At 36.3% G+C, this 144179-nt stretch overlaps 11 protein-coding genes and 4 pseudogenes across 14 annotated transcripts; 6 read left to right on the top strand and 9 right to left on the bottom strand.

Annotated features, from left to right (window-relative positions):
• Positions 1-12961: 12961 nt before the first annotated feature.
• On the bottom strand, positions 12962-15393 carry LOC143575121 (peroxisome biogenesis protein 19-2-like). 2 transcript variants are annotated; one of them, XM_077059567.1, is made up of 5 exons: positions 15308-15393; positions 15179-15227; positions 14295-14547; positions 13325-13641; positions 12962-13030 (listed from the first exon to the last, which is right to left on the bottom strand). In XM_077059567.1, the coding sequence occupies exons 1-5, from the start codon at positions 15351-15353 to the stop codon at positions 12985-12987; spliced, it is 711 nt and encodes a 236-aa protein (XP_076915682.1). In that variant the 5' UTR covers positions 15354-15393; the 3' UTR covers positions 12962-12984. The 2 variants fall into 2 exon arrangements, with proteins under 2 accessions (XP_076915682.1, XP_076915681.1); XM_077059566.1 differs by having other exon boundaries at positions 14295-14550; positions 15308-15360.
• A 3782-nt stretch (positions 15394-19175) lies between these two features.
• LOC143575111 (F-box protein At5g18160-like) lies at positions 19176-20171 on the bottom strand. The gene has a single exon (XM_077059558.1). It carries the CDS (start codon positions 20169-20171, stop codon positions 19176-19178), a length of 996 nt encoding a protein of 331 aa, XP_076915673.1.
• Positions 20172-23699: 3528 nt separating this feature from the next.
• On the bottom strand, positions 23700-24173 carry LOC143575110 (putative F-box protein At1g47790). Its single transcript, XM_077059557.1, has one exon. It carries the CDS (start codon positions 24171-24173, stop codon positions 23700-23702), a length of 474 nt encoding a protein of 157 aa, XP_076915672.1.
• A 1820-nt stretch (positions 24174-25993) lies between these two features.
• On the top strand, positions 25994-30691 carry LOC143575109 (uncharacterized; annotated as a pseudogene).
• Positions 30692-31055: 364 nt separating this feature from the next.
• LOC143575107 (DNA mismatch repair protein MSH4-like) lies at positions 31056-37238 on the top strand. Its single transcript, XM_077059556.1, has 24 exons — positions 31056-31121; positions 31899-32102; positions 32175-32210; positions 32305-32417; positions 32515-32560; positions 33282-33328; positions 33425-33532; positions 33869-33944; positions 34148-34220; positions 34307-34452; positions 34536-34621; positions 34703-34842; positions 34916-35055; positions 35142-35192; positions 35293-35356; positions 35544-35687; positions 35772-35839; positions 35922-35980; positions 36058-36214; positions 36367-36419; positions 36501-36599; positions 36679-36793; positions 36869-36991; positions 37074-37238. Exons 1-24 carry the CDS (start codon positions 31056-31058, stop codon positions 37236-37238), a joined length of 2379 nt encoding a protein of 792 aa, XP_076915671.1.
• Positions 37239-52196: 14958 nt separating this feature from the next.
• On the top strand, positions 52197-54298 carry LOC143575106 (splicing factor-like protein 1 pseudogene; annotated as a pseudogene).
• Positions 54299-61139: 6841 nt separating this feature from the next.
• Positions 61140-61885, bottom strand: LOC143575120 (ethylene-responsive transcription factor ERF039 pseudogene; annotated as a pseudogene).
• A 17905-nt stretch (positions 61886-79790) lies between these two features.
• LOC143575119 (uncharacterized) lies at positions 79791-81185 on the top strand (annotated as a pseudogene).
• Positions 81186-82463: 1278 nt separating this feature from the next.
• LOC143575117 (azadirone synthase LFS-like) lies at positions 82464-83824 on the bottom strand. Of its 2 annotated transcripts, XR_013142714.1 has the most exons (8): positions 83714-83824; positions 83553-83627; positions 83418-83469; positions 83232-83353; positions 83066-83158; positions 82909-82967; positions 82606-82662; positions 82464-82509 (listed from the first exon to the last, which is right to left on the bottom strand). XR_013142714.1 is itself a non-coding variant. In XM_077059565.1 (7 exons), exons 1-7 carry the CDS (start codon positions 83790-83792, stop codon positions 82602-82604), a joined length of 549 nt encoding a protein of 182 aa, XP_076915680.1. In that variant the 5' UTR covers positions 83793-83824. The 2 variants fall into 2 exon arrangements, 1 of the variants encoding a protein (XP_076915680.1); XM_077059565.1 differs by lacking the exon at positions 82464-82509 and having other exon boundaries at positions 82602-82662; positions 83058-83158.
• A 4042-nt stretch (positions 83825-87866) lies between these two features.
• Positions 87867-89772, top strand: LOC143575103 (phosphatidylglycerophosphate phosphatase PTPMT2-like). The gene is made up of 5 exons (XM_077059553.1): positions 87867-88184; positions 88280-88402; positions 88726-88819; positions 89009-89091; positions 89168-89772. Exons 1-5 carry the CDS (start codon positions 87966-87968, stop codon positions 89651-89653), a joined length of 1005 nt encoding a protein of 334 aa, XP_076915668.1. The 5' UTR covers positions 87867-87965; the 3' UTR covers positions 89654-89772.
• Positions 89773-89785: 13 nt separating this feature from the next.
• Positions 89786-93418, bottom strand: LOC143575105 (uncharacterized). Its single transcript, XM_077059555.1, has 12 exons — positions 93232-93418; positions 92498-92582; positions 92091-92142; positions 91983-92003; positions 91829-91882; positions 91692-91742; positions 91437-91499; positions 91137-91202; positions 90882-90920; positions 90634-90756; positions 90337-90429; positions 89786-90209 (listed from the first exon to the last, which is right to left on the bottom strand). The coding sequence occupies exons 1-12, from the start codon at positions 93416-93418 to the stop codon at positions 89943-89945; spliced, it is 1101 nt and encodes a 366-aa protein (XP_076915670.1). The 3' UTR covers positions 89786-89942.
• A 725-nt stretch (positions 93419-94143) lies between these two features.
• LOC143575104 (deSI-like protein At4g17486) lies at positions 94144-96364 on the bottom strand. The gene is made up of 4 exons (XM_077059554.1): positions 96208-96364; positions 94541-94828; positions 94383-94463; positions 94144-94292 (listed from the first exon to the last, which is right to left on the bottom strand). The coding sequence occupies exons 1-4, from the start codon at positions 96362-96364 to the stop codon at positions 94144-94146; spliced, it is 675 nt and encodes a 224-aa protein (XP_076915669.1).
• Positions 96365-99158: 2794 nt separating this feature from the next.
• On the bottom strand, positions 99159-101967 carry LOC143575116 (nudix hydrolase 8-like). The gene is made up of 8 exons (XM_077059564.1): positions 101753-101967; positions 100875-101143; positions 100717-100782; positions 100486-100623; positions 100335-100412; positions 99799-99849; positions 99569-99712; positions 99159-99485 (listed from the first exon to the last, which is right to left on the bottom strand). Exons 1-8 carry the CDS (start codon positions 101886-101888, stop codon positions 99261-99263), a joined length of 1107 nt encoding a protein of 368 aa, XP_076915679.1. The 5' UTR covers positions 101889-101967; the 3' UTR covers positions 99159-99260.
• A 2984-nt stretch (positions 101968-104951) lies between these two features.
• On the top strand, positions 104952-108264 carry LOC143575115 (uncharacterized). Of its 2 annotated transcripts, none has more exons than XM_077059562.1 (7): positions 104952-105102; positions 106436-106524; positions 106588-106663; positions 106761-106810; positions 106895-107170; positions 107803-107841; positions 107942-108264. In XM_077059562.1, exons 1-7 carry the CDS (start codon positions 104958-104960, stop codon positions 108113-108115), a joined length of 849 nt encoding a protein of 282 aa, XP_076915677.1. In that variant the 5' UTR covers positions 104952-104957; the 3' UTR covers positions 108116-108264. The 2 variants fall into 2 exon arrangements, with proteins under 2 accessions (XP_076915677.1, XP_076915678.1); XM_077059563.1 differs by lacking the exon at positions 104952-105102 and adding an exon at positions 105145-105197.
• Positions 108265-111418: 3154 nt separating this feature from the next.
• LOC143575114 (large ribosomal subunit protein eL18y-like) lies at positions 111419-117404 on the bottom strand. The gene is made up of 4 exons (XM_077059561.1): positions 117292-117404; positions 117081-117209; positions 111768-111950; positions 111419-111681 (listed from the first exon to the last, which is right to left on the bottom strand). Exons 2-4 carry the CDS (start codon positions 117141-117143, stop codon positions 111523-111525), a joined length of 405 nt encoding a protein of 134 aa, XP_076915676.1. The 5' UTR covers positions 117144-117209; positions 117292-117404; the 3' UTR covers positions 111419-111522.
• Between the last annotated feature and the right edge of the window lie 26775 nt (positions 117405-144179).

Genomic DNA, 144179 nt, shown 5'->3' with positions numbered 1-144179 from the left:
GAACTAATAAAAGTATAAAATTGACGGAATAGGAAAAATTTTAAAGGGTTTATCATATACTTATATTTTATATGTTTTGTCTATATATTTATATATTTGTTCATATATAATTATATATAAAATAAATTAAAAATATTCGAGCGGAACCGAACTGAGCAGACCTTTGCTTGTTGCTTGGCTCGTTTACAAACCGAACCGAGCAGAGCGGCTCGTTTACAATCGAGCAAAAAAAAGAGCGAGCATTTTCCGAGCAAATTACGAGCGAGCGGCGAACGAGTTCAAGCGTCAAGCTGTTTGAACGGCCCTATATCTACAAACTATAAATATAAGTATCCAGGTGTGAAAATGATACCCTTTTTTTTTCGTTTTTGTGGCCAATTAGTTCGTTCCCGTGATCATGAATTCATGTCCAGGAATACGGCTAGGTTACGTGTTTAAACTTAATGTTCAATATTTATATTCGACACATGAAGTTTTATGAATAATGACTATTGGGATCATATTTATTTTGTGATGTTATTTAACTAGGTTAGAGTTCGTGTTCTACACGGGTGAAAAAGATAATAAAAATAAAAAATTATTTTATGTAATATTTAAATTTAGCTATTTCGTATATTAATTTTCATTTATGACTTTTTAATAAGTTTTTGATATATTATACACTATAATTTTAAGTTGAAAACAAAAGGTTGATGTTTGATTTATTTTAAAAATAAAACATTAATGTTGATATTTTTATATTAAATACCAGATTTTATCCCCCGTATTACGGGGGTTGTTTTACATCATTCGCTTTTAATATTTATATATATATATATAGATTTTAATTTTATTTATTGTAAGAAAGTTAATAATTAATATACTTGAAGTTTGATGATAAAATGGTTCACAAATAAATGATATGTTATAATCCGGTTTAAAAGCTATCTAGGTTTGGTGATACTCATTACCTGTTAATTTTATTTATTATAAAATTGTTTCTTAATTATAAATAATATCTTTTTTTTATATAAAATAGGATATTAATTTTTAGTATATCCCTATTTTATAGGATTTTCATATCAAATATTTTGTGAGATTAATTTTTAATATAATGAGATGTTATAACCCGTTTAAGAGCTATCTGGGTTTGGTGAGACCTTTACCCGTGAATTCAGGTCAAATGCGTGAGAAACCTTCATTTACAAATAAAGCAATCTGATGGCTTGAGAGAATTGTTGTTTTACATTTTTAGTTTTTTAATATTTATTTTTTTTATTTTAATTTTCTTTATTGTAAGAAAGTTAATAATATACTTAGAGTTTGATGATGAAAGAGTTTCATAAATAAATGATATGTTATAACCCGTTTAAAAGCTATCTGGATTTGGTGACCCATGACCCGCTTATGTTTTTACTATAAAATTGTTTATTAGTTATAAATAATATCTTTTTCTTTTTAAATTGGATATTAAATTTTAGTATATCCCTATTTTATAGGATTTTCATATCAAATAATTCGTAAGATTAATTTTTAATTTAACGAGATGTTATAACCCGAGAGCTATCTGGTTTTTGTAAGACCCATACCCATGAATTTGGGTTAAATCAATGAGAGGCATCCATTTAAAAATTAAGCAATCTGGTGGCTTCCATAAAAGGAGAGAGCGACCACATCCCGACACATAGGATTTTTGGGGGTTCGTTTATATATATTATAGATAGATTGTGTGTATAAAAATGATATTTATGGCAAAAATGTTATCACAGATTTATAAACTAAATTTACAAATACTAAGATTTGGTTGTAAAAAAATAATGAACAATTTTAAATGGTTGTGTTAAAGAGATATGGAAGACAATGTGATACTGTGACTTATGGAAATGTTACAAGTTATGGAAATGTTACAATTAAGTATAATTTTGGTTTTATACTTGAAGAGAAATTACATTTATATATGTTAAGTCAAAAATTCAAACACAATTACCATTTTAGTGAGGTTGGTAAGCACCTTTGGATTGAAACATGAGGTCTTGGGTTTGATACTCATATCACACAATAATTTGTTTTTCAATATTTTATAAAATCTTACGGGTCATGAGTTATAATAGGTAAACGGGTTATGTGTTATGATATAATAGAAATAGTGACATTGCATTTACTTTGTTTTGCTTTAATAGTATTGTTGAAAGGTTAAGTAAAAAGGTTATTCATGTTTTCTTTAATTTGAACACATCTTACTTGCTGTTTATACATATTGCTTTAACCGACAATCTATTTAAATCCTGCTGTAAGTATTTACAAATTGCCTATGATAAAACTCGGAACCTCCCAACAATTGATGCTCTAGAGACCTGCCTTTGCCACTAGGCAACTAGCACCAGTGTTATCAAACATATTTTCGCTGACATTTTTACCTTAACTTTTAAGGGCATTCACATCCTATCTCGTATTTTTGTGAGGATGATTTTTATAATGTAGGGAATAGTTTAGGGTGCTGCAAGTGTAAAAAAAGAGAGAAAAGTTAACGATAAATATATAAAAAATATTATTTAATCGTAAATATTAGAGAAAATGTGAGATTAGGGTAATTTTAAATTTGTATATAGGATATACGAATGAACCTAAAAATGGATCATAAATTTCTTATTTTTCGACCTCCATTATTGGTTCTATCCATATACATTTAGAATGCCACCCTAAATGAATTTTACTTTATTCTATTTGTTCTAAAGCCATCATATTTCACTTTGTTTAATGTTTTACACCATGTGTAAATGTATTAACCGCACGTCATTGTGTTTTTTCCCTTGGAATTATGTATTTTTTGTCTTTTCTGTTATATATTTTTGAACGAGAAAGATAAAAGAAACATTTTAGTTTTATTTATTTATATTTTAAATTATTGATTTTTTATTATTTTTCTTAAATTTACTTTTCTTTTTTTTTAAGCACAAAGCTTTCTCACTCTTCTCATTTTTTTTCTTATTTTAACCTTTTCCTTTAGTAATAAATTTATACACGATAATAAGATCATTGTAGAAATAATTTTAAGTAGGAAATCAATACACGGGGAACACTTTTAGGGACAGTAATAGACATTTAAAAAAAACTTATACCTAATTTAATAGTTGAATTGAGTTATTGAAACAAGAGGTGATTGAAGGCGTTCCCAATTTGCATAATCTTAAAACTTGATGACTTCAGTTTCATTATAAACCGTAAGATTTGACTTATCAAGAATAAGTTGTGTTTCCATGCAGAGATGCATGGAGGATGCACAACGAGTTTCATAAATCCTAAGCGTATGGATACGTTTTGAGTGGGGCTCGTAAACGACAGGTCTGTAAATCTGAAGATCATATAACTCAATGATGTGTTCCTAACTTTTTCTAAACCCCCTTAACGATGCATATGGTGCGCTAACATTAACAGTGTATAGCTTTGTAAGCGACTTCGGGATACCATCGTTCATCATCCATATACCGGAAGTTAAATAAGTGGCATCCGTATTGCGTTCAATCGTGACAAGAGACTCCCTTGACTTAGAGATAGACAAATCATGAATAGAACGGTGTGCTAAATTATGTGAGAGGTTTATTTCTCCAAATTCTTCATCTGCCATATCAAATGAACAATAATCGGAGAAGTCCTGCGTGTCACAACTAGCCAATTAAGACACCCATTTACAAGTACCCGTGAATAGTGAAACTTAAAATTGAATTGAGCTACGATGAGGATTGTTGTTGCTATGGGGGACGTCTCCAAGTACAGATGGTTAATTTGAGAACCTAGAGTTGCCAAGGGATGGTTTCATTGTGATGGCAGCTAAATAGATGAGATGGGGATTGGGGGCGGTCAATTCTAGGTGAACGCCCACTAGCGACTTGTACCGGTTAATCAAAGGCAAATCACGCATTTTGCAACACTGCCTGAAACGCAAATGGCAAAACAGATGCTTATTAAAACGCATGCTTATAACATATCTATTAATTTCAAGAAAAATCTAAATTTTAGTGATTTAAGTTTTTAACATATCATATAAAACAACTAATAAGTTTTTTGAACTTATCATATAAAACAATTCTAATAAGTTATTCTAATAAGTTTTCTTTTTCAACTTATGAGTGTTTGGAAATGCAAACTTCACAATGATTTATTGTAGTAATAATTCATTAATATCTAACATGTTATTATATATTTTATATTCTATTTTTTATAGGTTATTTCATTACCGATAACTAGTAATCTTATTATTTATTCTATTAGAGAAACACACAAGTTATATATGTAACACTTATTTGAATTTTAAAGTCTTTTCATATACATACACTCTACGAAGATCCAGCAAGATCGTTTCCAAAGAAATTTGTCATTGAGTATGAAATATTCACCAAAAATCATCCCACTCTTTTGTATTAATCAAGCCTTTGAGGGTTTGTTCAATGTTGATAAGCCTCGTTAATGTATAGAAATCAGTTGAATAGCTTGTAGGATCCACTACAAGAAAACTATCTTGTTGGGCACGTTGGGTTGTTAGAGTTTGGTTAATTCTACACTAGGGATGAGATCGGTATCATACCCGTACACGTATCCATACCTGTAGCCGAAAGTATCTGTACCGAAAATTAGTAAATCTGGGTACTCATACTTGTACCCAATTTTTATGGTACGGGTATGGGTATCGTTACGGATACTTTAGGTACCGAACTCACTTTGGTACCACTTTTTTTTTCTTTTTTAAAAGATCTCCACTAAACTTGTTATCGATATCGGTACGGTACGGACAATCAATTATCTATAATAACAAAACTAAAACCGTAATACCACAACCAAACTAAAAGTGAAACATATCTACAATAATATAAAATCCATTCATGGTAGCTGCTACTAGTTATTGATTGGAAAAAGAAGAGAATAGAACTAGGGTTTGAGTGGTTTGATTAAAATTGTTAGCACTTAATATTTTGATTATTAATGGTTTTGAAAATGTCGCTCCAATAAAAACATGGTTAGAGTTATGAGTTTTCGAAATTCCAATAAAACCCCTACATATTCCTAATAGGTACCGAGCACCCACAATACCCGTAACCCGTACGACAGTACCTAAACTCGAAAGTACCCGTACCTAAAATCAGTAAATATGAGTACCCATACCCGTATCGAATAGACGAGTATGGGTACAAGTTCGGATACAGGTACGGGTATTCGGGAAAAAATCCCATCCTTGTTCCACACACATGTTATATATTATTTAAAGAAACCGAGTATTGAAATATTGAATTAGTTTTAGTCGTGCGTTTATACCTTCCAAATGGCTTTGCTCGCAACTAGACTAAACAGACGATGAATTGAGTGATTCAACAGCCCACGGTCTCCTCTTGGTTTGCCGATCACGACAAAAATTGTCTCCACCGGCGACCGCCAACCGTAATCGTTGTCTGCATCTTCGGAAGTACGGGAACCCAAAATGTGAACGCAAAATATTTTCGTTTCGCGGCCAAACCCTATCATGCAGGCAGTTCGAGTTGTTATGAGTCGTAATATATAACTTTCGTCAAAAAGCCCCAAATGTTAACATCACTAGAAAAATACCATATTTTCCGGAAAACACAATAAATCACCGAAAAATTAATCTTCAGTCGCTAATCTAACCAAAACTGAACATGCAATACACGATCATACGTAGGTATGAAACACGACCACAAATGAGCTTTTCGAAAGTGGCAAAGCTTGGACGATAACGGGGTCAAAATGTATAAAATGGGTAAATTTACGCTACTGCGTAAAAAACGGGGGGGGGGGGGGGGCTGGCCCTCACTGAGCTTCGTCCATGGTTGTCGGAGTTGACCTGAAGTCACTAGAGTTTCGATTAACATGAAACTTGGTGAGGATGGCTCTGATCGTCCCGATCTATCGATTTATTGGTGAATAATAAAACTTAAGGATGAACGGAATTTGGCTTGACCGTCGTGTGCTGCCATGCACCATCACTGAACTCGTTCTCTCTCTCTCTCTCTCAAGAATTTTATGTGTGTGTGTGAATATGATGGGAATAGATAATTATATATGAACATATCTTGTTTACTGGTTTGCCCTTTTGTGTGGAGTAGTCCTTTTCTTTATAAAGTCGGTACATTAGTTATTACGAAGAAAATGACTACTCACAAGTAGCAAGGAGCCGAAAGAGTACAATGAATAATCAAACACAAAGATACAAAACATCCTACCTTACAACGAGAAATTAACAAAATTAAATATAACCGTTACTCCCAATCTAAAACCTTCTTTCTACTCCTATGCTTTACTCAAAGAAACGAAGTTAACTTGGTTTCATTGACCAGTTGGTTAACAAGAACTCTTTTCCATCAAACGTTCTTCTACTTCTTGATTTTCAAATGATCACCTAGCACGTAACCGTAAAAATTGCTTGAACCAGATAAACTCTTTCTTGTTTTTATGTAGAGTAGTTGCTTGTTATTTATCACACAGCGATTAGCTTTATAATGGGTTAAATTTTGTCTTACGGACCAATTTATTGTTTCTATAATGTTAACATAAGAATTTTATTTTAAATAACAAACCGAACAGTTGATTCATTATTACAGTTATTAATATTATTATATTTCATAACTAGCTTTAGAGTCCATGTAATACACATGATGATCTAAATAATAAAGTTACAAATAAAACAAATAAGCTCATAATGTATATAAAAAAATGTATTATATCTATGCGTGTATCTATACTATGTGTACATAAATTGATTTATACTTATATCACATAATGATTTTTTTAATTAACTTAATAAGAAAAATAATGATAATGCACGTGCAAAAACATATCCGAGAAAGCGAGAAAGCGAGAACGCACAATCTATTGGAAATTTCATACTCAGCGTCATATAATTATAAAATTTTGTTTATGAATCAATTTCGAAGAAGACTTCTCTACACCATGAAAACGATTTGATAAGTTTGAGGGGCTTCTTGACTTTGCCATAATGACAACAAAAAAAGTATTACGTTAGCCCATTCAATTTTGTTAATGTTTTGCTTCACTTAAACATAAATTTGTGTGGCATGTTTCAAATACAACATTCTGATCACTACTGAAGTAAAAGTCAATGCAGACACAAATGTTTCAAACTGAAAGCATTGATAGGTCTGAATGTGGTATGTCAAAAGTGTTCGATATCTTTCTTAAATTTAATAGTCGTGAGAAAAATAGTCAATTTGTCAAATTCTTAGTAGTATAATACGTAAATATTTATTTCTATAAAAATATATATATATATATATATAATATAAATAGAGTTTAAAGGAAAGTAAATAATTTAATCATGTCATAAATAAATAGAGTGTAAAAAGAAAGTGAATATTTATTGATAAATGACAGGGTTATTAGTTTAAGAGGAAAAAGAGTCATAAAGTTTAACCATAAAGTTTTTATGACACATATTCATAATTATTTTCTTTTATTATAATAGGTAGATGTGGTAAATTATTGATGTTTTATTATTCTATAAACAAAACTAATTTATATTGATACTTATATACGATTTATTTTTTTATTGTTGTTTAATTAAAGATGAGGCTCAAACGAACATCATAGCCCAAATATGCATGCCTAAAAACATATAAAAAACTAAAATTTAAGATTAATGAATATCATGTTAATTGTTATGCTAATGATGGATAAGTAAATGGTAACGGTCCGTATCGAACCGGTACTTTATCTAAACCAAGTTTTTAAAAATATCGTGATTGGAAAATTCGGGAACGATACCGATATTTATTGAATTTCTGCCACAATACCGATAACAACCCGGTACCAAACCAAGCATTTTCGGTACTGGTATCAATACCAAGTTTTTAAGAAAATCAAGATCAAAAAATTCAAGATTCGTACAAGTTGATACCAGTTTGATACCGCTTCTATTGTTTGTTATTAGCACTAAATAAAGTTATTTTGTAAATTTGTTGCTAGTTTTCTTTCACGTGTGCATATTGAAACAACCCCTCCCCCCCCCCCCTCCCCCCCTAAAAAAAAAGAGCACCTAACCTTAAACTTGACATATTTTTCTTATGAACGAATTAATCCCTGTGAATTTGCTTTAGGTGAACGAATTACATGGCTCACGCATCTTGATCATATGAAATTGTTGTTCAAAAACTTACTAAATTTTAGATTGCATGAAAAATATTGGGTTTATATACCACCGGGACAATTAGGCATTCAACCTAAAATTGCAACGACCCAATTGCAAGAGCGGAGCTCTACCCACTAAGTTATACCCCCCCCCCCCCCTCCAGCTAAGTGCAGCATGCATGAAGGAGTCAAAACACTTCTTTTATTCTTTTCTCTAGAACAGCTGGCCATCTTGGACTTAAATCAGAGACCTCGTCCGTGAAGTAAATTATCGCACCTATAGATTCAAGACTTTTCATATTGATGAGTTACTTAAATATCTTCTTCCAAAGACAATTAGAGCATTCACATTTCATCCATCATTTTTTATCCTATAATTTAACTAAAATTTATAGTTTTCAAAATTTAATACTCATTTTTAAAATTCGTTCACAACCCATCTACCTTTTTTTATCTTTATCATACTCACAAACAATTATTTTATTATATTTTTCGTTTTTATACACTCACAATAATTTAATAAAATGGTGAATAGTAGTTTTTTTTTATATATAAAAAGTTGGTGTAGCAACTTTTTATAATTTAAGATTGAGGTAAACAAATAATGAATAGGGATGGAGTTAGTTTTTAATAGATTTTTTTTAAAACTTAAAAATGAAAGAAAAGATAATAGATGGGATGAAAATGCTCCTACATATATCACCCTTTAAACAGAAACAATTATATAATCTCACGAAACCGATTTCCGATCAAATGACTTGTATCGGAAGGAAAAGTAATAACTTTGAATTGATTAAACTAATAATTTAATTTAATTTAACTTCTCTTGCCGACAAATATGGTGTTTCTATAATATAATAATTTTATTATTCTCCTTGAAGTGACATCTAAAGTCCATAGACCACTAATGCTTTAGAATACTTTAAATCAAGTGAAATTTCCAAAATAGTGTTTTTTAGAGAGATGGTTTTTAAAATAGTCATTTTTTCTTCAAAATTATTTAAGATTTTGACTGTCAAGACGTATTGGGAAAAGATAAAAATAATGAGAGAGCAGTCCAAATTTGAAAGGAAAGTCAGGTATGAGACGAGATTTGGAGAAATAAAGAAGGGAAAGTCCAAATTATTTTGAAATCTTAGAGTGAAAGTTCATATTTTTCCTAAACTTTTTTTTTTCAAAAACAGAGAATGTTTTTTTATGTTTTCTACATTTTCCGTCCATATTATCAAATTCTAGGAAAAAGAGATTTTCAAATCTCGTCTTGAGAGACGAGATTCTACCACCACCATCACCGCCCACCGTTCGCCTTCTACCACCACCATTACCGCCACCATCCACCACCACCACTCACCGTTCGCCACCACCACCATCCACCCACCACCACCGTCTACCACCCACCCGACGTTAGATCACGAAATCCCCATCTTCATCTTCTTCTTTTTCTTCTTCCCCTTTTCTCACTTTGTAAATCCATCCCCTCAAATTCACACACATTACCTCAATTCCAACATCATACACACAAACCCACACACAAACCCACTTCTTCAATTCAACCAATTGCTTCAATTTTCAAAAATGGAGCATGCCCACAAGGTGTTCGACGAAATGCCTGTGAAAAATGAAGCTTCTTTTCTTGACCAGAACAAGCCTGATTTCAAAGAACTCGATCTGGGTCTCGGCAAACATCCAACAGATCTCATTTCGGCAAGCTTAACACTACTACTCTTGACAGCCTGGTTGATCTGAACTCCGACGGCGGCGGTGGCGGTGGGGTTGAGATCGGCTCCGGCCATGGCGGTGGGTGAAGATGGTCAAAGATTCGGATGGTGGCGGTGGATGGTGGTAGAAGGCGAACGGTGGGCGGTGATAGTGGTTGAAGAAACGTGGATCTACTCACTGGTAGCAGATCTACTTTCCTCGGGTGTGATTATACTATTTCACCGACGGTTCTTCTGGATCAGTGTTCTTCCACCTACAAAATGAACAGTGCCGTTACTTACCCCTCAGAAAGGGACAGAGGGGTCCTCTTTGGGGTAACCCTCCGGCGTGAGAATCAGTATATTTGTGGAGAAGATAACAATGTGTCAGAGAATCTCAAGAGTATTTGCTTAATTGCTCAATACCCTTTGGTTGTGAGACTGTGTGATTGTATGTAACTGACTGTGAATGAATGTGATTCAATATGATTGAATGTGTGATCACTGCTTGTAACTGTCAATGATTGAGTATGAATGTCCCATCAAAGTGGAGTTGATGCTGTATTTATAGTGCTAGGGTTACCACCGGTTGGGCTCAACCTCGTTGGCTTCCTCCAATCGCACTGCGCCACGTGTCCTCTGGGACACCTGGCGCTTTCTCGTTGGTTGTAATCACGTGGTAACACATGTGTCATGCTGAGTTGTCGACCTTTCATTTGGCAGCTATCAACATCAGCATATTCTTTCTCCTTAAAAAGATGCCTTCTGGAAGGTTGTCTGACGTGCACAATCAAGGTTGCCCTAATCCTGATTGGGATAAGGACGAGGTTGATTATGCGCACGTGTGATATGCGCCCATCCTGAGGATGCGCGAGGTCTTCTCTTTATTCTCACGCGCAGATATTTCATGCGCAGATGTGATATGCATGAGCATGTGATATGCGCCGCGCGCTGATGCGCTGCGCGCATATGTGATGCGCGAGCATGTGTGTCTGGGCAGATGTGATATGCACGAGCATGTGATATGCGCCGCGCGCTGATGCGCCGCGCGCATATGTGATGCGCGAGCATATGTGTGCCTGGGCATATGATGCCTGAGGATGTTTTGTATGCGCCATGCGCATAGGTTTTGGCTTTGTGTCTTCATAATGTCTTTATCTTGTGGGTTGACCCGCCTTGCTCGGTGTTGAGGCGGGTACATACCTCTTCAGTGGTGGTAGAATCTCGTCTCTCAAGACGAGATTTGAAAATCTGTTTTTCCTAGAATTTGAAATATGGACGGAAAATGTAGGAAACATAAAAAACAGTCTCTCAAGACGGTTTTTGAGAAAAAAAGTTTAGGAAAAATATGAACTTTTACTCCAAGATTTCAAAATAATTTGGACTTTCCCTTCACTATTTCCCCAAATCCCATCTCCTACTTTACTTTCCTTCAAAATTTGGACTGCTCTCTCATTATTTTTATCTTTTCCCAATACGTCTTGACAGTCCAAATCTTAAATAATTTTGAGGAAAAAAGGGTTATTTTGAGAATCATTTCTCTAAAAAAGAGCTATTGTAGGAATTTTCCCTTAAATCAAAGATTTGAAGGTCTTACTGTCATAGATCGAACATTCAAAGTTGTAATTAGCATTATCTTTTCAGAATTTATATATTGTCACGTAAGTTTTAAAAATAATTCACAAAGAGAAATATATACTTTATAATTATTCAAACATGTTTTAATCAATTCTTTTATTAATATCTAATAATATAAAATATATACTTTTTTTAGTATAATAAAAATAAACACATAATTTTAATACTCTTTTTATTTAGTACCTTTACTTTATTAAAGAGGAGGCTAGGATTCATCTCATTCATCAACCAATTATGAATATATAAAACACATTAAAAAAAAGGAAAATCCTGAAAATAGTTCAATGTTAGAGAAATTAAAAATAGTCAATGAAATTTCTATATTCCAGAAATAGTCCTTAGAAATCAATCGGCACCGATAGGTTTGAAAAAAGTTGAAAAAATCTGATGGTTTTCAAAGATCCAATATCAAGCTGCCAAGTGTCTCACTACCCACCTACCCCCGATGGTTTTCCAATGAAATCCGTCTGGACCGATAATTTTGGAATGAAAATCATCTCGCATGAAAACCATCTCAAAAAATCATGAAAATCCGTGTTTTTTTGGAATGAAAATCATCTCGCATGAAAGCCATCTCAAAAAATCATGAAAATCCGTGTTTTTTTGAAATTCATCTGAGCCGATGAATTTCGAATGAATTTCGTCTTCAAAGATCATTTTCAAAAAAACATGCACCACCACCACCACCACCACCATGATCTCCACTTTCTGGAATATGGAAATTTCTTAGACTATTTTCAGTTTCTCTCCCTAACTTTGGACTATTTTCAGAATTTTTCCTAAAAAAACCAATTACCGGTACAGTGTACGGTGTACTATATGATGTACATTAATCTCAGATTGTCAGTGGTCTATTGGTCTTATTTGTTGGCATGGTATCAAGTGATCTTGTACAAATATTACCAGTTTTGTTTTCTAGTGTGTGTGTATAATGGGGGTGTTCTAGAACAAATATTGTTACTATGTGTGGTCTTATCGGTTCACTAGTTGGTTCATTCAAACCGGTTTAAAAAACTAGATGCATGATACGTTATTTGAAACTTACAAATATAAATATGTAACTAATAAAAAAGAAAGTACAAAACTACTTTATTTTTTGTGTGGTTTTCTTTCTTTACGATATAAACAAACAAAATATAAGTTTAATGCAGTAAATAAATCAGCAAATGAGATTTTTTAAAACAAAAAAAAAAAAGAATTGGAATTCGGCTCGACCACCTAGTCTAGTTCCCAGTTCAACCCGTAGCCAACCTGTTCAAATTAAGGCGTGTTCAAATAAACTACCGAAATGGTTACATGTCCAGTTCCAATCAGTCAGACTTGATTACGAAAACAACGTTTAAAAGCTGTGCATTACTCTTATTGTTTCAGACTTACTAGCTAAAACTTCTAGATGTTCACTTGAAAAGCTCAAACGCTTGACGCCAATTCGATTCTTTTAATAAATTTTAGGCAGATATGTCTAAGTAAACAACATTATTCTCATACTACTATTACTATTTTTCAAATGCATTCTTCCTCACATTATGCAGCAGTTTCCTTGAGAGTCAAGCATTTCTGGTGATCTGCAACCAAAGACTTAATAAAGTCAGCAAACAATGAACCAAGAATCAAGCCCACTTTGACCTTTTTGGTCAAATTTCTTACATTTTTAGTTTAAAGACAATCTAGATATCTTTATGAAATTATAATTAGAGTTTTGGATTTTGTAACATTTATTATATAGTTCAATACATGTGCCAAACTTTTAGTAAATTTCAAAGAAATTGTCTCAATTTTATGTTATAGCATTAATCTGTTTGACCTCAAAAAGTCAACCTATAAATAACATTTTAAAAGATGCATAATTGAGCACTTACAGCTGGCCAAGACTTGATATATCAAAACCAGGAGCAAGCTCTTTCACAATATCATTTGGCGGTTGACCGCATTCTTGAACTTTTTGCATAAGCTCATTGATCTTGACAAAATTACCAGGCTCGGTCTCATAAACCGTGTTTAGATCCTTTATGAGCCGATACTGACAAACGTAATGGTCGTATTCTTTTTTGTTTAATTTAGATTTATTGTCTTGTAACCATTTCGGGTATTTTTGTTCTATTTCCTTCATGGGTTCATGAAGAACTTGTTTTGACAGAAGTTGCTGCATCATTGTCTCCATCATAGACTCCAATTCCTGGAGAAAGAAAAGATAAGGGTATTTTAGTAATTCTCAATTCCGAAACGGTTATAACTGAATATGACACTCCTTCCTCATGTCCCATTTAAGCTGCACACTTTCCATGTGATGACGCGGTGTAAACGAGCCGAGCTCAAGCTCAAACTTGGCTCGTTTTGAGCTTGTTTTTTAAAGCTCTAGCTCGGCTCACATGTAGTTGTTTTAGCTCGAACTCGACTTGTTTATTGTTTATTAATTTATTTATATATTTATAATTAATCTTTATATATTTATAATTGTAACTTTTATAAACAATATAATATATGTTATTTAGTTGCTTTTTATCATAATTTTGTATATATGATATTTATCAAGTAAATGCGTACTTAATATATTTAATTCTATACGTATGGGCACGCCATCCTACTCAAGCTCGATAAATGAAACTTAAGCTCAGGCACATTAATCTAACGACCTAATTTATAAGGCTTGGGCTCGAGCTCGTTTAACCTCAGCTCATTTCGAGCTTTTAGTGAGAGCCGATCTCGAGTAGCTCACGAGGCCACAAAATCTCAAATCATGGCTGGCTAAAGAACATACTTAGTGCCTTAAATAAGTTATAATTAAGCAAACAAATCATGATTAAAACAAAACCATAGAGCCATGCTAACCTGAGAGCTTGTAAGTTCTTCAAACTGTTTGACCCAATCCTCCAACATTGCATCATCATCATGATCAAAACCGCCACTTGCTATAGACTCCAAACCCTTAACAGCCTCCCTTGTTTGCTCCCTCAACTTATTTAATGTGTCGGAAACACGCGACTCGTTAGGCTTTTCTTGCTTCTTACTTCTTAAATCAGGTAAGGCCAATCCTAACCCTTTAGGCAAATAATATTCCTCTGCTTTCTTAACTCCATCACCTCTGCTTTATCACCAAAACAAAAGGCTTAAAAAACTAGCAGTGTGAATTTCTAACATGACGCGAACCTAACAGGTTTGCGGGTTGACCCGTTCAACTCTTTTATTTTTTAGAAGTGCAATTTTTTGTAATAAATTAAATCGGATGGGTATCTTATGCAAAAATTTAAAACTAAAAAAATTGTATTTAAAGTGTATTTTTTGCTTTAAAAATGTAATTAAAGTGTTACTATTTAAAAAAAAAAAAAAAAATACATTAACCTGCATAAAAAAATATTCTGGATAATTCACCAATATGCGTGTCTTGTTCGGGTTCACACGCCTGACACGATTTCAGGATTGGGTCGAGTTCAGGTTAATTCGTGTTAAAAAATAAAAATTTCGGGTCAAACTTATCATGTTCAGGTTAACTCGCGAATATGCATGTGGTATTCAGGTTCACGTGCCTGACATGATTTTGGGGTTCGGGCTCGTGTTAAAAAAGTTAAAGATTTTCGGGTCAGGCAGGTCATGTTCGGGTTAGCCACGAATATGTGTGTCGTTTCAGGTTAAACACGACCTGTTCAGCATCCTTATATACAAAAACAACATCATTTCGGGTTTTCGGTATAAAAAAGATTGGGAAAATACAAAACCTTTGAGCAGAGGAAGCAAGATTAAGAGTCTGGAAATCATCCAAAGCACCTAATTATGATCCAAAACATTATTAATACATAAAAATAAAAAACATTTATGATTGAAAAATAATAAGTAAACGGACTTACTGTCGAGAAGTTGGTCTAAATCGTCTGAGTGGCTGGTTAAACCCATGATAATACGATATGATACTCTGTTGTGTTTGTGTTGTAAAACAAATGACAGATTCTATGTTGTTGTCAGAGGCGTTTTGTATTATTCAAGGAATCGGTTACATGAATATGATGACGTTAGTGAGACGGAGAAACCCACGAGGATTCGAGTATCTGGACTCTAGTTATGGTCGTCCTGTTTTAAGGTTTTTAACTTTTAAACATATGTTTTTTTTGAACGACATGAAATCGCACGTGTAGACCTATTATGTCTAAGGCCGACTTATCGACTGTGTTAGACCATATTCCCTGATGCGCGGGAATTAGATAGAATCTATAAACCCTCGCCTCTTGTCAGGTTCGAACCCGGGATTAAAGTCCTGATTCGTCCTTCACCCAGATATCCGTTGAATTGGCCAGGACGGAAATCAAACTACCGAGATTAGGCCTTTTATCAATGAACCAAATTCTGTGAACAAATAAGTTTGTTATGTGTATTAAAAGCTTATTTTTCTTTTTGGTTAAGGGTGTTTTTTGGTTTAAACTGATTAAACTGAAAACCGAACTGAAAGGATTAAGACCAAACCAAATTACCAATTTGGTTTCGGTTGGTTTTGAATTGAAATCAGACTGGCGATTTCACAAAAAAATAAATTAAATTAAATTCAATCCAAATAGCAAAAGTTATGTGTGTGGCCATTTAGGCTATTACAACTTTAACCTAATATTGTTTAAGCTAACATAATCCAATAACAAATGATGATAAAGGTTAATAAAATAAAATAAAATAAAATTTTATCGGGTGAAGACCGAATCGAATTCAACTTCGGTTTTGGGTTAGGTTTTGAACCACCTAAATTCAATCAGGCTTTTGTTTGGACAGAAGAAATTATCAAACCAAATAAAATTGAAATCCGAACCAATTAATATATAGCTAGAGAATTGATTGGAGGTAGCACAAAGTATTCCTAAAGTGTGTGCTGATGAAATTAGGCTTGCAAAGCTTGACTCTTGAGGCCTCTTTGTTACTTTTCAGTATTTTAAGTAGTGTTTAAATTGCAACTATCTAGCATTCATGGTCCATTATGGATAGCTACATTCATTATTCGTATTGAGTTGATGGGTTGAAAAAGTTACGATTTTAAGGGTTGAAACTTTCAACCAAACACGACCTATGTAATTATTTGTGTAGTGTCATATTTGCTTAAAATCATGTTGTACATGGATGGCTTGTTTAATGCTCGTTTTGCGTAATAACAATTTAAACAATAGCTACTATGTTTCAAATGAAACGTTTTTGCAGTTGGTATCTGTTTCTTTATCTTTCATTCTCAATCAATAAACTTGTATATATTTAGCTTGAGATTAAAAAAATAAATGAAAAATATTAGAGAACGGGTAATTAGAACTAATGAATGAAGTTTTCGAAAAATAAGAGCTGATAAATATTTCATGGTGCAAAATTCATAGTTAGATAATAATTAAATAACCCATCTAAAATTTAACTAGAATAATTTAAAAAACCCGTTAAATGAGTGTACATGCTAACCAGTTTATTAATCTGGTTATATTCATGTTGACCCATTTAACAAAAAGGCAATATTAGCAAGATATGAATGGTCATGTACTTACAAGCCCAATAATGAATTAATGAGTAAATCTTAATTCGGCTAGTATTATATCCAATATAAAAGCAAAGCTATATGTATCCGGTTAAGACAAAATAGTCTGGTTTGAGTGATATAAAGGGGCTCACCAAATTTAAGGAGTATCGGACCTAACATACAAGAAAGTCATCGTTCAAAAAAAAAAACACCCAAATATGATGGTCATTAATGCTCCTCAACCTCCCCTAAAGCGTACGGATTAGGGGTAGGATGATTATTAGGTTTCAAACATATTAAACTAAAACAAAACTAAATTAGAATCGTTTAATCGAACCAAAAACCGATTAAATGAAAATCCAACCGTACCAAATTCAGTTTTCATTAGGCCTGTAAACAAACCGAACAAACACAACATGAACATGTTCGAGCTTCTTCATTTAACTTTAATCAAACACGAACAAAAACATATAATAAAACAAATTTTTATGTTCAAGTTCATTCATTAAGAAAACGGGCGAGTTCATGTTCGTTTGTTTAAATCTGAACAAACAATTCACCAACGTAAACCAACACAAAAGAACAAAAACAAACTTAAACGAACATAATATAACAAGCATACTATAATTTAAACTAGCTCCTTTTATGCTATATTTATTTAAATAAATATAACTGCTTACATATATAATAAAATTCTAACAAACATAAATAACAAGCATAAATGGACACAAGTGAATGTACATAAACGAACGTCCATGAACATAAACGAGTCAACAAAACTTGTGTTCATTTTTTAATTCAAATGAACAAAAACCTTTTTTTTTGTGTTCGTTATTATATTAAATTAACGAACTTCCCAGTGAACAATTCACGATTATGTTTTCAACTCACGACCATAAAAATTTAAAACCCGAGGTAAAAACTTTATATCAAGCTATATTATCAATGTATCTATATCTGCATTCAGTTTACTAGAAAGAGGTTTGTGACATGTATATTCAGTCATAAATGTATAGATGCCTAACACATTACAGATTTATATCAAGCTATATCCCCAGATCTCTTGCAGACAGAGTTTCTCAAATTCTTGTAATCATTTTGAAGAAATTATTAAGAGCTTTAACATGTAAAGGTATGTATAATATATGCCAATCCACTTATTTGATGATTCTGAATTTAAAACATCTTTCTCATTTGTATCCAAACACAGCCATCTATTTACGGGTTGACGCGAACATGACCTGTTTGGTTTTACATTTTGGCATAAAATACCCAGCCAACTTAATTTATTACATAAAACACATTTTTAAAATATAAAATAAAAAATAAAAATAGATGGGTTAAACATGTCATCTCGCAAACCTGTTGGGTTGATCCGAACCTAGCGGGTTCAACCTGAAACTGACCCGAAACTGTTTATATCAAACCCCAACCCACGAAATTTGTGTTATGCTCGTTGTCGTGTCAGAAATTCACACCCCTGCTTAGAACACGTTACAAATAATTAGATTGTTAAGTGCGCTTTCAAAAGATTTTCTACCTATGAATACAAGTTCAAATGGCATTTTAACACGCTCAGCCCACTTGGGTCAACCAACCTGGCATGTTAGAAATTGGGCAAATTAACCCGTTTGCTTATAAATGAGTCAAAATCGCCACCTGCTCTAACTGGTTTTACCACTAGTGGTCAAGTACATGATATAAAGTGTGGCGTTAATTTTTTATAAATTAATAGTAATCACAGTAATACAGAACAATTATTCACGTCATGCAAAGGGTTTGAACGTCTTTAATGAATAGAAGACGGTCACACCTTTATAGATGGCCGCAAAAATTTATAAACAATACTAAAGCTTATCTTGAGCACAAGATGGATCAAAAATGCATCAAGAATAGATAATAAGATCATAGTACAAATAATTTAAGTAGGAAATCAGTACATGGGGAACACTTTTAGGGAATAATAGGCATTAAAAAAAAGACTCGGACCTGACTTAATAGCTAAATTGAGTTCTTGAAACAAGAGGTGATTAAAGGCATACCCATTTGCATGATCTTAAAACTTGATGACTTCAGTTTCATTATAAATCATAAGATTCGGGTGATCAAGAAGGAGTAGTGTTTCCATGTAGGGATGCATGGCGGACACCCAGAGAGTTTCATCACTTCTAAGCGTATGGATGCATTTTGATTGGGGCTCGTAAACAACAAGTTTGTAAATTTTAGAATCACGATATAACTCAATTATAGGTTCTCCCCTCTCCTCTGAAGCCCATTACCACTGCTTTTGGTGAGCTAACATTAACAGTGTATAGCTTTGTAAACGACTTTGGAATTCCATCCTTCAGCATCCATATATTGAAAACTCGATTACCGGCCTCCTCATTGTTTTCAATTACAACAAGAGACTCCCTTGACTTATATATGCACAGATTACGAATACTGCGGTTTGCTAAACTACGTGGGAGGGTTATTTCTCCAAATTCTTCGCTTGCCATATCAAGTGAAACAATAACCGGTTTTGGTTTGGAATACTTAGGCATTCCATTCGTAACAGTAGTTATAATATCATCAGCTAGCCAATAAAGAAACCCGTTTACATATACATGTATAGAGTAAAACCGAATTGTGCTACGAGGGGGAGGGTTGCTGCTGAGGGGACGTCTCCAAGTACGGGTGTTTAAACTAAAAACCTGGACTTGCCAAGAGATGGTTTCATAGCTAGGACGGCTAATCTTTACAAAGTTGACTATCTTAGGGTCAATAGTTTGAGGGCAGACCCCAAAACCCACATGGTTTCTATACTGCATCCCATCTGCACGCTTGAAAGGCACAACAACACCAACAGCCTTTCTTATAGAAAGATTACAGACAACGGCCACTGTGTTGCAGCTACCGGTGTTAATGCCGTAGAAACAAAAGAGGCCGTGAGAGCTGCTGAGCAACCTAGGACCTTGAAGGCGGTTGACCAGAACCGGGACAGTGAGGGGAATTATGTGGTGAGGGAAAGTAGCATCGGGGATTAAAACATATGTTTCTTTCCAGGTATCAACTAAATGTTCGCATGATAAAAGTAGAGGTTTGTCGCCGCTGCTGATGCTATGACTAGTGATGAATTCAGAGCCGTCGATTAGAGACTTCCATTTTTTGGAGACGGATTGAAACCGAATCAACGATTTCACAGGAAGCAATTTCATTATTTCCGCTTGGATTTCGGTTGTTATGTAACCAGACATTATTTTCAATTTTCGATTGGTTAGGGTCGGAGTCAGAGGGTTTGGTTTACAAGAGGGGATTGGGAAGGAAAAGGAAAAAACGGTATTATTATTGTACCGTACATATCTATAATTATCTATAATATATATAAACCAAAACCCTAAAATCCTACGTCTCGCAATGTGGTCGCTCCCCCTTTTATGAAATTCACCAGATTGCTTAAATTTTAAATGGATGTCTCTCATTCATTTAACCCAAATTTATGGGTATGGGTCTTACCAAAACCAGATAACTCTTATAACATCTCATTAAATTAAAAATTAATCTTACCAATTATTTTATGTAAAAATCCTATAAAATAGGATTATACTAAAACTTAATATCCAAATTAAAAAGAAAAAGACATTATTTATAATTAATAAACAATTTTATAGTAAAAAACATAAGCGGGTCATGGGTCACCAAATCCAGATAGCTTTTAAACATGTTATAACATATCATTTATTTATGAAACTCTCTCATTATCAAACCCTAAGTATATTATTAACTTTCTTACAATAAAGAAAATTAAAATCCAAAAAACAAATATTAAAAAACAAAAAATATAAAACAACCATTCTCTCAAGTCATCAGATTGCTTTATTTGTAAATGAAGGTTTCTCACGCATTTAACCCGAATTCACGGGTAACAGATAGCTCTTCAACAGGTTATAACATCTCATTATATTAAAAAATAATCTCATATAATATTTGATATGAAAATTTTATAAAATAGGGATATATTAAAAATTAATATCTTATTTTATTTAGAAAAAATATATTATCTATAACTAAAAAACAATTTTAGAATAAAGAAAATAAACGGGTAATGAGTATCACCAAACCCAGATATCTTTTAAACCAGATTATAACACATCATTTATTTGTGAAACCATTTTATCACCAAACCTCAAATATGTTAATTATTAGCTTTATTACAATAAATAAAATTAAAATTCATATATATATATATATTAAAAACAAATAATGTAAAACAACCCCCGTAATACGGGGGATAAAATCTAGTCTATAATATATATAAACGAAACCCATAAAATCTTACGTGTCGTGATGTGATCGCTCCCCTTTTTATAGAAGCCACCAGATTGTTTGATTTTTAAATGGACGTCTCTCATTGATTTAACCCGAATTCATGGGTATAGGTCTTGCGAAAACCAGATAGCTCTTAAACGGATTACAACATCTCATTAAATTAAAAATTAATCTTACCAATTATTTGATATGAAAATCCTATAAAATAGGAATATACTAAAATTTAATATCCAATTTAAAAAGAAAAAGATATTATTTATAATTAATAAACAATTTTATAGTAAAAAACATAAGCAGGTCATGAGTCACCAAATCCAGATAGCTTTTAAACGGGTTATAACATATCATTTATTTATGAAATCCTTTCATCATCAAATCTTAAGTATATTATTAACTTTCTTACAATAAAAAAAATTAAAATCCAAAAAATAAATATTAAAAAACGAAAAATGTAAAACAACCATTATCTCAAGCCATCAGATTGCTTTATCTGTAAATGAAGTATTCTTACACATTTGACTCGAATTCACGGGTAAAGGTCTCACCAAACCCAGATAGCTCTTAAACGGTTATAACATATCATTATATTAAAAATTAATCTCATAAAATATTTGATATGAAAATCCTATAAAATAGGAATATATTAAAAATTAATATCCTATTTTATTTAAAAAATAATATTACTAGATTTTATCCCCTGTATTACGGGGGTTGTTTTACATTATTTGTTTTTAATATTTATATATGTATATTTGGATTTTAATTTTTTTTATTGTAAGAAAGTTAATAATTAATATACTTGAGGTTTGATGATAAAATAGTTTCACAAATAAATGATATGTTATAATCCGGTTTAAAAGCTATTTGGGTTTGGTAATACTCATTGTCCGTTTATTTTCTTTATTAGAATTGTTTCTTAATTACAAATAATATTTTTTATAAATAAAATAGGATATTAATTTTTAGTATATCCCAATTTTATAGAATTTTCATATCAAATATTTTATGAGATTAATTTTTAATATAATGAGATGTTATAACTATCTGGTTTTGATAAGACCCATACCCATGAATTTGGGTTAAATTAGGGGTGGCAATCTTAACCCAAACCATTTCAAATGAGTCAATTTGGATTGTTTTAAAAATCATATGGGTTAGTTTGGGTCATAGATTTTAATAAGACGGGTAAAAATGGGTCACTTAATTATTTTCGGGTAAAAATGAGTCGACAAATTTAAATAAATGGGTCCATTTGGGTTAGTATCTTAAGGAAATGTGGCAAGCTCGGGTTGAAACGGGTTTTGGATTGGAACGAGTTCGGTTTAGGTTTCGAGCCGACATGAGCTTTCTCACTGAACGGGTTGGGTTTCGGTATCCTTTGTTTCTTTTTGGTCGGTTTTGGAGCACTGGACGGGTTGGTTTCGGTTTCTTTTGTTTGTTCTTGGTCGGTTTCGGATTCGTTTTCGGCCTTTGTTTCGTTGTTGTCTATTTTTTCAGTTTCATTTCTGTTCTGTTTCAGTTTTTAGTTTCGTTTAGATCGATTTTTTCGGTTTTGATTAATTCGGTTCGTTTTTTGTTTATGTTTCGTTTCCGTCGGCTTTCGGTCTCAGTTCATTTCTCTGGTTTTTTTCTTTTGTTTTTTTAAGAACGAGGACAACGGCGCAAACGTTTTAGTTTTTTTATATTTTTCGTTTTTGATTTATATTTTGAGTTATGATTTTTTTATTAATTTTTTTGAATTTTTTTAGGAGGGGTTTTTATTAACAATAAAAACCCTCCCAAAAAAATTAAAAAAAAAACCTCCCAAATAAATTAATAAAAAAATAATAACTCAAAATATAAATAAAAAACGAAAAATGTAAAAAAACTAAAACATTTGCGCCTGTCGTTCTTAAAGAAAATGATCCGACCCGTTCCGACATTGACCCATTCCGACCCGGACCCGTTCTGACCCAAACCTTTTGACCCTAACCCGTTCCGACCCGAACCAAAACAACCCTTTTTTTAGTTGAACCATTCCGACCCTAACCCGTTCCGACCCATGACCCGTTACGACCCAACCCAACCCATTTGCATGATCTTAAAACTTGATGACTTCAGTTTCATTATAAACCATGACAAGAGACTCCTTTAACTTATATATTCATGAATACTACGGTGTGCTAAACTATGTGGGAGGTTTATTTCTCCAAATTCTTCGCTTGCCATATCAAGTGAAACAATAACCGGTTTTGATTTGGAATATTTATGCCTTCCATTCACAAGAGTAAATATATTATCAACAGGAAACCCATTTACATACACATGTATAGAGTAAAATTGAATTGTGCTACGAGGAGGATGGCTGCTGCTGAGGGGACGTCTCCAAGTACGGGTGTTTAAACTAAAAACCTGGACTTGCCAAGGGATAGTTGGGATGGTTTCATGACTAGGACTACTAATCTTTGCAAAGTTGACTATCTTAGGGTCAATAGTTTGAGGGCAGACCCCAAAACCCACGTGGTTTCTATACTGCATCCCATAGGAACAACACCAACAGCCTTTCTTATTGAAAGATTACAAACAACGACCATTGTGTTGCAGCCACCGGTAATAATACCATAGAAACAAAAGAGGCCGTGAGAGCTGCTGAGCAACCTCGGACCTTGAAGGCGGTTGACCAGAACCGGGACAGTGAGGGGAACTCCGTGGTGAGGGAAACTAGCATCATCGGCGATTAAAACATATGTTTCTTCCACGGTATCAACTGAACGTTCACATGATAAAATTACAGGTTTGCCGCCGCTGCTGATGCTATGACTAGTGATGAATTCAGGGCCGTCGATTAGAGACTTCAATCTTTTGGAGGCGGATTGAAACCGGATCAACGATTTCACAGGAAGCAGTTTCATGATTTCCGCTTGGATTTCGATTGGTATGTAATCACACATTGTTTTCAATTTTCACAGTGAGATCGAGAGAGAAAAAAACTGTATTATTATTGTATCGTACATATGGGGTGTTTTATAACTTATTAACTTTTTATTAACTTTTTTATAAGGATCAAGGTATCCGGGATTGTTTTTTATTAGAGATGGCAAAAAAGTCCGAGCCCAACGGGTATAGTCGAAACAAATGTGACGGGTATACCCGAAACCCGATAGGTATGGGCCGGGTATAAGATTAGATGATACCCGGCCCGATTACCAGAAAACACATGGCTGTTTACCCGAACCATGTACCCGAATCGTATATTAAAAAAATTCTCCGTATCTTGTAGGTTGTGAAGTATATATAAAAAGCCTATGTAAAAATTATAATGATATTATTATTTATTGTAACGCTTATATATATAGAGTGTATTATTGTTTTATGAATAAAATGTATAAAATAATTATAATAATAAAAAATATATAAAATAATTATAATGATTAAAAATGTACTTGAAATCCCAACGGGTATACCCGATATCCGTGGGTATGCCTGATACCCGACGGGTAATGGGCCGGGTATGGGATTACCAATACCCGGCCCGTTGCCATTCCTACTTTTGATTTGAGAGAGAAAAGTTAATAAGTTACACTATTATAACTTATTAACTTATTAAAAAGTTATAAGGAGGTAAAATAAGGAATCCTAGACGCCCCTATAATCTTAATCATCTTAACCTACTAATAAAAAAAACAACTATAATGATGTGTAATAATCACATTAAATCTTAATTTCTAATCTCTATTCACCTTAATTCATGTTATCCATGGGTTATGGGTTGAAATTAGGGATGATATCGGTACCGTATCGGTACCGGTACCAAAAATCCCGATCCCGAAAATCGCAAATTTTTGGTACCGGTGCCGTAATATTTGGTTCGATACCGGTACCAGGACGGTACCGGTATTGAAGGTAAAAAATTTGGGAAATATTGGTACCGGTACCGTTACCGAAACTCAAAACTTTGGTACCAATTCGATACCGACGGTACCAAATCGGTACCGGTACCGAATTTGCTCATCACTAGTTGAAAATTGGTTTAGATTTTAAATTTTTGTGTTCATGTTCTTTCATTAAGAAAATTGGCATGCTCATGTTGGTTCGTTTAAAACCTAAACGAATAGTTCAATGTAAACAAACAAAAAAGAACAAAAACAAACTTAAACGAACATAATAGACCATACATAAACGAACACAGATGAATATAATTAACCAAACATAACACACACACACATACACATATACTTTTTTAGTGACCAACAAACAAAGAATTGTCTATGCACTCCGTACAGGGTGACCGAATGACAAAAGGCCACTGCCAACTAGTTCAACTTAGACGTATGGAGCCCTTAAACTCTTCCAAGTTTTCACCAGTTCCAGGGAAAATCCATCCGTCCGAAGGCCCATTAGTGATAAAACCCAAACGTCCTCAGGATCGAACCATAGATCACAAAGACCTCTATTTTCCTTCATCGAGCCACCCATGCCTCCCCAAAGTGTTTTATGTGAGAATCAAAAGTGTGTCTAATTTATGTTTCCTACCACTACACTACGTTAAAAATAATGACCGCGCGCACACGTATAATTTAAACAAGCTTCTTTTATGCTATATTAATATAAAATATAACTAACTACTTAAATAAACACTAGTGAATATACATAAACGAACATCCATGAATATAAATGAACGATAAAAACGTATGTCTGCCGTTTCGGTTGGCGGTAAAATTGAGTTTGATAGTTGTCCAAAACCCTAGCATTTAATCTGGTTCGATCAAAGATGGTCCATCACAAGACCAAATTGAAGAAGCAGCAAAACCGTTGTGTAGATTTTAAAGTAAGTATCATTCATTCATTCATTCATCAATATCTTTGCGGATGATTTTGAGAATTCAAAATGCATTTTGAAATCCTGCAGAAAATTAAGCGAAAGATTGGAAAGAAACTGCGGCCACCGAAGAATACTACTACGAACACTGAAGTCAGATCCAAAGGTAATAATAACAATAATAATGTGGATAAATTGATCATTTCATGCATTTTAGTTTTAGCACCTGAAATATATATATGTGGTGTTTGATGTAAATGATGAAATTATTATGTGTAGCGATTATATTACCGGAACAAAGTTTGGCATCGGAGAAGGCCGGTTTAGCTGTGAGCAAGAAAGGTCTGACTTTAAAAGAGTTGCTTCAGCAGACGTCTCATCACAATGCTAAATTCCGCAGAGGTAACGCTTATTTCATCCACAACATCGAAAATACATGTAATTTTCTGTTTGAGTTTGCATGGTAAAAGTTTTGTATACACATTTCAAATGATGATGCATGATAATGTGTGGCAGCTGGCTAGGTGATGATTAGAACCTGTAACCCGAACAATACTATCATGATCCATAGGCTTTGAAGCTAACCAAAGTATTATTGTATTAACACTAGTTGTTTTTCATTCCAGATGCATTGATCGGAATTATGGATATCTTCCTCAACCATCCATCAGAACTGAAAATGCACAAACTCCATGTTATTGAAAAACTGCGTGAGCGCATGACTGATGAAGACAAAACTGTGCGCGAGAACCTTTATCAACTTTTAAAGACAGTTATTTTTCCTGCCTGTGAAGAGGTGATCGGAAGCAATTACCATCTGTTTGTTGTTTGTTTAATTTTAATTTTTTTATTTTACTTTTTCAGGATAATCAGGGAACTTTTATATCTTTGATGATGGCGTATGTATTCAATGCAATGACACATTTGACAATTGATGTTCGTTTGATGGCTTTTAAGTATTTTGACCTCGTTGTCCAGCACTACCCGGTGTCATTCTCCATGTTTCCCGAAAAGGTATTTGTTTTCTATATTTAACTTTACATGGAAAAAATATATGTTAGTAAGTTTGTTATTTCCTCTACAGATCATCCAACATTACAAAGAGGTATTGCAGAAGAACCGGTTTAATTTGCAGGACAAGGGAAAGCTTAAGAGTGTTCTTGCTGGTTTGGCATACTGTCTATCTCTGTTGCTGTGTAATAAAACAGATAATAACTCATCAACCGATAATGCACTTCCTTGTGCTGTTGCTGCTCGAAGAATTTTGCATGCTTTTGAGTCTGAAGTACATGAAGTTCATTCTGGTAAGTGAAATGTAAATTATCTGCAATTTTATTTTGTAATAATCACTTAGTTTCTCTAGTCATATGTTTTGTCTTTTATTTTTTATATGTATGCTTACATGTTGGTTTTCTCTCTACTTTGGACATAGGGTTTTCTTTAATTGAAAAGGAATTGAAGGGCCTTTTGCCTATATTAGTTGGCAGTCTCCAGGATTTTATGCCTTCATGTTTGACTATGGAAACACAATCATTTGATTTTGTGGTTTCTATACTGAAAAGTATTGATCTTGTTGTCAAGTTTTTTGTTTATGGGAAGGGCATAAGTGATCAAGATGTGTTGCAAAAGTTATTGAAGAAGTTATTTTTTGTGTTTCCCCTTAGTCCCACACAGCAGTCATCAGAGAAGGTATACAAGTTTCCTTGTTTTGTTGGTATTTTTTTGTTTATCTTTTAAATTAATTGCTTGAATCTTGGATGCATTGCAGGCTGAAAATAGGTTTTTTATGATGAATGTAATAGTTTCAGAGATCTTTTTTTGCTTATATGATTGGTCAGCTTGCCCATCCGCGTTTTTGGATAAATTCTTGTTGTTCATTGTAGATGCATTGTCTGAGAAGGTATCCTTAAGTCAAGTATTTACCAAATGACTATTGGTCAAACGAGCCATGGAAACTGATATGATACATGTTTTACAGGTAGTGCATTCTGGCAGAGCATTTTTCCAGAAACATTCCCTTTCACTTATTTCTTTTATCCCTAAACTGGTCATGAAAGTGGACCGTGCATGGAAATCACATATTCTTCAGGTTTTTTAAACATTATATGTATATAATATCCTTCTCACTGTTGTATTAGTTCATGTAGCTGTTGAAGGTTCTGAATGATGCATATTTCAGGCTTTTACAGAGGTTTTCAAAAAATATGATCCAGAGTCTCCAATGAAATTAGTTTGTCTTTCAGCAGTCGAAGAGATGCTATTTCTTTTAAGCTACTTCACATATATCCCTGTATTTACAATGAACCGTTACTTTTTGTCAAGTAGTTTTCTTAATCTGGTTTACAGAAAATCAGTTTGGTATCCCCAAACACAAGTGATTCGGAAATTGCGGACTTTCAGATAACCTGGATAAGAGAGATTCCCTTGTTGCTAACCCGTTTGGGTGATAGAAACCCATCAGTCACCAAGGTTTACGCTCACTCACGAGTCACAACCATCAGTTAAATATTGTTTTAAATCATTTTCCACTTAAATTTTGCAGGTTGTATTGTGTCTTCAACTTCACTTGGGACAATGTGGAGCCCACTCACAGGAGCTTGACAACATGCAGTACTCGTTGAGAGAATTTTACAGTACATGTCCTCGTGATGGCGTTATTTCCTATGGTGTTTTTATGAAGCTTCAAAGAGATATTCAAGAACTTTCTATTTGCTGCCTTTATTACTTCTCTGTTATGGACCAATCTTTGCTTCAGTCGGTAACCGCCTGTTGTTTGTGTGAGTATTAATATATTATAGTATTCTTTCAAAACAATCTGTTTATTTATTCACCAACTGACAACTGCCATATTAAAAACAGCCCATGATCTGGATCCGTTTCTCTTGTTTCGCTTCTTGGAAGTTATTAACTGTGCCTATGCAGCTGGACATGTCCAGATCGCTGACTATATTAGTTTCCTCATCACATAACTGTCATGATATCAGGTGTCTTCTGGTAAGCAATTTCTCTCACTTTTCTCTTACTTTCTTTTCTTCAGTAAAATATGATCTTTGTTAAGACTTCTTGCATTTTTTTATAATCAGAAAGTGGCTCACTCGGTACTGAGATTTGTGAGAAATCAAACTCTGGATTTTTTCGGTCTGTCACTAGTGTCATTTGTTCTTGTCTGCATCAAATTGGTGATGATCATCTTGTGTTTAAGATGCTAGAGAAAGCAGTTATTGACCAGATTGTAAGTTGACCATGCTGGTTTTTGTTAAAGTTTTGTATTAATGATCTTTGGTTTATATGAAAATTACCTGCATCATGCATGATTTTTTTAGCTTAATTATATTTTTTCTACTTTCAGTCAAATAAACTATCATTGGAGAACATGTGCGCATAGCTTAGAATGATTATTACAGTTGACTCAAAGCCCACAAAACTTTGTGAACAGAGCATCTTTAAACTAGGGAATGCACTTCCAGGATACTTGATTGATGTTGTTTCCGTAAGTATGTTGTTTAATCGTTGTGATGCATAGTAGGTTTTAACATTTGTCATGCTAAATGCAGAGTTTTGGGGACGAAGATATCGGGTTAAGCAACACCATTAGCACGAGCAGAAGCCGTTACTATCGTTTGCCTTGTTTTATTTTGTTCTATGGGAGCGACAAGATTTTAAATAATGTGTTGAATGTGATGTCATCTTTCATCTTGGGACATGATTCGCCAACTTTTGATGGTCAAAACGGTCAAGTTGTTACGATTGACCATTCAGTCAGGATACTTGCAGTTGTCGGTATCTTCCTGCTGATGAATGAGAATGCTAGAGTTTGGAAAATATTGCAGTGTTACAAGAAAGAAACCGACAGCATACTGCAAAATATACTCACATTAATGGTAAGCCGTTTATCTGAAAGTTGTCATTTGAAGTTATCGTGTCATGTCGTTGTCTTTTGGAGCTTGAAATAATATTATTATTTGATTTGATTGTGATGTTTGATGGTTTTGTGTAGTCTGATGAAGGATGCAACTTCAAGATCGAAGAGAAGCACCGAATACAATGTGCATATGATCGATTAAAGAGGCTCTGGTAGATAATATCAAATTTACCAACATCATGCTGATGTTACTTACTGCACAGAATCAAGTGGAGGAAAATGTATGTAAATTGAGAATGGTTTGATCATTGTGGCTACTCGCCGGGTCAACTTCAGTCAAATGTCTACCTACTAAGCGATTTAGCTTATAAGATGCCCGTTTTTTTGGTTTTCTTTCGGGTTTCGGTTATATACGGGACATGAATGCTCGGGAAAGATTCCATGAATGAGATTTATGATATCACCCAAAAACATTGCCAAATGTTAAGAAAATTACACCATTCCACAAATAAAGTATCACGTATTAATAAATATTCAATACATCAGAATGATGCATATTTTAATTTTAAGTAGACAACCGTAAGAATTGTATAGACACTTATACATAGTGCTTGAAAGATAGCAGGAGAGGGAAAGGGGATCTTATGCGGTTACTCTAAATTGTTTTCAAAATACGTCTAATGAGCTTATGTAACACTAATTAGTTGCTTTTCAGTTTTACCCTCATAATATTTTGTCGAAAGATGTTTTAAGCTGTTTTTTTATTGTTTTATATCATATTCAGCTAAAATATCTCATATGATATTCTTATATAAAAATTACGCCAAATATTTAATTACCTACTTATAAAATTTTTTATATCATTCGCATATTACTTAGCAAACTAAAAGGTATTTGATCTAATGATAACAAGAAGTTGGATAATGCTTTGCCTTTAGAGAACATGCAAACTGTTAATTAAAAAAAACATATTAGTTACCGGTTATTAAAACGAGTCAACAGATTAGACTATCCGCGGCAAATAGTTAAACACAACCGAACAACTTATCAATGCATCACAAGTCCACCGGTTACAAGTCATTAATGCACGTAGAGTCCAGTCTCGAGTATAAAATTGGCGCGCATTCATAAATCATAACGTTCGAGTACAAAATGGAAGACGAAACTGGAGAACGATCAAGCTTCGTGATCGGACTCATCGAGAATCGAGCAAAAGAGGTGTTAATTATAACTTAAACTGTATTAATTTGTGTATATGAATCTGTAGATGTAGATATATGTATTTAAATATATAATACGTATATGCACTTGAATCTGCGTTTAAATTAGGGCTACGATGTAGAAGATACGTATAATTGTGTATTAATCGATTCCGAAGACTTTATTGTTGTGTGTTAACGGTGATTTGTATAGATTCTGTTATTCCAAACCCTAACCTGTATTGAGTAGCCAGGGCGAGCTCGAACTTAGTGAGCTTGCTCGTTAACTATATCGAGCTGAAAGTCAAGCTCGAGTTTGGCTCGTTTACAACATATCGAGCTGAAAGATCAAGCTCGAGTGCGGCTTGTTAACTATATCGAGCTGAAAACGGCTAGGCTCGGAAACTATATCGAGCTGAAAAATCAAGTTCAAGTTCGGCTCGATTGAAGCTCGAGCTTGTTAATTTTTTTTAATATTATATTTTTAACAACAATTTATCTAAAATTTGTAAGTAGAGAATTTATAGCATTACATGTTTTATTTTTGTTATTTTGGTAGACTATTATTATTATATATTAAAATTTATGGTTTAATCTAAACGAGCTAACGAGCCGAGCCAAGACCGAGCCGCAAGCCGAGCCAACCCTAGCTCGAGCTCGGCTTGTTTAGAAATCGAGCCGAGCCGAGCCAGCTCGTTTAGATTCGAGCCTTTTTTGAGTGAGCTTTAAGTGAGTCGCGAGCCATGAACTTGATAGGGTTGGGATATTTTAACTGGAGATATTATCTTATTGTTAGGTTGGAGTGGCTGCTTTTGACTTGAGATCAGCTTCACTTCATCTTTCAGAATACATTGAAACTAGTAGTTCATATCAAAACACAAAGACATTGCTGCATTTTTACGATCCGATAGTGATTATTGTTCCTCCTAATAAGCTAGCACCTGATGGCATGGTTGGAGTGTCCGAATTGGTTGATAAGTTTTATTCCTCGATTCGAAAGGTAATATCTGCTCTGTGTAAATTGTTGTTTTGCTTGTTTAGTTTGTGATTTGGCGTATGTTAATATTTGCAGGTAACTATGGTTCGTGGTTGCTTTGATGATACAAGGGTAATGCTAGTAATATTCAATTGTATTTCATTCTTCAATAGGTTATAGATGCTATTATTGGTATTTCTAGTACTTATGCATGTTTATTTTGAAGGGTGCTGTGCTAGTAAAAAATTTAGCTGCTAAAGAACCTTCTGCACTTGGTTTGGATACTTATTACAAGCAATATTATCTCTGCTTGGCTGCTGCTGCAGCAACTATCAAGTGGTACCATTAGCTTTATGAAATTTAATCAGATCAATATATCTACTTGTATTTATCATAGCTGGTTTATGTATACATGTTGTGAATCTGCTTTACACAGGATTGAAGCAGAGAAAGGAATAATTATTATGAGTCATTCACTATTAGTAAGTCATTTAGTTTCTTCTCACGGTGACCTTTTCTCTTCTACTATTGCTTATTTCCAAGGCCGGCTTGAGGGTGGCGCCGGTTGGACCGTTGGCCCGGGCACGTAATTTTTAGGGGCCAAAATTTTTTATATCTATATTTTTTATATATACATTAAATATATAAAACTTATAAAATATGAATTGCTCTTTACCATCTTATAATTATTGGGCCCGAAATTATTTTTTATCCATAATCCATTTAATTAAGTTTAAATTATTGGGCCTGAACTAAAACTAAAAACTAAAAAAAATTAAATAAAAACTCGATGCAAAATAAAAGAAATAGCGGTCAATTGAAATTTCTCTTTGGTTCTTTCCTTCTTTGCGAATGCTGAATAACGGCCAACCCAGCCGACCACCACTGTTGGTTTGTTTTTAACCACCAGGCTCCTCCACGGTAGACCAAGCTAGCCACCAAGGACCAAGCTATTTTTTTCCAATGTTAGGACTTAGGGGAGTTTCACGAATCATTGGTTAATCGTTAATTATTACAGTATTTGATTTTAATAATATATTTTTCTATGTTTATTGTTATAACATTAGGCCTCGTTTAAAAAAATTAGCTTATATATTTCGTTACTCGTTAAGGCTATGGGCCTTTTTATTCTGGCTCGGCCAAGGTATTTAAATCCTTGGAGACGGCCCTGCTTATTTCCTTCCATCTTTATTCATCCCTCAGGTGACTTTTAATGGATCATTTGACCATATGAGTATTGATGCAACTAGGTAACGTTTCCATATTTTGTAGTCTTTCGAATCCTATCAAACTCACAGCTAAATCATTATTATAACTATGGTAATGGCATTTTATCTGCTTGATAGTGTTCATAACTTGGAGATTATAGAGCCACTGCATTCTACACTACTGGGCACAAGCAACAAAAAGAGAAGTTTATTTCAGACTCTAAAGTCAACAAGAACTACTGGAGGGTACACTATCGATACACTGATCTCACATCATATTGACATCATTCACCTTTTCATGGATTATCTTGGTTGTCATATAAATATTATGTGATATGTCCATTTCCTATGCCTTTCCTATTGTGAAGAATCAGAAAACTAGTTATGAGTTTTTGCACTTAAAAAAACACCTGCAAACATAGTATAGAAATTACCAGAATGCCTCCTTGCGCTATTTTCTTGATAAGTAAGCTTGCTTGTCAAAGGCTGTATGCCTGAAATTCATTTTGAGGGTGGTATATTATACCGATGGGGCATAAACTGTTTGTAACTTCTTTGGTTTTATCCATTAATTTGGCGCAGGACTAGACTTCTTCGTGCCAATCTCTTGCAACCTTTGAAAGATATAGAAACTATCAAAGCTCGGCTTGATTGCCTGGTCAGTGGTTCTTATTGTTTATCATATATGCCAAGTTTTCTAATGACTTTCCGACAATCAGTTTGTAAAGGAACTCCAAAGTCTAGAAGATGCTCTTAAAGGGAACATTTTCATGATATATCTTCATTAATAGTTTTCATGCAACTATCTTCACACTGTCCAGAAGATAATGTATTAATTTGATAATCCCTGCTCAACTTTAGGATGAATTGATGACCAATGAGCAACTGTTTTTTGGGCTGTCACAGGCTCTTCGAAAGTTTCCAAAAGAAACTGGTTAGTGCATGCTGTAGAAAGCTTCAAGTATAATGCTGAAAGACTTATTAGGTTCAAGTGATGTACTTATTTTTGTTTACATTCAGACAGGGTCCTCTGCAACTTCTGTTTTAAGCCAAAGAAAGTTACTAATGAAGTCGTGGGCATTGATAATGCTAGAAAGAGCCAGGTTCTTATATCAAGCATTATTGTTCTTAAAACAGCTCTGGATGCCTTGCCCCTTCTTTCAAAGGTTCATACATAAACTCTTTTATTTGTATGCTCAACCTATAGATCAATTCATAGTTATATATATTATCTAGATTGGTCTTTTAGGTATTGAAAGATGCAAATAGCTTTCTTCTTGGAAATATATACAAATCTGTATGTGAGAATGAAAAATATGCTTCTATAAGGAAAAGGTAAAGTCATTTGTTTGTTTCATCATTACCTTCTAAAGCCCTGAATTTCACTTTATTTCTTAAAATATGTTATAATTTCAGAATTGGGGATGTGATTGATGAGGATGTACTTCATGCACGGGTTCCTTTTGTTGCCCGAACACAGCAGTGTTTTGCTGTCAAGGCCGGAATAGATGGATTTCTGGACATTGCACGAAGATCATTCTGTGACACCAGTGAAGGTGCTCTATGTTACCGAGTGGTCTCAGCTCTAATTGGTGTAATATGCAAACTCTAATTGGTTGATGTGTGCAGCTATACACAACCTTGCAAATAAATACCGTGAAGATTTCAAGCTACCAAATTTGAAAATCCCATTTAATAACAGACACGGGTTTTACTTCAGTATCCCTCAGAAGGACATACAGGGAAAGCTTCCCAGCAAGTTCATTCAGGTAGCAAAAAGATACTTCTTCATGTCTTTTTAGTATCCTCCAGTTATTTTGCTTATGTTTGTATGTGCTTTTGAGATAAATTTTAGGTTATGAAGTATGGGAATAGTGTGCATTGCTCAACTCTGGATCTTGCATCTGTGAGCATCATCATCAAGTGATAATTTTTTTTTGATATAAAATTGATTATAAATAAAACTATGCTTTTGCTTATTATTTACTGTTGCCTCAAATCTGCAGTTAAATGCAAGAAACAAGTCTGCAGCCAAAGAATGTTATATACATACAGAACTTTGTCTGGAAGGTCAGTGTATACAGTAATCTTTGTTTTATATAGATTGGATTGTACTGTAATTTTCATGTTGAATCATCTTTCGTTTCCTACATGAAACACATGATTGTTGATAACTGTTATATATGCACATTAGTCATTTGTTGGTTATATTGTGGAAACACTTTCCAGATGTTATTTTCCTTTCATCAATTTGCAGCCTTAATGGATGCAATACGGGAGGATGTCTCTGTGCTCACCTTGCTAGCTGAGATTCTATGCTTGTTAGATATGATTGTTAATTCATTTGCTCACATGATTTCAACCAAGCCTGTAGATCGATACACCCGGCCTAATTTCACAGGCAAGTGTTTTTAATGATGCCTTTTCTATTTGTTGACCCCAGAATGTTTGACATAAATGCTTGACTTATAATATTTACTGATAGAGAATGGACCACTGGCAATTGATGCTGGAAGACACCCTATACTCGAAAGAGTGCACAATGATTTTGTTGTGAGTCATACTCCTTTCTTTCATGAATTAATTTATGTGCTTTAGAGCATATATTTGATGTTTTCTTTTTCATTTTTTGCAGCCCAACAATATCTTTCTTTCAGAGGCTTCAAACATGGTGATTGTCATGGGCCCCAACATGTAAGAAATTAAATAAATATATTTTGGATGCTTTCTATAGCTCAAGTATAACAATAACTATATATTGTTTTCTTCAGGAGTGGAAAAAGTACATACCTTCAACAAATATGTCTAATTGTCATTCTTGCTCAAACTGGTTGCTACATTCCTGCTCGCTTTGCAACCCTAAGAGTGGTTGATCGTGTTTTTACAAGGATGGGCACAGTTGATAATCTTGAATCAAATTCCAGCACGGTAACTACTAAATACTAAATTACTTCCTCACCTTTTACTGACCAGATCACTTAATTTGACACAAGTTTCACAACTCCTGCATCCTTGATATTTAGTAACTTGCAAATTATCAGGAGTTATATTATTTATGATAAACAACTCTGATTTTGCAGTTCATGACAGAGATGAAAGAGACGGCTTTTATCTTGCAGAATATCACTGAAAGGTATGTTTATACCGATATCATCAAGATAAGTTGGTGAGTTACTAATGCAAATATGTAACATGTTTGATAAATTTGTAACAGGAGTCTTGTTGTGATGGATGAGTTGGGCAGGGCTACATCTTCCTCCGATGGTCTTGCAATTGCGTGGAGTTGCTGTGAAAAACTATTAGCACTCAAAGCGTAAGCCACATATCTAATGCTAGAGCTATAATCTTATGATTACCAAATTACTTGAAAGAGTGCTTGTTATTTGGTTCAGTTACACAATATTTGCCACACATATGGAAAAGCTATCAGCACTAGCCACCATGTATCCAAATGTGAAGATTCTTCACTTTGATGTTGAAGTGAGAAACAACCGATTGGATTTCAAGGTACCTTAACCGTGTGTGTACATTTCCATATCTCTGTTTATATATATGTGTTTCTAACTTGATCCACATAAACAGTTTGAGCTGAAAGATGGATCAAAGCATGTGCCACATTATGGGCTTTTATTAGCAGGAGTTGCAGGGTTACCAAGTTCAGTTATCGAGACTGCCAGAAATATCACCTCAAGGATTACAGAGAAGGTGAGCGTGTCTCATTGTTGTGATTCTCTCGAGTCATGCATGCATGCGGGTATTTTCTGATAATTTTTTATTTAATAAATAGGAAGTGAAGATGAAGGAAGCGAACAATGAGCAATATGAAGGCATTCAGATGACATATCAAGTGGTTCAGCGCCTCATTTGCTTGAAATATTCCAGCCAAGATCAAGATTCTATCCGACAAGCACTTCAACATCTTAAAGACTGCTATGTCAATGGTACCATTTAGACTAGTAACCTTTTTGTCACTTGCCTGCATGTGTCTTGTAGTGTTTCGAGTATATGGTTTTCATTTCTGGTAGAGCACACTGGTTTTTTAATCTGAAAATGCAACTTTTACTTCTAGTAGTGGTGTTTTGACACTAAAAAATAGTCTTCTGTTGGATATTGGTAAAAATGTCAGCAAACAGCAACGGGTGTCAATTGTTCAACCCGAACACGGACCATATTATTAATCGTGCAATCCTAACCTGCACACGCTTAAAATCATGTAACCTAAACATGGCTTGTTTAACCCATTTATCTAAACATGTCAAATAGGTTGATGGGTAGTAATAACATTGGTGGGTTGTAAAAATTGGGTTCATCAAGTCAACCAGGTTAGCGGGTTGATGTGTTCAATTAAATGGATTAAACATGTCAACCCAACATACGTCCTGTTTAATTAAACATGTCAATCTGAACACAACCTGTTTATTAAATGGGTTAGATATGATAACCAAAAGCTTTATTGTTTTAATTGGATTGAGACAGTAATTGTTAAACATGCCATTAGAACACTTCAAATCGTACAAATTTTATACCTTTATCACACATACAAAATAATCATTCTCTTCATGCAAGTGATTCTTATGGACTAGTTTATGTGTTTAATGATGATCAAAGAATTATTCGCGAAACCTTATAGATAACCTCTTGAAATTTATTACTTATCACGAAAATTAAAATCTATATGTGCAAATGTTAAGGCCATTTGCATTATAATTACAATTCAGTTTTTAAATATTACAACTATCTTATATAGATAACTAGCTTTTGAGCCCGTGTATTACACGGGTTTTGTCAAATGATAAAGATAAATAAGGTTTGTTATTTCAATTGTGATTCTCAAAATACTTGTGAATTAATTTAATGTAGGCTTAGTAGAAAAAACAAACAGGATTAACAAAAAATACTAAAATAGCATGATTTTAGAAACAACAGGTGTTGATTTGCAAAAAATTTAAAAAAAAGTACTAAAGTTGTGTAGTTAGTCAAACCTTAGGTATGATTATGACACTTGATTCAATAATGAATATAAACTACACTATGTTAGAACCCATTTGATAAAATGATTTTGACCCATGACCCATGAATAGCTAGAATGAATGAGATGAAAGATTAGGAATTAGGTGAAATGTGAGCTTGACACCTAAGCTTCAACATTTTCTTTTATTAGTATTATAAGATAAGATTGTTACTCGCATCATGGGAAGAAGTGAATCAGTTTAGCAATTAGCATGATCTACTAAACTTAAAACAATAGAGAGAACTACCGTTTTTGTCTCTGTGATTTTGTGATTTGCTCTTTTTGTCATTTCCGTCCAAAAACATTTTTTTTTGTTATTTCTGTCCTCGTGGTTTCATTTTCTTACCATTTCAGTCCAAATCACTAACTCCGTTAGTTTTAGTCTGTTAAGTTAGTATGAAATGACAAAATACCTTTTTTTAAAATAAAGAGTATAAAGTGTCATTTTTGTCCTTGTAGTTTGCTTACTTTTGCCAAATCCGTTCAAAATAAACTTATTTTTAGCCATTTTCGTACTCATTGTTTCTAAAAATTGTATTTTTTATTCACTTTACCAACACCCTTTTTTCTTCTATCCACCATTACTAAGATTTCATTAATTACTTATCCTAATACATCAAGTAGTTGCATTGTTAGAATAATCAATAATCGTAAATGGTCATTTGTCAAAAACTTGAAACATAAATAGATATTGTGCTTAATTTCACTAAGTCAAACAACAATTTAGTTGAAATAAAATTGATAAGACTTAAGTACTTAACCATAAACATATTAATAAATCTGAAGAAACGTGGATCTACTCACTGGTAGCAGATCTACTTTCCTCGGGTGTGATTATACTATTTCACCGATGGTTCTTCTGGATCAGTGTTCTTCCACCTACAAAATGAACAGCGCCGTTACTTACCCCTCAAAAAGGGACAGAGGGGTCCTCTTTGGGGTAACCCTCCGGCGTGAGAATAAGTATGTGTAGGAGAAGATAATAATGTGAGAGTAAGGGAATTGGGAGAGTATTGCTTAATAGCTGAATACTGTATGTTACTCTGTATGATTGTGTGATTGAATATGCTTCAATGTGAATCAATGTGTCTGTAACTGTTAATGATTGAGTATGAATGTGTCCATCAAAGTGGAGTTGATGCTGTATTTATAGTGCTAGGGTTTCCACTGATTAGGCTCAACCTCGTTGGCCTCCTCCAATCGCACTGCGCCACGTGTCCTCTGGGACACCTGGCGCTTTCTCGTTGGTTGTAATCACGTGGTAGCACATGTGTCATGCTGAGTTGTCGACCTTTCATTTGGCAGCTGTCAACATCAGCATATTCTTATTCCTTAAAAAGATGCCTTCAGGAAGGTTGTCTGATGTGCACAATCAAGGTTGCCCTAATCCTGATTTGGATAAGGGCGAGGTCGATTATGTGCATGTGTGATATGCGCCCATCCTGAGGATGCGCGAGGTCTTCTCTTTATTCTCACGCGCAGATATTTCATGCGCAGATGTGATATGCACGAGCATGTGATATGCGCCGCGCGCTGGTGCGCCGCGCGCATATGTGATGCGCGAGCATATGTGTGCCTGGGCAGATGTGATATGCACGAGCATGTGATATGCGCCGCGCGCATATGTGATGCGCGAGCATATGTGTGCCTGGGCATATGATGCCTGAGCATGTTTTGTATGCGCCATGCGCATAGGTTTTGGCTTTGTGCCTTCATAATGTGTTTATCTTGTGGGTTGACCCGCCTTGCTCGGTGTTGAGGCGGGTACATACCTCTTCAAGCCCCCCCAGTCTAATGTGTGTCTTATCTCGCGCGAGCGCGGTAAGATAGATAATAGACTTACTGATTTGGTCTTTTAAAGGGGTTTTGTCGTTTTCTTGGTTGTTTTCATCGTTGCGCGAAGTTCTATCCATTTGGTTGAAACGAAGGATCCAAACACTTGGTTGGTTGGTGGTGACGTGCGCCGTAAACGTGTCAGACGTTTCGTGTGCTCGAGGTGCTACAGTTGCCTTTCATGTCCCCTCGCACAGCTGTCTGGAACACGTGTTGCGCTCGCATTGGTTTGCACCTGCGAGTGGGGGCGCGTCTCTGTTCCGTGGCAGGTCGGTTACATTTTTATGTCCCCTCAACAGTGTTAGGGACACGTGCCGCGCACTCGTTGGCTTGCACCTGCGAGTGGGGGCGCGTGAAATCCGATCAGTTACCACTTTTCTCTCTCCTGGGCCTATAAAAGCAGGCCCTTAGGAAAAATTTTTTATCTTCATCTTCATTGTTGCTAATTTTCGAATTTCTGCCTTTCATATTCTGATTTGAGTGTTTTGATTGTTTTGAATCCTCGATTATCTGCTGCTGCAGTTGTATGTCTGATAGTTCAGACTCCTCTAACCCCTCCATCACCTCTATTGCCTCCCGAAGACGCCGTGTGAAATCTGTGGTGATGTCGACATTGAAGCAGAAATGCAAGGGGAAGAGGGTTGTTGAGACCACATCGGAGGAAGTAGGGAAGACCAAGGCCCCGAAAAGGTGGAATGAAATCCCCTGCAAATTGAGGCAGGCCGATCTGGACAGCCTCATCTCGTCACAGGGCTTTCCCGCCCTGTTTGGCTGCATGTTGCCTGGGGCCAGGCAAACGGCGGCGGACCCGCCTCCCGGCTATATTTCGCTGTACACCCATTTTTTCACCCACTGCAACCTTCGTCTTCCGATGACAAGGTTTGTAGGCGCGGTGTTACGGTTTTTCGGGATTCATATATCCCAAGTCCATCCGTTTGGACTTGTGCGCATGACTCATTTCGAGTTCGTGTGCAAATCACAGCGCGAGGAGCCCACCCCTCGGCGCTTTCAATTTTTTTACAAGCCCAAGATCCAAGATTCTTGGATCTCCTTTATTCCTCGCAGTCAGAAGGTTAAGTGCTCCACTGTTTCATTCAAGAGCCTTCATGACTGGTCTGAGAGGTTCTTCTACATTAGGGCTGGTGTGATACCCATCCGTATGACCATGCGCTCCATCTCTTCTGCGCCTGCGGATGTGGGTGTCCTCAAGAACCCAACTGGCGCCTGGGTTAAGAAGCTGTCCACTGAACCATCCCCCGCCAAGAGCATTCGTGAGGAGGCGCTGGTGGGGGTTGGTATGAGCAAGAGGTGGGCGGACAGCTCGCTTGAGCCCGTTATCCAAGTCGACGGGTTGTGTAAGTTTATTTCATTGCTCTTTTTTTTTTCTTTTTCTGCGCGAACATAATTCTTTTTGCTGATATCACTTGACTTGTTTTTGCGCAGTCACCAAGGATTATATCCACGCCGCTTATGATGATCAAGTGGAGGGTGGCTCCGTCGCGCTTGGCGCTGGGGAGGTTGGTTTCCCAGATCGCTTCGATGACATGTTCATCCCTGTGGATCTGGAATTTGATTTTGATAGCGACGCGCCTGGTAAGCCTTCGCACTTATGCTTATTCCTTTAGAATACCAAAGTTTATTAACAGTTCTGTTGCATGTATTGTAGATGCGCTGGAGAACTACGAGCTGGAGCTCGCGGAGGAGGAGGAGGAGGAAGAGGAGGCGCCCCTACTAAAGCGCAAAGCTAAGGGGAAATCTGGCGCAGGGGGCAGTAAGAGACAAAAGAAAGATGACACCCCTGTCGCTCATCCCCATGCTCAAACGAAGGGACCTGCGGAAACCGAGGTGTTTACCACCAAGGTTTCTTTAGCTTCCCTGCCTGTGAAAGTGGGCAGACCTCCTGTCCACTTGAGGTATGGTGGCGTCACCTCCTCCGTTCGCGCGGCTGAAGAGAGAAGCAGTGCCGCACCTGCGACAGGTATACTTTGCTTATCTTCATCTGATTGAATTATTATTAAACCTTTGCTCCTTTGAATGTTCGCAGGACCGGCGACGGTCGCAGATCAGCCGCAGGCGCCACAAGGTGCTGAGGCTGCGCCGGGGGCTGCTTCGAAGTCCCCTGTTCTACCCTCTGAAAAGGGTAGAATGAACTTTATGGCGATGTTCGCCGCGCGAACAGAATTGCGCCAAGGTATGTTTTGCACATTTGTCTCCTGAATTTTTTCTTTTGGATCCAGTCATAAACCAATTTTCCTTGTTGATTTGTTCATAGGAGTTGTAGCTGGCGTACAAGTTGCTGGCGACACTCCTGGCGCCGTTGCCGGCGCCGCTGGTTCTGGTCCTGCTCCTGCTAGTGCTGAGTCTCCCCTTATTGGGATTACAAAGGAGCAGGAAGCCGTATTGCGCGCCGAACTGGCTGCGTCGAGACCTCCCTCGCCTCCTCCTACGCGCAGCCCTCTCCGCGAGGCTGGTTTGGAGCCCTCCAGGTCGCAGGAGAAGAGGCCTATTGAAGAAGATGAGGAGGATGAGGGGGCTCAAGCTGAAGACTCCTTGGGAGACCGCGCCAGCCCTGCGATGCCACAAGACTTCGCAGCGCAGACTTCTGGTGGGGCTGGCGCTGACTTTTCTGCTTCATCCCCGCAGGTATGTTTTAATTTGTTGCTCCGCTGCGCGTACCTCCATATAAGTATGTTTTATGACTTAGAACATTTCTTGTGTTTTGTAGGAAGGTGACCACGTTTATCGCCCGAGATGGAATATTAATGAAGACAGTTCCTTCCAATCCATGGGCGTATGCGAGGACTTCTGGGCTCATGCCGTGCCTCCTACTGAAAGGAGGTATCAGGAGGAGCGCACCCGCGCTGACTTGCTCAACGATCACATTTTCGCTGGGTCAGCTTTCTTTGCTGCCTCCCAAGAGCTTCATCGCGATTATATTAAAGTACGCGATGCTCTTGTGGCAGCCCAGCAAGAGGCTAAGGTGGCTGCCTGGAACCTTTCTGATGCTCGCGCACGAGCTGAGAAACTCCAGGCGGAGCTCAGCGAAAATAGAGCAAGTGCCAACACCGCCTTTATTAAGCGCGGGCATGAGCTCCAGGCTGCGCGGGAGAAGCAGCAGGTGGCGGAGGCCGAAGTTGCCAAGTACGCGCGGAAAGTGCGTGTCTTGGAACAGCAGGCTGAGGCGCGTGACCAAGCTATCGTCCAGAGTATCACTGAGAAATCATCACTGGAGAGTGAGGTCGCGCGCCTGAAGAAGGAGTTGGCGGCCGCGCAGGCCGATAGAGATGAGGCCTTGGCGACGGCAGCGTCCAGCCAGGAAGCACTTGATGCTGCGCAGGCGGAGAAAGAAAAAATATTGGCGGCAGCAGCGTCTGATAAAGAGGAGCTAAAAAAGACCAAGGAAACTGTTGAGTTATTAAACTCACAGGTTCCTGCCCTCGAGACGTCTGTTGCTGGCCTCGCGCAGGATCGCCAATGGCTGGTGTCACAGGGCATGACTCGTTGCGCTTTGGCGATGAAATATTCCGCCGAGTTTCAGGCCCTTGTGATGGACTGCAATGCTGCCGCGCGCTTGGTGGGTCGAGCTGAAGGGTTTACGGATGGGTATGAATATGGCATGTTGAAGAAGAACCCATCCGAGTACCCTTACAAGAGCGACGCGGCCTGCGCGGACATGGCCGCGGTGGGGGAGAAGTATATGAATACTCCCATCCCCATCCTTATGCAGGTACCTTGACCTTAATGAGTTTTACTTGATTAATTTTTCAAGTGTTTTGTACTCAATACTTTTCTATTGATTTGCAGATTGCTGCGCTTGCTGACCAGCCCGACCTCGGCGCGCTAAAGAAGTTGCTCGATGAATGCGAGAGGGCTGGTGGCGATGATGGTGGCGCGGGGGATGTTGCCCCTGCCAGCGGCTCTGGCGCGGCGAAAGAATCTGCTCCTGACACCGTCGTGATAGAAGACTCCATTGAGGAGGAAGAACTTGACTATGGTCAGTTCGGAGATGAGGAGCGGGCCGCGCCGGATGCTAAGGGAGATGATGAGGGTGATGAAGTGGCTGACGTCGACGTGGAGACCTGAGAAGCCCTTCATCTTTCTAATTTTTTTTTTTTATTTTTTATACTTGTAATTTGTAACTCATCATACTTGTAAATTTCAATGCTATGGAATGAAACTTGTTTTCCCTTTTTCACATCTTGCGCATTTCCATTCATCTCTTCATGTTTGCCTGTATAGATATAAGATATGCTTGCACGTTAAAATAAGAACAAGGTTGTAAGGAAATTATTCACTTAACCATAGTCCTATTTTGTAAGTGGTTTCGCAGTATCTTGTTTATGCTGACATGCGCGATATCTTTTCTCAATTTCCTGTTTTGCGCGTCGAGGTCGCGCGGTTTTAATATGGAAGTATGAGTTTTAGCCATTACATGTCAGCATGTGTTACTCAGATATCCACTATGATTCCGCGCGCGACCTCGACCTGAGACCTTAACAACTATGATATGGCATGTACTTTGCCTTAGTTGTGTTTAAGGATTTTTATGATCAGGCTGCGCGGGATGTAAGATGGATGTTTGTGAGTGTTTTGAGCTAAGGATCTTTGTTTTGGGCTAAGGCCCTGACGTTTTTAGAGTTAAGACTCATTAACGTGTTTGAGCTAAGGCTCGTAGGTTTGGGCTAAGGCCCTGACGTTTTAGAGTTAAGACTCGTTAACGCGTTTGAGCTAAGGCTCGCGCATGTATGTTTTACTTCGTTTTATTTCGTTTTGAAGTCAATATAGTGTTGTCATATTGCTCCAAATTAATAAAGGAAGTGTGAAACATGTATGCAAAGGTAATAGAACAAATATTGAAAGATAGCGCGAATCATCATTCATGATGGCTTAAAAGCCTTGATTACATATTTGAACTTTTACATGAAGCATTTTCTAAGTTGTGCCGCGTTCCACGCGCGCGGTATCTTTTTTCCATTCAAATCTTTTAAAGTGTACGCACCTTTCCCCAAATCTTCTGAAATTTGATAAGGTCCCTCCCAATTGGGGGACATTTTTCCTGGGGGTATTGCGCGGCTAGCTTCATTGTTTCGAAGGACAAAATCATTTTTATTGAAGTGGCACTCTTTAACGCGCTGATTATAATATTTTTCCAGCTTTTTCTTGTATCTGGCTTCATTGATGATAGCCGCTTCTCTGCGCCCTTCAAGCAAGTTAAGGTCCAATCTTCTTTCGCGCTCGTTATCAGTCTTGCTCATCATGAGTACCCTATGGGATGGACATCCAATTTCTGCTGGGATCATAGCCTCTGTCCCATAGGTTAGGCTGAACGGGGATTCGCCATTGCTAGTTTTGCTTAATGTCCTGTGCGCCCACAGGACATTAGGTAACTCTTCGACCCAAGAATGGGATTCTCCCTCCAACCTTTTCTTCAGCCCATTTAACAAACTTTGATTCGCGCGCTCCACTTGGCCATTCCCCTGAGGGTGGTAGACCGAAGTGAAGATTTGGTTGATGTGCAATTCTTTGAGCCAGCTGGATATCTTCCTGTCAGTGAATTGTTTGCCATTGTCGCTCACAATTTCCATAGGAAGGCCAAAACGGCAAATGATGTGGCTCCAGATAAATTGCTTCATCGCCTCAGCTGTGATTTTTGTTAGTGGCTTGGCCTCAACCCATTTTGTGAAATAGTCTATCGCCACTACCAAAAATTTCACTCGCCCTTGCGCTTGCGGCAGGGGCCCCACAATATCAATGGCCCATTTGTGGAAAGGCCATGCAGAGGTCACCGGAATCAAGTTGTTCTTTGGCCGCATGGTGTTTGGCGCGTAGCTCTGACATGCCTTGCATTTTTGTATTTCTTTTAGCGCATCCAAGTACATGCCTGGCCAATAGTAGCCCGAGCTCATTGCCTTGGCAACCACCATGCGCGGGCCAGCGTGTATGCCGCAGATTCCTTCGTGAATCTCCCTAATCACATAGCTTGCTTCTTCAGCATCCAGGCATTTCATGAGCGGTCCAAGATAAGAGCGTCGATATAATGTACCATCAAGTAGTTCATAGTTCTGCGCCTTGTGTCTTATCTTTCTCGCCTGTGCGCGATCGTCCGGTAACGTCCCCTCCTTCAGGAATTCCATTATTGGAGTTATCCAGGATGAAGGGGTTGTATGAATTACAAGGACCGATTGCGTTTGCACTGACGGGTTGCTCATCACTTCCACCCTGACATCTTTGCCAAAGTGATCAAAATTAGTTGATGCCATCTTACTCAACGCGTCAGCGGACTTGTTTTCGCTGCGCGAGATGTGTATGATTTTGAAGAAGTCAAACTGCTCAACGAGCTTTTTTGCCTGCTCTAGATATAGAGGCATGGTGTTCTCCTTGGCATCATAAAGGCCATTGACCTGTGCAGCTACCAAGTAAGAATCAACATGTGCCTCTAGCCTTTTAACTCCAAACTTGCGCGCAATGCGCAGACCAGCCAGCAGGGCTTCATACTCAGCCTCATTGTTGGTACTCTTGAAGTCCAACCTAATAGCATAAGTATATTCATGATTATCAGGGTCCACCAGTTTGAGGCCTGCGCCGGACCCTTCGCTGTTGGAGGCTCCATCAGTGAATAGCCTCCAAACATCTTCTTTATCATTTGCTCGCGGAGGGTCTACCTCGCGCTGAGCTTCTTCAATCTTTCCCTCTGGGATTTCCGTGATGAAATCCGCCAAAACTTGACCCTTTATTGCTGGATGGGGCTTATAAGTGATCGTGTGTTCACCCAATTCCAGCGCCCACTTTGTCAGCCTTCCGGAGAGCGCGGGGCGTCGCAAGACTTGCTGGATGTTGTAACCTGTCAGAACTTCAATCGGATGACCATTGAAGTATCTGTGAAGCTTGCGCGACGCGTGTGTTAGTGACAAAACTAACTTTTCCATGATGGAATAGCGCGTCTCAGGGTCTGTCAGCACCCGACTCACATAGTATATTGGCGTTTGGATCCCCTTGCGATCCACCAATAATACTGCGCCGATGGCGCGGTCTCCAGCTGACAAGTACAATGTAAGGGTTTCGCCAGGAAGTGGAGCTGTGAGCGCGGGCAGCTTTATGAGACATTCTTTTATCTCACTGAAAGCTTGCTCAGCCTCAGGCGTCCACTTGAATTGGCTCTTCTTCAAGCAATTCCTCAAAGTGTTAACGAATGGAGTAGATTTGCTGGCGTGGTTCGCTAGGAACCTGTTGATTGACACCAATCTACCATTCAGCTTCTGAACCTCTTTCATGGTGGATGGTGAAGGCATGTCAAGGATGGCTTCCACCTTTTCAGGGTTCACCTTGAAACCATCCTTAGTGACCATTACACCAAGAAATTTCCCCTCTTCCGCGCCGAAAGTACATTTGCTCGGGTTGAGCTTCATGTTAACTTCCGTTAGGCGCTGAAGAGTTTCCTCGATGTCTTTGAGCATTTGTCTCTCCTCCCTGCTCTTGATCACCAAATCATCAACGTAGACTTCTAGATTTCTTCCGATTTGTTCACTGAAAACCGAATCCATAAGTCTCTGATAGGTTGCGCCCGCATTCTTTAAACCAAAGGGCATTTTTGTGTAACAAAAAACACACTTGTCGGTTCTGAAGGCAGTCTTGTCTTCGTCCTGTGGTGCCATTTGAATCTGGTGATAGCCTTTGTAGGCATCCAGGAAACATTTGAGCTTGAATGGCGCCACGGAGTCCACCTTTGCGTCGATGTTTGGGAGGGGGTAACAGTCTTTCGGACATGCTTTGTTGAGGTCCTTGAAGTCAATACACATCCTCCATGACCCGTTGCTTTTCTTTACCATCACAGGATTGGCTACCCACGTCTGGTATCGGATCGGGCGGATGATGTTTGCGCGCAACAGGTCCTCCACTTGCTCATTCATGGCCTTCGCCATTTCATCCCCCATGATTCTCTTTTTCTGAGCAATTGGCTCCACCGACTTGAACGTGTTAAGAGAATGTTGCGCCAAGTCTCGCGGGACCCCCGTCATATCGGAGTGTTGCCACGCGAAAACCGACGTGTATTTTGTGAGCAACTTTTTCATTCTCAATCTCGTTTCGTCTGAAATGGTAGCGCCAATTGTGACCGTTTGCTCTGGGAATTTTGGGTTTAAAATCCACTTCTCTGGCGCATTGTCCGCCATTGGAAGTTTCATTCTCCCTTCCCGCGGCGTGCTTGTCACTGCGCACAAATGATCGCGGTAAACAAATGTTACGCCTGTTGGTGTAGGGAACCCCAATGCGCCGTGCGCTGGCGACGGTACAGCATTAAATTGGGCAATCGTTCCCCTACCCAGGATCATATTATGGCATGACGTGGTGGGCAAGACCAAGAAGTTGACGACTTCTGCTCGCTTATGCTCATCATCCCCCATAGTTAGTTCAAACTGAATCTGGCCTAGGGGATGGATGATTTCATTTGAAACACCACAGATTGGTGCGTTCACAATTTCGAGCCGCGCTTGGTCTGCCGGGTCTAACTTTCTGAAACATTGCTCATACATAATGTCAGATTCGCTTCCAGTGTCCACCAGGACCTTTGACACTTCGTAATGAGCAATGTGTGTGGTGATGACGAGAGGACTGCTTATTGAAGGGCTTCCCCTGATTCTTGGGAAGATGACTTGCTGCTCGCGCCAATCTCCGTGGATTTGCGCGCTTCTCTTTTTTGACGTCTGCCCTTGTCGTCCCCCCTCAGCCACACAGATTCTTTTGTATTTCTTGCTGGCAGAGGCTCCTTCCGGTTGCTCATCTTCTATTCTTTGGTTTTTCACCAAGTGAGCCAGCCTGCCTGATTTTACATCCTTCTCGATCGCATCCTTTAAATGATGGCATGCGTCGGTGTTGTGGCCCGGGGACCTGTGAAATTCACAATATTTGCCACTGTTTTGCGGTCCCTTGTAGTGTAGTTGCTTGGGGGGCTTGAATTGAACATTCTCAGTACTTAACACCTGTGAAGGTGTTTTAGTGAGGGGAGTCCATATTCTTGGCAGAGGTCTGCTAGGATCTCTGCCGCCCTCCCTCTTGTCACCATCCCCGCGATTACGAACATCTTTTTGGGGCTGGGGTGAGCTTGGTTGCGCTTGCTTTTCTGCGGAAGAAAAACTTGTTGGCTGCAACCTGGACCATACAGAGTTCTGTTTGGCCCTCTTCTCTTTGCTGCGCGGTGATTCAGCCTGATGCGCTCTTTCTCTTGCCCTATCTTGGGCAATCTGTTTTTCATTTCTCTCGAAAACTCGCGATGCCTCCATTAACTTGGCCCACGTGGTGGGCATGCCATCTTTGCTTACGAGAGCTCGTCGTAATTGATCACTGCGCGCGCCTTGTATAAAGGCCACGCGCAGGAGCTGCTCAGTTATACCCCCGATTGCCAGGGACTCCTGATTGAAACGAGTGATGTAATCTTCAATCGTTTCATCATTCCTGCGTACGCAGTGCATGATGTCATCAGGATCGCGCGTGTGCCTGCGCTGCTGTACGAAGTGGGCTTGGAACTTTTCTAATAGTTCCTCGAACCCATCAATTTGCCCAGTCGGCAAGCTCTCGAACCATACCCGCGCTGCGCCTGTGAGGCAGCGAGCAAACATATGACACCATGTTGGCATCGTCCAGCTCTCTAGGTTTCCCGTGTTATAGAAACCTTGCAAAAAGTCATCTGGATCTGTTGTGCCATCATATTTGCCCAGACCACTTGGCATCTTGGTCTTGTGCTGGATGGGAGCCTGCGCGATGCGCGCAGTAAACTTTGAGTGTTTTACCAAGATGGCTGGTCTGTAGGGTGTGGTTACGTCCACTTGCCCTCTGACCGGTGGGCTGTATGGCATGTGCAGATCCAGATCTGCTCTGGCTCCAGGCGCCATGTTCACAGGCGCGCGGAGCTGTGAGCCTCCTGCATGAGTATCCCGCGTCTTCCTCATGCTATGCACTTCTTCATCACTGAACTCAGTGTGTGCAGTGTGAACAGAATGTCCTTCTTCCGGCGCGCGCGGCCTCTTTGTAGTCTGCTTATCAAACGCTTGCCTTTGTGTTTGGTCGGCTAGCTTCTTCTGTTTGACCATTTCGTTGTACTTTTCCATCAGACGCCGCCGCTCGTTTATGAGCCATTCATTCGGATCATTTGTTTCTTCTTCTGGACCCATTGGTCCTTTCAGTTTCGCGCCGGCCATATTTTGTAACGCGAGATCGTCTGGAGGAGTTTCAGTCTGGCCGTGAGGGGTTGTGACGAAGGGACGGTTGCTGGTGGTACGCGTAGAATCACGCGGAACCCTCAGAACCTGCTGTCCGTCGTTAACACCCTCACGTTCAATATCCTCCAGAGCTTGATCAACGTTACGAATGCCAGAAACCATGGTGATTGATTTTTTTGTAGATCTGATTAGATCTGATTGCCGATGTAACAGTGGATGGCGCCAATGAAGAAACGTGGATCTACTCACTGGTAGCAGATCTACTTTCCTCGGGTGTGATTATACTATTTCACCGATGGTTCTTCTGGATCAGTGTTCTTCCACCTACAAAATGAACAGCGCCGTTACTTACCCCTCAGAAAGGGACAGAGGGGTCCTCTTTGGGGTAACCCTCCGGCGTGAGAATAAGTATGTGTAGGAGAAGATAATAATGTGAGAGTAAGGGAATTGGGAGAGTATTGCTTAATAGCTGAATACTGTATGTTACTCTGTATGATTGTGTGATTGAATATGCTTCAATGTGAATCAATGTGTCTGTAACTGTTAATGATTGAGTATGAATGTGTCCATCAAAGTGGAGTTGATGCTGTATTTATAGTGCTAGGGTTTCCACTGATTAGGCTCAACCTCGTTGGCCTCCTCCAATCGCACTGCGCCACGTGTCCTCTGGGACACCTGGCGCTTTCTCGTTGGTTGTAATCACGTGGTAGCACATGTGTCATGCTGAGTTGTCGACCTTTCATTTGGCAGCTGTCAACATCAGCATATTCTTATTCCTTAAAAAGATGCCTTCTGGAAGGTTGTCTGACGTGCACAATCAAGGTTGCCCTAATCCTGATTTGGATAAGGGCGAGGTCGATTATGTGCATGTGTGATATGCGCCCATCCTGAGGATGCGCGAGGTCTTCTCTTTATTCTCACGCGCAGATATTTCATGCGCAGATGTGATATGCACGAGCATGTGATATGCGCCGCGCGCATATGTGATGCGCGAGCATATGTGTGCCTGGGCAGATGTGATATGCACGAGCATGTGATATGCGCCGCGCGCATATGTGATGCGCGAGCATATGTGTGCCTGGGCATATGATGCCTGAGCATGTTTTGTATGCGCCATGCGCATAGGTTTTGGCTTTGTGCCTTCATAATGTGTTTATCTTGTGGGTTGACCCGCCTTGCTCGGTGTTGAGGCGGGTACATACCTCTTCAAAATCAATCTTTAGTCTAATCTTGTATAAGAACGGGGAGCTCAGTTGGTTAAGGGTGTGAAGACTTGGAACAATAACCTAGAGGTCGTGGGTTCGAAACCGATCCTAAGCGCCAATCACCTTGCCGCTGAGTGAGGCTGATTTACCTCTCACGTGATGGACCTGGGCCGGTTTGACGTGGGCCGGTTTGCGTGTCCGGAACAACACATTGGAACAATAAACATATCAATACATCAATTTTTAGTTTAATCTTGTATAAGAACATGGAGCTAGTTGTCGTATTTACAAACCCAAAAAAATTTTGAAGTTAATTTTTCTCCAAGTTCGAGTCCAATGAGTTTTCTTGAGAATTAAGAGCATGCTTGAGATTGAGTTTGAAAAATGCTTATTGGTTTATTGGCTTTTTCAAAAAGCAATTTTGAAAAGTCAGGATTTGAGGCTTTTAGAAAACTGTTTTTTAACTCTTTTAAAAAACAAAAATGAAAAGGATTTTCGTAATTGCCAAACATATTTTAGCTTATTGGCTTTTTGAAAACATCTATTAGTTTTCAAAGTCAATCCCAAACATGCCTTAATATTCAATCATATATAAATAGCCATATTTTTAAATCTTTTTTCATTCAAAATAATCTTTTAACAAATACACCATGAATCCTCTTTCCCTCCAAACCCTAACCTCAAGGCGGAGCCGGTGGGCCCCGCCGCCGTCCAACGGCAGCAAGAAGCGGAAGCCACGGTGGACAGACAACGATCCAAAACCCGTATTCCAATTACCGGATTTCATGGCCGGAGGTATAGATATAGATCCCCAAATTCAAACCCTAAATATTAGGTTAATTCAAATCAATACAATATTAAACTCCGGCCGATAATTAGATCAATTAGATGACCGTCCGGAAGGTTCTAGGCCACAGTCACCGTCACCGGACCCTGTTTATGATAATTTAGGAATTAGAATAAACACTAGGCAGTTTAGGGCTAGGGAAAGGTTAAATAAAGAGAGACAGGATATTATTAAACAGCTGATTGAACGAAACCCGAGTTTTAAACCGCCTGCCGATTACCGGCCTTTGAAGCTTCAAAGGAAGTTATACATTCTGATGAAGGAGTATCCGGGATATAATTTTCTTGGACTTATTATTGGGCCGAGAGGGAACACGCAGAAGCGGATGGAGAAGGAGACGGGCGCGAGGATTGTTATACGCGGTAAAGGGCCGGTGAAGGACGGGAGGATCTGGAAAAAGCGTGATTTGAAGGTTGGGGAGGATGAGGGTTTGCATGTTTTGGTGGAAGCGGAGACGCGAGAAGGGCTTGATGCGGCGGTTGGGATGGTGGAGAAGTTGTTGCGTCCGGTTGATGAGGGGCTGAATGAACATAAGAGGCAGCAGCTTCGGGAGCTTGCGGCTTTGAATGGAACGGTTAGAGATGATGAATGTTGTAGGTTGTGTGGTGAAACCGGGCATAGACAGTTTGTGTGTCGGTTTCGGTTGTCGAGTTTTAAAAGTGATGTTTTGTGTAAGATATGTGGTGATGGTGGGCACCTGAGTGTTGACTTTCCTATTAAGGGGACTCCCGAGAAGAAAATGGATGATGTGTATCAGAGTTTCTTGGTGGAGGTTGGCGAGACTCCTCCGGAAGGTGTCGCTAAGCAAAGCGCGCCTTCGCCTGTAATGGGTTCTTCAAGTAGTTTAAACGGAAGAACGGGTGTTGGGATTGGTAAAGAGATTGATGATACAAATTTGTATATTGGGTACTTACCTTCTACTTTTGAAGATGATGCTTTGATTAGATTGTTTTCGCCTTTTGGGGATATAGTAATGGCGAAGGTGATTAAAGATAAGATTACCGGGGTGAGTAAAGGTTATGGATTTGTGAAGTATTCTGATGTATCACAGGCTGATAAAGCCATTGCTAGCATGAACGGTTATCGGTTAGACGGGAGAGTAATTGCAGTAAGAGTTGCAGTTGCAGGAAAGCAACCTCAACCTGCAGTACCCCCTGGTCCACCTGTGCCTACTTATGCAGGTGGATATCCACCTCAGCAGATGACATCAGGTGGGCCCATTGGTGCTTATGTTCCTTGGGGACCACCGCGGCCATAGCCTCAATCTTATGCTTCTTATCCTCCTCCTCCTCCGCCCCCATTCACGGGCCAACAGATGCAGTCTTATGGCGTTCAATATCCTCTTCCCGTACCTCAAAACATGTCAGCTACTGAAACTGCTTCTAGTAATGTTTATGGTAATTCTATGGCTGGGATAACACCAAATGCCCAAAGCGCGTATCCGTCGGTTTCAATGAGTTACTCTTCTTATTATTGTCTGCCATCTCATACACAGCCTGCGCCTCAGTCAGTAGTTGAGCAGCCTAGTTTTGCAAGTGCACCATGGTTTTCAAGTTCACATGTTTCGTCTGCCGAGCAAGTTAAACAAACTGCTTATGGTGCAGACTCGGAGCATGAGAATTTATGGCTGAGATGAAATGTAGCAGTTTATGGTTTCGCTGTAAGTATGCACCATATTTTCCACCTTTCTTGCTTTGGTCACATGATTTCGTTAGGATTTAAGTTTTTAGTAAAGTTCTTGAGAAGGGTATACCATAAGTTTTTAGTCAACAGTTTTCAAGTTATACTATATTTCACAGTATGTTGTGGTAGGTTTGTGAGGCAAGATGGTAATCACTGTCCATGAAATACCAAAATGGAGAAGCTGTGTTTTTTGTTTTGTTTCGCTTGCTAATATTTGTAGTAGAATTACATTCGACCGCCTATTAGATTTGGCAGTCACTTATAAGTTATAACATTGTGTTCTCACTCCACAAGCGGCGTCTTCATTAAGTACCTCCTGTTTCCTAGTTTAGGTCATCAATATTTGTTTCTCGCATAGTTAAAGCGGTTTTTGTTCCATTTAATGTTTCTTGATGTTGTAAACAAAGATATGGTATAAGATATGACTTACACTTGTGACTTGTGTAAAACAGGTATTATAAGCATATAATCTAATAATTGAGAAGCTTCTACATGCGCATATTGAAGTGAAACTTGATTTGGAGCTGAGGTAGTCATCAGAACTATCAAAACTACAATAATTAGATACCCATGAAATATTTTTAGGATGAAAAGTATTTGTGTGCACACACAATCATGCATTTATAGAAGTAACTTTGAGCATACTGCATACAATATTAAGGTTATCTGCCTATGTGTTTAGACTAGCAAATAAAAAACAGCGTTTAGGTTTGCGAAATTTGTACCACGACTAGAGAATCACTATTGGCTATATTTTCTGTTTTTCTTTTTAATGGTTTTTTTCTTAAAAGTGTGTATCCCAAATGGAGAAACAACAAAAACAAAATGTTTATGGACTTTTCCAATTTTCAAATGCAAATAGATGAGTGATGCATGACAGATACTACATCTGTAGGTACCATAGTTGCTCCTAATCAAGACTTGTGTAACCCATATCTAACCAAAGTGACGTTAGCTTTTTCTTTCCCAGTATTGTAGAACAAACTTTTGAAGGTTAAATCGAACATTATAAAGCCAAATAAGCTATATGGTCATGAATCCAACTGAAGGTTAGAATTTAAGATTGTGTGCGGTTCCATATTCAACGTCCAACATAGAATCCTTGAGACGAAACAACAGTTAACTTCTAAGTGCTAAGTTCTAATATTGTCTTTTATTCTCCTATTTAACAAGCCTTTTGCCAAAAAAAAAAATAAGGAAACAACTACAAATGGCAAAATAACATTTTGTGGTGGTGTTGTGGTACTGCAAGTCCATGCGGTACTTGCGTTTTCTAGTTTTCAAGAAGATTGCAGCTGAAAAAGTTGCTTGAATTACAACCATCAACAACATGGATGAGAGAATGGTACCAAATTAAACTACTAAAAACAAATTTTAATTCGTACTATCTTCTCTTCCATGTTATTGATGGTTGTGTTTTTGACAAATTTTTTTATCTGCAATCTTATTGAAAACTTGGAGGCACGGATATGGAAGGCTTGCATTACCATCATAAAATTTGTTTAGCATTTTTATGCTTACTGATTTCTCTTTTTCTTATTGCTTAAAGCTTGTTAAATAGGAAAATGGAAGACAATATTATAAATTGTCTATAGAATTCTCGGTTGAGACGTTTTGAACACGGAGCTGTACGTAATCTTATCTTTAACCTTCAGATGGCAAGCTGTCACTAAGTTTTTTGATTTGGCATGGTATGACGTACCATAGTTGATAACCTTTCGTGCTTATGCTTTATATTATTTGGCCAGACTCTAGGTTTATTGGAGCTTTAATTAAGTTAATTTGTTTCGTCTTGCTTACCTCAACTTGTTGGAAATTTCAGACTATTCAGAATGTGGTCATACTTACAGCTGGCATTGGTGTCATGAATTGCTGTTGTTCTTCTGCTTGCTGGATTAATCGGCTAATAATACTTGACATTTGCTTTCTCTTGAACTTGTAATCGGCTAATAATACTTGACATCTGCTTGCTGGATTAATCGGCTAATAATTTCATGGTGGTACTGTTTAAACTTTTTTGTAGTGATTTCACATGTTCTTCGTGGCTTAGTATACTCTGCTTAGTTTCAGCCTGCCGTCTGCATCTACAGACACGAAGGTTTGATTTATAAATCAGTAAGTTTGTTTTGAGGTTTATATATATCATATATGTATCCAGTCTGCAAAACTATCATTTTCATGTTCTTTGATGCAGGATCACCATGGTCTGCAAAAGCTTCCCTTTAGTTTAACCTTCGCTTTTGCAAATTAAGGTTATCTGTTGTTTTTTGATGCAGGATCACAATCACTTGCGACGTAGCGTTCAGTGAATTCTGGTCATTCTACTATCAACCAACTAGTGAATTTCAATGCACCCGAAATCCAAATATAGGTGTTGTTTTGAATTCAGAATTTCAGATCTCTGGATTCTATCTGATCAAAGTCCTTTTGTTAGGTCGTTTATAATGTCGGTCGGTACATTTGTGGCTGACTGTGTGTGCATGTCATTCCTAATTTTGTATATACTATTTGTGTAAGATCTTAATGCCTGTGGGATGGCAACCGGCAACATCTATCTGTTTAGTAGTAAATTATTGATATGTCTAGTTATGCTTCACCTACCTATCTCCTTGTAGTAGCTACTAGTTACTATTGTGAACGATAATAGCGAAAGGCGGTCATTTCCTACATTACACTTGAAAACATAATGATCCTGTTACTAATATGATGAGAGGGATTCTTTAAAAACTATAAAAACGTCTCTAGAAAAGGAAGACGCAGTTTAGAAGTCTTGCCAACTAATAAACTGCGGGTTTGTTTGACATTTAATAGGTTTTCTATTTCTCCCTCTTGGTAGACCTTTTCAGTTTGATGTTTCTCTGGTTCTTTTCGTATTAGAAAATGGAAACATGGATGTTTCAACAAGGTTAGAACGAAACTCATTCGGGTGATAAACTAGATCCTTTATCGTTAGCTATTATAATGTATAAATGTTATAAATTATAAAAATGTGCTACAGGTAATTAGTATTACAGTCACCGTAGGTAAAAGCTGATTAAGACGTAAAAGATATTGCCATGTGTCAAATATAACCAACACATCCATACCGTCTAAATTCATGCTTGGTATAATAAATTTATTAATTACTATTTTAGGTAGTGTAAATGCTCAAATATGACTTTAATTACAAGAGAAAGACAATTCATTCAATACTGATCACTTGTTTCACTTGTTCTCGTTTACCCATTCACTATTTTGTGGTGTTGAAATACATATTCATGATGTTGCTAATGATAGTTTATGTTGTAGGAACACTTCAAACGCCAAAATTACAATCGAACCGCACCGCCGTTATAATGACCCCATTGTTACAATGGAGAAGAAAAAGGTTCATCATTGCAATGGTGATGGTGCGCATATAATTATGGTGCAATGGTCCCAAGAAAAATATTGGTCATTTACATAAGTTGCTTGTTAGCTTGGGCACTTGCCTATGTGTGAGGAGATTGGTCCTCTTTTGTAGGCTTTTAATCCCAAGTGGGCCTTTTCTTGCATAGAGGTTCAAGTTAATTCTTGTCCTTTTCTTTTATTATACATTAAAATTTTGATGGTCTTCTCTTTTAGTCTTATTTATATATATTTATTATTTTTAGATTCAATGTTACATTGTTACTATATGTTTAAATTTCATTATCAGGCTGCTGTATATATATGCACACCTTTTTGTTTGTGTAAACTATATTATAGTGTTCTTTTCATATAATCATCTATTTTGGAAAACAATAATAAGTCAAATGATGGATTAATTGTTTTAAGAAATAAGTAACTATCTTTGATAATGAATTGCTCTAAATGAATAGTGAATCATCAAGACATATATAAAAGTTTTTTTTTAGTATTTTATACATTTTTTTAAACATATAAAAAGGAATATCTGAATTAGTTAGCATTTGTTTGAGCAAGGCATGCAAAGAAAACTCAAAATTTGGTAGAATGGTAGAGTGGTTAAGGTATGAAATAGAAAGCTTAAAAGATCAAACTCTTTATAGTATAATATTTAGTCATTAAAAAAGATTAAAAAAAAAAACTTCAAAATATGTGGAGTTGATGGGATGGAGGATATGTTGTCCCAAACATGTCCGAAATGATGATGAAATGAAGACAGTAGAAACAAAAATGGTAATGCATGAAAAGCATGAAAAGCATGTTCCGATCATTTACATCTCTTCATTCATTTCCAATGGTCCCTTGGCTTTTACCACACCCACTACCATCCTTAAATAGTTACATCTACTCCCCAAACCTTCAAAATGTTTGAAAATGACATTTGTTTTTATACTTTAATAAAAATACTGAAAATCATAAACAGTGTTGTTACTAGAAAAATACCACTTAATTAACAGTCTTAATTGTTTATCATTCAATTGTTATTGGTTAAAATATGTAAGAATATAATAATATATTAAATAAAAATATAATTATTTTATTAATCTTTATTAATATATCGGTCTATCAGGTTTTTCCTATCCATTTTGTTCACAGTAGATCACTTGTTGATCACATGCACGATGGTGGACGCGGTTTGACAAAGCATTATAAGTTGATGTAAGCTTCCATCTTTTTATGCTTTTCAGTTTCAATGTCATGAAATTATGAATGATCAAACTCATTTGGGTTGAAATAAAACACAAAAAGGGATAGAATTCAAGCAACAGTTCGGGTCACAATTTGGAGTGTATGGTAGCAATGAACAATAAAATCTTCAATGGAATCATGTGCTCAAACAAAATAGCGGAAAAAATAAAGATTCTAAACTTTATATGAGGGGTTAAAAAAATCGAAGTCTATTGGTTTAAGTGATGTAGGTTGGATATAGTAAACTTGTAAGACCATATGTAGTGGGACATTTTGGAAGGGGGGGGGGGGGGGATCCCCAAAACGCCCGGGTAGACCGCCCCCAGGGGGCTTGAGCGTTTTGTAAGAAACGTCAGGTAAGGGTTGACTTTCTTCCAGGTTAATGGAGAGGAAGCTGAAGATGTTCTTAAAGTAAAACCACTATGTATAGTCTAAATTACTATTGTTTGTCATTTTGGGTTGTAACTGTTAGAAACGTGCCAATTGCTAATCTTGGCTTAGAGGAAAAATAATAATAAAAGAATGAAAACTATCATGGTTCATGATGTGCCACATAATATACTATTGCTTTGGCTCCATTATAAGTAACACGTGGCATATGGAATTGAATGAGTAAATTTGTCCACCATCACTAGTTATATACATTTTACCAACATTAATAATTTTATGTTTTGTGTCTGGATTTGTTGGTGAAACATCAATACAATACTATATTATCATATAATTATATGTTATGATAATAAAGCATATACAGTGATATTATCAAACTTGCATCTTAGTGACGAACAATAAATTGTTTGGTTAATCAGCAAGATAATAACTAATCCCCCAATGGATAAATTAATTATTAAAAAATTATACTGGAACGAAATGTTTATAAGTCTAGTACATTCTTCTTAAGTATGTAATTTACACACCTACAAATCAAAATCATTCATATTACCCTAGCCATATATTCCTTAAACATATCTAATCATTAAGATTTTTTCACATGTCCAGTATGTGACATAAGTTTTAATATGCATAGATGCATCGATATCTCTTAGCTGAATCGTGTTGAGATCATTTTTAGGTTGACAATATTTCATTAGTACTTATGAAAATCAATGATATAATTCAAAAATAAATACAACAACAAATACTCAATTTCTTTTATGAAAATCTTTCACAATGATTATGTTGACCCGCTATACACATATATGTTAAAACTCCATTTATTATTCGAATTTTGTCGCTATTTTTGTTTAGTCTTCTTTCACAAATTGACGCAATGAAGGAGATGGAGCCTGTGGGTAAAACATGGGCTGCCGCTCTCACCTTAAGTTAACCTTACAAGTGCGCCACTAGCTAAGGCCATGTGTTATATATGAGCGTGAAATAAAAAATGTTGCCATGTACGCGGCAAATAGATAGCTTCCACCATATATTCATACTCAATAAGGTGTTTTGTAAGATCCGGTTTTAAATAAAATTTATATAGAAACGTAAAAATAAGCATGTCAAAGCATACATTTTAATTAAGCTGAATAAACTTTACAATAAAGCTTAGAAAAAAAAGACGCGCAATGCGATATATTCGGAATTTTATAAGACATCATATTTATAAGTTTTTGAGAATAAAGAATCTTAAAATTATGAGTGGACCATGTGTTAAAAGCTGATTAGGAACAAAAACAAAAATAAAAATCTAGGGTATCATGAAGATTAAATTAATGCAATTAAACTCTAGAAGATCATATTAATTTTAAATTTATATTTGCTTCACTATCCTTGCATGACTTGTAAAAGAAATGTTACATTAAACACTTATAATGCGAGTAGGAAGCAACATTTTCTTTTGCTATACTATATGTATATAATATATGACATAATTATCGAGTCCAATAGAGATCCCAAGATGTGAAAATACTTCCTAGATCTAGCACAAATAAAACCAAGGAATATTTAGAGACAAAATTGATACATTTCCATGACTCATTGACCTGGAAGATTCTTACTTCAGACTCACTCATACCTACATGTGATTTCTTCCTGCCTTATCTTTAATTATATTATATTCCCTTTTATTTTGTTAATTCCCCTTTTGCTCATGATAAATTATTAAGTTAAATAGAAATAAAATGAATTTGCTATAAGCACCTTTGGTGTGTACTACATAGCAACGTGTTGCATGTGATTGTTTTACATTATCATGTATGTAATAAGTGTGTATATTTGTATAAATAAATAAAAGTTAATAAAAAATTAATAAGCTAATTTATGTAGCTTAAAACGATAATAAATTAAGAAAACTTGCTATCTACTCCACTAGGAGTCATGCAAAGCAAAACTAACCAATAATTAACTTGAATAATTTACAAAAATGAGGAAAAAGACAATATTGCTTTCGCTTCAACAAATAATTAAAATTTGGGTTTCTAGTTATTATTACTTTTTTTTATTATTTGCATAAACACTAGTCTAACTATAGTTCCACAAGAAATGATCTTCTGGCCAGAATTCATTACTACTAGTGATTTTCTCCGGCAATGTGTAAAAAACCCGGTCTCCAAGATCCATATAAAGATCCGGAAGATCAAGAAACGGGTCATCCGTTATATCACTTTGAGGAGAAGATGAAGAACATGGATCAAGCTCAACTTGAGTCGGGTCAGGTTCATTTTTATTCAAATTCAGGTCTCTCCATGCAAAAGTGCTTGCGGCTTTAAGTGCGGCCCCTTGGATGTCTCTAGGCGAATTAGAAGCCGGCTTGGGGAACTGGTGAGCCAGTTCAGGGAAGTTCAGGATAGCTGAGGGGCCTTTGATCGAGATGGCGGCTACATCATGGGCTCTAGCCGCCATCTCTGGGGTATCAAATGTCCCAAGCCAAATTCTAGACTTTTTCTTTGGCTCGCGGATTTCAGATACCCATTTTCCCCAACTCCGCCTTCGTACCCCGTGGTATATGGGGTGATCATGAACAATGCCAGTTTTCTTGGTCTTTTTGGTGACTTCATTGCTTAACACAACATCTTTGGGCCGTTTGGCGGTCGGGGTGGCGGTGGTGATGGAGGAAGAGGAGGAGGTGGTGGTGGTGTGATTCATGTTATTCTATAGTGATGGCAGTAGGTAAAGGATATTAGAGCATGTGGGGAAGTAAGCTTAGAGGTCTTGTACAAGAATATAAGAATATGGGCAAGTGTTGTTCTTATATATAACCCTTTCTTTTTAGTATTCTTCTTCTTTTTTTTTTCTTTACCTTTTCCTTTCCTGTTCTCATCAAATATTTTTTTCTTTTTCTATAGTTATAAATGAAAATATTGATATTACTTCTAAATCTATATCTTTATCAACTATAGGACTCAAACATCACCCCACCTGGAAAGGAACACCACTATGTATATTGTTTGATATCATTAGGCTAGAAGCTCTTATGTTTTCTTATCAAATAATCGACGAATTAATGTAGTAGTTATAAAAATAATAATAATTTAATTTTGTTATTATCTAAAACGTTATTTGTAAACTTCTAAGGGTGATACACTAACAAAGTAACAAGGGTTTCGGATTCGAATCCTAGTCTCACTGACTATATATCTTTAACTCTTACGAAGTCACCTACTTGGTGCAATTTTTATTTTATCTAATTCTAGTGGTTAACAAAATATTATTGGAATTTTGTGAGTTTTTCGGTCATAGATTATTATAATTTAAAACAAAAATGAACATTTGTGTACATGGTGAGCACCTACAAAACACACAGAGGCTGAGAGGCACCCCTAACTTCTTAGATTTGGGTAATTTGACGAATTTAAATAGACTTGTATAGATAAATCCAAAATAATTTGCAATTTATAAATATTATAATCCTGAATTTGACATTTAAACAATGGGGCAACACTAACTTATTCACAAAGAAATAGGTGGAATAAAGTGATAGAAAAAGAAAAAGCTTAAATCTTACATAAATGACTATTTAGGGCAACTCCTTACATAAAGAAACCAATGCTTTAGCAATGTGTACTTAATACAATAAAATCATTAAATTTGGCAATAATTTTTAACTGGAAAAAGGGTTTCCAAAGTTCAAACAGTTGTATTTGGCTTATCTATCAAGACTCTTTAGTCAAAAATCATAAACTTCGATCTTTCTATATCATTCTATTAGTGAGAAACTTAGAAAATAACCATGTTTTGTGTGCGTGTAATTTATAGGTGCATCAAAGACTCGTTACGCATATAACTAAGTATTACATCATGTATCTCACTTTCTGTTATGTAAAAAAAAAATCTCTTAAATTTCACCTTTTGGTTGCGTATAACAAACAAAACGTACATTTAATTACCACTCAACTGAAACTAACAGACTCGCATAGTGCTTGTTTTATTAGCACACATGACTGCAATTATTATTATTATGCATGAAATTACTCATATTAATCCATCCAAATGGAGAGATTAGGGCCGGCTCAACGAATATGAAAGATTTAATTGAAACAAGAATTTGAGACCTTTAAGAAAAAAAATGTGCTTATTAAAAGTTTTGACTCATAACTTATACTTTAGTAACAATCAAGCCTATCACAACACTAATGCATTACCTTGAGTGTACTTTACTCATTATAATATATCTATATAGAGATGAGTTCGGAACTGTACCGGTACTGAAAATACCGATCCCGAAAATCGCCAAATCTTGGTACCGGTACCGGGACGGTACTGGTATTGAAGGTAAAAATTCGGGAAATACCGTAACGGTACCGGTACCGTACCGATCCCAAAAAACTCAAAACTCTGGTACCGATTCGGTACCGACCAGTACCAAGTACCAAATGCTCATCGCTATAACTATATATAACGTTTTTTTTGTATTTTGAGGCCTTAATTAAGTATGAACCTAAAGCCCTAATTTGTTTTCGCTGTCCCACGAGCCACCCCTAAGATGAATATGCAACAATGGCATATTTATGTAAAATTATCGATGATAACATTGATCCATATTTAGGATCACAAAAAAAATTTTGGTCCATTTTGGTTCATGAGATCATCATTGGGAGTTTTGATGTATGCCTATACCTTTACGTTGCATTATATGGTGGTCAAAGTTGTCATAAATAGCCTAAATAACTATTCCAACTTGCATTCATTTTTATCTTTTTGTATTTTTTAAGCATTTTTCGTTAAAAGATGTTTTTGTTGTTCGTATATTCTTGCCTTATGTTAGATGGATGTACAAGTAATATAGAAAATGTGAGGTAGCAGTCTAGCTAGACTATTCATTTGTTACTTTATCTTGTTTTTTTCCCTTTCATGACTAGTTTCGTATAGGCATAGACCCCATAGTTTTTTTTATATGTAATGTATAATATTATGGTTTTTCGACCGACCTCTGAGATTTTTAAAGGTCGAACAGAGGATTTTTTGAGCTTACCAATATGATATCTATCAATAAATGTTCCATTTCAAAAACAATGTGAATAGCAAATATATAGTGTCGAATTCGGTCGAGTGTTTTAAGTTATGATTTCTAAGTAGTTATTGATCAATGCATAGTTTTTCGCAGTCATGATTGCTTCAAAACCTTATTGTTTCAAGCTTCCGAGATCTCAATGTTTGTGAAACCCGTTTGATAAAACAACAATGAAGAATAAGAGATGAGAGTGTAATTACAAACAATAAACAAATTCAAGATTCGAAAGAAGAAAATCAATGTCATTTATAGACTTACTATCAAGTATCAACCCATGTGGATGATCAATCCATGGGGTATTGCAATAAAGGAAATATACAAGCACACACTCCATGAAGGAGGCATCAGTCATCTACCTATTACTACAAGATCCAAAACCCCAAATTGTAAATACAAACAACTGAAACAAAATAACTGATAGACATAATAAACGGGAGGTCCGTCCATCATCATTTGTAGCAAGCATTCAGGTCTTTCGTGGTTATAATATAAGTGGCATGTTGCAATGACCAATTGATACATTTTCATTGTATTTCTATGACAATTACAAATAAGTTTTATCTTACCGAATCTCTGTCGGTTTTGGTGATTACTCCAAACCCAACATAGCTCTTAGCTTTACCGCATGCAGTGCCAAATTCTCATTATTTATGTGACCCGATCCAAATGAAAATTCATAAGACAAGTCAAGTGGCATCCGAATATAAAAAAAGAGCGATTATGATGAAAAGGGGGAAAAAAGAAGAAGAAGAAGAAGAAGAAGAAAAGCATGGGTTTGCCACTTAATGTGAATTTACATTGATGTAGACATTCCTAATAGAAGTTACACCTACATTTACACACATTCATGAATCAATATAGTATATATTCACATAGTCATGATATATTTTAATACATAAGCATCCACCAATCAAGTATATTCCCACAGTCATGATATATTTTAATATGCTGTGATTCAGGATCTTATATAAACACAAAAATAAATAAATGTTATAGATTGGTTTTCTTAGTTCCTACAAGAAAAAAAATGGATGTTTTATAACTAACAGATGACAACAAAGCATTCGATGTGATTTTCTTTTACGGATTTCCTAACATTAGATGATTAGATATTTCGCTATGTATTAAATAAGTATCAATAGATTAACTGATTCTCGTAGTAATTAATCACATAATTTTTGCTTTTGTGAGATGGGAGACCATACCGCTAGACCTGTTCGTCATAGTGACATTTTTAATAACATTTAGTGATTGAATTATATTTTATAGTACCAATGAATAAGATCTAGTGACATTAAGCATATCACCAACCATACATTTTTTAAATAAATAAAAGAAAAAATAAATAAAAGAAAGGTAAGTGATTGTATTAACAACAATAATAAAAAGTATTAACACTAATCACTGGGCCATTTTATCATATATTTAAATTAAAATTAAAAACTAAATCAATCTATCCAGGTGAAAAAAATAATTAAACTAATAGAATTGAATTGACCAATAACATGCTTTTCACCTTTTATGGATTTTTTTAATAAAGTATTGTAACGTGTTTTACCTTTTTGTTCGTTCGGTCAATAGAAAATTGAAGCTTTATCAATGAAAATAGTCAAAAATATCCGTTGGTAAAATACCGTCAAATATTGTCAAAAACATATTTACATAAAAAAATATTAAAATATGTATAAAAGTAGCAGACACGTAACTCGGTGATGCTTCAGTGATTGAATAGCATGGATTGTCGTCAACAACTTTATACAAGTTTGATTTCCGATCAATTGTCTAATAGTGGCTACGAACATAACTCCGTTGAAAAACAAGCACTCTTTAAGAACTACAATGTTACATAAACAGTTAGTTTGCCCAAAAAAAAACTATTCATGGTTTTGTCGTTTAGTATTCCAACGGAGTTCAAACGAAAAATCTATTGGTAAAGTTATCTATATCCACGATACTCCACTTGCTACTTAATATTGCAATACGAGTTCGAAACTAAAAATGACAATGCTATACCTTTAAAAAATTGCAAATCTATAATTGACAAACTCTCGGTATTTTCAAACATGGAAGAGTGTTGTTTGGGCATAGTATGTGCATAATATGCCAAGGCACGTCATCGAGTTAGTATATATTAAAGAGCATTGCTAGCGAGTTGGTTAAAATTAGGGGTGGCAAATGGGTTGGGTTGGGTCAAAACGGGTCATTGGTTGGAACGGGTTAGGGTCGAAACGGGTTAGGGTCGAAATGGGTCAACTAAAAAAAGGGTTGTTTTGGTTCGGGTCGGAACGGGTTAGGGTCAAAAGGTTTGGGTCAGAACGGGTCCGGTCAGAATAGGTCAAGGTCAGAATGGGTCAAAACGGGTCAAATCGGTTTTTTTTTTTTTTTTTTTTTTAAGAAAGAGGACAACGGCGCAAACATTTTAGTTTTTTTACATTTTTCATTTTTGATTTATAATTTGAGTTATGATTCTTTTATTAATTTTTTTGAATTTTTTTGACCCCTCCCAAAAAAATTCAAAAAAATTAATAAAAAAAATCATAACTCAAAATATAAATCAAAAACGAAAAATGTAAAAAAACTAAAACGTGCGCCGTTGTCCTCGTTCTTAAAAAAAACAAGAAATGAACTGAAACCGAAAGCCGACGAAAACGAAACATAAATAAAAAAACGAACCGAATCAATCAAAACCGAAAAATCGAACTAAACGAAACTAAAAACCGAAACAGAACAAAAACAAACAAAAGAAACCGAAACCCAACCCGTCCAGTGCTCCGAAACCAACCAAAAAGAAACAAAGGATACCGAAACCCAACCCGTCTAGTGCGAAAGCTCATGTAGGCTCGAAACCTAAACCGAACTCGTTCCAATCCAAAACCCGTTTCAACCCGAGCTTGCCACATTTCCTTAAGACACTAACCCAAATGGACCAATTTCTTTAAATTTGTCGACCCATTTTGACCCGAAAATAAGAAGGTGGAATTTTAAGCGACCCATTTTGACCCGTCTTATTAAAATCTATGATCCAAACCAACCCATATGATTTTTAAAACAACCCAAATTGACCCATTTGAAATGGTTGGGTCAAGATTACCACCCCTAGTTGAAATATACCCTATCTGTAACTTTAAGCCATCGAAGTTCATGGGCACATTCAATGATGACGGGCATCGATGGGATGTCTAGAGACTAGAGAATGTATATGTGGCATATTTAACGCATGTCTGAGATTTAATTGAATGGGTGAAGTTTGTTGACGTGGTTAAAATTGAATAAAAGTTTTTGGCTTAAACGAAAAACAGACGCGGGTGGGTCTCATATTCCTTTTAACCAGGCTGGGTTTTTGCTTCGTTCATCCTTCATAATCACAAAACCCCCCTATGGCCTTTCATGCTTCATGGTACCTTATCTATCATCGATTTCATATGTTCTTAGGCAAACAACGTTACAAGTCTGTCAACTATCTCTAAATCATGCATTAAATTTTAATCAAACCGTATATTTATTTGAGTATTCTTCAACACCGTTGTGAATCTATAATCCCTATGTCACACCCCGACCATGACGGAAACGTCGGGGCGCAACCGATTGTTCATCGCACACGACACTATTAAGTGACAATATTTAATCAACTCATTTAAATTCATAAAAACACAAAGAGTCACATAACTTGTTCATACAATAACCGAATTTAAATCATAGTAAATAATATAATGTTCGTTTTGTTAATATCCTAATAGCCTCCATAACGTTTTTTCTTCAAGTCCTCTAGTCCACCTAAAGTCAAACCTGTAACATTGTATAAATAGATTTTGTCAACACAAAGGTTGGTGAGCCATTTCATAGTTTTTGAACAATAGATATATAATAAGAAATTCCACAACTTGTATACAAAACAATAAATAATAGCAACAATTTAGATAAATTAAATCGTTAATAAGAATACATTAACGACACCTTTCTATAAGGGGATGCCAAATATACTCGGATTTTGTAAGAAATCGTTAATAAGAATACATTAACGACACCTTTCTATAAGGGGATGCCATATATACTCGGATTTATGAATCAACCATCCAAAAGCAGTAAACACATTAGCACTCAAGCATATAAGCATATAATCACCAAATCGAGCATTTTTTTAAGTAAAGTATATAATAAAGTTTGTGGTTTAATACTCAAGTATAAATCATTTGGATTTAAATAAGTTTGCAATGTCACCCCCAAAATATAAAAGAGTGAAAACGGGGGATGAAAGTACTCACATTCAAGTAATAAACTTGAAGATTTGATGATTTGGAGATTAACTGGAACGATAAGTTTAACGAACGAAGCCTAAAAGAGAAGAAGTCTTGTATTAGAAAAGTTGTCTTGGAAGTCTTTAAATGAAAATAAATTATAAGAAATGTAAGCAATTTAAAGTTTAAGGTTTAAAATGTAAATATTTAAGAAATTATAATAATAGTCCTTTAAAAATGTAAGTTTGCTCGAAACCGGGTTAAAGTATCTAGCCCTTAATTTTACTCAACCTATGTTAAGTAATAAGGTGGGTAAAAATGCAAGAAAGCAAGTCCCTTTATAATATAGATACTAAAACGGGTTTTAGCGAGTGTTCGGGTGGTCGGTTCGGGTCTTGGTGACTTGACCAAACCCAAAGTCAACTTTCCCAAAATAATAAATGTACGAGATAACTCAATAAATCTTAAAGAGACTTAATCAAGTATGTATTTCTATTGTTTTAGAACTAACAACGTCCGTTAAGCGAGTGTTCTGTTTAATCGGTCCAAACTTTGTTATAAGATCAAGTTGGATTCAACATTCCGAGTACTTTGTGAAAATAATTAAAATCAGTTTATAAAGTATTTTTAAAGAAATATATAAGCTTTAATGGTTAAAAACACACTTGTGTGTCTTACGCGAGTAAACTTGGTTTAGTTCAGTTTGGTTCGGTTTTTATTTTGGAATAAGGCCAAGAATGGCTACCACATGTCCAAACATCATAGAACTTGTAAAATAATTTATAAATAATAATACCAAAGTTTTACATACAAAAAGTCAACAACAAAGTCTTTAAACGAAAGTTCGGTTTCCTGTTCGGATCTTGTTTCGGGATAAGACCGAGGTTAGATTCTACAAACCCATAACCATGGAACTAATTAAAATGATTTTAGAAACTCAAATATTACATAAAACATGTTTATACAACTATTTAAACAAACTAGTAAACAAGAGTTCGGCTTCCGGTTTGGAGCTATTTACGAAATAACCGAGGCTAGTCTCTACAAACCCATAACCATGGAACTCAAAATGTAAAATAGAACTAAGAAGAGCAAAAGTTAAACAAGTATAACAAGTTTGATTGTTAGATGCGGAAAATATATATAATCAAGGACTACTACGAGTCCTCCATGTAGCTTTGTCTTATTAGCCGGACACTTAACCGACCGAGACCGGAGAAATGCCCACCGAAGGTACAAAGGGTGCTATTATATATATGTTGTATAACAATCTTCAAGTATAAATAAGTGTTAACAAGTTGATTATAATGTAAGACTATGGTCAGTTTGACTTTGGAAAGTCAAACTGCCAAAAAAATATGAAGAACACATTTGAATGCTTGAAAATTGGAGGATAAAGAGATGAATGAGTAAGGATTAATGAAAGGGATAGGGGTGTCTATATAGGGTGGGTTGAAAGGGTCAAACATGGGGTGTGATATCAAGGTTTGCATGCAAGAAGGGTTAAGACAAGTCACAAAACAACAAAAAAAAAACAAAATTGGGGCTGTTGCTGGTCAGCACGTCGGTTCGCGTCCAGAAGTTCGTTTTTGATGTATCTTGAGCGTTTTAAGTCCGTTTTCGAATCTGTAAAAGGGGTTTTTCAAATTAGACAAGCGGGAATGTTTTAGTAACATAAAATCCAATATTTTATATATTTGAAATGTTCTGGATATAAATCGGGTCGGTTTACAACATAAAAACAAATACAAAATAAATACCATTTGACCCGAAATCGAGTGATGTCACACCCTAGACAAATCTATGCGTGGAATTGATCCATTTGATTCATAGTCACACCAGGCTGTTTCAATCAATTTGAGTTTGTGATTGCGTGCCAACTGTTTGATGAAATGCCTGAATGAACATTTAACTTTAGATTTCACTCACAAAGTTAACTTCTTTTTGCCACTTTTGATCCCTCATTTGGTTTTCATATTTTGTTTGATGAACATGTTTAGTTTAGAATTGATGTATATATATGTAACCCGAGTTTTCAAAGCAGGGGCCATTTTTCTTCACATATAGAATGTCATGGTTTATGAAATAAATAATTAAGCTTTTCAAAGGTGTGCGCAGTTTGGATTGCTTCCGTAGTATAGTGGCAGCACTGTTGTTACCATTGTAAAATAGGTATCGTTCTACGCCACGCTACAACATTGAATTTTGATTAATTGCATATCTTTGAATTCGATTCTGAATTTTCTTTTATTCTAAGGGATTGATCTTTTCAATGGAAGTACAGAAGATTTACAAGCTGTAACGGAATTGATCGATAACAACATTTCCCTTGGGGAAATCCAGTTGGCTGTTGGCCTCAAGCCTGATTTACCAAGTTAGTAAAGCTTTTTATAAATGTTATAAATTAATAAATTTTTTAGAACTGATATTTAAAACATTTGTGATATAACAGGAGAGGCTGAGAGTATATTTGGTATTAACATACCAAATATGTAAACTTTGTTAATATATGAATACAAACTATTAATATTTAAGTTTTGAATATCTTCATATCTTGATTCTGCCGCCTATCAGAGTCTATAAATATGCTTAAGATGGCAGTCTACAAATTACAAGGGTCGGCAAAGAAGAGAAAATACTTTTTTATCCATTTTCAGTTTTCACGTGTCTGTTATTGAAAATTTCTTCAGTTTTGTTGTGAACATTTTTTATATCAAATAATAGATCACTATTCTCATTCATTTTAGAGTTGAATTATACAAACTGAATAGCACAGTTTAAGTTATATGCACCTTAACCAACTCTTACATTTGATATGAAATCTTTTTGGCAGATGGAGGGTGTGATGGTTCTAATCGAGGATTATATTTGTTTTGAGATAACTTGAAGTTATATTTTTTGATGGATTGGGTCATTTGGTTGCAGATCTTGCATGTTAGTACACAAAACAAGAATGCTTACAAGTCTCTAATTTTTTTCGAACGATAAACTTCTTCTAATTTCTGCTGAATATGCTGTCAAAATCATTAGCAGAATGATTTTACCTAAACAATTACTTGAAATTATAACAAAATAGTAGGTTCTTCCTTAGATTTGATTTGTTTCTATGCTTTCTCTCATTTTTCTGGTAGTATACATTATGAACCAAAAGAAAGAAGAAAACTAACTTTTCATAAAATTTATATATAGGTTGCAAGTGATTTACATGAAGATTCATACCCACACGGTTGAAGCAAGGTTAGAAATTTGATTTCTGGTGTTGGCTATCTTTTGGAAACCAAGATGCAAAATAATTAGGTATCCATATATAGAAGTAATCAAGTAATACATCAAATGTTTGATCGTGCTGTGAATCAGTGGACTTAGTTATGGGCCCGACTCGACTATTTTGCCACAACTACAAATAATTTATTTAAGTCTACTGATTCACGGCACGATCCAACATAATTATTTGTAGTTGTGGCAAAATAGTCGAGTCAGGCCCATAAGTTTGTTATCAAAATGTGTTATTTTGTAAATTGTAAATACAACATTTATATGTTGTATATAAAAAAGTTTTTAGAGACCTGTAATTTGTATTTGTTGATTGTAAATGCAACATTAATTTTTAAATTTCAATTATAAAATATTCAATATAATATGTATTTATTTATTATTAAATTTTCCTAACGTCTGACATTTTTTTTACCCAATACCGTGTATTACACGGGTTATAACCTAGTATATATGATTCAACTACACGTGCGTAACAGGATTCAAGCCCCAAAGGCCAAAGTTGAAAATTTTACCCTTTGTAGAAATCAGTCAAAACGTTGACCAAGTAACATATTATCGCTGGCTTTACTTAAATAAAATAAACCTATATAATTTTCTTAAGACTCAAAAATCACATGGCCATTTTTTTAATGTCCCGTTAACTTTGAGTTCAAGATATTTAAGTTATTTAATTATTTAATTTGGGTTGCAAAGTCTTGTAAAGATAACTTATAAAGAGATGGGGATGTGCATTTAAATTATTTAATGTAGGCATCACAAACTTAACTTATAATCAAAGATTTTAATAAACTTCAAAATACTTTTTTAAGTTTTGGTAAATAATATTGTTGTATTTTTTAGAAAATGATGGGATGGCGGCGCCATTGCTTTGGCAAGGAGGGCTAGCGCCTATAGCCATGGACTCGTAACGGTGGTTGGCGCCCATAGCGCTTGCGTGGCAGGTGGGTGACGACCCTGATGATACCACCAACACTCAATCTAGCACTGTTATTTACTAGCACTGTTAATTTATATTTCATACAGATAAAAAATTTATTTTAGAGTTTTTGATACTTAGTATAGCATTATTTAATTAATTAAGCTTTTTGTATTTAATAACTATCTATAAATAATAAATCATATGTCATATAAGATCTTCCCATCTTAGTCAATTAAAATTTCATATGTACAGTTTAGTTATGGTTACTCCCGTTTTCAAGCAATTAACATTATTTTTAAAATATTATCAAAATATGAGAAATAATAACTTTTTAAAGAAAACCTTTAATATAAAATGTAGATTTACCTCATTTAAGGATTTGAGAGACTATTATTAACATGTTAAATTTTTAGTTAGTAGACTTCTTATATAAAATTTTACTACTGTCAAATTATGTAAATGATACCAACTTAAAACATTTTAACACCATATTTAAATTTTATAATGATTCATGAATTAAAACTTCTAACTAAAATAGCATGTAGTAGTTTATAGATAAAACAAGTTAGTTATTCATTTTTAAGAAATCACTAAAATGAAATCTAACCAATGTAGTTTATTAACTAGTTTGGTTCCTTGGTCTTGGGATTTTGGTCCATGAACACAAAAAATATAAAATCAGTAGTATTATGTTAGGCCCAATAAAAATAGTTAAATAGAAAAACTGAGGGGGTGTTTGGGATTCCTTATTTTACTTTCTTATAACTTTTTATTAAGTTAATAAGTTACAAAAGTGTAACTTATGAAATTTTTCTTCTCACAATATAAGCAATCCCAAACAATTTATTACTTTTCAAAAAGTTTATAAGTTATAAGTTGGTAAAAATAAGCAATCCCAAACACCCCCTGAGTGCGAGACTTTTAAACTTTAGGTCCAATCCATTTCATAGTAAAGAAAAGAAGACACATCGAACGAGCACGAACAAAGGCATCAATGTGAATAATGAAAGCATCTAAAGGAATCGAACAAGCACGAATAAGAGCATGTTCGTTTTTATTCATTTAACTTGAAACGAGCACCAACTCTTAGTCAAACATTTATGTTCGTTTATTTAAAAAATGAGCATTTGTGTTTGTTTGTTTAAAATCTAAACAAAGATAAACGAACATAAATGAACATATATGAACAAAGATAAATGAGCACAAACAAACATGAATGAACGCAAATTAACAAATATAAAACTTTTAAGTATACGACTCATCCATATAATATCTAATTATTTCTATTAATATGTAAACGAACATAAATACACAGACATAAATAAACAAACATTCATGAACATAAATGAACGAGCAAAACATGTGTTCATGTTCATGTTCGTTCGTTTAATTAAATGAACACAAATTTTTCGTTCATATTCGTTCATTTGTTGAATAAACAAACTTCTCGCCGAACGATTCACGAACAGTTCACCGAACATTCTGTTCGTTTAAAGGCCTACACAAGAGCACTAAACGCTAGAGAAGGGAAGGCGAGTTCTGTAGTGTGCGTGAGGAAAGAACGTGAGTTTTGTTTGTTTATTTTGTTATTTAAATATTAATTACTTTTTGAAACCAATTATTATTTATCTATATCTCACCCAACAATCACATTTCATATTTCATCTAGCATAACTTCATAACACATCAATTCTGAAATGTGAAAGCTTCCACCAACTACATGGCGCCTCCGTGCCATTTAATTTTTCACATCTCACATCTCTCGTACATATAGCCTAAATACGTTTATAGAATCAACGACAAAATTGACAAGTTTTTTAAAAAAAATGAACAACGTTTAAAACTACCCCCAATACTTAAGTAAACATTTCAAAGATAGGACGTCAACCATCGACACTGATTTTAATGCTCCAGAAAACACTATCAATAAAAAAAACTCACCACTATAAAAAAACCAACTCAAATCATGTTTCAAATCATGTTTCAAATCATGTTTCTAAGCATAAAACCATCTCAAAGTCTTAACTTAACCCATGAGTGCAACTCCAAATCTCCAATTACCTTAAATGGTCCGAAGTCCTAAATGGTTGGTTTTAATATCTACCTATATTCTAATAAAGTAAAATAAATTGGGACACTTGTCATGTTTTGGTTAATTCTCATAATTTTTTCCCTCCAAAACTAATATACCTTAATCTAACTAATATATTAAAGCAAAACCAATTTGTCCACTTGTCCTTCTCCTAAGGTGTCCACATAATGTTTCATGTCATCCACTTTCCATGCTTATAATTTCCACATAATTAATCAATTAATTTTAATCCTAATACTAATTAACATTTAAACCAATATATAACACAAGCATTGGTCAAACTTAACATTTAAAGTTTTGAATTCATAACTTAACATTTACTTTGACTTTATTACATCTAATCTAATCTAACTAATATATTAAAGCAAAACCAATTTGTCCACTTGTTCTTCTCATATGGTGTCCACCTAATGTTCCATGTCATCCACTTTCCATGCTTATAATTTTCCATATAATTAATCAATTAATTTTAATCTCAATGCTATTAACATTTAAACCAATATATAACACAAGTATCGGTCAAACTTAACATTTAAAGTTTTGAATTCATAACTTAACATTTACTTTGACTTTATTACATCTAATCTAATCTAATCTAACTAATATATTAAAGCAAAACCAATTTATCCACTTGTCCTTCTCCTATGGTGTCCACCTAATGTTCCATGTCATCCACTTTCCGTGCTTATAATTTTCCACATAATTAATCAATTAATTTTAATCCTAATGCTAATTAACATTTAAACCAATATATAACACAAGCATCTAACTAATATATTAAAGCTAAACCAATTTGTCCACTTATCATTCTCCTATGGTGTCCACCTAATGTTCCATGTCATCCACTTTCCATGCTTATAATTTTCCACATAATTAATCAATTAATTTTAATCCTAATGCTAATTAACATTTAAACCAATATATAACACAAGCATTGGTCAAACTTAACATTTAAAGTTTTGAATTCATAACTTAACATTTACTTTGACTTTATTACATCTAATCTAACTAATATATTAAAGCAAAACCAATTTGTCCACTTGTTCTTCTCATATGGTGTCCACCTAATGTTCCATGTCATTCACTTTCCATGCTTATAATTTTCCACATAATTAATCAATTAATTTTAATCCTAATGTTAATTAACATTTAAACCAATATATAACACAAGCATTAGTCAAACTTAACATTTAAAGTTTTGAATTCATAACTTAACATTTACTTTGACTTTATTACATCTAATCTAATCTAATCTAACTAATATATTAAAGCAAAACCAATTTGTCCACTTGTCCTTCTCCTATGGTGTCCACCCAATGTTCTATGTCATCTACTTTCCATGCTTATAATGAGAAAATTACTGTTTGCGTCCCTGTGGTTTTAGGACGGAGACACAATGAGTCCCTGAAAATTTTTTTGAACTGGTTGAGTCCCCGTGGTTTTAGAAACGAACAATTTGAGTCCCTGTGGTTTCAAAAACGAACAATTTGAGTCCCTATAGTTTCAGTAAAATGAAAGTTTATTACAAAAATTAAGTAAGGGCAGAGACTCAAATGGTTCATTTTTGAAACCACGGGGACTCAACCAGTTCAAAAAAAATTTCAAGGACTCATTGTGCCTCTGCCTTAAAACCACAGGGACGCAAACAGTAATTTTCTCTAATTTTTCAGACAATTAATCAATTAATTTTAATCCTAATGCTAATTAACATTTAAACCAATATATACACATGTATTTGTCAAACTTAACATATAAAGTTTTGAATTCATAACTTAACGTTTACTTTGACTTTATTACATCTAATTTAACCAATATAATAAAGAAAAATCAATTTGTCCACTTGTCCTTCTCCTAGGGTGTCCACCTAATGTTGCATGTCATCCACTTTCCATGCTTATAACTTCCACTTAATTAATCAATTAATTTTAATCCTAATGCTCATCTTCTTACTATACTATTAAAGCAAAAAATATATCCACATGGCCATCAAATAGGATGTCCACATAAGCTTAAAAGGTTTTCATCTCTAAAATTGCCACATAATTCACTAATTAATATTTTATAAAATCATAACCTCACTAATTAATGTTTCTAGAATCATAACCAACTATTTCCTTTCAAATGATTTAAAAACCGATTTTGACTACAATTAATTGTTTATAACTAATGATAGCTACATATATTTTTCCTACATCTTGTGGTTTTGCAGAAAACAATATAAAGAATTTTTATGATAGCTATATATATATATATGACATTTGAAAATTTTTCCATCCGTTTGTAACACGGGCCACTATCCTAGTATATGTAATAAATCAATAATTATCTACTTTCCTTTTACACTATATTTATATAATATCTATATATTTTTATAAATATAAATATTAACATATTATTTTACTATATGTTTCAAAATACTTGGTGAATTCCAAAAATCAACGACAAATCATGTTTCTCAAATGAAAATTGTTTCGGGTTTTTTGTGGAAGTTAAATTTGATTTTTTGGGTCAAAAGTTGGTAAATAGATTGTTTGGTACAAGTTAACTACATTTAGGTCAAAATTTTTTACGGGTCAAAAATAAAAATTTTGAATATTTTTAAAAGTTTGAGAATGCAAAATAGATTTATCGTCAAAATTGTTATGGGTTCAAAGTGTTGACTTTAAAATTTCAAAAGTATTCAGTTAGAATTTTAAACATGATTTGGGTTTCAAGTTTATTTTTAAGGACTTTTTTTGAAATAATCCAAAGGTTCAGGATTTGGCAAATTAACTATTTTTCCCTAAACTATTAAAACTTAAGAAAATATTGCGACACTTTCGACATGTCACCCCCATGCCTATCAATACTTCCAACTTTTATCAAATTTCAAATATTTATACATGTCAACATTAAATTTTCCTTCAATGTTGATCAGAATGTTGTATGGGAAACATGTTATGCAAAACTATGCTCAAATAAAACAAAATATTCACAAAATTGAATGGGTTAACATGTTATTTTTTATGTTGTCATTATGACAAAGTCGAGAAGCCCTCTGAAACTTATCAACATCTTTTTTATGGTGTAGCTCCGAAAATCATAGTTCTTAAAGAACATCTATTGTCGCAATTTAATGTCCTATTTCCTTTGATGGGTGGTAAATTGATAAATATATCAATAAAGGTAATGCCTCTTTTGTATTTAGGCTGAGTGGTTAGAACTACTATCATATGAGAAGTCTTATTTTCGAAATTGGTTCATAACCAAGATTCTTTCAATTATACATATATGACATCGATAATGAATTTTTTAATAGAAATAAGCATTATCGGGTACGATTTTGCACGGACATTTTTTTATTAAGTTTATTTAAAAAAACCATTTTGTGATATAAATAACATTAATTTTTGTACACATTGTATAGATACAAGCATAGATGTAATACATTTTTTTTCATATACGCTATATAATTATTTGTTTTACTTATAATTTTATAATTTGAATTATCCCGTGTGTAATGCGGGCTCTAAAACTAGTTTTATATGATCCAAACATAATTACCTTAAGGTCCTGTTCGTTTCAAGGATTTGGAACAACTTCTAAGGAATGGGATTTTAATCCCATGAATTGATATATTCGTTTCATTAAATGAAAGAATAGGAATGGAAAGTAAGGCGCTGTTTGTTTTTTAAGACAAAAACTGTCTGCAATCTGATTTCATCTGATTTCATGTTTGCAACTAAAGATGTGGTCTGAAGGTCTGCAATCTGAAAATATAATACTGTTTGTTTTATAAACTGCTGCATAAGCAATTAGTTACCTATCATACATATCACAGTAGATAGAAGTCATTCAACGTCTGTAGACTAGCAAAATAGTTGGTGGTGGGCGGTTGACGGTGGGTGATGGTGTTGATGGACGGTGATGGTGGTGGGTGGTGGACGGTGTTGGTGGCGGATGATAGGTGGTGGTGGGTGGTGGCGGCGGACGGTGGGTGGTGACGGTGATGGACGGTGGTGGCGGCGGACGGTGGGTGGTGACGGTGATGGACGGTGGTGGCGGCGGACGGTGGGTGGTGACGGTGATGGACGGTGGGGCCGCGGTGGGTGGTGACGGTGATGGACGGTGGTGGCGGCGGACGGTGGGTGGTGACGGTGATGGACGGTGGTGGCGGCGGACGGTGGGTGGTGACGGTGATGGACGGTGGTGGTGGCGGACGGTGGGTGGTGATGGTGATGGACGGTGGTGGCGGCGGACGGTGGGTGGTGGTGGACGGTGGTGGTGTTGGCGACGCATGATGGGTGGCGGTGGTGTTGGACATTAGGTGTTGGTAGGATGTTAAGAAGTGTGAAGATGTGTGAAAAAGTTAAACAATAGCTTCTTTTTTAAGACCATAAAAGCAGTTTGCAGATCTTATTTAAAAAAAACAAACAGTCTTCAGAAAATTATGTCTGCGCGTCTGCAGACATAAGTCTCTTGCAGATGTTTTAAGCTAAAACAAACACCACCTAAATCCCATCAAATCTCACATTTCATGGGATTTTAAAATCCCACCTATTTTATAAGGATTGTTATGGAAAATAAAGGATTGTTTTATTAACCCTAATCAGTACTAGGGTGGCAAATGGGTTGGGTTATGTCGAAACGGGCCATGGGTCGGAACGGGTTAGGGTCGGAATGGGTTAACTAAAAAAAGGGTTGTTTTGGTTCGGTCGGAACGGGTTAGGGTTAAAAGGTTCGGGTCAGAACGGGTCCGGGTCGGAATTGGTCAAGGTCGGAACGGGTCAAAACGGGTTAATAAAAACCTCTCAAAAAAAATTCAAAAAAATTAATAAAAAAATCATAACTCAAAATATAAATCAAAAACGAAAAATGTAAAAAAACTAAAACGTTTCCGCTTTTGCTCTCGTTCATAAAAAAAATGAAAAAAAAAAACCAAGAATGAAAAAAATTCCAATTCGAATACATATTAACCAACCAAACATTCCATTCCATTCCATTCCATTCCATTCCAATTCCAAATCCAAATCCAAATCCAAATCAGTTAAAAAATAGTCCATGAAACATACACGCTAATCATATTTGCAAGTACTGAATTATTGACCCTTGTTCATCTTCTCCATCTGTAGTCCATCCAGCTTCCCACCATGGTCAAACCAATCTCAATCTGGTCAACCTTCATCCTCCTCACACTCCTCATCTTCCCAGCCATCTCATCACCACCACCACTACCAGCAGACCCCATCACTCACTTCCAACAATACCTCCAAATCAACACAGCCCACCCAAACCCCAACTACCCAACAGCAGTTCACTTCCTTAAAACCTTAACCAACTCCATCCCGAGCCTTAATACCAAAACCTTGTACTTCACAATCCCCAACAAACCCTTACTCCTTGTCACTCTCCCTGGCTCCAACCCAAGCCTTAAATCCATACTCTTTAACTCCCACTTGGACTCGGTCCCGGCCGAGCCCGCCAAGTGGTCACACCCCCCGTTTTCGGCTTATAAAGCTGAAGACGGGCGGATATTCGCCCGAGGCGCCCAGGATGATAAGTGTATTGCTATACAATATTTAGAAGCTATTAGGAACATAATTGTTAAGGACCCCGGGTTTAAACCGGTTAGGAATGTGCATATATGTTATGTCCCGGACGAGGAAATTGGCGGGTTGGATGGGATGGCAAGGTTTGTCGAGTCGGACGAGTTTAAAAAACTGAATGTGGGGTTTTTTTTAGACGAGGGACAGGCGTCGACGAGTGAGTTGTATCGGGTGTTTTATGCGGATCGCTCGCCTTGGAATGTTGTGATTAAGGCGATGGGGCAACCCGGGCATGGGTCTAGGATGTTTGATAATAGTGCTATGGAGAATTTGATGAAGACTAGTGAGGTTGTGGCTAGGTTTAGGGAGCAACAGTTTGATTTTGTTAAGGCGGGTGTGATGGCGAACTCGGAAGTTGTTTCGGCGAATCCGGTTTACTTGAAAGCGGGGATTCCGGTTCCGGGAAGTGAGGGGAAGTTTGTGATGAATATGCAGCCGTCTGAGGCGGAGGCGGGGTATGATGTTCGGTTGCCACCGACTGTTGATCCAGATTTGTTGAAGAAACGAATAGCGGAAGAGTGGGCGCCGGCGGTGAGGAACATGAGTTTTCATATCGTTGAGAAGGGACCGTTGAGGGATTTTATGGGTCGGCCGTTGGTGACTGCAACGAATGAGTCGAATCCGTGGTGGATGGTTTTTAAACAGGCTGTTGAAGCAAGTGGTGGGAAGCTTTCGAAACCGGAGATATTGTCGTCTACGACGGATGCGAGGTTTATGCGGGTGCGTGGTATACCGTCACTTGGTTTTTCTCCTATGAAGAATACGCCGATTTTGTTGCATGATCATAATGAGTTTTTGAAGGATGAAGTGTTTTTGGAGGGGATTAAGGTGTATGAATCTATTATTAAGGCATTGAGTTCATATGAAGGGGAGACACCTTAATAAGTACAAATACTAGATTGAATAATAAATGTCAATTTCCTAGAATTTGGTTTCAACCTTTGTTTGAAGAGATATCTCATTGTTGTATAATGTAGCACACTTTTGTCTGTATAACAAGTTGGTTTATGCCTTTTGGCTTGTTTTAATGTTTTGTTACTCATCTCTAAGAGGCTAGACCGTCTCTTTCGCCTCGACATATTGCTTTGTTTGTTGAAATATTTCTGGGCGTGGCTAGCGACTTGGGTCAGTGTTCTTGAAATGACATAGCTTTATCACACGTCAATCGCCTTTCCTGAGCCTCTGCAACTCTTGCAGAAGCATCCTGTGTTCTTCCTCTGTCCAAAGAGCTTTTTGCTTAATCTTGTAGCATTTTCATTTGATAAAACCTTTTACTAATTGACTAATCTACAATTCACTTATAAGTTGGTATTCAAACTATTAAGTCACGACACAAAATGTGATGTGCAAATTATAATTGAAGCATGGTCTTAGAGAAGCTTATAAAAAATATATCAAACTAAACGAGATACACATTAGACAAATAGACTGTTTAGACATAGATGCGTTGCATGAAGTCATGTAGCATGCTACATGACTTCATTTAGAAGTATAGTATAGAACGAGTGCACGACTATGAGAGTATCATTACAGGCCTACAGCCGTGTCGTTTATGTGAAAACGTTGTTTTAAACTTAAAGGACATCACATGACACAACTATATAATCACCTACACTACACATAGACAATTTTAGTTTTGATAAGGATATTTCAACTGCAATAATATTATATTTGGTATCTTGTAATTACAAATGGTTTAAAAGTACCACTACTAAAATAAAACAATCCTTAAGAACAACCATAAAGGGTTGAAATTAACTACTAAATACATAAATAAAAATATTCATAAAAAGCTGGAACTATCTTAATTATACAGCCTTTGAGGAATATGCAGCATTGATACGCTCCCTGATGTGGTTGCCACTGCGAATAGGAGGAAACCTACAAACCAACCAAACCTTTATGTTTCAATAAATTGATATTAGCACATAAAAAATAACACACCCCACGTACGTACCGTGGGGGATTCGACTCACTGCAGCAGCTTTTCAAGCACTCCACGATAACATCCGGGCCAGGTTCATAAAAGAATGCTATCTGCATATCATATTATGGGTTCGTTTAGATTACAAAAAAATAGCCCGTCTGTTGTGTTCTGTAAAAATATTTGGTTACATAAGCGATAAGCAGGTGTAAATAAAGTGTAACTGGTTAATTAGGAAGTAATTACAGGCTGTTCTGGAAAACTATATATGTATAAATAAAAAAAGGAATTACAGAATATCGTTCTTTCCCAGTTGGCATAACTCGGTGCAACGTTGATCTGCAAGAGATAGACAGAGAAACTTATACTTTATTTTGTGTACTATGGGAATGTTACATGACTTACGTCCATAAATACTTAAATAGAGTATTTTACCTAAACAAACAATTAGTCCATCTCTCCATTAGGTCCCCGAGATTAATAATAAAGGCTCTGCACCACCACAATATAATGAAATACTTTAACCACGCACGAGACTAAAATTAGATGCTGGATTATTAGTCAAATAAACTTAACTCCCCTTATTTGTATAAAACAGATGGAACTTATGTAATAGATATTTCAGCTCTTTTAAGAGTTTTCGAGCCGAGCCGAGTTGGCTCGTTTAACTTCAAGCCTAAGCTCAAGCTGAAGCTGGCTTGACTTGCTCGTTATGCAGCCCTGGGTACAGAAACTCACCCCTTCACATAACTAACATCCTCCCATATCCGTGGCTGCTTATTCTTTTCCCTGCAGACCTGTAAAACCAATATATATATATATATATAAATTAAATTATAGAAAAACAAACACGGCTTATAATGATCAATAAAGGTTATGTTAAATGCCTGGAGACCGGGAACGGAATCTGTTGCCAGAAGAGTGATCATTCCGTAATCAGAATGTGCAGAAGCGCCGTATACAACTTCATCAGAAGCTCCCATTTCACCTGGATTTGAAGTTTGAACCTTAATCTTGTGCTTATTAATAAACAGATTATTAAAAAAAGACGGAGAAGTTACCTGGATAGTGCAATAGTCGTAGAACAGAAAATGGTTTATCTAAGCCGCCTTCTTTCTGAAAGAAGTCATCCTCCAAATTCAAAGCCGTCGCAATCAAAGAGCTCAACCGCTTCCCAACCGACCTGTTATTCTGCATAAGTATTCAAATAAACACATAACAACTACCTAAAAACAAGCAACACTTACAACATTTTTCGGTAGTAGTCCTCCATTATCAATCTCCAAGAAGGTAGCATTTCTGCAATCCCATGAAGATGATAAGAATGGAGCTCAATAATATGATATGCAGATAATCATAATAATAAACAATGGTAAGATTACCTTTTGAAGGCCATTTATTTACATGGTCCTCGTGGCCTTCTAACGGGCCGATATGAAACGTTTCTTTTAAATCACCTGTTATTGAATTAGACGATAATATACTCATTATGTCAATGCTAACAAGTTACATTCTCGATGTTTCATGCATAACCACTAGTCACCTTTGGAAGCGGTAGAAGAATCAAGGTTTTCAGCATAAATAGGAGAAAAGCCCGTGTGATCCTCGCGATCCAGTTTCATCTTCTCTTGAAGTGGAAGTGAAAAAAACTTTTTACTTTCGTTAAACACATTTTGTAGGAGTTGTTCCTCTACCCCATGATTAGTGAGGTAAAAGAAGCCATACTCTATGCAGGCCTATGGACATTAAGAAAATAGCAAAATAAGTGCATTGCATTTTCAAACAAGCTATTAACAACAAACCCTTGTAAAGTGACGATATACAGGTTGCAGGATCTATACAAAAACAACTAGGAGTGTCTTAAACCTAAGAACGGAAATGTATTTTCTGTCAATAAAACGTAGTCCTGAATTTAGTGTGTTTAAACGTAAAAAAGATTTCGTTTTATAAGCAAGGAACCATCACAACGATAGGTCGAAATGTTCAACTCTTTGTGAAAGGATATAACAGTTGGTGGTTATAATTGTCACAGTCAGTGCGCGCCTGGAGCAGGGGCAAGGTGGGCGATCGCCCGAAACTTGTATTTTTTTAAAAATAAATAAAAAAATTTATAACTTTTTTTATATTCTGTTTCTAAAAAATTATATTTTAGGGGTTATTAGACTTAAGTACTCTCACCTTTTTGGTTGTTGACCGGAAACACTCCCAACTACCAAAGACCCTAACCACGTTAGTTTTCTTGTTAAGGTAACATTTATTCAGTGATGTAGCATGCTTAACTTTATACTTACTTACTGCTCAGAGTTACCACTAATACATACAAGCTACTAGTAATTAAACTAGCGCTGACAACAAGTTGTTACTAATGAGTTGCCAAATCTCAGTGGTAACTTAAGTTACTAGTAATCATATCAGAAATTATAAAGTGTTGATAAACCTACTAGTGATGGACGATTGACAATTGAATAATCGGATAAAATAAAAATAAACCTGGCGGATAGAATTAGCGGTGGCGATGCCATCCGGTGATGAAAGATCGATCACCGGAAGAGTCAAAGATTCCGCCATTTTTACCCGAGATTGCTTACTGTTCAAAGGGTAATAACTACTTTTTGTCTAATACCCTTTACCCTTTTTAGGAAAAAATATGGAACCCTCTAAACAGTAAAAGTGTCGAGTATAAATAAGGGTCCAACCCTTTACCCTTTAAAACAGTAATCGCAGCTTCTTTTCTGCATTTACTAGTTACATATTTCATATATTCATATAATATATGAATCATAAAACAATTATACTTTCATTTAATAACACTTTAAACTCTAACTTCGAAAGTTTATCAACCATTTGAACCGGTGCAAATAATATTCGCATTCACAAATTACATGTAATGAACAATTCAATGATTTTCGTATGTATATATGTTTTCAATTAGTAGTATGGCCTTTTATTTTTATTTTTCTTAGTAATTGAGAAATTTATGACGAATCATATATAAAATACAAGCTTCTCCGACATTTCAGATTAATCACGAATTTGATGTATATTTATCTAGAAACTAGTTAATGGGTCAAGGGTTTGAAATAGGGTCGGACCCTTTAAACCCTTTTACCCTTTAATGTGAAATTTAAATACCCTTTACTAGACACATATTATATATTCGGGTCTAATTAAGAGTTTTACGAGTCGGGTAAAAGGGTTTTAAGGATCTGACCCTTATCTTGCTCACCCCTACTTTTGGCTAGACTAGATGCATTATTTTGGATATTATTTCCACAAAAACGTATTGTTATTTTTACCCGAGATTAAACTTTTGTCAAAAACCCTTCGCATAAATCTTTTTTAGCTCCTCAACTTTGTTTTATCAGATTTTTGTAAAAAAAAAATATCTCACATGTATATTTTTTATCCACTTAACTTTAGTTTTACGCGTTCGTTTTTTAGCTTTTCAACTTGATAATGAAACTTTTATTGGTTACTCGACTTTAGTTTCACATGTTTACCTTTTACTCTCTCTAACTTTTGTCACATATTTTTTTACCGTGACAGATTAAACCAATACCGAATGACTACTGAGTACCCACCATAACACGTTAACTTTCAAACACATAGTGCATTTAAACCACCCTACCGTAGAAACCCTTGTTATTAATAAATGGCATGCGTTATACGCACACCATATTTGTTATTCGAACAACAAGGAAACCTATATGAGTCGTATAGGTCCAACCCCTGTATGAGTCTCTGTTTATATGGGTCGTATAGCTTCTTTACGAGTCACATGGGTCAGATATGGTATAAGTTCCTATACGAGCCAGAGAGTTTATAAGGCTCGTATAGGGGCTATAGATCCATATACTGTAAATACTGTAAAAAATTGTCATCTTGTTCTCTTCGGTATATTTGTCAGTCATGTGATTTCTATTCGATTCGTATAGCCCCTATATTAGTTGTATAGAACTGTAAAGACACCATGCGTTTAAATCACGGTCGGTCAGATGATCTAGCTTAGGTGAAATAATAATTAAAAAAAAAAACTTATGAGACACTAAAGGTGACTAGGTTGGTTCACATACTCTTAGTCGGGGCAGAGCAAAGTACTTGTATATTATGTATTTTGAATATGCTAAGAGTTTATCATCACGGAACTTAAATGATTTATAAAAATAATTTTAATAGAATTTATCATAAAAAAATAAATGATTAATAAAAAATATTTTTAATAGAATTTAAATGCTCAAAACTATACACTTATAGTTGGGTGAATAAATATTTTTAATAGAATTTATCATAAAAAAATCTAAATGATTTATCAAAATACTCCCTACAGGAGTAGTCGTATAGACAAAGAGTAGATGGAAGATGCACTTCGTATAATGGTCTCAATTGTCTAATTTCAATTTTGATAGCTTTTGTTCTTTGGTGATGTGCTTGCCTCTACCTCTAGGGAACAAATATATAGTTTTGAGCAAAGTACAAGTGGCAAGTAGGTTGCTCACTTGCTTGGAGGTGGTGACGATTCTTGTAAATGCCCCTTGTATTTAAATATAAAAATAAAACGACCTTACAACTTTGGTCATTTGGTGGGTATACTTTTCTTCACCCTTGGCACATCCTCTTATTCCGTTTATCATCCATCCACTCATCACATCTTTCTAGGCAAATCCTATTGTTGAATAGCTTCTTTTTATACGACCAACCTTTTACATTATTCTAGCATTTAATATATCAATTCATTGTTTTTTGAAGACTAGTATTCTTTTTAAATAAAGTATATGATATGTTTTTATTCACATATATAACATTATATCAGTTTTATCCATTAATTTATGTCAATAGATGTATAACTAAGGTTTGTATATTGTGTCTTGTAGAACTATATCATGTTATATGCTCTATTCACTGTAAGTTTATTATTTTACACAATGTCCAACTTATAATTTTAATTAAAAAAACATATTTAATAAATCTGATCGATTGATTTAGCCTTGCATTAAAACACCGTAAAAGGATAGTAACATGTCGCATTGCTACATGAATATCATATGAGTTGTGATGTAGGAAATATTTTGGATAGCGTCACAAAAAGTTACATTAAACTTATGACTAGTAAGAGGAAGAAGTAAATTATATTAATTATTAGATTAAGAAATTTTTTTCATTGAATTGTATTTATTAATTAATGTTTTATTAGTTTTAGTGGTCTAATGATAAGAGGTTCGATTGCCGCTTGACTAATTCGAAGGATCCTTGGGTAAATGGACGAATCAAGACTTTAATACCGGGTTTGAACCTGATATGGGACAAGAGTTTACGAACTCCTTACTGTTCCCGCGTATCGGCATGAAGGTGTATTGTCTATAAAAAAATAAAAATTTATTAATTAATAATTTATTATTATCACTTTCAAGAGGGGTAAAGGAAGCAAGTATTCGAAACCTTGAAATTAGGGCTTCAATCCATCAATTCAATTCCACCAATAAATACGTCTTCAATATCATTCAAATTTCGTCTTGTTTGAGCCTAATTATCTCAAGTTGACCTAATTCTCGCGGCGAAAATCAATCGATCGTCAAAATTAAAGGCATATTTCTGATTTCAACCGTTTTAGTTTCAATTTTATTACAGATTTATAAGTTTCTGTTGTGATTGCGTATGTATTAATACTGTTTTGAGGTGAATTATTATTATCTAATGTACAGTTTCAGATTTGGAAGTTGCTGTATGCAATGAATTGAATGAAGGCTGGTGGATGTTGTGATTTTGTGTGAAATAGTGTTTTAAGGTGAATTATTATTATGTATATTGAAGATTTTAATGGTGTCGGTGAGACGACGATGGGGGAAGGTGAAAAGAGTTTGTCGGTAACGGTGAGTGGTGGTGTGATCGGTTTATTGGAATCTAAAAGAGTTCTGGTTGGAGCGGGTGCTCGTGCGTTGTTTTACCCTACGCTTTTGTATAATGTTGTGAGGAACAGGTTTCAGGCTGAGTTTAGATGGTGGGATCAGATTGAGGAGGTATTGTCTTTATTCTTATATGCTAGCACATGTGATTTGCCGTGACTTATATTTCGTATTGATGTTTTGTGTGTATGCGTGTGTGTTGTTTACAGTTTCTTCTGCTAGGTGCGGTTCCATTTCCCTCGGATGTCAAACGGCTCAAGGATCTTGGTGTTGGTGGAGTGGTTACACTCAATGAGCCGTATGAGACTTTGGTTCCTACATCTTTATACAGAGTAATCTCTCGTTGTTTCTCGCATCAGCTTATTGTTTTTCTTATGCTCTATTTGTGATTAGTATGAGTTATGAGACGTGCTTCATAGTTTACCTATATACAAACATATGCATGTACACCTATAGTCATATGCATCTGCACATGTATACATATGCACGCATGTACCCAATCACCCATATCCACATACACGCATTGAACATATACACATACGCATATAGGCTTACATATTGACATGTATGTTATTTTTCTTTAACCATCTTTTTGTGGTATAAATTGTTTTATATAGTTTCTGCTCGATTGTAATTATCTGTTGATTTTGCATAGGATCATGGCATCGATCATTTAGTGCTTCCAACAAGGGACTATCTATTTGCTCCGTCACTCGATGACATATCTGAAGCTGTAAATTTCATCCATGGTAAATATATCTTTAAATTGCACTCTCCATTTATCTTCACCTTTTGTGTTTAATTGTAAAGAGAACAAGCATAAGCAAACTAGTAGACTGTGAGACTGATACCATATAACTTCTTGTCTTAAATTTTTGTTGACAAAATGATGCCTAGAGTATAGTTTTAAATTGTTTAAATCTTGTTCTCTTATGTAGATAAAACGCTTCTCAAGCAGTCTACATATGTTCACTGTAAGGCTGGCCGTGGACGCAGCACAACCATTGTAATATGTTATCTGGTATGTGGTGACGTTTGTGTGCGCGCGGGTACATGCATGTTCCATCATTTATTCTTTTTCTTCCTTTGTTCTGTAGATTCAGCATAGGCATATGCACCCGGATGCTGCCTATGCGTATGTGAGGTCAATCCGACCGCGAGTTCTTTTGGCATCAGCTCAGCGTCAGGCGGTAGAGGAATACTACTATCTGAAAGTGAAGAACATGCATTTTCCAAGCAATTTTTGGTCAGGCAACAGCAGCCAAAGTTGCAGTACGATTTATAGACCTCCGAGGTTCTATCCAGCAACAGCAGATGTGTTCACTTTTGATGATGGCTCGGTAGTGGTGATAGCCAAAGCTGATCTTGATGGATATGATTATGATGATGAAAGGCGTGGCGGCGGTGGGCAAATCTGGTCAGGTGTGAGTTTAGTTTGTCGGGTTGGAGTTGCAACTTTGGCGAAGTTTTCCAGTTTGTTGCACAGCAGCAGCAAGATGTCAAGTGTTAGCCTTGTAACCATGGGGGACAAATATCCTTCAAAGACCGCTCATGATGTCAGCATAAACATCCATCTTTACTAGACAAAAGATCACTGGTTTGTGTACATATTCCTGCTGGCATGTACTTAAAAAACATACTGATGGTTTGTTTTTTTTTTCTTTTTTATAAATCTTGTAATTATACGATATCATGTGTATAAGTTTGACACAGAATATGTATCGTCTGTTTGAATGTTTCGATTACATTTGCAACCAAAGTGTGGCCTTTAGGTTCACAACATAGCATATTTCCAGTGCAACAAATGTTTGTAAACTTACACGTGGCACACTGCCACAATGGCGATTCATATTTTCAAATCAATATCAAATACTAGTATAGGTCTGTAAGCCCAAGAAAATCACTGAAGAATCTTTTAACTGATGGTGGCCATGTATAAGATGAAGCGTATCCTTGCAAAGCCGTCATAGGGGTCTCATCATCTACTATAACATCTTCATCTTTCAAGTAAGGGATAACATATTTTTTCATGTCACTGTCAGAAATCCCGAGATGATTTCCTGCCACGTTGATGTACTTAACTTTTCCGGCTTCATCCAATTTCTTCAGACCAATCCAGTCTTCGATATAAAGTTGGGTCTGTAATAGAAAAAAAGACATTAGTTATTAACTCGACACGAGACAACAGTCACTTTGAAAGCAAATGCTAGGTGTGCATGTGGTTTAAATTGTAGTACTTAAGTGAATGATGGGACGACCAACTAACCTGCTGTGGAGCCAAAACCGGACTGAACTTTCCATCTGGATAGTATCCAAACCAAGCAGTTTCTTTAGGTATCAAAACCGTGTCCTGCTCAAACTGTTGCAGCAGACAGGGCATAATAAGTGTGCGCATATAAACAGAGGGACGTAATAAGAACCATAAATATTTAGCCCTTGGATCATATTTTAAGAGATGGTTGAATCATGACCGTTCCCTCTTTTTGTTCGGTCAATAATCAAAGGCTAAAAGGTGGTTCCTTCAGTTCCTAATTGATTGAAAGTTGGCTGTGTTAGTATGTACCATGATAAGCACCAGATTGTTTATGCTGCTAAATCTCTCCTTGTAAGTGGAGTTTCTTGTTTCTGGAATTTCATTGTTAAGCTTCGGGAGAAATCGGCAGTGTTGTAAGTAGCCATCAATATTCTGGAAACAAACACTAATCATAATCAGCCACCCTCTCAATGGAAACAATTTACACATACCAAATCCTTTGTTAACAAATATGCAATGAAGTTGATAATAGGGCAACTTAAGTAGAGCGGGCTTACATTCGGCAATTTCAGATAACCACTGGGAGCCAAGTGTTCCTGTACATTTACAAGTAAAATCTTGTTAGCAAAATAAACATGTTGGTCAAGACATCATACCTAAGGTTTCATGTAATCGGGTAGGCATCATCTAATGCCACACCCACCCTAACTCCGTTAATTTTTCTATAGTTAATCCCACACCCCAATCTCATACCCGCCCCAAATGTTTTGGTTTTCCTGTCGGATTCAGGTTTTTCTATCATCCCTGCATACCTGTATATAATCAGTATAAATCTCTGACTTGATAAGTGCATCTGCTAACCTGCAGAAAATGCCAGTCTGCAAAACCATGCTACATTTTAGATTAAACAATAAACACTAGATCAATTCAGTCAGGAAAACTTTCCTTCCCGTATGTTAGATAAAAGTTGAATGTTTTAAATTTTGTGGACTCATGAACATATCCTAAACAAATTAAAAATCATACATAAAGGATTGCGACTTTAATTTCTAACAAGTGTGATTTCAGCTACTAACAAATGAATTCATATATAATCAAAAGGGAGCACTTACACCACAAAGAGGCACCGAGGCAGTACCAGCATGAGGTCCTCCCAAGGATATCAAATTATTAACCTGTCTTGGACAAAAAGCATCATTAGATAAAACAAAACATATTAATGTTAAATGATCATGTAGATATTGAATGATGATCAACTTAATGTGTGAAGGCATATCATTTTCTACTTCAGTTAACATTAATGTTAATTGTACTTTGTACATGCACAATGCAAAGACTACTAAACTAGGGGAGACAGCTGTACTTGCCTGAGGCCCTCCATCACAAAATTCTATAACACCTCGGCCGATTACATTGCCCTGTATGCATAGGAGCAGTTAGATAAGCAATACGTTGCAGAAAGACAATATGAAAATCAGAAGAAACAGTGGATCTTGGTAGTCACCTGTGAGAGTCCAACTATGTTATAACCATTACTGAGTTCCTTCATTTCCTTCACCTGAAGCAACCATTTACATTTACTGGTAAGCCAAAGAAATTTTAACAAAGAGAGATTGAAGTAGAAAATCATTTATCTTCCTTCATAGAGATGTCTTCACCTTCTCACAAACAACTTCAGACTGTAAAACATACAACAACAAAAGGATTTCAATAAGTAGATTATATAAACACACGACACTTGATAGTGAAAATCATCTCAAATCCACCTGTTCTAGCAGGGGCATAAACCAGGAATCCCATGCTCCATTTCCAATTTCACTACAGCCAGTAATAAGGAACCATAAGAATCAATGATTTAAAAAGTCGGAGATGAATAAAACAATAACCAAAATAAAGGGTGCACAAAATGAAGGTCAAGCAAAACAACAACTTTTATTTGAACCCAAATAACCAAAATCATAATACATGGGGACAGTTGAGAAAGCCCAAATCAAGCAATACTATACTGAGTACATGGAAAGCAACTTCAAAAGATTTTGTGGTCAAATATTTATTTGAAAGAAATAAAGGTTAAAGTCCTTTTAACAGTATAACATGCCTAATCCAGTGAGTATGGGCATTATCAGATGCCACAAGAGAAAAATCATCCCAAGAAAAAGTAAATTAAGCATACATGCAAAATCCTTGAGACTTGGACATGTCGCTGAGTTCTTGGGTGAACTGTGTCAATCCTTTATTTGAACATTGATCACCAATACCTGTAATGAAAATTCAGATATTCAGAAACTAGGAAGGTGCCTGATACATGTCACAACTCCCTAAAGACTTGTTCTACAAGGAATCAGATAAGCTCAGCTGTGAAAAGTTCAATATAGATATAGCAGTTTATGAGTATTCAGGAACATCTGCAACTGCATTACATCCACCTTCCAGTTTTTTTTTTTGTTTTTTTTTTGTTGTAGAAGGGCAACCCACACACTCTCTAATTCTACTTTACTCCTATATCACATTTTCACTTCACTTCATTTGCAGCCGCTAACAGAAGCTCATGAAAAACATGGGATCGCGATAGACAGAATAAAAAGTACAAGCAGTGGCCTGTGAAGATTTTTTAAACAATCATGAGATCATATTTTAGAAACTAGTATAAATGCCATTTGTCACTAAACCTTATCGGTCTAAGATTACGAATACAATCACAAGCAATAATCACTTGGTTAGGTCAACGTGTACTACAAATTGCGCTACCTATTCATTCAATAACATAGTAATTAAGGCAAGATATCGTTTAGAAGTCAATTAATTTGATATATAGCAGTTGAATTGTGAAAAAGGAACCCTAATTTAGTGATAACAAGTACAAATGCATACATACATACAAAATACATACATAAAGATTTAGATTACCGTGAAGTACGATGAAAGGAAGAGAGAACGATGAAATTGGGAAGCACAGGAAGAGGATGATGATGATGATTGACGATGAATCCACGGTCAGCGTCTTCTTCTTCTTCATATTCATCATCATCATCATCATCATCATCATCATATCAATCACTTGGCTGTGGTGGTTGTTGGGGATTACAGATTTCATTTCTTACTATTATTTTAATCTCCATATTTCTCTATCTTTTTTTTATTATATTATTATTTTCGGACATGTATGTTTTCGTACTATCATAGGTGCATAAAATATCCAGAATTGGTTCTTATCCATACCCGACACACCGGTACGACCTGGTGTTGGGCTTCTCTCTAGACCGGACATGACCTGGACCCGCCGAAACCAGTTCCAATGTTACTGGGTCAAAACCACAGGGTGTTCCCACATTTTCCAGGATGAAAAACCCATGAATTTATCCTAGACTTCCCCCATTTTGTTCTTAATTTGCCTTACATTTCGTGGGCTAGCTACTTTAGCGGGCTGGCATGTTACTTGGGATTCTTGATTATTCCATTTCTTGATGTTAGCAACGTATAGTGGTCAAAATGTCAAATAGGATCATTTTCTTTTCGAGACCACTTACTTTTTTTCATCACATGGGAATTAGAGTTAATTCCAGTTTATTTACTTCTATCCATGTGGGAAGGAAAAAACGTCTCTGCTCAACAAATTTCCTTCAAGAAATATACAATCAACAAACAAAAACTTTCATAAAAGAAAATTGGTCATAAATTTATAAATAACCTATTCATCACTCTCTATTCTAACAGTATTCATAACCTATACCATAAATAACACACATGTGCACAACAAACACAAACACCACTTTACAATAAATACAATTCAAGACTGTTTTGTCTAAGCAGCAGCCAGTTTCACTGGTTATCCTGCAGAAATGCAACATCCATGTTCGGTGCAGATCGTACAGTTAACAGATGATCATGACCATGGCGATCACGATCCTCCTCATCATCATCACTCAGCATCGTTAATGATGAATATCCAGATTCTGATCCTTGGTCACCTGATAAATAATAAAAAAAGATAGCTTCATTTAAGTGTTTCCCATTTTCCGTCACACGCTAGAAGAAAAAAGGCAAGGTAAATGACTAGCCAGAATATGTCACATGCTCGGTTATACGTCCAACAGCGCCAACTTGAATTTTTTCTGACAGGAGACAGTTGCATAAAGAGCCTGCTTGTCAAAAACATCAATTCGCCATTATTGATTTATTATTACAAAAAAGTGAAAACGAAATAGTCATTTGTTACCTAGTTTAGCCAAACGATTGACCCATCGTGGAATGGGATTTCCAGTGAGAAGCATAGACACTTCATCGGTAAAATGATTACAATTTTTGGCAATCAAATGATAAGTGTCACCGTGATATTTATTAGAAAGATGCTCCATAAATGAATGAAACTCTGTAGACGACATATCCGTGCTGCCCAAAAGAATGGACCGTCTGAACACGAAACCAGGGCAGCTTCTCGGTTCCACCTCAAAAATCCCACTGCTTGAATACTCATGGGCTCCAAATGCATATTCCATACCATGTGCTGTTTGTCATATCATATATTATTCTGATTTCAAATAGGTCACATACTTTCTGTTTCTTTCTCGTTGAAGTCCCTTAACATTTAATTACGCATAAAACACCGACATACTTTATGTTCGTTTCCCGTGAAGTCCCTTAACATTATTTTGTTGTTTTTTTATCATAAAAGTCCGTTAGCATATTTACATTTGAAAAAAAAACTCTCTTAATTATGACTGGATGAAAAATGAAGACATTATTTTACAGAACACATCAGTTTATAACAATAATAATAATAATTTGTTTATAACTTTTTATGGAACCGAGCATGTGCCAAGCTCGAGCTTGAAAATACGACTCAAGAGCTGAGCTCAAGCTTTAGGAAAACAACTCGGAACGAGCCAAGCTCGAGCTTAGAAAATAGCTCGAAACAAGCCGAGCTCGAGCTTGAAAATACGACTCAAGAGCTGAGCTCAAGCTTTAGGAAAAAAAAACTCGAAACGAGCCAAGCTCGAGCTTAGAAAATAGCTCGAAACAAGCCTAGCTCAAGCTTTAGAAAAAAAGTTTGAAATGAGCAGAGCTCAAGCTTTAGAAAAATAGCTCGAAACCAGCCGAGCTTAATGTCACGAACCGCCAAATTTACAGCTCGTTTCACCGCACTTCTGGAACTTTCCGGGCCATTAAGGGTCCAGGGCTGCCCAAATTATAGACAGCCTGATAGTCATAAAACTTTTGGGGCTGTTCAGAAGTCCCTAGAACAGCCCGTAAACACCTCGGGACAGCCTAGAATGGCTGCCCTCTTCAACTCAAATGCTGCAGCCAAAACTGAGCATAGCTCAAACTTAGTCGAGCTCGAGTTCGGCTCGTTTACACCTCTATAATAAGTTTTAAAAAAAATCACAACTTTGTTCAAATTTAACACGTGGAGGAACTTAAATGTGCAAAATAATGATAACGGACTTTTACAAAATAAAAAAAAAATAGATAGTATGTTGGCTTTTTATGTGAAAAAAACTATTAGGTGGCTTACAATAAAAATCTAATTTAAAAAATAATATTACTAGTTTACCCTGACTTAATGAACAAAAATAGACGGGTTAGAAAAAGATACTAAACCGGCAACTTTTAGAAACGTGAAGTAGTCATTTGCAATAAATTCAAAACACGGTATTAAAGTTGCGTAATTGAATAAACCACAAGTACTAAAATGACACTTAATATATAATTTTTGTCTAATTTAAAAATACTAAAAAAATGGATAATCTTTTCATAAGCACTAAAAGCTTTACTATTAACAGCTAACAGACTCAATTATACACTTACTTTTTGACCTTCAATATTAGCAATAAATCTTATCCTAAAAGATGAAATCAATTAATTAATAATAGCAAATTTGTGTACCTTCAATTCCAGAATGAAAAATCCCCAATCCAAACCAGTACATGTAGTTATTAACAGGAGTAAGATCATAAACATTTAGATACATCAAAGCATGGTTACTTGCTGTATAATTATTCTTCTGCTCTTCTTTCCAAGATATTAACGGAAATAACCGCATTATTACACCCACTTTAATTCTATCCTAATCAATTCACAACAAAATAATTAACTTAATAATAATAAAAAAAATAAAATTAGAAATAAATAATTGAGACAGAACAGAACATGCTTACATGGATCAAGAAAGAGGTTGAGAAAGAACAATACAGGTTTAAGGTTTAAGGTTCAAGACTTGTTGGAACAACAAAACAATTAAGTTAAGTTGAAGACGTGCGTAGGTGTGAAGTAAACAAAAAGTTGATTATTAATAATGATGGGATTGATTTGACTTTTTCAATGTTATTGTAAAAGGGACAAATCTATTATTAGCAGGGTCGTTAAATTTAAATCGGTCGGGTCGGGTCGGGTCGGGCCGGGCCGGCCTCTAGGATAGATGTGAAACTGTGTATGAGACCCAAAAAAACGATACAAAGTATAAAAGCATACGAAAATAATTGAAATAAAAAAATGACAGTTTGATTTTATATTTTTATAAAAATCAAACTTTCGGTAAGGTCTTGGTTTTACGTGCAATTGAAATAAAAAAACTGAACTGAACTATAAATTTTTATTTTTAATTTTATGTATTAAGTAACTTTTAATAGCTTAATGAATAATTTAACTCGACTATTTTATCCCTAAAAGTATAATACTCAATTGATTACTATATATATAAAGAAGAACTTTGGTGCCGCAAGTGGCCTATTTGGTTACTTGGCGGCATCGTAATGGTTGATTATTATTCCTTTTTTGTTTTTTGATTTTTTTACTTCAGTCACCATAATAAACGTAATGGAAACCGATCACACGTCAATTTTTTTTTGTTCCTGTATCATAACAAACCTGAAAGAAATTGACCTAGTTTGAGCAGACTCGTGGCCTTATTTAAAGCCCATGACCGACAACGCTCGGGTTTTACCAATACGCAAGTTTACTGACCGACACACCACCCTCCAAAAAAAAAAATTTTGGTCGTTGATCCACCTCAATTTTTATTTTTTTTTTCATTTTTTAATTCTGGTATCGTAACATAAGTAATCAAAACCGACTGAATCCGTGTCAAGTTACCGCCTCAATGTTTGGGACCAACAACACCTGGGTTTTACCACCACTCGGGTTTGCTAACCAAATAAATATCGTCTTTAATATTTTGTTCTTATATGTTAATTTGACGAATTAATTTTTTGGGTTTCAACGCTCAAATTTTACCATTGGTGTCTATACCTTGACGAACACAGCCGATACTGACCAAATTCGTGTCGACTTATCGTCGTAATGCTTGGGTTTACCAATGCTCGTGCCTCAACAATGGGGTTTTGCCGCGCCAAGTAGAAAAACTAGTTATTTACTAAAAAAAGTCTAAAATCGTTATTTTTGGCACTTTTTTCCTGGCAAAAAATTTTCAAGGCCAAATAGCAAACCAGAAAATCTCAAATTGAACCTAGCCAAAACAAAAAATTATAAAAACCAAAGTCAAACAATTTTCAAAAACTCAAAAACTGAAATTTCAATTTTTGGTTCGGGTCAAACTCAACAAAATTAAATTAACTCATGCACACCCCTAGATTGGCTAGTTTTGATAAGTGTCGGCTAAAAAAATATAGGCTCGGTCACTTATTAAAGTCTTTTTAATTAAAAAAAAAGGTTATTAGAATATTCTTGTAAGCTTATACGCTTTATAATTGGACTTTCTCACATATATAGAAGTGTTTGGCAAATAGCTAATTAAATAGTCCTCTACCAAACAATCTTTTTAATGCTACTTTTTTATTCTTTTAAAAGTAACCAGCATAATAATATACTACTTTATGTCCAGCCAGTGTTACAGATACTCTTTTAAAACATTTATTTATACTAGTTAGGCCTGTAAACGAATCAAACGTTCGGTGAAATTTCGTGAACCGTTTGGCGGGAAGTTCGTTTATGTTCGTTTATTTAATAAACGAACAAACATGAACAAAAAATTTGTGTTCGTCTAATTAAATGAACGAACATGAACGCATGTTCCGTTCGTTCATTTATGTTCATGAACGTTCGTTTATGTTCGTTTATGTCTGTTTATTTATGTTCATTTATGTATTAATATTAATAGAAAATAATTAAATATTATCTAAATAGGTCATCTGCTTAAAGGTTTTATATTTGTTAATTTGTGTTCATTTAAGTGCTTTCATTTAAGTTTGTTTATATTTGTGTTCATTTACGTTTGTTCATATATGTTCGTTTATCTTTGTTCATTAGTTTAGATTTTAAACAAACAAACACAAATGTCCATTTTTAAATAAACGAACATGAACATAAATATTTATTCGATTAAGTGTCCGTGTTCTTTTAAAGTTAAATGAACGAACACGAACATGCCATTGTTCGTGTTCATTCGATTCGTTTACAGGCTTTCATTATTCACATTGATGAATACATCGGTCTCAATCTCTAGGCTCTGCCGATTTTATTTGTGTTCACACATTAATTTCCTTAATAAACGAACACGAACATAAAATCTCGTTCGGTAAATGTTCGTGAACACATTATTTACTTAACGAACAAACATGAACAAGGCCTTGTTCGTATTCGTTCGGTTCATTTACAACCCTAATACTAGTGCAGCTGAATGAACCAATAAATTAAGAAAATAAAATAAGCCAGTATTACAGATACAATTTTTAAAACACTTTTATACTATAAGATTATTGCTGATTATTTATCTTTTATCTAAGTACTTATAGTGTTGGTGGTTATTCATGCTAAAAGATTACAAATATTAAATCTATCAATGTAATGAACATCTATACATTTATGAGTTATGACTGAATATACATCTCACAAACCTCTTTCTAATATACACATATAGATGCAACCTGTATACATCTTCATAATAAATACATTGAAGACATCAGTTAGGATCATGTTGAGGTTTATGAAGTGGAGCAAGAATCATTGGAAGAACAATCAAGCCTTTGATCATCAACAACATTATAGTACAAGGAAGATAACCGGTTGTCAAACTTCGAGACGACTTTATGAACAGATAATCCACAGTAGCGCTTCCCTATCCTAGCAATGCACATGTCGATTATTTTCTTGAACATGTTGTCTCCTTTGATTAATGGTTGTTCAACAAACTCCCTCAATGCCATCCACTGCATAGCAACCGTTTAAATGTCAAATTTTGAGCCACGAAATATAAGAAGATGACAAGATATTTTAGCATTTTTCTTTTTACCTTGGCTGCTTGAACTTCAAGATCATCAATCTTGATCTCACTTGAAACTGGTCTCAGCATGCATATGAAGAACAAATCTGATTTTTCAAAAGCCACATTATGCGCATGCCTGAAAGCGATAACTTCCAAAAATTCGGTATCAATCTGCAAACAAATATGAAGCAAAAAACTTTAGATTTCAAAGGAGAAACTGAAAAAAAAATACCATTTATATTATTATCGATTCTTACCCCTGTTTCCTCTTTGACTTCTCTTACAGCTCCACTAAATATCTCCTCTGACTGGTCAACATCAAAAGGAACAAATTTAAAAAAAGGCGGGTGCCATACAAACGTCAATGACGTGTTATTCAAACACCAATGACGCGTCATACAGCCCATATAACCATACTGGCCGTATGGTAGGGTGAAAAGTGGTCAAATGTGTCGTGCTGGTAGTCATACGGACCGTATGGTAGGGCAATAAAGGTCATACTCATATGAGGGCCAAATCACACGGCCCATATGATTTTTTGACTGACAAAGAAATGATTTATGTGACTGCTGACAAAATTCATACAAGGCTGTATGGCCTTTTTTGTCCTATCATACAGTCCATATGGCATCATACGGTCCGTGTGAAAGGGCAAAAAAGTCATACGACACATGATTTGACAATCTAGCTAGTGTACACTTTTTGGGTGGTGTAGAGATAGCATGACCCTTAAGAAAATGTTGAATATGAGTTCTGTAGAAGCAATTGTAAGATTAACTGTAACAATGCACACCTCAAGAATGAATCCAGTTGGTAATTTCCAAAGCCCATCAAACTCAGGTGCACAATGTTTCTCTTGAACCACAAGAACCTGCACCAATAAACATGTGCAAATTCATAACAAACATGTCAAATTACTTTAATGAAACATGTGATATGCATACCTCATTCTTGTCATTCATCACGAAGCCCCCGACTCCAACTTGATGAGAAGCATTGGCAGGTAACATACACGGTTCATCAGGAATCCAATATGTCATCATAACGTATCCTCTTTCCGCGTGATGATACTGAAATCCTTCCTTTAATATAAAAAGTCAGAATCTTTAATTATTTCACTTTAATCTTGCATATGTTTTTTTTTTAATTATCAAGATGAATATTGAATAACATACCCTTACTGCTATAGGAACAAGATCACATTTTTCTACAGGCAACTTTAGCCAAATTCCTTTTTTACCCTGCAATTGTCATAAACACATATTGTAATTGTCAATGACACAAGGGTATATTTTGGGAATATGTTTATATCATATTATGAGTTTTGTTTTACCTCTTTCCTCCAAAGTGAAATAGATGATCGAATGATAGAGGCGAAAACATTAACATCCGACGGTAGTTTCTCTGGATTTACAACAACGCCACCATACTCATCATCAAATGCATCAAGAGCTCGATTTTCCCTAAACACAATACTGCTACTGAGACTCGTGGCGGAGTCATCGCATCGACACGAATACGTTTCCACATCATATTGTTCTTTCCCAACAAGACTAATAGCATCTTGTGAAGTACTTAAACAAGCAGCCTCATGTGAATTACCTTTAAAACAAGGGAAGTATTTCAATAAAAGGAGCTTGCATAAAACCGAAAAAACCGAACCAAAGCAATTTTTATTTTTAATTTTTTTTAAAACTAATATTTTCAGTTCGGTTTCAGTTAACCATATATTTATAACCGAACCGAAGTGTATAATCAATGCCTAATTCAGTTTTCCAGCATTATAGCAGCTTTAGTTCATAATCTTCCATAAATATTTTAAAAAATGCAAAAAGTAATCATCTTGATCAACACTTTTATTCAAAGACTGCTAATTCTTGTAAAAAACAAGGGAAAATGCATCAATGCATAAAACCAAATTAACTGAAGCGAAACCTAATTAACCGGGCCAAAGCAATTCTTTTTTTATTTCTTAAGAAACCAAAATTTAACAGTTCAGTTCCAGTTAACCATATACTTATAACCGAAATAACTGAATGTATAATCAATGGCCAATTCAACTCTCCCGTCATAAAAACAGCTTTAGTCAGTTAGTGTATAACCTTCCATAAATCTTGAAAAAAAAATGCAAAAAGTAACCATCTTGATCAACATTTTTATTCAAAGACTGCTAATTCTTGTAATAAACAGAGTAAAATATAAAAATAATACCTTTGTAAGAGCAGAGTAATGGTGAGACCTTAAGAGAGCCAGCCTTCAAGTTAAAAGTGGATAAAGACAACATTCCCTTTGGGCCAATCAAATTTGACACAAAAACTGATTTCATATCAAATACTTTCAAATCCATTGCTTAAATCTACACCACAAAATGGCCTCCAAATCTTATTTGTACCCAGATAAGATATCAGCAAACAATTATTAAACTATATAATAATCTTAACAAGTCAACTGAGGGAATCTTGATTATAACAAGGGGGATTCTTGGAGATTATCAAATGGTGAAAAAAACTAAACTTTATGCTAAAATACCAACTGGGTGTTAATCTTTAGTGATGAAACATGGATTAAGTGTATAAAAATAAGATTTTTTTTTATGGGTTGAAAAAAAACTAAACTTTATGCTAAAATACCAACTGGGTGTTAATCTTTAGTGATGAAACATGGATTAAGTGTATAAAAATAAGATCTTTTTTTATGGGTTGAAAAAAAACTAAACTTTATGCTAAAATACCAACTGGGTGTTAATCTTTAGTGATGAAACATGGATTAAGTGTATAAAAATAAGATCTTTTTTTATGGGTTGAAAAAAAACTAAACTTTATGCTAAAATACCAACTGGGTGTTAATCTTTAGTGATGAAACATGGATTAAGTGTATAAAAATAAGATCTTTATTTGTTATGAATAAGGAGAAAGTGCAGGTGAGCAAAGATCAAGATTTGATATTCATATGAAGAGGAAAACAAATAATAATCAAGAAAGAAATTGTGTGGTGGAGTGAGTGTGAGATCCTTTTGTATTATATATATACACACTGATATAATGTATTAGACTATTAGAGATATTATTTTTGTTCAATATATGTGTCAATGAGTGAAAGCGTGTCTGCATACAAAACACATGGCTATTTTTCTAGATAAACAAACATATATGTGATGTACATGTAGGTTTTTTTAATTTAACATGTAAAACATATTACATATATGAAGGTTTTTCAATCAAACTCCTGAGTTTCTAAGTGTATTAAAAGAGAAAGTTATGCATGTTGCATATGAAAGAGAAAATGAAAAGTAAAGAAGTGAGTTTTGAATTAGATTAATGGCTATTGAACGACGCATTATCATTCCATGGTCATATTTATCTCATTGTAGCTTTTAGTTTTACTTATGACACGCTCAAATAGTCGAACCAGGCATTAGGGCATTGAGTTGATAGACATCCGATGATTGAAAAAACACTAACAACGGTCGAAAAAGTTTTAGCTCCACTACTGAGAGGATGGGCGCTCTTATGTAAAAACATCTAATTACGGGTTTAACGAGTGAAGGAAGGAAAGATGAGAGGGGGTCCATTTTGCTAGTTTTGATTGTCATGAAAAAGGCTTATGTAACTATTACTAGGTGAAGAGAGTGACATAATTGTCCATTGCGAAAAAAAGAGAAAGAAAGAAATAGAATGAGGTAAGTGGTTTGTTACATAATTGCCATATATGGCATTTAAACAAATTCTAACGCGACTCTTACGGTTTATTTAAATTGTTTTTAGAAAAAATTATTAAATAAAATTTTGTTTGTTACTTATATAAATGACAACTTATCATAGAATAATTATTGCAGATCGTATTTAAAAAAAAAAACATGCACGTGTTTATATTCCATCTTAACAGTTTGTCGTGTATTGTTAATTTAATAATAGATACATTTCTGACAAGTTGTAAATATATAAAGTTTGCCTTTTAAAAAATGTGTTATGGTACCAACTTTTATGTTTTTTACTCTTAAATCCTCCAAAGATGAGAGGATAAGGTATCCACATGGCAAATGTTGTTCATATGGTAGGTTTTATATTGTGAGGTACAGTTGATTGATTATATAATGTTAAGGGTATCTTTTATTGAGATATCGAATGGGGGCGTGGAGCCCCTAACATTAGCGTTACATTTTGACCGTGTTACGGTTAGAAAATGGGACGTCATCTATGTCGACCTTGTCATCCGGGGCGTTGCATATTACACCCTAATTAATTGACTTGGCAAACCACCCCCCTACACACACACCATAGTCAATTTACTAACACCCAACATCACCATCATTACAATCTTTGAATGTTGTTTTATTGGTTCGACCATTATCATAATTAATAACTTATTAATCAACTCTCCTTCATTACACGTTTGATGAGTTAGCAAGTTAATACCCATCATCTACGTAGTAGTGATATGACATCACTTTTGATTAACTAGTCATCATCTACAACATATAGTCTTATAGGAGGTGTTATGAGACGTGGAAGGTTGTGGAAAGCTGGAGTTGGTCGTGGGTGTAAGGGACGTGCATTTGATTACTTTTTTTTTAATTACAGCCAACAATTTATCTTCACCTCATAACATTTCAGAATTCACCACACAACTTATATATTATTAAATGTGAAATATGAAATCCCCATGGCCTATGTGACACTTTTTTTTCTAACATATTCCCTTACCTCAATAGTTGGTCTAGGGACAAAGGTAACGAAAAATTCGCAATTCACAATCGATGATTCCTTTGGCCTAGTTCTGTGTGTATTGTGTTGCAAATTTGCAAGTCGCATAATAGCAAATTTACAAGTCGCGTTATATACGAAGGTCAACTAAACAGGGAAGGTAAGTGCTGAAACATATGAGAGAGAGAGAGAGTTTAACCTCCGTGTGACTGCTTCTTCTAAAAGTGTTTGAAAGACTTAAACGATCCATACAAAAAGACGAGGACCTTGAACAGACATTACTAACCCAAAACACAAGCTGAAGGAGTTTGTTTGATCCATGGTTCCACAGACATTACTAAACCTAGTTTTATCTTCATTTAAACCTTCCGTGTAAGTGTTTGAGCTAAAAAAGGAAAATATTGTAGTTACAGGCTTACAGCCGTGGACATAGGTCACCTTAACCGAACCATGCTAATCTCTTGTGTTCATTGTGTGTTGGGCCTTTGACTGGGCTACAAGTTGGCCCATAAGTGTTAGCAATTGGGCTAACCCCTTCATAACATGTATATAATTTCCAGTTTTCCAAACACCAAACTAATAATAAAAATAATAATTTTAAAAATGAAATCATCTGATCCATAGGCGGCAGTGCAGTATAATTGAATAAAGTTTGTATCTTGAGCTTAAATCAGCCTCAAATCAAGATTCTTGAAGTGGGTATTTATAAAAATATGGAAAGTAATAGCAGCAGCAGCAGTGTAATTATTGTGTCAAAAGGTATTCAGAATCCGTTTACTTTGAAAGTGGGTCAAGTATTTACCGGATTTGGCGTGGGCTGTGGTCTTGGTATCGGCGTTGGCAGGCCTTTAAATCTTGGTAACTAACTCTTATTATTATTATTATTTGTTTGAAGAACAAGATGAAATTTGGGGGTATTTTTAAACCTAAAGAACAGAAAACACATGATGCATGTATGTTGTTTAATTTGTATATGTTGGATTCTTTGAAATTTGGGTTTGTTTTGTTATTAAATCTTGTTTGGTTGATTGCAATATGTAGTTGTGTTTCTTGAGGTTATAAATTTGTTAACTTTAATGAAAATGTAGGTGAAATTTGATATAAATTGATGTGATTTTGATTAGATAAAAGCTGCAACTTATTTGTAGGATTGCAGTTCGTTTTCGGTTTGTTGTATTTGTGCAGATGATGAATAACAATGATGGTTAATAACAGTGAGTTTAAAACCTAGAATTCATTTTTAGCAGCTGCAAGTGCATATGCACTAAATAGATAGGTGACTTGATTTTGCCTTCTAGTTCTACCTGTCTGGTAACTGGTAGGTGTGTTCATTATCCGAATTCTAACCGAACGCAATTCAAATTTCGGTTTATCTGTCTGATAACTAGTAGGGGTGTAGGTGTTCCCATTTAGGCATCTCGAACAGAATAATACGAATTTGAGTTATATATTATTACTATTATTATTATTATTAATATTATTATTATTATTATTTGCATAATCTACTCATGATTTATTGATTTTGGTTTCAAAGTCTGTTATGTTTTTTTTTATGATATACTTATGATTTACATTTTTCATATTTTATTTATGTAACCAAGATAAATGCATTTTTCTCCTAGGTTTCAGTTTCCTTTGATTTATATTGCGTATGCAATGCATCCAAACAACTTTGCTTGTTATAATTCCCTCTTGATTTATAGGTATCAGTTATTTTTCATATAATGTATTATGATTCTGTTATTCATCACAATCGCTTACAAGGAAATGTGCATCCCTTGAAGAATGAAAGGCGCATAGTTCATACTTCTAACCCGCTTTATATGTGAACGATGAGTTATAGTTTGTTTTACTAGCCAACTACGGTTTCTTTTTTATTAGCTCAGGCACACAGTTACAATTACATAGTGGGTTTAAATAGAGATAAAACTAGATTTAGAAAACTTGATTAACATAAAAAAAATAAGCCCGTGAAATCGGTTGAAATCACAGCATAGAGTATTAAAAGTAGAAACTTTCGTTATAACATAACAATTGGTTCATAGTTTCATACTCCTACACTTCAATCAGCATAATGAATTCTGTTTCAGCATATGCGTTCATAGTCCACCAAACTGTATATTCACAAACATGTATATATGACATAAAATATGTTACAAAATACATTACAGATTTGTTTTTATTTTATCAGGTGCAATACCAGTATTAAATCAAGTTATGGTTGCGGCTCGAGGAGCATCCGATGTTTTCTCTGGAGTAGGAAGACATGTTAACCACTCTGTAAGCTAATCCAGCTCTTATATTTATATAGAACATCATGATCATTCATTTATAATCTTGCAGTTAAAAAAGGTTGGAGCTAAAAACATTGAAGCAGGCATCGGATGTGGAGTTGGTTTCGGCCATGGTTTCGGAGTCGGTATGCACGTTAAATATTATAAAATATAAGTTAAGGTTTTTTGGTTATCTCTCGTGTGACTGAATATAAATAAAGAAAAATAATATTTGCATTACAGGTATTGCGATAAAGCCTGGAGTCATGCATCAAATTCAAACTAGTCTTTTAGTATGCGACTTCTTTATGATTATCTAGTCTTATGTTTTCATGTTGTAAAGTGTTTTAAATCTTATATGACTTGAAATGTTTCAGCAAACCGCTACAAAGTTGATGATGAAATTTGGTGTGACACACAATTTGTCAAGTGTTGCTGGAGGCATGCTTCCTCAATTATCACAAAGTGGTAACAGTGCCTTAAATCCAATGGGAAATATGATGAAATTAGCAACGGGATCTACAACTAAAGACGGAGATTTAAGCACAAATGAGAAATTTTCGTCGTCTAGTTCATCTTATGCAAGTCGTACGGAGAAGGTCATCAGTAATTTCTTGCAAAGTCCCCTTATAGAAGGTGAAGCAAAAAGTCAGGTATGCAACCGTGTCACGTTTATTCTTTTTATTCTGTAGACCTCGATATGCTACCTAAGTGACCCTCGGGGCCTTATTAGGTGTTAACACGTTTTATTGGATGATGCATTATTACGAGGGGTGTAAAATTCTAAACGAACCTAGCCGAGCCTAGCCGAGCCTGGCTTGTTTGTTATTTGTTAATTATTTTATTGTAGTATACATCTACGCTATATAATTTTATTCTCTATATTGAAAATTGTAATTTTATATGTGTGTGTGTGTATATTACATAATATATAAAATATATAATATTTAGTTGTTTTTATCATTATTTTGTATATAATAATATTTGTATTAAATAAAATTGCTATATTTGTATAAATGACAGGCTCGAGATCCTAGTGAAGTTAGGTAATGAAGTTTGGTCTCGTGCTCATTTATTAAACGAGATTCAGAGCTTGATTTGAGCTTTTTACACCCTTGATTTTAAATTGCCTTATTGACCATGATGGGCCTTATCAAGTCTAAATGAGTTATATTGGAATTTGGATGATATATTACCAATTGATTGTGATGTGCTTTAATGATGAAAGAACATTGTTGATTGCGTAAAGTATGCGCTGTTTAATCTGAAGTCTTGTGTTTTGTAGGCTGGACCCTTGCAGTCTGAGAAGGATATAATTCAATTGGTATGTTTGTACTCAAATTCAAAGTTGGATGTAATATTCAAAATTCGAATTCAAAGTTGAAAAGTCGCAAGTTTGACCGCGAATGTTATGTAATATGTAGGTCCTGAAACAACAACTTGCTCTTGAGAAACTTAAAGAAGAAAATGAGAAGCTTCAGCGAATATTAGTGGAAGACTTAAAAGTTTCACCAGACAAGTTTAAAGTCTACTCGGGCTCAGGATCAGGGTGTAGTGATTGTTTCGAGTGTCGAAGGAGACAAAGACGGAGAAGGTAACCGGGTCGTTTTGTTTTTGCTGACCGGGTCAGAATAACGGGCATGTTTTGTAAAAAAAATGCATTAGATAGATGACATATTTCGCTTTTAAACAAATGATGCAAGCTGTAGCTGGTCCCCTAATATGTGAGTGCACTGCATTTAATGTTGTTGGTTTTGTGTTTTTAGTTGGTTTGACAGACATGTAACAGGTACAAAATATATATGCTCCATTCTTTTTTGGCTCCATGTTTTACGGGACCATCGATTTGCTTTGCTGTCTTTTAAAACAAGGACCATAAAAGATTTTACCATACCTGTTATGGTTAATACCGGATACAACCGGTTTCTCTGTTTATTAACTTTTTTGTAGAACATGTAAGTCTACACCTGTGTCCACTGCGGAACCAGAACTCTCTAAACATGTGCGGATAGATACGCGAATAGATGATAAACTTTTGACACATGAATGGTTCTAAAACTTTGCAATATTCTATATATGCTCATTATTTATTACTTTCTGGTTGAAAAAGAAAGGAATAAATACTTGAACATAGTTTATGTGGGTAAGCCACAATGCATTTGGAATATTTCACTTATTTATCTCTATTTATTTATTGATTTATTTATGCATATAGTTTATAAAATCTTGTTGGCATAAAAAAGATCTTAGCTCACAAGAGATAGGCAACATAGCATGTGGACATCACTATCTTGCTCTTGATACTTTGTCTCAACCTTCATCCTCAACCACCTATTCCGACCTGTTATTCGTCACACTGGCAAGCCCTAATCCCTCCATCTTCAACAGCATGGTTCAGTGGACTCGTAAATCGAATAAACTTAGATGATTCGCGAGTTGGGTGTCATATTGATTTTGTTCATTCTGATTACTATTTGTTTTACAATGGAATAGTTAGTTTGTTGAAATTTGATTAGAAACAATATCGATAACTAATTCGATCTATGGCTATTGGAGATTTGGATCAACAATAATCTCAGCTCAGATCGAGCTTTCTTTATTACAAAATATGAAAAATGTCCGACATTCATCACACGATGAATCTCTTCATATCACAACTATAAGACGAAAATACAAAACACAATACAGAACGAAAAATGGTACATAATAAACAAATGTTTCTTAGTTTAGATGAAAAGAAGGCCTCCACACAATGCCAACATGGTCATGCTAGAATAATGCATAACAGCACTGCTATCAGGAGTGGTTGGCGGCATCATGGGAGTTCCAGGCGTCATGGATGGTTCCATAGGCGACATAGAAGGTTCTGGTGGGGAGCCTGGCATCGTCGGCATGGATGGTCCTGGACTCATGGCATCATCATTGGTGGTGGTGTCATGGACATTGGTGGTGATGCCATGGACATTGGTGGTGGGGTCATGGGCATTGGTGGTGGTGTCATGGTCACTGGTGGCGTTGTTACCGGTGATGGTGCAGTGGGCATCATCATTGACGACATTGACGGAGCTTGAGCCGCGGAGAAGGCAGCCATGTATGTGAAAGATAAGAGGAGGAGGATGTGACTTGAGACAGCCATATTGAATTTAGTAGTGAGGGAGGAAAAATGGTTGAAGCCAGATATATATAGAGCAAGGTAGCTAGTTGTATACGTATACGACTATACGTACGCAGATATAAATATACGTGTATATACGTATGTGTATGTATGCATGTATGGAGAATATAATGATATTAAAGTTACATGAATCTATGCTTTTAAATGTGAGGATAGCAATGCACAAAGTCATGGGCTGAGTCTCAACCCTCACTAAAACCAAATATTTTTATAATTTGTTCCTTTTGGTATTAGTTATCAAAAACTGCAAATTTTCACTTTACCAAATCTAACTAACAAAGCAAAATTAAAATATCATCATCACTTATCTTTTTACCAATTCTTTTTCCTGTCTTTTAAAGAGATTCTTATTTTTAATAATTGAAATCTAAGTGCTAATATCTTTTAAAGAGATTCTTATTTTTAATAATTGAAATCTAAGTGCTAATATCTTATTTGATCCCTTTGAATTCCATATTCGAAGTTGCGACTGGATCTATTCATTAAAAAGAATCGATTCAATACATTTCTTATGTACCTATGGGTGCTATGTTGGATTTGAATCAGATTTCGGATCAATCTATATTGATTGACTGCCTCCATTATGTTGTTGCTAGCAAATACCACTATTTTTGGTTTTGGCTCTTCCAAATCATTCCCGCAGGAGATCCACCCTTTTTTTTCTGATCCTTCGATAAAAAGATTCATTCTCTTCATAAAAAATAGGAAATAGAACCAATAAAACCAATAAAGATGTTTTCCATTCATACATGGAGTTGAACATTGTATATGGGTAATATAAAAAAGACGAGGTTGTTAAAGTAGTCATAAATCCTACATACGTGAGTGTTTGACTAGACATTTCGTTCATTTCATAAAACTAAAAATAACTTTCTTTATAAAAATGACTAGATTATGAAACTTTACTTTCAAAGGCGCTCACTTTATAAAGAGAAATGAAGTTAACATGGATCTTAGATTATACGTGTCAAATACGCGTAAAATTGAACATTTTATAAATGGTAGTATGGCGCACGCATGGAATATTAATACATGAATCGCAGTCACATATCATGTCCTGTGAATATATGGCACATTATTTGATGACTTGCAAGCCAGAAAACAGAATCCCAAATATTATTCACAAAGCATTTATTCGGGGTTTGTTCTTATAGGCATTGTCCAGGTAATAGGTAATAGGTAATATTAGGCACAGTGTCTATTACAACAACCCCCCCGAATTTATTATCGGGAATAAATTATTGTTATAGATAATTTAGAGATATAAAATAAAATAGTATATACCAACAGAAACGCCCTCAATTCACTTCTCGCTTATTTGCCTTATTTATAGCTTCTGTTGAAAATAAGCAAAATTGGTAAAGAGAGATTTAAGAAATTTTAGTTTGATAATGAATTAATTGTTATAAAATGCAAGTAAACTATAGAAAAAACAGAACTAGACTCACTTATACTGACTTTAGTGTCAGGTATATTTCTTTAACATTTTTAATCTCAATATAACCGGTCAAATGCTAGATAACGTAGCTAGTTGATAATATGCTAAAATGCATGAACAAAGAGTTGTGTTGAAAATTGTTGCATCTAAAATGACATAAATTCCAAATCATAACAAAATAGCATCACACGCTGTCGGTTAAAGATTCAGCATAAATCCCAACAAACGTGCTCAAAACATGTCTAAGATACAAAACATTCAACAACACAAAAAAGTGCCTACACAACAAAAATTTAATCATAACAAGCACATCGGTCACCTTAACAGGTGATAAAATTTAAGATAATCGTATAAAACATGACATGGATTCAAGAAGTACCATTGAAGATAACTTAGTTTCTAAACCCTCTGCTGTTTCTTCTTCCTCTCGCCTTCTCAAACTTCCTTCCCTTGGATCGCACATAGGGTTTGGTGTGACTGTGTGGGACACCTGGCGCTTTTCCAAAGTGCTTAACTGCTTCACGAGAGTTCTTTGGACCTCTTAGCAGAACCTGCAACAACCAGCGTTTGAGAATTAAGAACCATCAAATGTGTTCATGTGTCAAACATTCAAAATAGCAACACTGTGGCGACATACTGTGTTCTGTCCAAGTGGAGCTCTGAGAGCCAACTGGTCAAAGGTCAAACATTCACCACCGGCCTTCTCAATCCTTGCCCTGGCGGTTTCTGTAAACCGGAGAGCAGTAACCTTGATGCATGGGATCTCATGAACCCTAACATCATCTGTAACTGTACCCACAACAACAGCAATCTTGTCTTCCTGTTTTTATAAACCAACAGTTACAATTCAGTGAGGAAATCAAAAAACAATAACACATTAACAGCAAATCACAAGAGAAACAAGCAAGCATTCATAGAGTGACGAAAGCACATGACAATTACCGATTTCATACTTGATAACGCTAAAACATATAACAAATGCATTAGCAGCAAATCAAAAGCAATAAAACAAATACCAAAATCAAAAAGCAATATAACAAATACCAATTTCGTGTTGGATGAATCTGCCAAACAATTGAATAACCGAAAGCAATAATAAAATTGAACCTGTATCGTGTGTAATCACACTGCCTTAAAAGCGATTTGAGCACTACCGGGGTACAAATAGATGTTGCCAATCGCTCTCCAAGGTTAGCACAGAGATGAATTGAAGTATTCTTGTGTACTTAAGAAGAAATCAATGATGAAGATTGGATGAACGTATGATCAGAGAGTTGGGGATGATGGTTAATCTATTAGGGTTAATATGAAAAAGAAAAAACTGTTTTTTTCTTTTTATTAACCACCGTGACACAAGATGTTGTCTAATATTAATATATATTAATTTTATATTTAATAATATTAATTTATGTTGACTTTCTTTTTAATTCTTTTTATTCCTACAATCCCCCACAAAAAGATAGTCACAACAGCTCAAAATATTCTGATCATATATTGAGCTTGTTTTGTACTTAAGTGTTAATATCTTACGATTTTTATTAACACGTAGTGGAGTGAGGCAACATTAGATTTCATTAAGTGAATAACTCTTGAACTTAATGAATTCATATGAGACCCCCCACAGCACGTACCAAACCCAGAGTTCTATTCAATCTTCGCGGTACTACAACAAATTATGTGGCCATTTACAAACCTTGGAATTCATGAGTGATCTAAAGAGATAGCCCATATCTCTTATAGAAAGCGGCCTCACCTTCACACTCACATAGGTGATTTCAATTAAAAGTCTACCTCATACATAGACTAACTCACACTTTGGTTATGAAATCATTAAGAACATAAGAATATTCAACCTCTACACATTTTCGGTGAATTCATCAAGTTCGTCTAAAAGAACCACCTCATTAGGCTATGAATTCATTAAGAGATAATTCTCAACCTTTATTTAAAACACTACCTTTCGCCATAGGGATGAGCATGTAGTGTAAGGATTCATATGGTTTCGTTTGACCACTGTGGGTGCCCACCATACGATCCTCACTATTGGGCTTAAGCCCCAACCCCCTCTACGTTAATAAGACCAAACCTTTAGTCAATGCTTTAGTTAATGGATCTGCCAAATTTCTCTCATATCTCACAAATTCCAAAGCCATGACACCGTCTTTCAACATATGTTTTACTGAACCATGTCTCAGGCGTATGTGCCTTTTCTTGCCATTATACACATCATTCTTGGCGACACCTATAGCGGCCTGTGAATCACAATGAATAGGAATAAGAGTTACCTCTCTTCCCCATTGTGGAATATCACCTAATAAACTTCTCAACCATTCTGCTTCTTGCCCTGCTAACTCAAGAGCAATAAATTCAGACTCCATAGTGGAGCGTGCAATACATGTTTGTTTAGAAGATTTTCATAAAATTGCACCACCTCCTAACATAAACACATACCCACTAGTAGAACTTCATCATTATCAGAGACCCAATTAGCATCACAATATCCTTCTAACATGGCACGAAATTTATTATAATGCAAACTTAAGTCTATAGTACCTTTAAGATACCTTAATAATCAATGAAGGGCATCCCAATGTTCCTTACTAGGATTATGTGTATAACGACCGAGTCTGCTAAATGTATAAGCTATGTCTGGTCGAGTGTGGTTCATTAAAAACATAACACTTCCTATGATCCTTGCATATTCATGTTGTGATACACCTTCACTTTTATTCTTTTAAGGTGTACACTAGGATCATAAGGAGTTCTTACGGGTTTACATCAAAATAACCAAACTTTTTAAGTACTTGTTCAACATAGTGTGATTGATTTAAAGAAATACCATATTGATTTCTTTTTATTTTAACTCCTAGAATTACACCAGCCTCACCCATGTCTTTCATCTCAAATTTAGATGATAAAAAAGATTTGGTTTTATTGACATCATTTACATTAGCACCAAAAATCAACATATCATCCACATATAAACATATAATGACATATCTTGATTCAAATTGTTTTAGAGTATACACACGAATCAGAATTATTCACCAAATAACCATCCATTTTTAAGGTATTGTCTAATTTTTCATACCATTTTTTAGGTGCTTGTTTCAACCCGTATAAAGATTTTTTAAGTTTACATACTTTATTCTCTGAGACCTGAAATAATAAAACCCTCAGGTTGTAACATATAGATCTCCTAATCTAAATCACCATTTTAAAAAGCTGTTTTAACATCCATTTGATGAACAACTAGATCATGTATAGATGCTAAAGCAATAAGTGACCTAATAGTTGTGATCTTAGTTACCGGAGAATATGTGTCAAAATAATCAATTCCTTCTTTTGAGTAAACCCTCTAATTACAAGTCTAGCCTTATATTTATCAATAGTCCCATCAGGTCTTAGTTTTTTCTTAAAAATGCATTTACTAGTAATGGGCTTAGTCCCTTTAGGCAATTCAGTTAATTCCCAAGTATTATTAAATAATATAGAATCTAATTCACTTTCAATTGCCTCTTTCCACAAACTAGCATCATCAGAAGTTACAGCTTCCTGATAAGTTTTAGGATCATTTTCTATCAAGTAGACAGAAACAAATTCCTCATTAAGCATATCAATCTGAAAGTTTTCAGTTAAAAAAGTTGTAACAAAATCTGGTCCATAACTAGTCTGAGTTCTACATCTCTTACTCCTTCTAGGCTCAATATTATCAATAATCTCATTAATTGAACTAGAAGATGGTTTATTAGCAGACAATATAGCATTAGATAACACAATATCTTTACGTCTTTTCAAGGGAAATTCATTTTCAAAAAATTCAGCATCTCTAGATTCAATAATTGTTCTATCACTTAATAACATGAATCTATATGCAGCACTATTTTGAGCATAACCAACAAATACCGAATCTATAGTTTTAGATCCAATATTGGTTCTTTTAAAATCAGGCAATCAACTTTAGCCAAACACCCCCACACTTTAATAAATTTTAAATTAGGAGCATAGCCTTTCCATAGTTCATATGGTGTTTTATCTTTTCTTTATGTGGAACTCTATTAATTACATGACAAGCAGATAAAACAGCTCCCCCCCACATGTTATCATATAACCCCGAACTTAAAAGCATAGCATTCATCATATTTTTTAAGGGTTCTGTTTTTTTGTTCGGCTATGCCATTCTGTTCAGGAACATAAGGTGCACTAAACTCATGTATAATACCATTTTGTTCACAAAATTCTTTAAAAGTGTTAGTAATATATTCACCACCTCTATCAGATCTTAATCTTTGATTTTTCTATCAAGTTGGTTTTCAACTTCAGATTTATAAATCATAAACGTTTTGTCGACCTCATCTTTAGACCTTAAGAGATAAACTTTAGTATATCTTGAATAATCATCAATAAAAGTCACATAATAATGCTTACCTCCTTTACTAGTTGTATTTTTAAAATCAGCTAAATCTGCCAAACAATTGAATAACCAAAAGCAATAATAAAATTGAACCTGTGTCGTGTGTAATCACACTGCCTTAAAAGCGATTTGAGCACTACCGAGGTACAAATAGATGTTGCCAATCGCTCACCAAGGTTAGCACAGAGATGAATTGAAGTATTCTTGTGTACTCAAGAAGAAATCGATGATGAAGATTGGATGAACGTATGATCAGAGAGTTGGGGATGATGGTTAATCTATTAGGGTTAATATGAAAAAGAAAAAACTGTTTTTTCTTTTTATTAACCATCGTGACATAAGATGTTTATATTGATATATATTAATTTTATATTTAATTATATTAATATATGTTGACTTTCTTTTTTATTCTTTTTATTCCAACATTTCGCACTTTATAATGCTAAAACATATGACCTAACGTAAAACTTGGAACAAATATATATCTTATGAAGAGTGATTTTGGAGCAAAATATAACAATAACACATTTAACTAAAAGTCACAAGAAAAACAACCACGTATCCACAAAAGATGAAGAAAAATAAAAATTATAAAGGAACTTCACACTTTATAATGCTAAACATATGAATTAATGAGAAACTTGCAATCAACAAAAAAAACCTTGGAAACAAAAACTTTGAAGCAAATATAACAATTTCACATTTTTAAAGCATACATATCAAGTAATGTAAAGTGTGGAACAAATAAAAATAACAATACATTAACAGCAAATCACAAGAAAAACAAACAAGCATCTATAAAAACTGATATAACATATAAAAATTTCACACCTTATATAGTAAAACATCATCATCATCATCGTACTCAGTAAATCCCACCAATAGCAAAGCTATGATAGGGTCTGAGGAGGGTAAGATGTAGACAGCCTTACCTCTACCCCGTAGGAATAGAGAGGCTGCTTCCGGTGAGACCCCCGGCTCGATAGTAGTTTTGCATCAAGCCTTGGACATAAGGCACATAACACTCAACCACCGGGACACCGGCCGAGTGGTGCATGTACCCTTGTCTTTCAGCTATCAACGCCACCACATGATGCCTGATTAACCTTCCGCCACTTTTAGCGTTATTTTCACGAGATTAGTAAAATAACCTTATATAGTAAAACATATAAACTAATTTGAATTTAAAAGCATATATCAAATAGCATTAACTCTTTAACAGCAAGTCTTGATAAAACCAAGCAAACATCCATAAAAATTGATAAAAGTAATCAACAAAATATAAAGCTAAAACATATAAAAATATAAAATAATGTGAAATTTGGAGCAAATGCATAATAACAACCACACATTTACGGCTTATAGTAAGAAACACAAGTAAGCATCAATAACAACCGACAAAAATCTATAAAATATAACAACTTAACTTAATAATGCTAAAGCATATGAACTAGTGCATAACTGTTCAGTAAACTCCTATAAATGCAGCAATTAAACACATATAAGCGGTTGTAATCCAATCAAAACTAATGATACCTTGCTGGACATGAACCGAATCAACCTAGACAACGAAATCGGAGGCTTGTTGACTTTGCTCATGAACAGCCTCTTCAAAATCACCGCATTGAAGTTGCTTCCAGTTCTCCTAACTAGAAACCGATAAAGCTAACCAAAACAAAAACAACAGCTGCTCTTAACTACCATTACTTACAAAATGTATGCATGTTTTTAATAATAATAATAATACCTTGACGAGAAGCTTGAGGTAGATATCATCAGATCTAGGGGCGGTGCGTTTGGTCCGCTTGCTCTTGCCACCAGCAACCAGATCTATACCCTAGACAGGATGATCAACAGAATTAGTTAGCTATAACAGAATCAGTTAGCTATAACAATAAGTTGTTAGGGTTTGTTAGAGTGACGTACCATGGGAACGGCGTGTGCTGCTGCAAAAAGAAATGGAAACGGTGAGTGAGTCCAGTGGATATGGAAGTGGTGCTAGGGTATATGTTTTAATGTTGACTGTGAGATGTGGGCTGGGTTTTAGGTAGCCAACAGGCCCATTTTAAATATTGGGTATGGCCCGTAACCTTTTCTTATCCAATGGCCCATCAGTTTTGGTGGTTATATATAGAGGTGCACAAATCGGGTCTGTTAAATACCTAGGTTGGGGTATGGAACCGGGTTCAGGTATGATCGGGTATTGGAAACTCAGGTATTGGTAATACCCGGGTTGGGTTCGGGTATTGTCTCTAAAAGCCATACCCTATGCATTGGGTTCGGGACGGGTATAGAACCGGGTATTCGAATACCCTATTTCCAGGTATTGAAAAAACCTTATTGTTTGGTTCTTTTGGGTTTTTTCCGGGTTTTTTTTGGGTATAGATTGGATTTTTTTTAAGGGGTTACAATTTTTAGGGGCATTTTCGGGTACTTTTCAGGTAATTTCGGGTATAGACCAGGTATTTGAAAAACCGGGTTCCGGGTATGGAACCAGTTCCGGTTTTCGGGTTTTACCGAGTATAAATCGGGCCCGGTTCCAGGTACGGATTTTGATATCAAAATGCATACCATATCCGTACCCTACGGGTAGGGTAGGGTACGGGTTCGGGTATTAAAAAGCCGGTTATAAAAAAAACCGGTTCCGGGTATTTTTTTTCGGGTCCGGTTCCGGATTCGGTTTTTTTGTGCACCTCTAGTTATACATTTCATGCTTTTATATATGCAACCCACTGTGTTTGACTTTTACTTTGACCACTCTATGTTTATACAACCATACTGTATACAAAGTTCGAATAGAAATGCAACCAAGCATACATTAAAATGAGTCAAAGTGAACTTTTTGGTGGCAGATTTGTATATGAAACAATTAAGAGGATTTTTGGGATAGGATGGCTATTGTATCATTGCTTCTAAATATGCTTTAAGTTATGCACCCGTTTTGGCTTATAAGTCATCTAAGGCGATCTCAATGCAGGGAAAACACCCGTTGGTCTTAATGGCGGTATTAACAACTAAATAAGCAGGACCATTGTTTCAAATAATGTAGAGGTAAGATAACCATTGTGTTTGACTAGATAGTGCAAGGTAAGATGTCACACCCCGTCAAGGTGGAATTGCAGGGCGAGACGTAATATGGTTCAACGAGTATATGATTATTGCAAACACAAACACGCCTGAGATAAAAACTTAGAGTTTAAGGTTTACAACCATATTAATTGTTTTTGAAATGACATTAGTTTATAGATTTCTAAAATATGGCACAACATATTATGTTATACTATTAAAATCTTCCAAAAGCGTATCCAAGACTTGCATGTTTGTTTACTTAAGTAGATTACCCTTGCAGCATCGCTTAATAAAACATAATGTTGGTGAACCATTATACCTTTTGGTCACCATTTATGTCTTTTGGTTTTCATTTATGATGGCTACCATTTATGCCTTTTGGCCACTATTTACCTTTTAACCATCATTTATGCTTTTTGGCCATCGTTTTTGCCTTTTGCTCACTATTTATGTCTTTTTTGTTATCACTTATGCCTTTTCATCTTTCATTTATGCCTTTTGGCAACCATTCATGCATTTTGGCTTTCATTTATACCTTTTAGCCACCCCTTATCCTTTTTGGCCATCATTTATGTGTTTTGGCCATAATTTATATCTTTTTGCTACCATTTATGCATTTCGCTAGCATTTATGCATTTTGTCTATCATTTATGTCTTTTCACTACCATTTATGCATTTTGGCTATCATTTATGTCTTTTCGCTACTATTTATGCATTTTCACTATCATTTTTGGCTACCATTTTATGCATTTTTGGTATCCATTTGTGCCTTTTGGCATCATTTATGTCTTTTGATCACCGTTTATGTCTTTTAACTTCCATCTATGTCTTTTGACTTTCATTTATGTCTTTTTGGCTTTCATATATGCCCTTTGGCCACTATTTACGCCTTTTAATCATCAGTTATGCGTTTTGGCTTTCATTTATGCTTTTTGCCTACTATTTATGTCTTTTCGGCTTTCATTTATGACTTTTGGCAAACATTTATGCATTTCGGCTTCCATTTATGTCTTTGGCCAACCACCTTTTGACTACCATTAATGAAATTTGACAATGTCACATCTAACATCTCATTTATGTGTGAAATCATTTCCTAATTAAACCATAATTTAATTTATTTCTTCTACCTATTCTCTGTCGCCGGCCAATCCACTCCATCACCGGTTAACTTCCAATTACCACCATTGCCAACCTCCCCTCTCATGCATCAACCACAACCGTCACCTACCCCCATCCCCTTCTTTCACAAGACAAATATTTAGGTTCATGTTCGTTTGTTTAAATCTAAAAAGCGCACATGCCAATTGAAAGAGCTCAAACGTTAAAAATATAACGAGTGTGACATACGTATTAAATCAAAACACAACTATGTTAATAAATAAAACAAATCATTACAAAATAGCAAAACAATTAAAAACAAAATTCTAAATAAGCTACCGTAACACGGGTACTCACACTAGTAAACAATAAATATAACACCCAACTTGTTGGTTTATAATTTATAATTTATATATATATTAAACGAAACCTTTGCTGTTAATGATGTCCAAACGCTTACCAAACTAATACAAGACAAGGTAGGTTACTGTTATTTTTTTAATACTTAAAATAGAAAGAATTGCATTTACTTTGAAAAACTAGTTTATCAATTATATCATTTAACATGTACAAAGTATACGCCATTTTCTGTGGCTGGAGCACAAAACCATCTTCTGCCTCTAATATGTCTTCTCCGGTGACACTTCTTCTAACCCTCCTCCTATTATTCACAAATGTCGCGGTCTCGAAGACACTGACGGCATATGAAGTGCTAGAAGTTTATGGTCTTCCAGTAGGTCTGCTTCCGTCAGGTGTAACATCCTATACCTTGAACACAAACACCGGAGAGTTCAATGTTAACCTCGGTGACACATGTAAGTTATCGATTGAGGGGCATGATCTTAATTACAAGTCTACTATTAGTGGAGTGATCAGTACAAATAAGCTGACAAAGTTAAAGGGTGTAAGTATAAAACTAATAATGTTTTGGGTGGATACCGTGGAGGTTACTCGCCGATGGTGACGAGCTAGATTTTTTGGTGGGAACGATATTGGCCGTGTTCAACATAGATAAATTTGAGGAGTCGCCGCTATGCACTAGCACTAGGATATTGTCACATGAAATGAGTTGAGTAATGTTATTCATATATTCATGGAGGAAATGTCCTAAATGTGTATTGATATTATTTCAGAATAAATGTAAATGTTTGATTCATTTGTCTAATGTAGCATATGTTGTTTTCGTTACAGAATGGATAATTTGGATTTGATTTTTTTGCATAAGGACCATAAGGTGGGCTTTATAGGCCTGATGATAAATTGATAGCGAGTGTGACACCCATTTGGGCTACTAGATGAAAGTTTGAGCATCATCTGGACTTTAGCTGTGAAGTGTGAACCCATGCTAAACCATCTTTGTGAGCCAATAGTTGATAATTCTTCATTTCTTTCTTAGAGATGCAAATGGTTAACCGAATTGAAACGAAACCGGCCAGAAACCTAAACCGGTTATTAACCGATATAGTAAAACGGGTATGTAACCGATATAGCGTGGGTTAGGGACCGATTAATATTTTCAAACAAGAACCGGTTAATTTTGGTAAGTTAATATCAGGCTAACCATTGTCTGGTTTTTCGGTTTTGGTTTGATTTTTGATATAATCAATTTCAAACCAAAAATTATTATTTTATATGAATTTAACAGGGTTTGCATATTGATATGGTTTTCAATTTTCCTGTGTTTTAGTTTTTTAATGAAAAGAAAAAAGAAAATGAATTATTTCATATGAATTTAACATTACACCAAAGGACCACTCACTTGTTTTTTCTCCTTTCTATGTTGTACTATTTTGATACTTATAGCAATTAATCATGTCAATTTAACATTCGTAAACTCTTTCATCTCTTTTCTACCACCATACTCCGGCCTACAATTAAATTGAATTGAAGTAGTTTTATATGGAATGAAACGTTACTTGTATCTAAATTTTACAAATAATATGGGTGTTTGGGATTGCTTATTTTCACTAACTTATAACTTATTAACTTTTTGAAAAAGAATAAGGTGTTTGGGATTACTTTTGATGTGAGAGGGAAAAGTTAATAAGTTATACTTTATAACTTATTAACTTAATAAAAAACTATAAGGAGGTAAAATAAGGAATCCCAAACACCCCGTGTAAGTTTTGCATAAGAGAAAATCAGAATTCCATTCATTTGGTCTTTACATTATGTATATATGCACACTATTTTGACTCATGACGCACGCCTATTCAATTTAACGTACAAATTTGTGGCCGCATTGTATGGTTGGATTGTTTTCCACATACGTGAGTAGGGGTGCACAAACCGGTTTAAAACTCAAAAACGGTTTGGGTTGAAACCGATTCGGTTTGGTCAACAAAAGTCAAAACCGGTTTATGATCGGTTTCGGGTTGAAACTGGTTTTTGACCAGGTTACGACCGGTTTCGGTTCGGGTTTTGATCGGTTTCGGTTCGGGTTTTGATCGGTTTTTGCCCAGTTTTGGCGGGTTTCGGTTCGGTTAACCGGTTTGGAACCGGTTTTGGTGGAGAAAATTACAAACCGGTTCCAAACCGACGGTTTCAATCGGTTCCAAACCGGTTTCTACATAATCGGTTTCAAACCGGTTCGGTTTCGGTTCAGTGTCCGGATTAGTTCGGTTAACCGGTTTATTTGCCCACCTCCATACGTGAGCGCGACTACTTTCCTTGCCATATATGACTATTGACTAGATAAAACATTATTATGAACATTAAATACATGGAAATAAAATTTAAACACCAAGTTTCTTTTTTATGTTTATTCATTAGAGTTGCAATCTCAAACTCACTTCTCACATCTTTAATCTAAATACGGAAATGAGAAATTGAGATTGTTTTACCTTTGGGTATATATAGAAAGCCTGTTAATGCTTACATACGCAAACAAATTCGAACAAAAAAGAGAATATATCACTCTCTCAATTCCGTGATAAAATATTCAATTAAAGGATTTATTCGCTATAACTTTTCAATAATCATTTAAAAATTATATAAGATTTTAATGCCAAAATGATAACGCGTTCACAATCTTGATACAATAATTTCTTTTGTAATTATGTTTACCCCTTCCGGTTTCCTTGCCTTCCTATTATATATATCACCACCACCTTCATCGACCTCGATCTCTATATGATATATGTTCGTGACATGCATGCGATACAAGGAACAAATGGAATTAAAAGGTTAAAGAGGTGTAGAAGAAAAGAGAATAGTTAGACAACGAAACGGTTGACCATGCCTAGCAAATCAAACGAGCCATAATTCAATGTTAATAGTTTAAACGGAACATGCATATACATGCTTAGATACACAACAAATATTTTGGATATTTATTTTAATCTTTTTAATGTTCTTAAATCTTAATAATAAAGACAAAAATGATATTGCATATGAATAATTACAATTACACTAAGAAGGAATAATGCATATGGACCGCTTAATTTTTTTCCCCCTTTAACTTCTTATTTCTTTTGCCAAAACATTATCACATTGTAACATCTATTCATTGTTTCACTTTTTACTATTTGATTAAATTCACTGTCTACAAATTATTAAACCACCACACAGCTTCACTTCACCATACAATTTCCACTTCAATTCTCTCTACTCAAAAATAAAATTCTCTTCTCCAATGACTATATTCCTGTTCATCTCTCTACTCCTCACTACCATCACCGCCACCGCAACCACCCAACCACCAACCGTCTTTGAATTGCTGGAACAGATCATCGTTCCATCAATTTTGACTAAAACATACATAAAATCGTCCACCCTAAACTGAGACACCGGAGAGTTCAAGGTTAATCTAGGCAAAACAATTAAGTTAGCCATTCTCCTCTCATTTTCACTTGCAAGCCGACGATCAAAGGAGTGATGAGTAAAGACATGTCAAGTGCGACCACGTTGGAGGGGTTAAGTGTAAAAGTTGAGGGTTACATGGTGGATGTCGAGGTGCTTACTTGGATCATCGGTGATTTTGATCCTATTGAAACTAATAAACTTACATTAACTTTTCTTGGACATCATACCCCGTCGACCCTGAGAAGCTCCATCGTGATAGGGAGTTATGGTACAAGGTTTTAGGGTTTATGAAAGAGAAAATGGTGGGAATGGAGAAGATGAAGAAGAAGCTTCTCAAGTATTAGTCACTCTAAACCTAATTATCATTCAAAAGCCGACGCGTCTTGTTCACGTTAATATTCTAAGCTAATTATCTATCTTATGTTAACTTAGATCATGTGTTTTAATGTTTAATAATTCATATTGATCGTTTGATCTAGTATCTAGCTACTTAAGTTAGATCGATTGATGTATTTTGTTATGTCGTTTGATATAGATCTAGTTTGATATTTTATCACTTAGATTGCAAATTTGTTGGTTTTCTTTGTATTAGTTATAGTCTTCTTCTTACTAGTATTATTAATTTGAGTTTTAAGTAATTATTTGACATATAACCAACTAATTTAGGCATAATGTCACACCCGGCCCTGAGCGGCGGAAACAGCCGGGCGCGCGCGAGTGGGGATTGATACTTAAGCACGGGCCATTGCAAAACATTCAAAGATTTTTATTGCGCATGAGAAGTTTAATACAAATACATTACATTGTTTAAGTATTACATAAAAACATCCAAGTACAAAAACTGAAGATTTTCTCGCCATATCCCCTTGCGCGGCGGGTAACCGTGCGCATCGAGGGGATAAAACCAAAATCTTCCAAAAAGCTTGTTTTAGATGTTCAGCGTGTGGTGCTCTAAGTGTGACTCCATGCGCTACCTAGTTATCTCCTGAAAGACACGTAAAAACATTTGAATCAGTATAAACTGAGTGAGTTCACAAGTTTTAGTAACTTGATAAATCGTATTGCATCATAATCATTCTGAAACATAATTCTGTTAGCATCATTAAAACACATGCTTGGTAAAACATAGTTCTATCAACATATTCTGATAAAATCGTTCCGCGGGTTACGCGCGAACATTTCTGGGAACTGTGCTCGTCTGTGTAAGTGGCGCTGCCACTACGAGCTAAAATAACGTAATACCGTCCCGCGGGTTACGCGCGGACACTTCTGGAAAAAAAACTGTGCTCGTCTGTGTAAGTGGCGCTGCCACTACGAGCGAATATATGCTGTAATACCGTCCCGCGGGTTACGCGCGGACGTTGTGCCGGAAAACAAGGCGCTCGTCTGCGTAAGAGGAGCGACCTCTACGAGCGGGCTCAAACCCATAGTACTGCCCCATGACCATACTAGGCACTCGTCTATGTAAGAGGTGCGACCCCTACGAGTGGGCGGATCAAACCAGCAGTCCCTACCCTTAGAGTTCCAATGGTAAAGTGATCACTTACTCGAATCTGGTGCACTATCATCGAAAAACCATAGATAACTGTTCGCATTGCTCATCATGAAACATAACTTAAACACGTAATCGTTTGCTTAGCTTGTAAATATACCATGATAAAACATTATTTAAATACGTGTCCCTCGCCCCGAAAGCAGTTTAAAATGGTGAAAATAGTGAAAATAGGGGCTGTGAGACTCACCTGTGGTTCTTGTTAAGGGATTAATCGAGATTCGGGTTTTCTTGGTGTTGGCCTCGGAATCGAAGGTCTAGAATACGATTAAATAACAAATATATATATTAAGATCAAGATATAAGGGTTGGAAAGTAGATCTCAAGGTTATAATCTCGGCTTACCTAGTAACAGGATCGGAGCTGGAAACAACGGATGCTTGGGAAAGGATTAGTGCAAGTTTGTAGTTCTTTGAAGTGTGTTTTGGGTGATAATTTAGGCTACAAATTTATAGGCAAACTCAAGGGAACATAATCCCTTGCTTTAGGGAATTGTAATCTTTTGAAATGATGATAAAGTATGGAAATTATTATTATTTATTAAAAAGAGTAGAAAAGTAGATTAAAGATTCTGATTTGATATGGACAGGACATGCAGGGCTGTGGTTGGTGAGAGTGGGTGGCTGGCAGTTGACTTTTACAGTTTGCTTTTTCAGTGCTTTAGACAGTGTACAGTAAAAAGTAGAAGTTTTCTGAAACACGCAACCGCCCTCTTTTGGGCGGGGACAATTTCCTTAAATCTGAACATTTTGACTAAGTGTTGTTCTGCGCGTATAACTTGGTGCGCATAGCTTTCTGCGTGTAGGACATTTCTTTGCTGCGGGTAGGTGCGTAACCTTCTCGCAGTTAGGGACGTTTGAGTTTCATTTGTAGATTCTCCAGGTGGTTTTGGTATTTCAACATAGTGATCAGTCATGTTGAAGTCAATTCCATCCTGGAGCTTCAGACAAACTAGCTCTCAAAGTTCCCGCCATGCGGGTAGGTTAGTTCCCTTCCGCACGCGCATAAACGATGTAGGATGCACCCGCCTTAGCATCATGCGGGATGGTCAACCCATAGACAACATAACGTTTAAGTTACATGAAAACATAAGGCCAATACGTTCACGCATGGCGCATATAACATATGCTCACGCTGGTTCTTAACATGGTGCGCTCGCGCAGGGCGCACATAACACATGCACGCGCTGACTAACATGGCGCGCTCGCGCAGGGCAAACATAAATGCCCGCGCTGATTCTAACATATGCTCGCGCCGGGCGCACATAATGTGCCCGCGCTGATTCTTAACATAGCGCGCTCGCGCAGGGCGCACATAACAAATGCACGCGCTGACTAACATGGCGCGCATAATATTTACAATCACCTAATTATTAGGTTGATTACTTAGTTTAAGGGGTTGGGGAATTTACCGGGTGTCACATTCTCCCCTCGTTAAACGAATTTCGTCCCGAAATTTAGGAGACGTTGCTGGCAGAAGCCATATTCTGAAAGAGGTGTGGGTATTTTATGCGCATCTGATCTTCTCTTTCCCAAGTGAATTCAGGCCCACGCCTTGAGTTCCATTGAACTTTTACCAACTTGATTCTGCTTCTGCGCAACCTTTGTTCTTTCCAATCGGTTACTGCTATAGGCTCTTCTACGAAGTGCAGCTGTTTGTCAATATGAATTTCTTCCACCGGTAAAATCAACGTTTCGTCAGATAAACATTTCTTGAGGCTGGATACATGAAACGTATCATGAACTCCACTGAGTTCGGCGGGTAGACGGAGTTTATAAGCAACTGGACCGATCCTCTCCAGGATCTCAAAAGGTCCAATGTAGCGCGGATTTAGCTTTCCTCGCTTACCGAAACGGGGGACTCCCTTCCATGGAGAGACTTTCAAAAGTACTTTATCCCCTACTTGAAACTCCAACGGTTTCCTTCTCATATCAGCATAACTTTTCTGTCTGTCGCGTGCTGCCTTAAGGCGATCCCTTATCTGAAAAATCTTGTCTGTTGTTTCTTGGATCACTTCTGGACCAGTCATTTGCTTGTCGCCCACTTCAGCCCAACACAGTGGGGATCTACACTTGCGCCCATATAAAGCTTCGAACGGCGCAGCCTTAATGCTTGTGTGATAACTGTTATTGTAAGAAAATTCAACCAACGGGAGGTGGGTATCCCAACTACCTCCAAAATCGATCGCGCACGCGCGCAGCATATCTTCCAATGTCTGGATCGTTCGTTCGCTTTGTCCATCCGTTTGGGGGTGATAAGCCGTACTCATGTCCAGTCGAGTACCTAACCCCTCTTGTAATGATCTCCAAAACCTTGAGGTGAACCGACTATCTCTATCAGAAATGATGGACACTGGGACTCCATGTTTTGAAACTATTTCTCGAATATATAGTCGGGCTAGCTTTTCCATTTTATCAGTTTCTTTAATCGGCAGGAAGTGCGCTGACTTAGTTAGCCGATCTACAATAACCCATATCGTGTCATAACCCCCAGGTGTCCTTGGTAGTTTGGTGATGAAGTCCGTAGAGATTTGTTCCCACTTCCACATGGGAATTTCTGGCTGCTGAAGCAACCCCGATGGTTTCTGGTATTCAGCCTTTACTTTTGAACACGTCAGGCACTTACTGACATACATCGCGATGGCGCCTTTAAGATTGGGCCACCAATACAGCGTTTTAACATCTTGGTACATCTTGTCTGCGCCAGGATGTACGGAATATCGCGTCTTGTGAGCTTCGTTTAATACCTGCTCGCGCAATCCTCCCTTGAGAGGGACCCATATGCGGTTGGCAAAATATCGAGTGTTGTTCCCTTTAAGTTCCAAATTCTTAATCATACCCCCAAGGCATTCGTTTTTAACAAACTCTGGTTTCAAGGCTTCTTGCTGAGCGTCTCGGATGCGGGTAGAGAGATCTGCGTGAATGGTCAACCTTAGAGCCTTGACTCGTAGCGTTTTTATTCGCTCCTTTCTGCTTAGCGCGTCTGCTACCACATTCGCTTTCCCCGGATGATACTTGATCTCGCAATCATAATCATTCAACAATTCAACCCATCTTCGTTGCCTCATGTTTAATTCCTTCTGATCGAATATATGTTGGAGGCTCTTATGATCCGTAAAGATTACACATTTCGTACCGTAGAGGTAATGGCGCCAAATCTTTAGCGCGAAGACAACAGCTCCAAGTTCTAAATCATGCGTTGTGTAGTTCTTCTCATTGGTCTTAAGTTGGCGCGAGGCATACGCTATGACTTTGTCTCGCTGCATAAGGACACATCCGAGTCCTTGATGTGAAGCGTCGCAGTAAACAACGATGTCATCTGTCCCCTCGGGCAGGGATAAGATTGGCGCACTACATAACTTCTGTTTCAACATTTGAAACGCTGCTTCCTGGTTTTCGCCCCAAACAAACATCCTGTCTTTCTGAGTTAGCGCGGTCAGAGGTAGAGCTATCTTGGAGAAGTTCTCAATGAAGCGTCGATAGTAGCCAGCTAGTCCAAGGAATTGCCTCACCTCAGTTGGGGTTTTTGGCGCTTCCCAGTTTTCGATGGCCTTGACTTTGGAAGGATCAACGTGAATTCTTTTCTCGTTTACAACGTGACCGAGGAAGTGAACTTCTCTAAGCCAAAATTCGCACTTGGAAAACTTCGCATACAACTTTTCTTTCCTTAACAATTCCAAAATCAATCTCAGGTGTTGCTCATGCTCGGCCTTGGTTCGAGAGTAAACCAAAATATCATCTATGAACACAATCACAAACTTGTCCAAATATGGTTTGCACACGTGGTTCATCAGATCCATGAATATAGCCGGCGCATTAGTTAGCCCGAAAGGCATCACTAAGAACTCATAATGGCCATATCTGGTTCGGAAGGCTGTCTTTGGCGCGTCTTCCTCATGGACCCTAAGTTGGTGGTATCCTGACCGTAGATCTATCTTCGAATAATAACTGGATCCCTGCAACTGGTCAAATAAGTCGTCAATCCTCGGTAAGGGGTACCGATTTTTGACTGTCAGCTTGTTCAGCTCCCTGTAGTCAATACACATTCTGAACGAACCATCTTTCTTCTTTACAAACAGTACTGGAGCTCCCCAAGGTGAAAAGCTTGGGCGTATGAAACCCTTATCCAATAGTTCCTGTAACTGATTGGATAGCTCTTGCATCTCAGATGGAGCTAAGCGATAAGGCGCTCGAGCTACTGGCGCAGCTCCTGGGACCAAATCAATACGAAACTCGACTTGTCGCGGCGGCGGTAACCCGGGCAAATCTTCAGGAAAAACTTCTGGAAATTCGCGCACTACTGGTAAGTCTTCAATTCTTCGCTCATCTCCTTTCTTTACTACATGCGCCAGGAAGGCGTAGCACCCTTTCCTTAGGCACTTACGCGCCTTTAGGCATGAAATCAGTTTCGTCGCAACTCCCCTTCTTTCCCCTTGAATCATCAAAGTTTCTCCGTTCAACAGTGGAATTCGAACCTGCTTCTCATGACAAACAATCTCCGCGAGATTCTCGACCAACCAATCCATACCTACCACAATATCGAAACTTCCCAAATCTATTGGCAACAAGTTTATATTGAACTCATGACCTCCCATGACTAACACACATTGCTCAGTCCTTTCATTCGCGCATAACTGCCTACCATTGGCTAGTTCTATAGTATAAGGTTTGTCTAGCCTACTGGTCGCTAAGCCCAGGGAGTTTTTAAACTCATGGGATATAAAACTTAGGTCAGCGCCAGTATCAAATAAGACAGATGCATAATGACCGTTAAGCAAAAACGTACCGGTTACCACATTCGGCTCTTCCTTTGCTTCACCCGCGCCGATCACAAAAGCTCTCCCGCGAGCTTGGTTTCCTTTCTGTGGGCAATCCCGACTGAAGTGTCCAGGCTTCCCGCATGCGTAGCAGCTGTCGCTCGATCCAGCTTCTCTGATGCGACAATTCATCGCCTTGTGTCCTGGTCTGCCACATTTGGCGCACGTGACGTTCGCGCATTCGCCTTCGTGGTGATACTTGCATTTGTTGCACCATGGGTAAGGCCCGCTGTATCCTTTCCTTGATGGTTCCGCGGCTTGAATCGCGTAAACCCTTGTGCTTTCCTGCTTCTTGGGCGGTGGCTGCTTGAAGTCTGATCCTCGGTGGGAGTTCCATTTCCTCTTGGAGTCAGAGGTTCGCTGCTCGTTCAAGCGAGCAGTCAACATACCCGCACGAACCGTATCCCTTGTAAGGGTGATGGCTCGCGCAACCGCCTCGTCAAAGGTCGGAGGTGCGGCGGCGTTGAGCGGGACCCTAACGACAGGAGGTAACCCAAAGATGTACCTCTCGATTTTCTTTTCTTCTGTGTTTGCCATGTCTGGCACCAGCTGGCAAAGCTCGTTGAAACGATTGGTGTAGGCATCGATATCCGTTCCTACCATGGTGTGGTTCCAGAATTCTTGTTGCAAGCTCTGAATTTCTGCGCGAGAGCAGAACTTTCTCATCATCATTTCTTTCAATTCTTCCCAGGTCTTGTGAAGAGCAACTTCTCGCCCCAAAGTCTTTACTTGGAGCTTCCACCAAGACGAAGCTGCTTCTTGGAACATGCAGGTCGCGTAAAGGACCTTCTGGTTTTCACTACATCCGCTGATGGAGAGAACTGTCTCCATCTTGTCAATCCAATTGTAGAGCCCAATGGCTCCTTCGGTGCCTTTGAACGGCCAAGGCCTACAGGCCATGAATGTTTTATAGGAGCAACCTTTGTCCAAGGCTCCTGATTCGGGTTCTGGGGTCTCGTTCTCTTGGCGACCCTGACTAGATTCGGCCTTGCTGGCCTCATGCGTTGCAATCGCCTGCGCGATTATTTCTGCGAGCTCCTCGGGTGTCATGGTAATTCCCTTGGCTCTGGTTGGAGGCATTCTTTTCATAAAAAGAAAATGTAACAAACTTAGCGCATGTACTCAGAGCACATAATGTTCTTATCTCTAGACACTGTGACCCGTGTTCCTAAGTGCGTGTGTGATTTTTCTTTTGAAAATATTCTTTGAAAAATATTTCATGCGATTCCCCAAAGGTTATAGTCTAGGTTAAAAACTTCTTTTCCTAGTTCGCTATAACCAGTGCTCTGATACCAATCTGTCACACCCGGCCCTGAGCGGCGGAAACAGCCGGGCGCGCGCGAGTGGGGATTGATACTTAAGCACGGGCCATTGCAAAACATTCAAAGATTTTTATTGCGCATGAGAAGTTTAATACAAATACATTACATTGTTTAAGTATTACATAAAAACATCCAAGTACAAAAACTGAAGATTTTCTCGCCATATCCCCTTGCGCGGCGGGTAACCGTGCGCATCGAGGGGATAAAACCAAAATCTTCCAAAAAGCTTGTTTTAGATGTTCAGCGTGTGGTGCTCTAAGTGTGACTCCATGCGCTACCTAGTTATCTCCTGAAAGACACGTAAAAACATTTGAATCAGTATAAACTGAGTGAGTTCACAAGTTTTAGTAACTTGATAAATCGTATTGCATCATAATCATTCTGAAACATAATTCTGTTAGCATCATTAAAACACATGCTTGGTAAAACATAGTTCTATCAACATATTCTGATAAAATCGTTCCGCGGGTTACGCGCGAACATTTCTGGGAACTGTGCTCGTCTGTGTAAGTGGCGCTGCCACTACGAGCTAAAATAACGTAATACCGTCCCGCGGGTTACGCGCGGACACTTCTGGAAAAAAAACTGTGCTCGTCTGTGTAAGTGGCGCTGCCACTACGAGCGAATATATGCTGTAATACCGTCCCGCGGGTTACGCGCGGACGTTGTGCCGGAAAACAAGGCGCTCGTCTGCGTAAGAGGAGCGACCTCTACGAGCGGGCTCAAACCCATAGTACTGCCCCATGACCATACTAGGCACTCGTCTATGTAAGAGGTGCGACCCCTACGAGTGGGCGGATCAAACCAGCAGTCCCTACCCTTAGAGTTCCAATGGTAAAGTGATCACTTACTCGAATCTGGTGCACTATCATCGAAAAACCATAGATAACTGTTCGCATTGCTCATCATGAAACATAACTTAAACACGTAATCGTTTGCTTAGCTTGTAAATATACCATGATAAAACATTATTTAAATACGTGTCCCTCGCCCCGAAAGCAGTTTAAAATGGTGAAAATAGTGAAAATAGGGGCTGTGAGACTCACCTGTGGTTCTTGTTAAGGGATTAATCGAGATTCGGGTTTTCTTGGTGTTGGCCTCGGAATCGAAGGTCTAGAATACGATTAAATAACAAATATATATATTAAGATCAAGATATAAGGGTTGGAAAGTAGATCTCAAGGTTATAATCTCGGCTTACCTAGTAACAGGATCGGAGCTGGAAACAACGGATGCTTGGGAAAGGATTAGTGCAAGTTTGTAGTTCTTTGAAGTGTGTTTTGGGTGATAATTTAGGCTACAAATTTATAGGCAAACTCAAGGGAACATAATCCCTTGCTTTAGGGAATTGTAATCTTTTGAAATGATGATAAAGTATGGAAATTATTATTATTTATTAAAAAGAGTAGAAAAGTAGATTAAAGATTCTGATTTGATATGGACAGGACATGCAGGGCTGTGGTTGGTGAGAGTGGGTGACTGGCAGTTGACTTTTACAGTTTGCTTTTTCAGTGCTTTAGACAGTGTACAGTAAAAAGTAGAAGTTTTCTGAAACACGCAACCGCCCTCTTTTGGGCGGGGACAATTTCCTTAAATCTGAACATTTTGACTAAGTGTTGTTCTGCGCGTATAACTTGGTGCGCATAGCTTTCTGCGTGTAGGACATTTCTTTGCTGCGGGTAGGTGCGTAACCTTCTCGCAGTTAGGGACGTTTGAGTTTCATTTGTAGATTCTCCAGGTGGTTTTGGTATTTCAACATAGTGATCAGTCATGTTGAAGTCAATTCCATCCTGGAGCTTCAGACAAACTAGCTCTCAAAGTTCCCGCCATGCGGGTAGGTTAGTTCCCTTCCGCACGCGCATAAACGATGTAGGATGCACCCGCCTTAGCATCATGCGGGATGGTCAACCCATAGACAACATAACGTTTAAGTTACATGAAAACATAAGGCCAATACGTTCACGCATGGCGCATATAACATATGCTCACGCTGGTTCTTAACATGGTGCGCTCGCGCAGGGCGCACATAACACATGCACGCGCTGACTAACATGGCGCGCTCGCGCAGGGCAAACATAAATGCCCGCGCTGATTCTAACATATGCTCGCGCCGGGCGCACATAATGTGCCCGCGCTGATTCTTAACATAGCGCGCTCGCGCAGGGCGCACATAACAAATGCACGCGCTGACTAACATGGCGCGCATAATATTTACAATCACCTAATTATTAGGTTGATTACTTAGTTTAAGGGGTTGGGGAATTTACCGGGTGTCACACATAAGGTGGCCATGACTCATGAGAGTTGCAACTTCAATCTTTGACTATACATAAAGTCGTTATTGTGTGTGTGTTTTTTTATACACAACTTAAATGTCGACTAACTTTGTCTAGAGACCCAAATATTGTTACTTTTCATCCCAAAATGAGAAAACCTCCTGCCCCCGACCAAAAGTCACAAGCAAATCTTATCATACATAACATTTGATGAATCACCAGCATGTTTGCTTTCAGTTTCAGTCCGGTTTGATTTAATCGGTTTCAAACTGAATAATCAAACATAAATGTTATTTCATATGGATCGGACACGTTTCAATATTTAATTTCCCATGTCTTTACAGACTTTTCATCTAATAAAAAAAATTAATAAACACTTTACACTTATACAAGGAGTGAAGGGCCACATAGTTTTTTACCTTTCTAAGTTGTATCACTTTGATATATATAGCAATTAATCATATCATTGCAACATGCATAAACCTTTTCAGCTTTTGTCCATTGGTACAATAATACAATATCCCGGTCTATAAAACCACCAGTTAATTAATTACACCATATTCTCTAAAATGTCTTCTCTAGCCACCATACTCCTCTTCAACTTCCTACTACTACTCACCACCACCGCCACTGCCACCTCAGATACCGAGCCACTAACCATGCAAGAAATGTTGGAAGAATACATCTTTCCAATGATTCTGCCTTCAACAGAAACACAAGTAAAATATTCTTACACCCTAAACCTAGACACCAGAGAGTTCAAGGTTAATCCGCATGATACGATTGGTATGTTTGCGGATCACTTCAACCTCAGGTGCAAGTCGACGATCACAGGGGTGATGAGTAAATACACGTACAGTGTGACGAAGTTGGAAGGGGTGACTATAAAAGTTGGGGATTACTGGGCGGATATTGAAGAGATTATTCGCATAGGTGGTACTGATACCGATACTGATACTGATGCTGCTAGATTTGAGGTTGGTGTAAGGTCAACAGGATATGCCATCACCAAGCAGCAACGTGGTTGGAGGTTATGCTACAAGGTTTTAGGGTTTGTGAAAGAGAAGATGAAGCTTCTGAGTGGTTACTCTAAACCTACTAATAATTATTCAAAATGTTGTTTACCTTTTCTTAGCTGATTACTGATTATCTATCTTATATTAAGTTATTAACTCATAAGATGTGTTTTGTTGTTTAATGTCTAGTCAAATTAGATGTGTTTAATTTGTTGTTTCATAATATTGTTCTTATCATATATAAATGTATAATTATTATGATAATTTCTATATCACTCTTCATGAATGAAATTTGATTATACTTTTGTCTTTGGGTTTGCGTAGGGGTGTGAGTACGTCATGCTTAATCAAAAACTGATAACGACTTCTATATTTTTTTTATATTAGGGCCGAATTGAATTTTAATATTACAATGTTTGATATTTTAATGTTTACCGGGCTGAAACCCCGCCGCCGTCTAAAGCCAGCCACCACCAATGCTCCGCGATGCTCCAAGATAATAAAATGTTTTTTGTATTTCTTGACTGCTTGTATCAGTTTGTTATTATTTCAAAGAGAAAGAATTACAATAAATAGAGGAAGGTCCCCTAATCTCAATAAGGAAATACAAAAGTAAAGGGAATGAAATATGCCTCCAACGGTCCACTAATCTTAGTTGTTCTTTTGCTGTAGAAATCTCATAAATTAGGAAATAGTGTCAAAATTATTTCCTTGATATTTTATTATTTTTTAACACTCCCCCTCAAGTTGAGTAGTGGGGTTTCCGATGCTCAACTTGTCAAGAAAATTGTAAAATATTCTCCTGTTGACGGCCTTTGTTAATATATCTGCTAATTGGTCTTCTGATCTAACGAAAGGTAGCTCTATAATCTTGGCTTCAAGTTTTTCTTTGATAATGTGCCTATCAACTTCCACATGTTTTGTACGATCGTGTTGAACTGGGTTTTCAGATATTTGTATTGCGGCTTTGTTATCACACATGATCCTACTTGCTTCGGCCTGGGGAAACCCGATTTTTGTTAACAATCTCTGTATCCATAGAACCTCTGTCACGCCCCGTGCAATTCCTCGGAATTCAGCTTCGGCACTAGATAGTGCTACTACCTTCTGTTTTTTGCTTCTCCATGTAACTAGGTTTCCACCAACAAGAGTGAAATATCCAGATGTTGATCTTCCGTCATCTTTATCTCCTGCCCAGTCTGCATCCGTATACAGTTGGACATTCAGGTGTTTATTTGGTCGAAAGAGAGCTCCATGACCCACTGTTCCTATGAGATATCTGAGAATCCGCATTACAGCCTCCATGTGGGAAACTTGAGGTTGATGCATGAATTTGCTGACGACTCCAACTGCATATGCAATATCTGGACGACTATGTGAGAGGTATATTAGTTTACCTACGAGGTGTTGATATCTTTCTTTGTTTGCCAATTTTGCTTCCTGTTCCATATGGAGTTTATGGTTGACCCTTATTAGGGTGTCAGCCGGTTTGCAATCAATCATTCCAGTCTCGGCTAGAAGGTCAAGAATATATTTCTTTTGGCATATAAAGATCCATTGTTTAGACCTTAGTACTTCAATTCCAAGAAAATACTTAAGTCTTCCCAAGTCCTTCATTTCAAATTCCGTGAACAAGTTTGCCTTCAGCTTTCTCATTTCTTCTTCATCGTTTCCTGTAATGATCATGTCATCAACATATATAATTAAACAAGTCACAAGTTTACCTCTTCGTTTAAGGAATAACGTATGATCAGAGTTGCTTTGTTGGTATCCATATTTCTTCATTGCTAGAGTGAATCTACCAAACCAAGCTTGAGGAGATTGTTTAAGCCCGTAGAGAGATTTTTTCAACCGACATACTTCTTTTACTTTGAAATTCCTTGTAACAGGATGAACTTCCATATACACTTCTTCTTCTAATTCTCCGTGTAGGAAGGCATTCTTAACATCAAATTGATGAAGAGGCCATCCTTTATTTGCAGCGATCGAGAGAAAGACTCGGATTGTGTTAAACTTAGCTACTGGGGAGAATGTTTCTGAGTAGTCGACCCTGTATGTCTGGGTGTAGCCTTTAGCCACTAACCGAGCTTTATATCTTTTAATTGTTCCATCTTGTTTGTGTTTAATTGTAAAGACCCACCGGTTTCTTTCCTGGAGGAAGGTTTCATTTCTCCCATGTGTTGTTTTTCATTAACGCCTTCATTTCTGTATCCATTGCATCCTTCCAATTCTTCGATTCTAGAGCTTGTTTCATAGAAGTTGGAATTTTTTTCAGTATATAGGGAAGAAGTAAAGGCCCTGGCTTCTTTGGAAAAGTTCCCTTGTGCTATATTTGCTATGGGATACCTAGAAGATTTAGACTGTTTTTCTGGAGAGTATCGTTTTGCTGAAATTCCTCTGTTGGCTCTTGGTGGTAGAACATATCCGTCAGTAATTTCTTCTTGTCTTGTTCCTTCTTGTATTGGTTCTTCTTCTTCTACATGCACTGTTTGTTCTACTTCTATCTCGTGATTGTCAGATATATCAATATTTTGATTTTCATTATTTCCATGACATTCATGAGATACTTTATCTGTTACGTCTTTAGATGTTTGAGAGTTACTTACCTTGGATGCCAGGTCAGGAGGATTTTGGTTTGGAACATTAGTTTTTGGTCCACCGGATTGTTGTGAAGTTAGCGACTCATCTTGGATATTGTGATTGATTGCTTCGGATGATGAAGTCCATTTTGAAACCCATTTTAACCAACTCAGTGTGTCATACTCTTTCCCCCCTTCACCACTATGTCTAGAAGTATAGAAGAATTCTGTTTCAAGAAAGTCACAGTTCATGGTAGTGTACATATGACGTCTTTTTGGGCTATAGCACCGATATCCTTTTTGGTTCACGCCATATCCCACAAATACACATTTTTCAGCACAAGGATCAAGTTTGGTACGGTTGGCTTTTGGTATGTGGACAGAGACGGAGCACCCAAATATTCGAGGTTGTAACGTTAGGGAAGGTGGGATGTTGGTAAATTCAGAAAGACTTTGAAGCGGGGTTTTTAGATCAAGAGCTTTGGTCGGTAGCCGATTGATAAGATAAGTGGCAGTAGCAACAGCCTCAGGCCAGAAAGACTTAGGGGCTTGAGATTCAATTAAAAGGGCCGAGTTATTTCTAAGAGGATGCGATTTTTTTGTTCAACCGTCCCATTTTGTTCGGGAGTGTATGAGCAAGACGTTTGGTGATTTATCCCTTTAGTTTGACAAAACTGTTTCATAGAGGTATTAACGAATTCCCCTCCATTATCAAATCGAAGAATTTGAATATTGGCTTTAAATTGTGTTTGTATCATGGAATAAAAATTAGTAAATTTATCAAAAAAAACTTCATACTTGTGTTTTAAAAAATAAATCCATGTCATACGAGTGCAATCATCAACAAAAAGAACGAAAAAACGAAAGTTTTGTCCTCCGACAACTTCCGCCGGTCCCCATACATCCAAATGGATAATGGAAAAAGGTAAATTAACTTTTGTGTTATTCGGTTTAAAGGTATGTTTATGACTTTTAGCCAAAACATAAGTTTCACATTTTAATGTTTCATTTAAAGGGAATGATTTTGAAAATAAAAGATGCAAATACCCGATAGATGGGTGTCCTAGTCTTCTATGCCATAACCAAGCTTCTCTATTCGTAGTTCCATGTGCAAGCATCACAGTACCTTGTTGAGTCACTTCGTCCACATAATACAATCCTTGGCGCTCAGTTCCACACCCAATAATCATTCCTGTCCTTATGTCTTGTAAAATGCAAAATGTGGGATGCATCAATACGGTACAATTTAATTCTTTTGTCACATGACTAATAGAAAACAATTTATGTGATAGAGACGGAACATAAAGACAATTTGAAAGTTTTAATGTTGGAGAAATTTCAATAGTTCCTCCTCCTTTTACGGGAACTATTCCACCGTTAGCTGTTTTGATGTGGTTAATTTTGGGTTTAGTACTTGAGACTATGTCGGATAATTCGAAAGTCATAGTATCAGTAGCACCACAATCAAATATCCATAATTTCTCTAAATTTTGACAAGTTTTAGTCATGTTAGCCTGTTTAACAGGCTCAAAGTTTTCATCTTCGGTTTTAAACCATTCCAAAACTTTATTTTGGTTAGATTCAAAACAAAACTTTTGTGGGGTTTCAATTTTTTTGTTTACAAAATTTTGGGCAGTATCTAAATTAGTATAAACGTTAGGAAAAATTTTTAGTATTTCAAAATTATTTTGATTAATTTGAGAAACTTGAGGAACGTTTTTTAAGTTTTCAAAAGGATTGTTTACCAATTCATGTTTATTTTGATTAAAAGCAGAACATTAAGGGGTATTTTTAAAATTTTCAAAAGTTTGGTCAATATTAACATTGTTTTGTTCATTGGAAATATCAATGTCCAGATCTAAATGAAAGGGGTTGAACAAAGAAGGGCTTGAGGATAGTTTCTCAACCCCGATACCTCTGCCGTTATAATCTCCTCCATCTCCGGCTGATGTGGCGCCACCAAAGCCGGCGTTCCTTTCTTCAGCGTCATGCGGGTTGCCGACGCTGCTCCTTTCTCCGGTGTTGTGGTTGTTGCTGCTAGTATTTGAGTTACCTAAGGCGACGGTCACCTTCCCTCCTTGATTTTGATTTTTAAGCATGTTCTTTTGAAGATTGGTGATATGTAAGGCTTCATCATCATTTTTGTTGTTCCCCTCAGTCATGGTAGCCTTTTGTTGGGAGTTTGAATTGAGGTAGATGATGAGCGGTTGATTCTAAGATCGTATACACCGCTTTGATACCATGTAAAGAATTGGATCAAGATAATAAAATGTTTTTTGTATTTCTTGACTGCTTGTATCGGTTTGTTATTATTTCAAAGAGAAAGAATTACAATAAATAGAGGAAGGTCCCCTAATCTCAATAAGGAAATACAAAAGTAAAGGGAATGAAATATGCCTTGATTTGCCTCCAACGGTCCACTAATTTTAGTTGTTCTTCATGAATGAAATTTGATTATACTTTTGTTTTTGGGTTTGCGTAGGGGTATGAGTACGTCATGCTTAATCAAAAACTGATAACGACTTCTATATTTTTTTTATATTAGGGCCGAATTGAATTTTAATATTACAATGTTTGATATTTTAATGTTTACCGGGTTGAAACCCCGCCGCCGTCTAAAGCCAGCCACCACCAATGCTCCGCGGTGCTCCAATGCCGTAGGCACCATCAACTCCATCAAGCATGTCACACCCCGACCATGACGGAAACGTCGGGGCGCAACCGATTGTTCATCGCACACGACACTATTAAGTGGTGATACTATTTAATCAAATCATTTAAATTCATAAAAACACAAAGAGTCACATAACTTGTTCATACAATAACCGAATTCAAATCATAGTAAATAATATAATGTTCGTTTTGCTAATATCCTAATAGCCTCGATAACGTTTTTCCTTCAAGTCCTCGAGTCAACCTAAAGTCAAACCTGTAACATTGCATAAATAGATTTTGTCAACACAAAGGTTGGTGAACCATTTCATAGTTTTTGAACAATAGATATATAATATGAAATTCCACAACTTGTATATACAAAACAATAAATAATAGCAACAATTTAGATAAATGAAATCGTTAATAAGAATACATTAACGACACCTTTCTATAAGAGGATGCCAAATATACTCGGATTTTGTAAGAAATCGTTAATAAGAATAATTGCTAATGTGTTCTAATGCTAGATCACCTCTCGGTCTCACCAACACTCGACCCTAATGGCAATGAATACTACACAACAAAGGATAGAGGAACAATTCAACTTTAACTAAAATAGATCAACTAGTCACTCAAAACGCCTAAACCTGACAAGAAACGAACTCGCTCTCGCGCAATCCTTATTCTTGCATGTAAAGGCAATGAGATGACCTTAACTTCCTATCACCTCTCGGTCTCAAAGAAGGTGCCTTACTGCTGTACTTAAATCAATTAATCATGCAACAAAACCCTACGGTGGTACCTACCGCAAATAAACCCTAAACACAAAGTCTAGAATCAAACAATGCATCGATCAATCAATACAAAACTAATCAACCGATACACGGGGTTTAGGCAATAATTCACCAAAATTTCCAGCCACTAAACACAACCTATTTCAAGTCTAAATCAAACTTTACAATAACAATTAAGGTCTATCAATCAAACAATCCATAAAACCTATCAAAACCTAACAATTAACATCATTCCAAGGTAGAACTAACAAGATTAGCCGATCATATTATTTGGACAGCTATAAACAATTAATATACACATCATTAAACTCATACCAAACATCTTAACAATCATCCAACAATCAATAACAATCATAAACAAGTCAATCTCTAACACAATGGCAAAACTATGTAGTCAATTGAACAAGTAAAATAATATGATGAACAATGTAAAAGATGGAAGGATATTGAGTGATTCCGGGCTGCTCCTTGGCTGTAAAATTGATGGTGAATGATCCCGAGACTTGTCCTTGCCTTCTTCTTCCTTCCCTAGCCGCCACAACTTCCAAACCCTAGCCGAAAAAATATTTTCCTTTGCTTCCTTCCTTGCTGCTGCTGCGATCGCAGCCTTCCTCCCCTCTAGGTTTTTTTTTTCTTTTTTATAATATAATATAATAGTAGGCTTGGGCTTTTCCATGATGTAATGGACCGGGCCTTGAGTTTTGACTTGAAAACGTATGCGTAAAAGGCTCGTAAACTACTCCAAAAGCTCGGTTTCTCTCTTCCTTTCACCCAAAACCTACAATATGAATAAAATTATGTAAAACCTATCTAAAATGAGTTAAAACATATAAAGTATAATATAATACGTAGATAAAACGTGTGGAAAATACGAGTGTTTTACAACACATCAGTGTGATATCAAGGTTTGCATGCAAGAGGGGTCAAGACAAGTCACAAAACAACAAAAAAAAAAAAAAATGGGGCCGTTGCTGCTGATCTGCTGCTGGTCAGCACGTCGGTTCGCGTCTGGAAGTTCGTTTTTGATGTATCTTGAGCGTTTTAAGTCCGTTTTCGAATCCGTAAAAGGGGTTTTTCAAATTAGACAAGCGGGAATGTTTTAGTAACATAAAATCCAATATTTTATATATTTGAAATGTTCGGGATATAAATCGGGTCGGTTTACAACATAAAAACAAATACAAAATAAATACCATTTGACCCGAAATCGAGGGATGTCACAGTATCCCCTACATTAGAAAATTTCGTCCCGAAATTATGATGATGATGATGAGGCAAATAGATGTGGATACTTCTCTTTCATTGCGTCTTCTCGTTCCCATGTAAACTCTGCACCACGCCGTGATTCCCATCGAACGTTAACTAACCGGATGCGACTACGTTTGTTTTTCTTTTCGTTTTGATCCACGATTTCGACAGGTCTTTCAACCATGATCATCGTTTCATCGACATGTACTTCGTCGAGAGGTATATGGAGATTATCTTCGGCTAAGCACTTTTTGAGATTCGAAACATGAAAAGTTGGATGAACACCGGTAAGCTCTTCCGGTAATTCGAGTCGATAAGCCACCTTTCCAACCCGTTCGAGAATTTTAAAAGGATCAACGAATCAAGGAGCTAGTTTTCCCTTATTTCCAAAACGAACTACCCCCTTCCAAGGAGATACTTTGAGAAGGACAAGGTCGTCAACATTAAACTCGATAGGTTTCCGTTGTTTGTCGGCGTAACTCTTTTGACGACTTCTAGCGGCCAGAAGATTTTTACGAATTTGATCGATACGGTTAGTGGTTTCTTGAACCAATTCGGGACCAGTGATTTGAGCTTCACCGATCTCGTTCCAACAAATCGGGGAACGGCATTTTCGACCGTAGAGGGCTTCGAAGGGAGCCATGCCAATGCTAGAGTGGAAATTATTATTGTAAGAAAACTCAATGAAAGGGATGTGGTAATCCCAATTCCCACCGAAATCAAGAACACACGCTCGTAGCATATCCTCGAGTATTTGAATCGTACGTTCGAATTGTCCGTCCGTTTGAGGATGATAAGCGGTGTTAAGATCGAGACGTGTTCCCAAGGTTTCTTGAAGAGATCGCCAAAAATGAGAAGTAAAACAAGCATCGCGATCGGAAATGATAGTCAATGGTAAACCGTGTCGGCACACAATTTCCCGAACATAGATTTGAGCAAGCTGCTCGACAGAATGCTTCTCGCGGATCGGAATGAAATGAGCAGATTTGGTTAAACGATCGATAATCACCCAAATGCTATCATTTCCTTTTTGGGTGTTGGGTAGTTTAGTGATAAAGTCCATAGCAATGTCTTCCCATTTCCAAACGGGAATCGGTGGTTGCTCGAGTAGACCAAAAGGTCTTTGATGTTCGGCTTTGACTTTTGAGCAAGTAAGACATTTAGATACATACAAGGCTACGTCCTTTTTCATACCCGGCCACCAAAAGGTAGCACGAAGATCGAAGTACATTTTATCGGCACCGGGATGAACAGAATACCGCAACTTGTGAGCTTCGTCGAGTATACAAGTACGAAGGTTATCGCGATCGGGAACCCACAAATGATTGAGAAAGTACAAAAGACCATCGGGTTTGGTTTCAACTTGCAGTTCGGCTCCACACGACATTTCATCATACATGTTTCCTTCTTCAACGGAGGTAAGCTGAGCTTGAAAGATACGAATTTGAAGATCGGTTTGAATAATGACACTAAGGAGCAAAACGTATTTGACATTAACCTTTCGACTAAGGGCATCGGCGACAACATTTCCTTTACCGGGATGGTAGCGAATTTCGCAATCTTAGTCACTAAGTAATTCGGCCCAACGTCATTGTCTCATGTTGAGATCTTTTTGGTCAAAAATATGTTGGAGGATTTTGTGATCAGTAAACACAACACATTTCGTATCGTAAAGGTAGTGTCTCCAGATTTTGAGAGCGAAAACAACAGCACCTAGTTCGAGATCATGAGTCGTGTAGTTCTTCTCGTTGACCTTTAGTTGCCTTGATGCGTAAGCGATGACTTGACCTCGTTGCATGAGAACATAACCGAGACCTTGATGAGAAGCATCGCAAAATACAACAAAATCGTCGTTTCCGTCGGGAAGAGTTAGAACGGGAGCATTGCAAAGCATGTCCTTGAGAGTGTGAAAGGCTTCTTCTTGTTTGGATCTCCAATCGAATGGTTTTCCTTTATGAGTTAGGGAGGTGAGGGGTAAAGAGATATTGGAAAAATTCCAAATGAAACGCCGAAAATATCCGGCCAAACCTAGGAAGGATCGAATTTCTGTGGTAGTTGATGGAGTCTTCCAATCCTTAACGGCCTCAATTTTAGCGGGATCAACATGAATACCTTTTTCATTTACGATATGTCCCAAAAATTGAACTTCTTCCAACCAAAATTCGCATTTGGAGAATTTGGCATAAAGTTGTTCTTGCCTTAAGAGTTCAAGAATGGAACGCAAGTGATGCTCATGCTCGACTTTGGATTTAGAGAAGATGAGAATGTCCATATCGAGTACGGATTTATCTAGAAAGACAATAACGAATTTATCTAGAAACGGTTTGCAAACGCGGTTCGTGAGATCCATAAATACCGCGGGTGCATTGGTTAACCCGAAGGGCATGACCAAAAATTCGAAATGTC

Source organism: Bidens hawaiensis, unplaced genomic scaffold (genome assembly GCF_021521415.1).
Source record: "Bidens hawaiensis isolate Kalapana, Puna unplaced genomic scaffold, B.hawaiensis_p1.1 tig00027298_1, whole genome shotgun sequence".
In the NCBI taxonomy this organism is placed as follows: Eukaryota; Viridiplantae; Streptophyta; class Magnoliopsida; order Asterales; family Asteraceae; genus Bidens; species Bidens hawaiensis.
Note: the sequence above shows the minus strand (reverse complement) of the source record. Positions and strands in the feature narration are given on the sequence as shown.

Bases quoted from the DNA above. Each gene is read 5' to 3' on its own strand.
- LOC143575121 (XM_077059566.1), bottom strand. From the start codon at position 15,353: ATGGGTTTAACCAGCCACTCAGACGATTTAGACCAACTTCTCGACA. The intron at 14,551-15,178 runs GTTTTGTATTTT...TTGGTGATAAAG, and splicing joins CTTGCTTCCTCTGCTCAAAG to CAGAGGTGATGGAGTTAAGA. The intron at 13,031-13,324 runs GTAAGTGCTCAA...CTTTGGTTGCAG, and splicing joins ATATCAAGTCTTGGCCAGCT to ATCACCAGAAATGCTTGACT.
- LOC143575117 (XM_077059565.1), bottom strand. From the start codon at position 83,792: ATGAAACTGGATCGCGAGGATCACACGGGCTTTTCTCCTATTTATGCT. The intron at 83,354-83,417 runs GTAAGTGTTGCT...GCAGAATAACAG, and splicing joins GACTACTACCGAAAAATGTT to GTCGGTTGGGAAGCGGTTGA. The intron at 82,968-83,057 runs GCATTTAACATA...TTGGTTTTACAG, and splicing joins ATTCCGTTCCCGGTCTCCAG to GTCTGCAGGGAAAAGAATAA.
- LOC143575110 (XM_077059557.1), bottom strand. From the start codon at position 24,173: ATGTGTGATTACATACCAATCGAAATCCAAGCGGAAATCATGAAACTG.
- LOC143575104 (XM_077059554.1), bottom strand. From the start codon at position 96,364: ATGCGGTTATTTCCGTTAATATCTTGGAAAGAAGAGCAGAAGAATAAT. The intron at 94,829-96,207 runs GTACACAAATTT...TATGACAAACAG, and splicing joins TTTTCATTCTGGAATTGAAG to CACATGGTATGGAATATGCA. The intron at 94,293-94,382 runs GCTAGTCATTTA...ATTATTTATCAG, and splicing joins CGAGCATGTGACATATTCTG to GTGACCAAGGATCAGAATCT.
- LOC143575115 (XM_077059562.1), top strand. From the start codon at position 104,958: ATGGAAAGTAATAGCAGCAGCAGCAGTGTAATTATTGTGTCAAAAGGT. The intron at 105,103-106,435 runs GTAACTAACTCT...TTATTTTATCAG, and splicing joins TGGCAGGCCTTTAAATCTTG to GTGCAATACCAGTATTAAAT. The intron at 106,525-106,587 runs GTAAGCTAATCC...ATAATCTTGCAG, and splicing joins GAAGACATGTTAACCACTCT to TTAAAAAAGGTTGGAGCTAA.
- LOC143575103 (XM_077059553.1), top strand. From the start codon at position 87,966: ATGTATATTGAAGATTTTAATGGTGTCGGTGAGACGACGATGGGGGAA. The intron at 88,185-88,279 runs GTATTGTCTTTA...TGTTGTTTACAG, and splicing joins GGTGGGATCAGATTGAGGAG to TTTCTTCTGCTAGGTGCGGT. The intron at 89,092-89,167 runs GTATGTGGTGAC...TTTGTTCTGTAG, and splicing joins CCATTGTAATATGTTATCTG to ATTCAGCATAGGCATATGCA.
- LOC143575111 (XM_077059558.1), bottom strand. From the start codon at position 20,171: ATGTCTGGTTACATAACAACCGAAATCCAAGCGGAAATAATGAAATTG.
- LOC143575107 (XM_077059556.1), top strand. From the start codon at position 31,056: ATGGAAGACGAAACTGGAGAACGATCAAGCTTCGTGATCGGACTCATC. The intron at 32,211-32,304 runs GTAATGCTAGTA...TTTATTTTGAAG, and splicing joins GTTGCTTTGATGATACAAGG to GGTGCTGTGCTAGTAAAAAA. The intron at 35,193-35,292 runs GTGAGCATCATC...TCAAATCTGCAG, and splicing joins CAACTCTGGATCTTGCATCT to TTAAATGCAAGAAACAAGTC.
- LOC143575105 (XM_077059555.1), bottom strand. From the start codon at position 93,418: ATGAAATCTGTAATCCCCAACAACCACCACAGCCAAGTGATTGATATG. The intron at 92,004-92,090 runs GTGGATTTGAGA...TATGTTTTACAG, and splicing joins TTATGCCCCTGCTAGAACAG to TCTGAAGTTGTTTGTGAGAA. The intron at 91,743-91,828 runs GTGACTACCAAG...CTATGCATACAG, and splicing joins ACATAGTTGGACTCTCACAG to GGCAATGTAATCGGCCGAGG.
- LOC143575114 (XM_077059561.1), bottom strand. From the start codon at position 117,143: ATGAGCAAAGTCAACAAGCCTCCGATTTCGTTGTCTAGGTTGATTCGG. The intron at 111,951-117,080 runs GTATCATTAGTT...TTATAAAAACAG, and splicing joins TTCGGTTCATGTCCAGCAAG to GAAGACAAGATTGCTGTTGT. The intron at 111,682-111,767 runs GTATGTCGCCAC...TGGTTGTTGCAG, and splicing joins CTCCACTTGGACAGAACACA to GTTCTGCTAAGAGGTCCAAA.
- LOC143575116 (XM_077059564.1), bottom strand. From the start codon at position 101,888: ATGGATTTGAAAGTATTTGATATGAAATCAGTTTTTGTGTCAAATTTG. The intron at 101,144-101,752 runs GTATTATTTTTA...CTTGTTTTAAAG, and splicing joins ATTACTCTGCTCTTACAAAG to GTAATTCACATGAGGCTGCT. The intron at 99,713-99,798 runs GTAAGAATCGAT...ATTTGTTTGCAG, and splicing joins AAGTCAAAGAGGAAACAGGG to ATTGATACCGAATTTTTGGA.